This window comes from Bos grunniens, chromosome 8, assembly GCF_055505025.1.
Source record: "Bos grunniens cultivar Pamir isolate PY7600 chromosome 8, Bosgru_T2T1.0, whole genome shotgun sequence".
Taxonomy (NCBI): Eukaryota; Metazoa; Chordata; class Mammalia; order Artiodactyla; family Bovidae; genus Bos; species Bos grunniens.
In genome coordinates this window covers 84,954,225-85,098,403 of record NC_141172.1, presented here as the reverse complement: position 1 = coordinate 85,098,403, position 144,179 = coordinate 84,954,225, and the positions used below count along the sequence as shown (strand labels likewise).

Here is a 144,179-nt window from a genome sequence, read left to right as displayed (position 1 = left end):
CAAGTTGTTAAATGATTTGCCCAAGGACACAATGCCATGAAGGGATAGAACTGGGGTTAGAAGCAAAGTCATTTCCACTTGGCCAAGCCAAGGGCTGTTATAAAGATTAAATATGATGCATGGAACATGCTTGGTATGCAATCTGGCACTCGGCAGACATTATACACATGGTAGCTACCAATAATATCATAAAGACTTCAACAAAGTTGACCCTGCTACAGGCTCAAGATAAACTGGGCCTATTTTAGATGAAAGGGATTGAGTAGGACCTCACTGTCCTGCTGGCCCCTTCACTTGGCTAATGGGAGCCTTGGAATGAAACCTTATGAATGAAATGAAAACTTACTAGTGAAAACTTGGAATCTCAGAAAGGGAGGTTACTGCTGAGGGTGAGAGAACCACTGAGAATTTGTGATAAATGAAACTGATTTTCAAAGGCAGAATTCAACAAGAATACCAAATCACATTGTATTCTCTTGGGTCCTCTTAGTGGCCTGAGCTAGCCTGCCCCAAACATTCCATTTATGTCCTTGCACGAGGAGGGGTGGCTGGAAGAAACAGAGCAGAAGCTGGTGGAGCTCAGAACAGCCCGGGAAAGTGGCTGAGGGTGGCGACTCACAAAGAAACCCTGCCCTCTGAGGACAGACCCTGGATATTCTGCCCTAAAGGGCTGGGGGCCCTGGAGCGATGAAGCCCTCACAGAGCTCCATCTGTGCTTTAGGAGTTGGCTGCAGAGCTCAAGCTAGAGCCAATTATAAAGACTCAGGAAAGCTTTTGACCTTCTCCAAGGAAACCACTAACTTAGTTCACCCCTGACCTTTATCAAAGCAACCTAAACCTGGTGGGTGCTGCATAGTCTGTGAGACGTGGGAGCTGCCTCATGCTGTCCCTCCAGGGCTGCTGGGGAAAGCAAACAGGCTCAAGGTTGTGTACAGGCTTTGTTGACTGTGACGAATGAAAGCTAAAGTGGTGTTATGTCTGATTCATATCTGAGTTATATTTGACATGGAGATCATCCTAAAGCTATTACCAAAGGGGCAGATTACATGTATCAAATCACCTGTGAAGATCTCTTAGCTGGGGAACATGGAATTAGAGTGGGGTACACATGGTTTTATTTAAATCACACTGTAGACACGTGTGTATAAACGTATAACATGTATAGCATCATACAGAGTACAGTAAAGAGTTAATATGACATATTGTATCAAAAACTCATGCTTAAGATTAAACATCAGAGTCATACACAGCTCTCCAAACGGGATGTGGCCAAAAGGAGGAATGGCAGATTCCTGGTCCCATCTTACCCTACCCTCTCTCTCTGCGTGATCATGGGTAGCTAAATTCTCATAGATCTGACTATCATGCAACTTCTTTGTAACTATGTGAGCCTGTCTATCTGTGGTCCCTTTAATCTTGCTGCAGTTTACCTGACTGAATACCACACACACACACCAAACCCTGGGCTCCATCACTAAGAATGAAGGTAGCGTTGATATGTGCATTTGTCTGGAAAGTAATCCTCTACTATACTCCTAAGCAAATATCTGATTTCAACAATAGGTTGCTGAGTAATTTGACAGATTGGGTAGCTAAGCAAGAATAAAATAAAATTAAAAGTGTGATTGAATACCAGATTCACACTTTCTCCATGCTTTTCACATGTCTGAGCAAGTTGATTTTGCTCCTTGGTGTGAAGCGTCTCAAGTTCTTCCTTAAACTTCTCCAGTATGTTTTCAGCCAAGATGTTCCTCTGCAATCCGTTTGTTCCCCTTCCCCTCAAATAAATGACCTAAAACACAGAACCGGCATGAGCTTGTGGCAAATTCCCATCATCAACTGTGACATCGTCATGGGGAAGGATGAGACACCGCCCTTCCTGCACATAAACACCAGTGAGCGGGAAGACAGCCCAGGCCACCCCTCCAGGCTTTCAAAAGGAAATGACTGTGAAGACTCCTCATCCCTGTAGAATATCTCCTCCTGCTCCAAAGCACTCTCACCTGAGCAAGTAAGTGCACCGTCTACAGAGGCAATCATCACAGACTCCATCAGATGGAGCAGGAATCTGCCTTCTTTGACCTTGTAAGTCTTGGTTAGCACCTGCTCTGTCTCCTGGGGACATTCAGGCCAGTGGGAAGACAGACCTTCATGAAGGACTGTGTGCTTGGATGTATAGGGGAGCACAGAGAAGGAAGGACTAACTCTCCTTGGGGTGACAGAGGAGAGCATGACTGGAGTCTCAAGAAGATGCCTAAATTAAGCATTGAAGACCAAAGCATATTAGCCACATCTTTTATTTACTGTGTCCTGATGTTCTGGCATCTGGGGCTTGGGATGAGCCCCTTCCCATTGGCTAGCCAGTTCCTACAGACAGTAAAGGATTCACCTGGGGGCATTCATTTTACATGCAAACTGACGAATCTGGGGTCCACACCCCAACCACTTCCTTTATATTTGCTGTTCCCCTACCCGCTGCCCTAGCCATTCAGGGCCAGATACTAGATATCTAGGGGCAACCCCATGTCCCAGAGGCCACTGAAATTGTTCAAGCTGGCCAATCCTAAGCCTTCTCACCATACCTACCTGTTTTCTTCCTGCAGAAACCAAACAAAAGTCTTTCTTGTCCACATTTCCCCATCCCCCTGTTTCCTGACCCACTCTGATTTCCACATGTGGCCCACTGTGATGTGGTGTGGCCCCTCCTCTTGGGGTCTATGAGTTACAAGCTATTTCTCAATGGCAATCATCTCCTGATCTGTTTGTCTTGTCATACCCAAATAATAACAAGGAAAAAAAGCCAAGGCTACATGCCACCCTGAGGTACCATCGCAGTCCACTCATCTGTCAATAACCTTAAATTCCACTTGTTTAATAAACTTTCATTGAGCACCTGCCATGCTGGGAATGTGATAGTGAACAGGACAGTACACCTGGCCCTACCCTCAGGGGTTTATATACTAGAGAGGGGAACAGACGCCAAACAACCTATGTGCCAGCTATAGCCACTGATTTCCAACCAGACAATCTAAACCCTTCTTGGACCCAGTTGTTTCTTCTGCAAAACTAACCCATGGTAAAAGAAGTCTTAACAGTGTCTTGTGTGTGTGGTGGGGGGACGCACATGAAGTGAAGAAAATGTTCTAGACGTTGGTCCGGGTGGGGCTTATATGGAAATACACATATGTGCTTTATTGGGACAAAGTGTACCTCAGATGTCCTCAATTTAGCAACTAAACGACAACAACAAATACCTCAGATGTGTGCATCACACACTTTACTGTGTGTATTTTATACCTCGAGGGAAGAAAGGTGGGTGAACTTAAACATCGTGACTTGAATTTTCAGCCTCGGTTTCATTATCTGCAAATAGAAATCCAGCCCGTTCTCTCCAGAAATGCTTAGATTCCTATTTGGGAATATGCATTAAAGGAATTACTATCATTATTGTTACAGTGAATTTTCAGTTACTTCTTTGAAAAAAAGTGCCTATTTAAGCTTGAGGGAGAAGGCGATGGCACCCCACTCCAGTACTCTCACCTGGGAAATCCCATGGACGGCGGAGCCTGGTGGGCTGCAGTCCATGGGGTCGCTAATAGTCGGACACGGCTGAGCGACTTCACTTTCACTTTTCACTTTCATGCATTGGAGAAGGAAATGGCAACCCACTCCAGTGTTCTTGCCTGGAGAATCCCAGGGACGGGGGAGCCTGGTGGGCTGCCATTTATGGGGTCGTGCAGAGTCGGACACGACTGAAGGAACTTAGCAACTTAAGCTTGGGGAGGGGGTTCCATAAAGTGGGCAGTCTTAAATTTAGAGATTATCTTGCCCGTAATCCTTATATAGTAAATGTTAACATATTTTTTTTTCTTCGAGATTGTCCCTCTCTCTAGACCGAGGAGCTGGGCTTCTCAGCCCTCCTCAGCCAGCATGCCATTTCTAAAAGGTTTACACCCTGCTCAGAATTTCCCTGGCCCCTCTGGGAAGAGAAAAAAAATTCATCTTTAGAGGGGCCGGTCCTGAGTTTAAACCCCAGGCTAGCCATCGCTACAAAATGAAAAGCATAAGTAAATCTAAGCATCTGGTGTTTTTGAACTGCTGCCCCGCAGCTCTATACACACATTCTCTCACACACAACCTTCTCACTGGCGCCCTAGCCCCCATATTCAGTTGATTACCATTGGAGAGCCAGCACCTGCCTCTCCAATCGGCCTACCCTCCGTTCCTACTGACACAGAACCCTTCATAACTTCCCTCTTCCTGCAATCCATTCATTTTATATTTTCTTCCTTCCTTCCACAAATACCCAAAGGACCTGGAGAAACACCAATCACAGTACTTTCATGCTACCTGGGGAGAGAAACACCACACAAGTCATTGTCCAACAAGTTTCCATGAGAATACATACTGCAGATAACAGTAGTATCAACACCAGTGCTCTATGACCTTTTCCAGGTTAAACATTTCTCCTGGCCCCACTGCTTACAGGACAGCATGCAAAGAAAGCCTTTTGCATGACATGTAAGACCTCCTTCAACATGCCCTGACCTGTCCTCCTAATGGATGCTGTAAGTGCCCTGGCAGCTCCTACAACCCCACACCAAAGCCTTCTTATTTACTAACCAACTCTAAGCAATCTGGCTGCAGGCCCCCCTTTAGGCCCTTGGTATCTGCTATCCTCTCTTCATCTGCCCTGCTTTGTAGTCTCTCCCCAGCTGTCAGCTCCTCTGCAGTCTTTTGTGTCTCCACTGAAGGGTCTCTCACTGTATAGAGAGCCACTGGCTCCTACAAGGATGTGTCTTGTCATCTTTGTATCCCTGGGATCCTGGCAGTGACAAGGCCCCTGGCAGGTGCTTGAAAATGTCCCCCTACCCCAGCACATACTGAATAAGTGAAAGCTGGTGTATTTTATCTCTTGGCAGTTCTGTTAGAACCTTCTAACATTAAACCACAGTGCATATCTTCCTGTAGCTCCTATCCTGGGTCCCACCATGTCTTCTAAGCCTGCTACCCCCAAAATCCATTGATGTGCTTAGTCACTTAGTCATGTCCAACTCTCTGTGACCCCATGAACAGTAGCCCACCAGGCTCTTATGTCCATGGGATTCTCCAGGCAAGAATACTGGAGTGGATTGCCATTTCCTTCTCTAGAAATCTGCTGATAACCCTTCACAGATGTGAGTTCTGGCCAGACAGTCTTCATTTTGCAGGCCAAATAACCTTAGCTCTTTTATTGCATAGATTCAAAGATGTGTTGACCAGAAAGAAATCTGCTATGTCAGCAGCAGAAGGGCCCCCAGGCTCTCTTACTTTCCTACACACTGGGCAGCAGAACTGTCCGTTGACGTGGGTGCAGTTCTGGCACACCAAGATCAGCTCCAGGCACTGTTTGCAGAAGTTGTGGGAGCAGGAGAGGAGCAGCACGGGCGGCGTGAACAGCTCCATGCACACGGGGCAGGACAGCACCGCACTCAGGGCCTCCATGGTGTCCACAGCTGTCTGCCTCCCCCAGGCGGCCAGCCCCCGCCAGGCTTCTAGAACAGGCGTGGAATGCAGTCACAATAGACACAGCCGGGCTTTCCTCAGAGGATAGAAGGCGCAAGGGGCCTCCAGACACTCGGGGCCCCAGGATGTATTAGCAGGGAGGTGGCAGACCATGCCCTGCCAGGGATATCCAGCCCACAGCTTATTTTTGGTACAACTCACAAGACACAAATATTTTTCACGTTTTAAGGCATTGTAAAAAACAACAAAAAAATCAAGAATATGTAATGTGCTTAGTCGTTCAGTTGTGTCCGACTCTGTGTGACCCCATGTACTGTAGCCTGCCAGGCTCCTCTGTCCGTGGGGATTCTCCAGGTAAGAATACTGGCCCTTCCTCCAGAGGATTTTCCTAACCCAGGGATCAAACCCAGGTCTCCTGCATTGCAGGCAGATTCTTTACCTTCTGAGTCACGAGAGAAGCCCAAGAATATGTAATAGAAGCCATACTTGATCTACAAAGTCTTAAATATTTACTTTCCAGCTCTTTACTGAAAGAGTTTTCTGACTCTGCCTAATTTAGAAGATAAACATAACTGGAATCCAGTCCACCTCATATGCATACTTTCAGCTTTAGGATTTGGTGGGATTGAGTGAGGAACAGGAAGCCTGCCTCTATCTAGCTCACAGTCTATGAGCTGGGTGATTATAAGCAGTGACTACTAGCCTCTCTCCTGTTTCTTCACCCACAGTATGTGGAACTGGGTCCTCGCTAATCCCTACCAGCCCTGTAACTCTGTGCATCTAGTCTGGCTTTCCTAACCTCCACCCCTGTCACAAAGGGGGCAGTTTTAGAGGTCTTACCTGGACTGTGGGTTCTTCGGAAGATGAACTAGTCTTAAAAAGAAGCATTGGTTGGACACTCAGACTGGGCCAGGCAGTTGTCACGTTGCGTGAGTGCTCAGTAGCTCAGTCGTGTCTAACTCTGGGAGACCCCATGAACTGTAGCCCACCAGGCTCCTATGTCCATGGGATTCTCCAGGCAATAATACTGGAGTGGGTTGCCATGCCCTCCTCCAGGGGAATCTTCCTGACCCAGGGATTGAACTGTTATCTGTCATTTAATCTCCACAACTGGAAGAGGCTCAAGTCATTAGCTTTCATCTGCATCATCGAAACTGAAGCCTGGAGAGGTCGAATAACCTGCCCAGGGCTTCAGTTCATGAAGATGGCAGAGCTTGTGATATACGCTTGCTTTGCTTCTGACGGGCTGTTGCTGCAGAGATGAGGTCCTCCTACAGATGTTCCCAGTGAGATATACAGTTTCCCTACACTCCTAGATGTGTTCATGAGACCACGGAGAGCAGGGAGAAAGGAGTGAAAACCCATCATGTGTGCTCTCAGCATCCATTTGACAAACACAGATTGAGGACTGAACATGTTTGAGACACATGATGGGTCGTGTAGGGGCTTAACATGCCCATTATTCATGACAGGTTCGTTAGGACTGGTGCTTTGCACATACCACCCTGTTTACTTACCACATGGCTCCTGAGTAACTGACTAATTCATGAACACAGACAAGGCAAATCCTTGCTCGTAGAGAGCTTGCAGTCCAAAGGAAATGGCAGGTACAGGAGGAGAGGTGTGGATGTCCCAGGCGGCCCACTGGCCATTTCTTCTCTGACTGTCTTCCAGGACCGTGGCCAGAAATATCAACTCTGTCCCATCAAACTATCTGACATTGGGGAATGGTCATGTCAGAAGCTTTTGGCCAGTGAGGCTTGCATTGAAGTCTGCTGAAAGGATTTGGGAGAAACTTTCTTGCTTTCCTGATGAAAGAGATTGATGCAAATTTCAGCACAGTTTCCTTCATCTTTCTGCCTTGTATGAAAATGTAGAACTTGGAGTTGCAGCAGCCACTTTGCAACCATGAGGATTACAAATATGAAGCCTAACATCAGTGATTAGCAGCACTGATGCTGGTACTCACCTCCCTCCAGTTCAATGTACATGAGTAAGCAAAGCCACCATGAAATGGGTTTGCAATCCTAACTGATAAAACAAAGCAGCAAGTATTATAAGCCATGGTGATAAACTAGAAGCATTTTGAGAATACCATCTTACAAGAGAAAGGACTGTGGACAGTGTAGCAGAGCTTGTTGCTTACTTTGCAGAGGTGTTGTCTTCTGGCTTGCTAACAGGTCCCCAGCTACATTCAAGACTCCAGAGTGTAAGGAAAGTGCAAATTAGCTAAGATGGCTTATTCAGGCTCTCTCGCCCCACGTTTTGTAAATAATGACTATGTAACGGCTGAGATCACTTATAGCACTGCACATGCCCTGCATGAAGTACTCACTTGGTCACAGGTTGTGTGGGGTTCTCAGATATGTGAGCTCCACCTAGAAAGCATTTATTGCTACCTCACGGCTGTGTCTGTTGGGTTAGCCACCAGAGGAGAAAATATAAAGTGTCTACTGCTACGGCTGCTGCATCAGTCAGTGGAGAATAAACATGTCTGCAGTTCTACAGCTTCTCAAGTTTTCTTCAGACTTTCCCACTTGCACCTTATCTACCATGAGTTCAGCAAACAGTGTAAATAGCGAGACAATTAGCGTCATGAACAGGATGAAGAACAATATAGTGCTCCATCGTGAGGTGTCCCTGACTGAGACAAGACCCCAAAAGCAATGTCATCTCTCTTCCCAGTCACTCGGATCTTTAGGCTAGCTTCATTACACGGCCCACTTCCCTCCAATGAGACATTAGGGGGATTTTGCCAGAAAGTTACTGGGAAACTTTTCCACCATAATAAAAGGGGAAATATCCCACTCTTTTTTTTTTTTTTTTTTTGGCCTTGAGTATAGTTGTGTGAAGACATGATCTTGGAGCTACAGCAGCCATCTGTGATAGAGAGGTAATCCCTGAAGATCAGCAGAGGCACTGACCCAGACTACTGATACTGACATCAGTGAGCTGGCTCTAGACTTCTTGTAGGTAAAGTGTAGACGTCCTCAATGCTTAAATCCTATTGGCTGATCAGGCTCACAAGCTCATTCTTGGCTTGTGCACAGACTTCCTGAAGCACTAGATGTTTGGCTCCTCATGTCCAAGCCTCTTAAAGGCCGCATGGTCAGTCAGGACTGGGAGCAGCAGGCTGGGCAGGTAAGCACTGGCCTCAGTCTACTCCCCCAGTCCCTGGCTGTCTTGGGAACTGCCAGCAGGAAGCAAGCTTTTGTTCATTAAGCCATTGCTTTTTTGTTCATTTTTTATTGTGCTAAAATATACAAAACATAAAATTTACCTTTTTAAACCCTCCCTTTTTTTTTTTCACACTGCATATCATGTGAGATCTTAGTTCCCTGATCAGAGATGGAACCCATGCTCCTTACAGTGAAAGCTCAGAGCCCTAATCACTGGACAGCTAGGGAATTTCCTTAACCATGTTTAAGTGCACAATTCAGCCTGAAGTGCATTCAAACTGTTGAGTGACCATCAGTTCAGTTCAATTCAGTCACTCAGTCGTGTCTGACTCTGCGACCCCATGAATTGCAGCACACCAGGCCTCCCTGTCCATCACCAACTCCCAGAGTTCACTCAAACTCACGTCCATCGAGTCGGTGATGCCATCCAGCCCTCTCATCCTCTGTCGTCCCCTTCTCCTCCAACCCCCAATTCCTCCCAGCATCAGAGTCTTTTCCAATGAGTCAACTCTTCGCATGAGGTGGCCAAAGTATTGGAGTTTGAGCTTTAGCATCAGTCCTTCCAAAGAACACCCAGGACTGATCTCCTTTAGGATGGACTGGTTGAATCTCCTTGCAGTCCAAGGGACTCTCAAGAGTCTTCTCCAACACCACAGTTCAAAAGCATCAATTCTTTGGCGCTCAGCTTTCTTCACAGTCCATCTCTCACATCTATACATGATCACTGGAAAAACCATAGCCTTGACTAGACGGACCTTTGTTGGCAAAGTAATGTCTCTGCTTTTTAATATGCTATCTAGGTTGGTCATAACTTGCCTTCTAAGGAGTAAGTGTCTTAATTTCATGGCTGCAATCACCATCTGCAGTGACCATCACCGCTCTCCATTTCCAGAATTTTTCATCTTGCAAAACTAAAACTGACCCATTAAACAGTTGCCCCTTCTCTCCTCCCCAAGCTCTTGGCAACCCTTCCCCTACCCCTGGAACCACCTCTTATAGATGGAAAGTGACAGAGAGGAGGTGTGGAGGCCACAGGTCTTTGGCTGGACCCAGGCAGGACAGCCTCTAGGGTCAAGCTCTGGTGGTGCCACAGGAGCTGGAGAGGGTAGGCACAGTATGGTGATCCTCCTCCCTCCCAGGCAGGACTCAGGTGGGAAGAAACCAAGAAAGGGATTGGAGAGGCCAGAAGGTCCAGGGGGGACCAAGGAGAGAAAGTGTCCAAGCTGCCTCTCAATTTGGTGGGGGAGACCCGGAACCTCAGTCATTACCCGTGGCTTCAGGAGAGCAGGGAGTGGAACCCACATGGAAGCCAGATGGTTGGCTTCGGGAACCAGGAATGCAGGAGGGAGGAGCAGCAGATCCACCCACACTCTGCGCATCTGCCAGGCACCCTGAGCTCTTCCCGCAAATGCTGGACTGAGCAAAGGCAGACACCTTCCTCCCACCTTGTCCTCCCTCCCTGTCCCCATCGTGTTTCCACTTGAGAGTGGGGTTTTCCTGGTTTTCTATTTTTTTTCACTTACCCTCTTCCTGTGGCAGCGTCTTCCCTGCTTGTGTCCACCTTGGACACCAACTCTGCGCCAGGCGCCTGCTGGGATGGAGGATCAGACTTTAATGAGAAGCTACCCCTGCCTTCTAGGATCTGGCAGTCAACAGCAGGTGGGTCAGGGAGCCAGCAGTCTGCATCCAGACTCTTGCTGTCACTTGGCATGGGCCCCAGGAAGCCATGCAGAGAAAGGTTCCCCTTGGGGCGACCCAGGAGAATGGATGTCACTGAGGGAAGGGTGAAAACAGAGCAGGAGGGCTCAGGGTGTGGGGGTCCTGAGACCCCTGAGTCCTGAGTGGTGCAGGTGGCAGTTTGATGTCTAGAAGGCAAGGTCCCAGTGAGGCTGAGGGGGACGGGTGTGGAGACACAGCTTTAGAAAGCAAGGAAAGTGTAGAGGGAAACCCAGAGACTGAAGGGGGGTTGGAGATGAAGGGATGGAGCTGAAAGACAATTACCGTGAATCTGTGGACAAAGTGAAGGCTGGGCAGGAGAAGGGAGGAAGTGGAGGCAGAGGTGAGAGAGTGAAGCCTCTGGAGGAAACAATTAAAAAGAGCAGCGTCGTGTAAAGTTGCTTACCACCTGGCCCAGCCATCCCTCTCCTAGGCTTTTTACCAAAAGAAACCAAAACCAAGTTTTGGGGGGAGAACCTACCCAAGCTCATGTATCGTCATGTCCTTTATTCACAATTGGCAAGAGCTAGAACCAGCAAGTGTCCTCGGGGGAATGGATAAACACTCCATGGTCCGTCCACACAACAGAAACTCCCTCAGCTCAAAAATGAGCAAACGACAGATGGAGGCAGCATTGGCGAATGGCAAGTGGATTTTGTGAAATTGAGAAAAACCAGACCTGCAAAGCCTGCATATTGTCTGACATTCTGGAAATGCAAAACCATAGGGACAGAAAGCAGATGATTGGGTGCAGGGCTGGGGGTGAGGGCTGCCAAAGGACATGAAGGGGCTTTCTATATGCATGGTGCAGTCCTGTATCCTGACTATGGTGGTGATTACAAGACAGTGTGTGTTTGTCAAAACTTAGAACATGAAGACGAAGAAGGCAATGGCAACCCACTCCAGGATTCTTGCCTGGAAAGTCCCATGGATGGAGGGGCCTGGTGGGCTACAGTCCCTGGGGTCGCTGGGAGTCAGACACGACTGAGCAACTTCACTTTCACTTTTCACTTTCATGCATTGTAGAAGGAAATGACAAGCCACTCCAGTGTTCTTGCCTGGAGAATTCCAGGGACGGTGGAGCCTAGTGGGCTGCCATCTACGGGGCCACACAGAGTTGGACACGACTGAAGCGACTTAGCAGCAGCAGCAGCAGCAGCAGCAGCAGAACATGAAGAAGCAATAGTATTTCAGAAAAACATCTACTTCTGCTTTATTGACTGTGCCAAAGCCTTTGATTGTGTGGATCACAACAAACCATGGAAAGCTCTTCAAGAGATGGGAATACCAGACCACCTTACCTGCCTCCTGAGAAGCTTGTATGCAGGGCAAGAAGCATCAATTAGAACTGGACATGAAACAACAGAATGGTTCAAAATTGGGAAAGGAGTATGTCAAGGCTGTATATTGTCACCCTGCTTATTATTTAACTTATATGCCAAGTACATCAGGCAAAATGCTGGACTGGATGAAGCACAAGCTGGAATCAAGATTGCCGGGAGAAATATCAATAACCTCAGATATGCAGATGACACCATCTTTAAGGCAGAAAGCAAAGAGGAACTACAGGGCCTCTTGAAGGTGAAAGAGGAAATTGAAAAAGCTGGCTTAAAACTCAACATTCAAAAAATGAAGATCATGGCATCTAGTCCCATCACTTCATGGCAAATAGATGGGGAAACAAGGGAAACAGTGACAGACTTCATTTTCTTGAGCTCCAAAATCAAGAGATGGGAATACTGTGGGTAGTGACTGCAGCCATGAAATTAAAAGACACTTTCTCCCTGGAAGAAAATCTATGAAAATCTAGACAATGTATTAGAAAACAGAGACATCACTTTGCTGACAAAGGTCCATATGGTTAAAACTATGGTTTTTCCAGTGGTCGAGTGTGGAGCTGAGAGTTGGACCATAAGGAAGGCAGAGTGCCGAAGAATTGATGCTTTTGAATGGTATTGTTGGAGAAGACACTTGAGAGTCCTTTGGACTGCAAGGAGATAAAACCAGTCAATCCTAAAGGAAATCTACACTGAATATTCATTGGAAAGACTGATGCTGAAGCTGAAGCTCCAATACACTGGCCATCTATGCAAAGAGCCCACTCCTTGGAAAAGACCCTGATGCTGAGGAAGATTGAGGACAGGAGGAGCAGAGGGTGACAGAGAATGAGATGGTTCAATGGCATCACCAACTCAATGGACATGAGTTTGAACAAGCTCTGGGAGATGTTGAAGGACAGGGAAGCCTGGCATGCTGCAGTCCATGGGGTCTCAAAGAATTGGACACAACTTAGCGATTGAACAAGAACATGAAAAGCAGAAACTTTGACTGTATATTAATTATATCTAATATTTCTTATTGTTGTTCAGTCACTAAGTTGTATCCAATTCTTTTGTGACCCCATGGACTGTATAGCCCATCAGGCTCCTCTGTCCATGGGATTCTCCAGGCAAGAATACTGGAGTAGGTTGCCATTTCCTTCTCCAGGGGATCTTCCCAACCCAGGGATTGAACCCACGTCTCCTGCATTGCAGGTGCATTCTTTACCACTGAGCAACTAGGGACGCTCCATATATATTAATAATAAACCTGAATTTAAAATAAGCAGCTACTGGAGTGACAGCCTTCTTGAGGGAGGTGGCTGAGCCAGGGTGGCTGGTCATGCTGTGAAGGGCTGAGAAGGAGCAAAATGTGAGGTCAGGCATTGGGGGAGAGTTCAGGAAGGGGCTTCTCCAGACAAGCCTGGTTTTTGGAGCTGGGGGAGGAACAGATCCTGGAGGTTCCCATTTCTTCCTGGTCATCCCATCAGTGTTCTGTGCCAGAGACAGCTTCAGGAGATGACTGACCCCCTTCCCGATCAGACCGCCCCCCATGGGTGTCCTGGAGAGGTCACCGTTCTTTTTTCACCTTCTCCTGAGTGTTACAAGAGCTTCTGCACAAGCCATCTCCTTGGCCAGTGTCAGAAAAAGGGTCAAAGAAAAGTGATTTCCTCAGGGTCAAGAGCGGATCCCAAATCAGAAGATGGGTCTCTGAACTCCTGGATCCCTGTTTGTCAGGACTTCTAGGGCACCAGAGAGCATGCACAGCCATCTACACACTCATCTTGGAAGGTGGCTCAATCTCTGGCTGCTTGGGAGGTGCCAGCCTCCAGGACACAATTCGGTATTTAAAAGAGAAAATATGTATGTGTTCCAGCCTTTCTAAAGGCACCTAGGCTACAAGCCCAGTGGGCCAGGGGAAGAAGAGGTCCCAGGCCTGTGGGATATTCAACATCTTAGCTCCAAATGATCCGTGAACCTCAGCAAAATCCTGGGGCCCAGAACAACCTCAATCAGATATTTCATCAGCTCTGGGGGGAAATGGGGACTTGGAGTCAACACCAAGTTGATCTAAACAAAGTAAAGGAATATGGATTTAAAAGAGTGGAAAAGGAGGGAGCCCCTTGAAAATTGGCACCAAAACCATCTCTAGCTTTCTCTCTCCTACAATCCAGGCACAGAGTAATTTGGTCTCAGAATGGAAGGCCAGAAGCCCTTCCATGATTGTATCTTTGTCCAGAATTCTCATCCCCTTACTTTCTGTGGGCCACATTCAAGTATCCTCCCTGGCCTGGGAGCCTCTCCTTCTTCCCAAGGAAATTTGGGTCCAGAGCTCCATGTGCTCCCAGGGCCACCTGGCTCCCTAGACAGGAACCAGCTGTGCATCCCCAGTTCCTAAGAAGGGGATAGGAGACCTGAAGGTGCTTAAGTGAGGATTGAATGGATGATGCCAGAGAGAAAGAATTTAGATGGTCCCATATTTAATTCAACTTTCTGCTCTGTGGCTCAGACACAGTACTTTCTAAAGGACCATTTCTCATTTGCCTGAAGGTTTATTTTATACAGAGTTTCTTCATGACTCACAGTCCCTGGGCAGCAGCCAGGAGTCTCTGTCTATCAGAATTCCTGGGGTGATGACTCCTGGGCACACCATCAGTGCCATTGCAGGAGGCAACAGGCTGAACCTTTTCTGAAGCTTTAATTAAACTGAGGTTTCTGTGCCTCAATTTAATTAGTCTGTGGATACTGTGGTTGTCAAAATTTTTAATTGTTGAAAAAAAATCCTTATGCGGCTGTAATGGCTAAGTCTTCTCTGAATCCTTTAAATATAGAGAGCAGGAAGAAAAACATCTGGTAACAGAGGTTATGTTCTGAGGGTGGTGGCCAAAAAATTTCATGCATTAGTCAGAGTCTAGAAAAATACTGAGGAGAGAACGTAAGACATCTGTTAAAAAGCAGATTTTTCCAAACTTAGTCCTTCAGAAATTCTCAGGAAAAATAATATTTAAAATAAGAAATACACTTCAATTCATTTAAAGGTATTTTAGATTGTAAAAACAAAATTCCCACTGTAAAAATATTAAAGCTCATACAGGTTCTCTGAAGATTGAGTCAACAAACATCAGAGCCCACTTGTGTGTCAGCCATTTTTTTTTAACTTTAAAAAATAACATAGTTAATATGTGGGCCTATTTGTGTTAAAAAATTTTCAAATAATGCACTTAAAGCCCCAGTCCCCTTTGACAGTAACAACCCATTCCAATCCCCTCCCAGAGAAAACCATTGTGAACATCTAATGTTCTCCTTTCCAAAATGTTTTCTTTCATCATCTACATATTTTTATTTTATCTTAACAACTTTATTGAGGTACAATTGACATACAGTATTTAAAGTGTACAGTTGATAGGTTCTGACATGAGACCAATATGACAACCAGTGTGTTAACCATATCCATCTCCTCCGAAGTTGCCTCGTGCTCCTTTGTGACTCCTCCCTTATTGCCGTCCCCTACCCCAGACAACCACACACTTGTTTCCAGGCACTACAGGTTACTTTTCCATTTTCTAGAGTGATATACAAGTGAAATCATCAATATGTACTTTTGTGGGGGGAGGGTTGACTTCCACTCAGCACAATTAGGCTGAGATTCATTCCTGTTTCTTTTTTTTTCATTCCTTTTGCTGTTTCAGTGGTTGATTCCTTTTTATTGCTGGGTGGCATTCCATGTGCAGATAAACCAAAATGTAGTTATCCGCATACCCGCTCATGGACATTTGTGTTGTTTCCAGTTTGGGGATATTCCACATACAGCTGATATGAGCACTGATGTAGGAGTCTTAGTAGGGACAAACACATTTTTTTCCTCTTGGGTAAATGCCTAGGAACGTAATGGTTGGATCACATAGTAGGTGCATGTTTAACTGTTCAAGGTATTGCTAAACTGTTTTCGAAAGTGTGTATCATTTTGTTTCTTGACATCCTCACCAACACTTGGTATGGTCCGTCTTTTTCATTTTAACCATTTTGAAAGATGTGAAGTGATATCTCATTGTGGCTTTCATTTGCATTCCTCTGACTAATAATGCTTAGCATCTCCTTTTGTGCTTCTCTGTCAACTTTGTATCTTTGGTGTTGTATACAAATCTTTTGCACTTTAAAAAATTTAGGTTGTTTTTTTCTTTTGTTGAATTCTGAGAGGTTTTATATAGTCTGGATTCAAGCCTTTTATCTTATATGTCTTGCAAAATTCTCTCCTAGTCTATGGCTTGTCTTTTCATTTTCTTAACAGTGTTTTTGAAGAGCAGAAGTTTTAAACACTGAGCAGTTTAAACAGAGTTTTCTTCCTTAAAACAAGTTGATTAATCAAACCTGGAGCTACTTTACAGCACTGTGCATTTGCAAGACACATGTCTCCCAAATGACCCCAGAACCAAGAATCTTCAGTCTAGAAAACTCAAAGAATAGAAATGCTGCCACTGGAGCCCTTTATGAAGTGAGCAGTCCTTCAGTAAGGAAATTTCAGTTTCCAGCAGCTGATCACAATATACGGACTGATCCAAGACTTGTCAATCAGCTCACCCCTTAAATTTCACCTGAAACCCTGGATGGGGAGACAGATTTGAGCCCTGCCTCCTATCTCCTTACCTGGTGATCTTTCAATAAAGTTCTTTCTTTTCTCAAAAGTCTGTACCATAGTATTGGCTTCCATGCAGGTCAGGCAGCCAGCCCTTTCACAGTAACACTCTTGGTGTCATATCTAAATCTCTGGCTTACCTAATGTAACATATACTTTCTCCTAGAAAGTTTATAGTCTTAGATTTTACATTTAAAAGTTGATTTTTTACAGATGGTGCAAGATATGGATCCAAGTACTTTTCTTCATGTAAATATCCAAATTGTCCCAGCACCATCTGTGGGCAGACTATCCTTATTCCATTATACTGTCTTTCACTTTTGTAAAAAATCAGGTGTTCATGTATTTGTGGGTCTGTTTCTGGACTTTTTTGTTCCTTTGATCTATTTGTACAAAATATCACAGTTTTGATTAGTGTCAGTTCAGTTCAGTCACTCAGTTGTGTCCAACTCTTTGTGACCCCACAGACTGCAGCACGCCAGGCTTCTCTGTCCATCACCAACTCCTGGAGCTTGCTCAAACTCACATCCATCGAGTTGGTTATTCCATCCAACCATCTCATCCCCTGTTGTCCTCTTCTCCTCCTGCCTTCACTCTTTCCCAGCATCAGGGTCTTTTCCAATGAGTCAGTTCTTCACATCAGGTGGCCAAAGTATTGGAGCTTCAGCTTCAGCATCAGTCCTTCCAATGAACATTCAGGACTGATTTCCTTTAGAATTGATTGGTTTGGTCTCCTTGCAGTCCAAGGGACTCTCAAGAGTCTTCTCCAACACCACAGTTCAAAAGCATCAATTCTTTGGTGCTCAGCTTTCTTTATGGCCCAACTCTCACATCCATACATGACTACTGGAAAAACCATAGCTGACGAGATGGACGTTTGTTGGCAGAGTACTGTCTCTGCTTTTTAATATGCCATCTAGGTTGGTCATAACTTTTCTTCCAAGGAGCAAGCATCTTTTAATTTCATGGCTGCAGTCACCATCTGCAGTGATTTTGGAACCCAAGAAAATAAAGTCTGTCACTGTTTCCATTGTTTCTCCATCTATTTACCATGGAGTAATGGGACCGCATGCCATGATCTAAGTGTTTTTGAGTTTTAAGCCAGCTCTTTCACTCTCCTTTTTCACTTTCATCAAAAGGCTCTTTAGTTCCTCTTCACTTTCTGCCATAAGGGTGGTGTCATCTACATATCTGAGGTTATTGATATTTCTCCTGGCAATCTTGATTCCAGCTTGTGCTTCTTCCAGCCAAGCATTTCACATGATATACTCTGCATATAAGTTAAATAAGCAGGGTGACAATATACAGCCTTAACATACTCCTTTCCCAATTTGAAACCAGTCTATTGTTCCATGTCCAGTTGATTAGTGTAACTTTATAATAATCTTGAAGTCAAGTAGTATTAGTCTGCCAATTTAGTTCTTTTTCAAAGTTGTTTTGGTTGTATGAGGTCCTTTGCCTTTCCATATAAATTTTATAGTTTGTTTTTGTTTTTGTTTTTTTGCTGCACTGCACAGCCTGCAAAATCTTAGTTCCCTGGAATTGAACCCATGCTCCCTGCAGTGGAAGCTGAGTCCCAACCACTGGCCTGCCAGGCAGTTCTCCTAAAATTTAGAATCTATTTGTTAATTTCTACAAGAAAAGTCTGGTTGGATTTTGGGCAGGATTGTCTAGAACCTAGACGGAAATGACATTTTAGCAATCTTGAGTCCCCTGACTCATGGAGAGGTATAACTTGTCTTAATTAGGTGTAAGTTTCTCTTGCCAATATTTTGTAGTTTTCAGTGAACAAGTGTAGTGAATTAAATAATTGCCCCCCTCCCTCCAGCCCTCAAGATATGTCCACATCCTAATCTCCAGAGCCTGAGAGTGTGACTTTATTTAGTAAAAAGGTCTTTGTAGATGTAGTTAAAGGTCTTGAAATGAGGAGGTCATCCTGGATTATCCAGAGGGGCCTTAAGTTTAATGGCAAGTGTCCTCATGTAGAGGACAGAGAGAGAGGAGGGGACATGCAGATAATGATTGATAATGACATGAGTGGTAATGCTACAAGCCAAGACACAGAAGGGCGCCTGAGTCAGCAGAAGCTGCAAGAGGGAGGAAGGATCCTCCCCTAGAGCCTTTGGAAGGAGCACAGCCCTGCTGACACTTTGATTTTAGACTTCTGGCCTCCAGAACTGGGAGAGAACAAATTACTGTTATTGTTAAGCCACCATTTGTTATAATTTCTTTTGGCAGCCCTAAAAAACTAATACAACAGGTTGTTTACATCTTCTGTCAGATTTATCCATTAGTATTTCATCTTTTTGATGCCCTGCCCTTATTTTTCAATTTCAGATTATTCATCGCTAGTACATAGAAGTGGAATTGATTTTTATGTATTGATATTGTATCCTTTTACTTTTATGAAATCATTTATTCTCATAGTTTTTCTGCAAATTCCATCAGATTTTCTACATAGATGGTTATGTCTAATAATAGAAACCATTTATTTTTTACTCCTGATGCCTTTGACTTCTTTTTCTTGCCTGACTGTACTTGCCAGAACTTTCAGTACAATGTTAAATGGGACTGGTGAGAGCAGCCCTCCTTGATTTGTTCCTAATCTTATGAGGACAGCATCCTTACACATGGCATCCTTATATATGGCATCAGCTACAGGCTTTTTGTAGATGCTCTTTGGCAGGTCAAGGAAGTTCTTTTCTATTATTTGCTGAGAACTTTTATCAGAAATAGATGTTGGATTTTGTCAAATGTTCTTTCTTGACCCTTGGCAATGATGTTTCATTTTTTTCTTCTTCTTCTTTTCTGTTTGTTTATGTGGTAATGACCTCATCCTAGAGATGATCAGTACTCAGCTGAGCACCCAAGGGGTCCCTCTGCAGATCTCTTGGCCTGTGAAGCTCCCTCCTTGGTGGCACTCTGTCCAAAAGCTCTAGCTGCCTGGTCCCTCTTGACTCTCAGCTCCATTTCCTCCAGTAGGAAGCTGCAAGGCTGTTCTCAGTCCCCTCTCCTCTGCCACAGAAACTTTCTCAGAGCAGTAAGCTGTGTCAATAGTGAGGCTCAAAGCATTTGTTTCCCATATCTCAGAGATCACTGTCTTTTGTTTCCTGAGGTCCAGTTTCCTAATATTGTCAATGTTGCTGTTGTTGGTAGTGGTGATGGGGCATGTATGTGTGTGTGTATTTGTTTCAGGAGTGAGATATCTATGGCCCCTGTTTTTTTCCATCTTGGGTAGAAGGGGAGGTCACATACAGAAACTTATGTAAGTTAAAAAAAATATGTTGTACATATTGCTTTTCTTTTTTTTAAGTTTGCTTTATGAAAAATTTCAAAAGTATACAAAAATAGAAAAAATGAATTCCCATATACCCAACAAATAACTTTAACAATAAGTAATTTATGACCAATCTTGCTTCATCTATAACCCTGCCCAGATCCTAAGAGACCCTCTCCCCATTAGATAATTCTGAAATAAATTGCAAACATTACATCATTTTATGTATAAGTACCTTGATTTATATCTCTAAAATATGACTTTTAAAAAACATAAATGACAATTCCATTATATCATCAAATATCTATATGTTGTCATCACTGTTTTATAGTAGTTTGTTAATATCAGGATCCTGCCCAGGTCTATATGTTACATTTGGCAGATAGGTATTTTATAATCTATAGATTCCCTCCCTAATTTTTCCTTTGTGATTGCTTTATTTAAGAAACCAGGTCACTTGTCCTGTATAGTTTCTCAGAGAATGGAGATTCTGATTGTAGCCTCATGTTGTCTTCCACATGATTCTCTGATAAACTTAGATGTGATTCAGTTTCTGCTGCTGCTGCTGCTGCTGCTGCTAAGTCGCTTCAGTTGTGTCCGACTCTGTGCGACGTCATAGACGGCAGCCCACCAGGCTCCCCTGTCCCTGGGATTCTCCAGCCAAGAACACTGGAGTGGGTTGCCATTTCCTTCTCCAATGCATGAAAGTGAAAAGTGAAAGTGAAGTTGCTCAGTTGTTTCCTACTCTTAGTGACCTGATGGACTGCAGCCTACCAGGCTCCTCCGTCCATGGGATTTTCCAGGCAAGAGTACTGGAGTGGGGTGCCACTGCCTTCTCTGGATTCAGCTTCTAGTTTTGGCAAATATTTTACAGGTTGCTCTGTATAGTAGCATCACAAATTCATAATCGGATTGTCCCTCTCTATAGTGTTCTACTGCCTCCTGTGCATACAACTACCATGTGCAATCATACACCTTGTATTAGCCTGCTGAGGCTGCTATAACAAAGCACCACAGAATGGGTGAGTTAAACAACAGAAATTTATTTTCTCACATTTCTAGAGGTTGTAAGTCTGAGGTTAAGGTCTGGCCGGTTTGGTTCCTGGTGCGGACTCTCTTCCTGACTTGTGGACAGCCGTCTTCTCCTTATGTCCCTACAAGGGAGAGACAGAGAGTCTGGTGTCTCTTCTTCTTCTTATAAGGGCACCAGCCCTTTCAGATTAGGGCCCCTCCGTTATGGCCTGTTAACCTTTATCATCTCCTCACAGGCCTGATGTCCAAATAGACACACTGGCGGTTATGGTTTCAATACATGGTGTTTTTGGACAACTACCAAGATTTAGTCCATAATACAGCTTAAGATTGTCTTTTTAAAACAATAAGCTTTTAGCCCCAAGCATCCAGTATCGTGCATCGAACCTGGACTGGCAACTCGTTTCATACATGATATTATACATGTTTCAATGCCATTCTCCCAAATCTTCCCACCCTCTCCCTCTGCAACAGAGTCCAGGGATGGTATGGGGAGGAAGGAGGGAGAAGGGTTCAGGATGGGGAACACATGTATACCTGTGGCGGATTCATTTTGATATTTGGCAAAACTAATACAATTTGTAAAGTTTAAAAATAAAATAAAATTAAAAAAAAAACTAAGCTTTTAAAGAATAGTTTTAGCACAGAAATAGAGTTGCAGATGCAGAAACAAATTTAATGGTTACTAAGGGGTAAGGTGGGTTGAGGGATAAATTGGGAAACAAGGATTGATATATATGCACTACTATGTAAAATAGATAACTAATAAGGACCTACTGTATATCACAGGAAACTCTATTCAATACTCTGTAATGGCCTGTCTGGGAAAAGAATCTTAAAAAAGAGCAAATATATGCTAAGTAATTCATTTTGCTATACACCTGAAACTAATAGAATCTTGTAAATCAACTATATTCCAATTAAAAAAAATTTTAATATCCATACTACCAAAAAAAGAAAGAATAGTTTTAGCCTAACACAGATGTTTCAAAAATAGTAGAATTATTGTATGTTCTTGGCTCAATTTCCCTATTGTTAACATTTTATGTCACCGCAATACCTTTGTCACAACTAAGAAACCAACATTGGTACATTGCTCTTAACTGAACTCTGCACTTTACTTGGATTTCACCAATTTAACCCCAATGTCCTTTTTCTGTTCCAGTATTCAAACCTGGATATCACAGTTAGTTAGTATGTCTCCTTAGCCTCCCCTGGGTTGTGACAGTTTCTTAGATTTTCTGGTCCTTGATTAACTTGATAGTTTTGAGAAGGACTTCGCAGGTTTTTTGATGAATGTCCAGCGGTTTGGGTTTGCCTGATGTTTTCCTCATGGTTAGAGTAGAATTATGGGTTTTGGGGAGGATGACCACAGAGGGATATCAAACTAGTCAATCCTAAAGGAAATTAACCCTGAATATTCATTGGAAGGACTGATGCTGAAGCTGAAGCTCCAATACTTTGGCCACCTGATGTGAAGAACTGACTCACTGGAAAAGACCCTGATACTGGGAAAAATTGATGGCAGGAAGAGAAGGGGGCAACAGAGGATGAGATGGTTGGATGGCATCACCGACTCAATGGACATGAATTTGAGTGAACTCCAGGAGACAGTGAAGGACAGGGAAGCAGGGCATGCTGCAGTCCATGGGGTCACAAAAAGTCAGACACGGCTTAGTGACTGAAACAAACAACTACCACCACGGAGGTTAAGTGCCTTTCTCCTCGTATCACATCAGGGGAAAATACTATCAGCATGACTTAACACTGATGATGCTGACTCTGATTCTCTGGCCAGCAGCTGTTTGCAGCTTTTGCCACTGTAAACTGATTCCCTTCCCCATCCCCTTCCACCTTATACTCTCTGGAAGCAACTTACTAAGTGCATTTTAGTGGGGAAAGAGAAGAGTATCTACCTAAATTAATCTGGAATTCTTCATAGGAGATTTGTCTCATCTTCCCAGTTATTTATTGCTCACTTATTTATATAAATTTGGGCTCATGGATATTTTATACTTTTCCTATGGCTCATGCATTGTACACAAACAAGCATTGGGCTAGATTTAGAATGACCCCGAGTCATAGAAGACTCCTCGGGAAGGACTCAAGTGAATAATATTCTCTGAGTTATTTTATGTTGTTACACATGTGTGGCCTTTATATATAAAAGCTGCATGATTTGGAAATACAATCATTTTCTCCATCTCTTTAAAAAAAGGCTGTTGGAATTGTATCGAATCTGTAAATAGCTTAGATAATATTGACATCTTAGCAAGATACTTGTGTGAGTATTGTTAGCTTCTGGCATGGTGTTGTTTTTGAAAAGTCAGAAGTCAATCTAATTTTACTTCCCTTTTAAATGGCTTGGTCTTTGAAAAATTTTTTTCATTTAATAATATATATATTTTATTGAAATATAGTTGATTTACAATGTTTCAGGTGCAAAAAAAGGTGATTCAGTTATACATATACATACATATTATTTTTCAGATTATTTTCCATTGTGCTGCTGCTGCTAAGTCGCTTCAGTTGTGTCCGACTCTGTGCGACCCCATAGACGGCAGCCCACCAGGCTTTCCCGTCCCTGGGATTCTCCAGGCAAGAACACTGGAGTGGGTTGCCATTTCCTTCTCCAATGCAGGAAAGTGAAAAGTGAAAGGGAAGTCACTCAGTTGTGTCTGACTCTAGCGACCCCATGGACTGCAGCCTACCAGGCTCCTCCGTCCATGGGATTTTCTAGGCAAAAGTACTGGAGTGGGGTGCCATTGCCTTCTCCGATTTTCCATTGTAGGTTGTTACAAAATATTGGCTATGGTTCCCTGTGATATACAGTAAATCTTTGTTGCTTATTGCATATCTATTGTTTTAAAATTAGAAATATAGCATTTTATTCATACTAAGTCAAACAAGTGGAGTCAAAATGTCATAAAATTTTAGTTAGGCAAAAATTCATACATTTTCTAAGATATATATATTATATATACTATTTATACATATGTGTACAACAGCTTTTCTACTGTACCTGATACAGGTTTGAGAACGAACATCAAGAGCTGGAGAAATTGAAAACATAAACTACATGAAATGGGAGCACTGAATATAAAGTAGAAAAAGTGAAACAAACTAGATAAAAGATCATGATACAGTCCAGTAGTTTTTAAACACGGCTGCTTATTAGAAACATATCTGGAGTTCTAGAGGGAAAAAGAAATATCTGGGCATTTGTATTTTTCAAAAAATTCCAAGATAATTCGATATGCATCTGGATTTTAAAAAGTGATTACAGGTTTTTCTATTAAATGGTAGTTTTAGTGATACAGTATTCTGTTGTTTTTCTGTTGGCTGATCATGATACAATGGTGTCAAGTGGGTTATAGTTACATAATAACAATAGTAAAAGTGGTTTATCAGTTTTCACAATCAGTTCAGTTCAGTTCAGTCACTCAGTCATGTCCGACTCTTTGCGACCCCATGGACTGCAGCATGCCAGGCTTCCCTGTCCATCACCACCTCCCTGAGCTTTCTCAAATTGGCCATCGAGTCGGTGATGCCATCCAACCATCTCATCCCCTGTCATCCCCTTCTCCTCCTGTCTTCAATCTTTCACAGCATTAGGGTCTTTTCAAATGAGTCAATTCTTTGCACATCAGGTCGCCAAAAAATATTGGAGTTTCAGCTTTAGCATCAGTCCTTCCAGTGAATATTCAGGACTGATTTCCTTTAGGATGGACTGGTTGGACCTCCTTGCAGTCCAAGGGACTCTCAAGAGTCTTCTCCAACACCACAGCTCAAAAACATCAATCTTTGATGCTCAGCTTTCTTTATATTCCAACTCTCACATCCATACATGACTAGTGGAAACCATAGCTTTGACTAGATGGACCTTTGTTGGCAGAGTAATGTCTCTGCTTTTAAATAAGCTGTCTAGGTTGATCATAACTTTTCTTCCAAGGAGCAAGTGTCTTTCAATTTCATGGCTGCAGTCACCATCTGCAGTGATTTTGGAACCCAAGAAAATAAAGTCTGTCACTGTTTCCACATCTATTTGCCATAAAGTGATGAGACCAGGTGCCATGATCTTAGTTTTCTGAATGTTCAGTTTTAAGCCAACTTTTTCTCTTCTTTCACTTTCAAGAGGCGCTTTAGTTCACAATCAATAGCCAGACAAAAAAATAAGAGATAATTACAGTTGAAAATCATAATGTAAACATGATTAACCTAACAATATAAAATAATTACATATAGTTTGGGAGGTCAAGTAGAGTGATGTGGTAAGTATAAGTACATACATGCACATGTTTTCATCTGCCAAGCCAGTCTATCGTTTGGTTGGTGCATTTAATCCATTTACAATTAAGGTAGTTATTGATACGTATGATCCTAATACCATTTTCTTAATTGTTTTGAGTTTAATTTCTGTAGGTCTTTTCCTTGCCATGTTTCCTGCCTAGAGAAGTTCCTTTAGCATTTGTTGTAAAGCTGGTTTGGTGGTATTGAATTCTCTTAACTTTTGCTTGTCTGGAAAGCTTTTGATTTCTCCATCAAGTCTAAAGGAGAGTCTGGCTGAGTAGAGTATTTTTGGTTCTTCCTTTTTATCACTTTAAATATATTATCATGCCATTCCCTTCTGGCTTATAGAGTTTTTGTTGAGATATCAGCTGAGAGCCTGATGGGAGTTCCCTTGTTTATTATTTGTCATTTTTTCCTTGTTGCTTTTAATATTTTATCTTCGTCTTTAATTTTTGTGAGTTTGAGCACTATGGGTCTCAGTGTGTTCCTCCTTGAGTTTATCCTTCCTGGGACTCTCTGTGCTTACTAACTTGATTAACTGTTTCCTTTCCCATGTTATGGAAGTTTTCATCTATCATCTCTTCAAATATTTTCTCAGGCTGGTCACTTCTCTTTCTTCTCCCTCTAGGATTCCTATAATGCAAATGTTGGTGCATTTAATGTTGTCCCAGGGGTCACTTAGGCTGTCTTCTTTTCTTTTCATTCTTTCCTCTATATTCTTTGTTCTGTGGCAGTGATTTCCAGCATTCTGTCCTCCATATAATTTATCTGATTTTCTGTCTCAGTTAGTCTGCTATTGATTTCTTCTACTGTATTATTCATCTGTTTGTTCTTTAGTTCTTGTAGATCTTTGGTAAACATTTCTTGCATCTTCTCCATTGTTTTCACAAGACCTTGGATCATCTTCACTATCATTATTCTGAATTCGTTTTCTGGAATGTTGCCTGTCTCCACTTTATTCAGTTGCTTTTCTGGGGTTTGATCTTGTCCCTTCATCTGGGACATAACTTTATGCTTTTTCATCCTGATTAACTTTCTGTAATGTAGTTTTCAATACAAGAGAACACTCTACACATGGACATCACCAGATGGTCAACACTGAAATCAGACTGATTATATTCTTTGCAGCTAAAGATGGATAAGCTCTATACAGTCAGCAAAAACAAGACCAGGGGCTGACTGTGGCTCAGATCATGAACTCCTTATTGCCAAATTCAGACTTAAGTTGAAGAAAGTAGAGAAAACCACTAGACCATTCAGGTATGACCTAAATCAAATCCCTAATGATTATATAGTGGAAGTGAGAAATAGATTAAGGGACTAGATCTGACAGACAGAGTGCCTGATGAACTGTGGACGGAGGTTCGTGACATTGTACAGGAGACAGGGATCAAGACCATCCCCATGGAAAAGAAATGCAAAAAAGCAAAATGTCTGTCTGAGGAGGCCTTACAAATAGTTGTGGAAAGAAGAGAAGCCGAAGGCAAAGGAGAAGAAGAAAGAGATACCCATTTGAATGCAGAGTTCCAAAGAATAGCAAGGAGAGATAATAAAGCCTTCCTCAGTGATCAGTACAAAGAAATAGAGGAAAACAACAGAATGGGAAATACTAGAGATCTCTTCAAGAAAATTAGAGCTACCAAGGGAACATTTCATGCAAATGTAAAGGACAGAAATGGTATGGACCTAACAGAAGCAGAAGATATTAAGAAGAGGTGGCAAGAACACACAGAAGAACTGTACAAAAAAGATCTTCACGACCCAGATAATCACAATAGTGTGATCACTCACCTAGAGCCAGACATTCTGGAATGTGAAGTCAAGTGGGCCTTAGGAAGCATTACTACAAACAAAGCTAGTGGGAGTGATAGAATTCCAGTTGAGCTATTTCAAATTCTGGAAGATGATGCTGTGAAAGTGCTGCATTCAATAGGTAGCAAATTTGGAAAACTCAGCAGGGGCCACAGGACTGGAAAAGGTCAGTTTTCATTCCAATCCCAAAGAAAGGCAATGCCAAAGGATGCTCAAACTACCACACAATTGTACTCATCTCTAGCAAAGTAATGCTCAGAATTCTCCAAGCCAGGTTTCAACAATACATGAACTGTGAACCCAGATGTTCAAGCTGGATTTAGAAAAGGCAGAGGAACCAGAGATCAAATTGCCAACATCCACTGGATCATCGAAAAAGCAAGAGTTCCAGAAAAACATATTTCTGCTTTATTGACTATGCCAAAGCCTTTGACTGTGTGGATCACAATAAACTGTGGAAAATTCTTCAAGAGATGGGAATACCAGACCACCTGACCTGCCTCCTGAGAACTCTGTATGCAGGTTAGGAAGCAACAGTTAGAACTGGACATAGAACAACAGACTGGTTCCAAATAGGAAAAGGAGTACATCAAGGCTGTATTTAACTTATTTAACTGCTATGCAGAGTACATCATGAGAAACGCTGGGCTGGATGAAGCACAAGCACAAGCTGGAATCAAGATTGCTGGGAGAAATATCAATAACCTCATATATGCAGATGACACCACCATTATGGCAGAAAGTGAAGAACTAAAGAGCCTCTTGATGAAAGTGAAAGTGGAGAGTGAAAAAGTTGGCTTAAAGCTCAACATTCGGAAAACTAAGATCATGGCATCTGGTCCCATCACTTCATGGCAAATAGATGGAGAAAGAGTGGAAACAGTGAGAGACTTTATTTTTTTTAGGCTCCCAAGTCACTGCAGATGGTGACTGCAGCCATGAAATTAAAAGATGCTTGCTCCCTGGAAGAAAAGTTATGATCAACATAGACAGCATATTCAAAAGCAGAGACATTACTTTACCAACAAAGGTTCATCTAGTCAAGGCTATGGTTTTTCCAGTAGTCATGTATGGATGTGAGAGTTGGACTACAAAGAAAGCTGAGCGCCGAAGAATTGATGTTTTTGAACTGTGGTGTTGGAGAAGACTCTTGAAAATCCCTTGGACTGCAAGGAGATCCAACCAGTCCATCCTAAAGGAAATCAGTCCTGAATGTTCATTGGAAGGACTGATGTTGAAGCTGAAACTCCAATACTTTGGCCACCTGATGCGAAGAGGTGACTCATTTGAAAAGACCCTGATTCTGGGAAAGATTGAAGGTGAGAGGAGAAGGGGACGACAGAGGATGAGATGGTTAGATGGCGTCACTGACTCGATGGGCATGAGTTTGGGTGAACTCCGGGAGTTGGTGATGGACAGGAGGCCTGGCGTGCTGCAGTTCATGGGGTTGCAAAGAGTCGGACACGATGAGCGACTGAACTGACTAAATGTTTTTATTCTAGCTGTGGGATTGTGGTTCTTCTTGCTTCTTCTGTTTGCCCTCTGATGGAGGAGGCTAAGTGGCTTGTGTAAGTTTCTTGATGGGAGGGCCTGCCAGTGGGAAAAACTGGGTCTTGCTTTGGTGGACAGGGCCTTGCTCAGTAAAACTTTAATCCAATTATCTGCTGATGGGTGGGGTTGTACTCCCTCACTGTTAGTTGTTTAGCCTGAGGCAACCCATCCCTGGGGTCTAGGGCTCTATGGTAGGGTTAATGGTGACCTTGAAGAGGGTGTATGCCAATGGGGGCCTTCCAGGACTACTGCTGCCAGTGCCCCCTTCCCTGTGGTAAGCCCCTGTCAATCCTCGCCTCCACAGGAGACCCTCCAACACCAGCAGGTAGCTTTGGTGAGTCTCCTGTGGGGTCACTGCTCCTTTTCTCCTGGTCTTGGTACACGTAGATTTTATATGTACTCTCCAAGACTAGAGACTGTTTCCCTCAGTCCTGTGGAAGTCCTATAATCAAATCCTGCTGGCTTCAAGGTCAGATTCCCTGGGAATTCCCAGTCTCTTGGTTGGATCCCCAGGCTGGGAAGCTTGACATGGGGTTCAGAACCTTCACAACAGTGGGAAAACTCCTTTTGTATTATTGTTCTTCAGTTTATGGGTCACCAACCCGGCAGGTATAGGATTTGATTTTATCGTGGTTGTGCTCCTCCTACTGTTTCACTGTGGCTTTTTTGTCTCTGGACATGGGATATATTTTTGTGGTGGGTTCCAGCATCCTCCTGTCAATGGTTGTTCAACAGCTAGTTGCAATTTTGGTGCTCTTGCAGAAGGAGATGAGTGCATGTCCTTCTACTCTGCCATCTTGAACTGGAAGCTTAAATAACTTGGTCTTTTGTCTGATTGTCCAAAGAGGCTTTTCTTTTTCTTTTAAAAACCAATGATTTTACTAGAGTATGTGTTACTGTTGACCAGCCTGGGTTGATTTTTGCATGTAAATGGAGTAAATTTGTAGTATATACTTGTAAGTACATTGCTCTTTCACTGAGCAATTTTTTTTGATAGCGTAGTTTTTTAAATTATTATTTATTTTTTCCCATTATTTCAGTTTTCTTTTTCAGATATACCTGTTATACTTACATTGAATCTTCTTTGTCCTCTGTATCTATCACTTTTCTCAAATCTTCTTAAACTTTACTTTGTAAATTTGCTTTCCTCCTTCCCTCCTTTGTTTCTCTTGGACTCATTTGGTTTTTGCTTCCCAGGTGGCACTAGTGGTAAAGAACCCACCTACCAACGCAGGAGACCTAAGAGACATAGGCTCAATCCCTGGGTCAGGAAGATCTGCTGGAGGAGGGCATGGCAACCCATTCCAGGAGAATCCCATGGTGAGAAGCCTAGTGGGCTACAGCGCAGAGGATCACAAAGATTTGTATACAACTGAAGCAGCATTGGAGAAGACAATGGCACCCTACTCCACTACTCTTGCCTGGAAAATCCCACGGATGGAGGAGCCTGATAGGCTGCAGTCCATGGGGTCGCTAAGAGTCGGACACGACTGAGCGACTTCCCTTTCACTTTTCACTTCATGCATTGGAGAAGGAAACGGCAACCCACTCCAGTGTTCTTGCCTGGAGAATCCCAGGGACGGGGAAGCCTGGTGGGCTGCCGTCTATGGGGTTGCACAGAGTCGGACACAACTGAAGCGACTTAGCAGCAGCAGCAGCAGCAGCAGAAGCAGCATAGCACATCCATGAGTTTAATATTCAGTTTCTCAAAATTTTCCTCTTTATTTCTAATTCTTTCTTGAGTTCATCTGCTTTTTTTTTCAGATCTTGTTTTTAACCAATCATCTCATTTCTGAATTTTTCATATTCTATTTTTTTGCTATTCTATCATAGCGTCTATAATCTTAATTTTTAAAGCTCATTTAAATATTAGACATGTCTTTATGTTGTAAGCATATATCTCTGCATTCTTTCATTATTTATAGGAATGTTATTCCAAATTTAACCCATTAATCTTTTTTCTTTTAATAATTTTATATGGGATTGTTGTTCATGTTATATGAGATGGGGCAGAACTGCTTCCCTAGCTTCATAGTTTCAGGGTGTCGTTCTCTGTGGTTTTTGAAAAGTGATGAAAAAAATAGCCCAAACAAAAAACCTCACACTTTCCGTTCCTCTCCCAACTTTCCATTCCCTCTTCCTTTGCACTCATTTCTCTCTCCTTGTCAAACAGAATCCACTTCCAGCAGCATCACCTTTGTGGGAGGCTTTCTTGGGCTAACAGCTTTGGGCTGTTAGCTTTGACTTGATAGAGGCCATATGCTGTCAGGGATACCTGTAGGGGACCTGAGATTCAGGTGTCTGCAACCTTTACTTTTTCATTAGAGTATTAAGATGTTATGTGCATTTCTCATGCTCATGAATGTATGGTGTAGTTTTCCAGTGGTTACAACATGTGTGATAGTATAACAAAATGAATGCAAGGCACATATGAGAATCCAGTTGTTTTCTCTTGTCAGAACTTAGAGATTTGCAAAAATTAAAAACAATGCCACTAACTTAAAAATATTTATATTAAGAAGTACTGAATGGGTTTATGTTAAGTGAATTATTTTAGAAAGGTGTCAATTACTAATATGTGTGTGTGTGTGTGTGTCTGATCATGTTAAATCACTTCAGTTGTGTCCAACCCTTTGTGACCCCATGCACTATAGTCCACCAGGCTCTTCTACCTATGAGATTCTTCAGGCAAGAGTACTAGAGTGGGTTGCCATGCCCTTCTCCAGGGGATCTTCCCAACCCACAGATCAAACTCTTATTGTCTCCTGCATTGGCAGGCAGGTTCTTTTCCACTAGCACCACTGGAGAAGCCATATATATATATATATATATATATAATATATATATAATTATATATAATAATATGTAAAATTATAAGTTATATAATTATTATATATTATAATTATATTATATAACCACACATTATAATTATATAATTGTTATATAATTATATATTATATAATGTATTGTATAATTATATATTGTAATATGTATTATTTATATAATAATTATATAATACATATATAAAAATCAATAAATATTATATAATAGAAATAAGCAAAAGCTGTTTGAGGAACTCACCGATGCTTAGGAGAGCAAAGTTGTCCTGAGATAAACCAGTCAGAACTGCTGCAAAGGAGCCCGTGTTTGTTGTGTGCGTTTGTGTATGTGGAAGCCCCTGTTGTATGCGTGTGCCTGTTTCAGTGACTCTACAGCTTTGCTTTCTGTTGCACAGTCTCTCAGTTGCTGAGAGTGGGATGGTGAAGTTATAAGCCTAACTGTGGCTTTGTCTCTTTCTCCTTTCAGCTCTACCAGGTTTTGCTTCATGTATTTGGAAGCTCTGATGGCTGGTGTGGACTTACTCAGAATTATGTATCCCTGGTGGGCTGATCCTTTTATCACTGTGTAATGTTTCTGTGGGGAAGGCAAAGGCAACCCACTTCAGTATTCTTGCTTGGAAATCCCCATGGACGGAGGAGCCTGGCAGGCTATGGCTCATGGGGTTGCAAAAGAGTCAGACACAATTTAGCGACTAAACAAGACACAAATGTTTCTGTAATTTTCTTTGCTCTAAAGTCTACTTTATCTAATAAACCATTCTGTTTTTAATAAATAATGAATGATATAACCTATCTATAACATTGTATTTTAATCTTTCTGGAAGGTAGGATTTATTAGTCATTTTTATCTACTAAGCCAATCTGTCTTTGGTGCATTCAGACCATCTGAATTTAGGTAATTGTTAGAATTTGTCAGCCATTTTATTATTTGTTTGTTTTCTGTATTCCTCATTCTTCTTCTCTTTCCTTTTTTTTTTTTTCTCTTTCCTGTTGTAGTTATTTGAACATAAAAAAAATCCCATCTTGATTATAGTGAGTATATTACTACAGTTTTCCTAGTGCTTACTCTAGATATATGTAACTTGGCGTAGTCTACTGGCATGGGATGTTTTATTCTCCAGGCCAGCATCCTGGAGTGGGTCGCCTTTCCCTTCTTCAGGGGATCTCCCCAACCCAGGGATCAAACCCAGGTCTCCCGCAATGCAGGCGGATTCTTTACCAGCTGAGCCACAAGGGAAACCCAAGAATACTGGAGTGTGTAGCCTATCCCTTTTCCAGCAGATCTTCCCGACCCAGGGATTGAACTGGGGTCTCCTGCATTGCAGGTGGATTCTTTACCAACAGATCTATCAGGGAAGCCTGTTGAATGAAGTGGAGAACCATTACTTCCATTATGCCCCTATACACTCCACTTCCTTGTTTTTATTTATTTAAATTAATAATAATATAATGGAGTATAGTTGCTTTACAATGTTAAGTTTCTACTGTATAGCAAAGCGAAGCTATATATATACACCTATCCCCTCTTTTTTGGGTTTTCTTTCCTTTTAGGTCACCACAAAGCACTGCATAGTTTCCTGAGCTACACAGTAGTTTTTCATTAGTTATCTATTTCATACATTGAATCAATAGTGTACATATGTTAATTCCAATCTCCCAATTCATCCCACCTTCCCCTCTTGGTGTCCAAACATTTGTTCTCTACATCTGTGTCTCTATCTCTGCTTTGCAAATAACCCAATTTTTAAACATAACTGACCCAGGTATTTTTTTCTATATACACTGACACCAGGGCTCTACTTTCCTTTCCTCTACCCTCTTCCCTTTTACGCATATTACATTTGTTGAGTCCTCTCTATGCACCAGTGTTACACCAGGAGTAGCTGTTTCATGGATGAAAAGAAATACCAACAAATCCAGCATATTACGTTTAAGTCACGTGAGACACACATACGGACTTTGTTTTTAAACTTTATCACTTCTTAAAAGGCCTGTCTCCAAACACAGTCACATTCTGAGGTACTAGAGGTTAGGATTTCAACATATGAATTTTAGGACTTAATTCAGCTCATGACACCTCCCTACCTCTGTGGTCATCGGGTAGTTAAATTTAATTACATTTAACAAAATGTTAATTAATACATAGTTTGAAGGGATCAGAGCTGAGCTTTGAAGGACACTCAGAATTAACAATAATAAAGTATTGAGAATTATTCTTCCACCATTGTATAGAAAGAATGAAGGTGTGGACTGAAGTGGGCAGCTAGGTGGCAGACAACGCAGAACTCATTTTGGGTGCTGATGGAAGGAGATGGCATGAACAAGTGGCATACAGACATGCACTAGACTTGGCTCCTGGTGGAGGGATGAATGACTGAATGATTCCTGGGTGTCCCCAGCATCAGCAGAGTGGAAGCTCCGAGGAGCACAAATCAGTTGTTGAAAGAATAGTTTTATATTAATCTCTTTCATTTGTTTTGGAACTCTGAGCATAAAGGATATCCTTAGAAAGTAACTAATCATCTAAACTTTGCTAAAATAATTTAGAAAATGTCACCTACTGGTCCCAGGAAAATTAAATTTAGTATTCAGTTAAAACTGTATAAAATGGCCCATATTTGATAATTTTTGACCTGCAGAAATGGCCATTCAGTATAGTTCAACATAATTCAATGTCTGAGTAGTCTGTTTTATTTTTAAGAGGAGAAAGAAATGAAAAGGCAATTCACTAAATCAAAACCAAGTAATATTTGCAGACTGTAATCAAATGGTTAGGTAAGTAGGAATGTATTCTAAAAATAACTTTTCTCCCAAAGAGGCAATCTGAAGAGTAAAACATCTTTTAATTTTAATCAAGAAAGGCAGGAGGCAAGAGCATAATAGCCTTCTGTTGTGATGTAAATTGCAGTGGATGTATGAAACTTTTATTTTTTCAGGGCAAAAGATTTTATGATATTAACATCTTATTGGGACATTATTTTTAGTGACTAGCTATTTTAATTGACGATTTAGAATGAAGGTTCACTACAGCTCTACTGTTGAATGGCTCCATTGTGATTACTTGTAAATCAGTTTTATTGTCAGCCAGAGCTGGGCTAATCAGAGATCAGCTCATGCTTAAAAGCATAACTAAAAAATAATCCACTGCTGTGTAACAGGATTTGTTGAATCTTTCTCCTGCCATTTTATCTGTAAATAATTTTCAACTACCTAACACTGAAAAGTGAAAGTCGCTCAATCGTATCTGACTTTGTGACCCCATGGACTATTCAGTCCATGGAATTCTCTAGGCCAGAATACTGGAGTGGGTAGCCTTTCCCTTCTCCAGGGGATCTTCCCAACCCAGGGATTGACCCAAGTCTCCCACATTGCAGGAGGATTCTTTACCAGCTGAGCCACAAGGGAAGCCCAGATATTAGGGCTTCCCTGATAGCTCAGATGGTAAAGAATCCGCCTGCAATGCAGAAGACCCCGGTTCAATTCCTGGGTTGGGAAGATCCGTTGGAGAAGGGATAGGCTACCCCCTCCAGTATTCTGGCCTGGAGAATTCCATGGACTGTATAGTCCATGGGGTTGCAAAGAGTCAGACATGACTGAGCAACTTTCACTTCAACACTGAAAAGGGCTCCTTGGGTAAGGTGTTACTCTTGGGTCACATTCATAAAAAGCACCAAAGGAAATGTGGTTCTTAATTTACTGAAAATGTATCAATGCTTAATAATTTTGAACAACAAAGATCCTATGAGTAAGCTGTCACTTTTAAACAATTCCTCAAATTATCCTCAAATTATTTGGGGGCCTTCAGATATCAAGAACTTGGGGCACACACTCTGTCTACAATATACTATCTCTGGAAACTTTTTCAGACCTCTAGAGAACAGCCAGAAATAGCACCCAAGCATATGTAAGCAACTGTCCTCCATTTAAGAGAGAAATACAGAAACTTCCTCTCTATTGAAGTATGATATATGTTTAATTTTCATGGAATCCAGAGTGATGAAAGCACGTACTCTTTCTTTCTCAGATAGAACTGGGAAGTTGGTTGAAGCTATGAGAAAGTAGATCAGCATAGTGTTTCTGAGTTATACAAACAGATGAGGCAACTTTAAAATAGCAGCACTTCATCTCAAAGAGCATCAGCAAGTTCACTGAAACAGGAAAAAGAACACGAAGTGGCAAGAAATCATGCACTTTCTATATATGTATGTATGTTTGCGTGTGTGTATCACACACATATATATAATAGCAATAGAGTCAGCTCAGTCTTTTTCAGAGGACAAAAATTGTAGGATATTTCCACTGAAGTTACAGAATGCGGTGCTCTGTAATGCCATCATGGAATCTAGTGCTGAAAGAGTCTCAAGAGGGAGAACATACTTCAAAGTCAGTCAGAGGGGAATCCATTCATCAGCCAAGTATGAAAAGTACTTCACTCCTGGCCTGGTAAGAGAAGTAATCAAGAAAATGCATGTGCTCAGCCATGGTAGTTAAGTTCTGAATGTGTGCAGTTTTGGCTCTTTCCACTCTGCTGAGCTTAATTTTTGTAGGCCTGTAACTTCTTCTAGTAGGTAGACTTCTATCCTGTGGGCTACAGAGAACTCTTCACCAGTTCAAATACTGGAAGGCAGGAATCCTGCTGACCTTGAGATTTTCCTCCCATATTTCTCTTAGAATCCTCCTATCTGCCTGTCTCCATCCCTTGGTCATTCTGAACCAACAGAGTCGGGGCTGACTAGAGCCTGGCCAGCTGACTACTCAGTCTGCAACTCAGACTGCTCACTAGGAAATCCTAATCACAAAGCCAAATCTTTATCATCAGGATCTCAAGAGCACTAAGCTAAAGAAGTACAAGACAAAGATCATGTGCTTTTTTCCCCCACTTTTATTCAAATAAATACAAAACCTGTATACAACTTGATTAATCACACCATCTCTCTTTCTCGGACTGGTGCACTTAGATTTTAGACAGGCACTGCTGTGGTCACAGCATGGCTGTGCAGGATTTATTCTCTAATCTGAAATGATCATTTCAGATGCACAGGCCAAGAGCCACTTGTCAAATGAGCCATGGTGGCACCTGTCCATTTGAGATCGACAAACATAAGGATAAATATCTTTTTAGGTATAAAATACATATCTTTATAATGTACCTTTGGATAAATGTAATTGTTTTCTCCCTGTCTTTCCCAGATCAGGCACTTGAAAATGAAAAATTTCAGGAATGGGCAAACCAGTTCACTAAAATTCACTGGATTTGATTTCCTAAAAATTCAAACAGTATGGCATTTGCCACTAGAGTTAGTAAGACCAATAATGACAGACATTTTTGATGTGCTAGAGTTGATTCAGAAATGTACAAGTTGGAGAAATTTCATTTCTTGTAAATTAGTTACTGTCTCTGAAATTCTGTCTTTAAGATTAAGTAGTAGCTTTAGTTTGAAACTGGTTTAATATCACTTTTATTGGGAAAAAAAGAGAGGCTTGGCCTCTTGTGCCCCACATATTCACTTAAATATTATTTAATGGCTTTGATTACTGATAGTTTGGTTTATAAGGAACTAAATAATTTAGGCAATTACTTCCTCTTATCTAAAACCTGTAGGGTGAATGCAATCTACAATGAGTCAAATTCAATTTAAACATCTAAATTCTCACAGAAAAGCAACCAAAGATAAAGCCCTGAGGCAACTGGATCTATGAAACAGTAGACTTAGGACGTGTGGGCTGGGGCTCATGCTATCACAATGTCAGCATGAACAGAACTGCCTCTGGGGAGTGGCTGTGGCTATGGAGGCCGCCCCTGTAAGACAGTTCTGCTGGAGTCTTGCAGCTTCCTGCACTGCTTGTCACCGATCCTACTTTCTCTGTAAAGATGCTGCTCAGCTCAGCAACAGCCCAGAAGAGTGGGAATAAGGCTTGATGTGTTAAGAACTGTTCCTTCCGCCTGTGACAGCAGAGGTCAGTGAGGTTGTCAGGAAGCCTGACAAAGAGCAAGCCTATTTCCCACAGTAAAAAGTCCCAAACACTGTACTGTCAATCCTTTAACGTAAAACTAAAACACTCACAAAAATAATACATTTGAGACTCTTTGCCACATTTGTAAAAAGGAAAAACAAAAAAATCAAAAAATGTAAAAAAAATCCTTTAAAATGTTGTAACAATAGCCTTCTTATAACAAATATCTTACAGTTTAAGACACTTGGTGACTTCCTGAAGGTCACGTATCAGGGCATACACAGTAAAGTTTTACTATTAAAATTATCTATTTGGTAAACAGATAATTCCATCAATAAAGAGAAGAGCTCCATCAATAAAATAATTGTTTTGGAAAGAAGAGTCAACTTTTTCCAAAATGTCAAAAAAGAACAAGGATGTAAACACCACATTCTTAAAATATTAATACAACAATATTAATTCAGTTAAATAAATACATAAATAAAAGAAGTGGCACTGACTTTATGGCAATTTTTTAACATAAAAATGTAACTGAAGGATATTTTAAAATAAATAATTGCTCCAAACAGGAACAAGCATTTCTGAGCACAAACCGAGAGCATCTGAAATAAAGTGCTATGAAACGAAGCAGTTCCACACTTCAATTTGTTCAGCTATGAGTAGAAATGCCACCCAGATCTTCAAGTCTGAAATAGTCATGAAGGGAAAGTCAGCGTCACTAAATGCCAGGCTCAGGGTTATCTTTTGTCATTTTTCTTTTTTCTTCCAGTGTGTGCTTAAATATTTTCTTCAGGGTGTTGTAGACTATTGGTCCATTTTCAGAATCAAAATTAACCTAGTGATAAAGAAAATTTATATTCAGTATACTATAACAAGAATTCAGGATACTATAACCAGTCTTTATTCTGGGAGAAAAGAAAGGGGGTGGAGAAAAACAAAGACTTACAAACAAAATTACATACAATTTTATAAGGACACACAATACAGTTCACATATTAGTTTAAATTAAAGTAGTATATTAGAACTGCCAATTATGTCAATACTAAACTTACGAATGAAAACTAAAACAATTAAATCTAGTGCCTGGATAGATACTGTACTCCTGAAGCAAGCCAACAGTGAGTGTGATGGGGGTTTTGAATCCAGAGACTAATCATGGCTGGCCTAAGGGAAAAGTCTCCTTATTAAAACAGTGCACACCAGGTTAAGTGTTGCACTGAGGTGACCTGAATAGGAAGCCTAGCTCTCTGTAAGCAACTGTAGCCTCGGGTCATATCTAACCTTTCTGTAAAATGGAGATCACAACATCCATCTCCTTAGGATTTCCGTGAGTACAAAATAGGAAAATCTAACATGGGCATGACACATGTAAAAACCTCTCTGTAAAAGTTAATTTCCTTTCCCATTGGTGGGAAGGCACCATGGACACATATTTGGATTGCTTATCCAAGTTCACTGTATTGCAGGGTTGCAATGACATTAGGACAGAGAACCAGGGCAATCACCACACCTCCACCCTACTCCCATTGCCAAACGTGCAACTCCCAAGATCAGGACTCCTTGACCAGTGATCCCTTCCCTTCTGGAGGGAGACAGGAAGGCCGTTCCCTCCAGGGGGGCTGGGAAGGGTCTCACACAACTTGTGGACACTGGCAGAAGACATGACAGTGTTGGGTCAAACAACTTTATGACTCAAGGCAGCACATGCTCCATAATCACATGGGTTCCCTTGCCTTCCAAGCCCCCTGGGGATGATGCAGGGGGACACAAGTGGAGGCCACACAAGCAAGGAGTCTGCCTCACTGCTGAGGAATTCCCCAGTGTCTGATGAGGGAGCTGTGCCAAGGCTGCTAAGCTGTGGCCTGAAGGAAATCTCATCTATTACACTGGAAGCAGATGCTACACAGATTTCCTTCACGAGCTAGTCTGGAATAAAAGCTATCAGGGCCTCTATTCCTAAGACTGTACACAAGGGGAGAGACCCAAGAACAGTCTTCTAACATTTTTATAGACAGGTTTGGAACAACCAATATATTTAACTTTTCATTAGTATTACTGTAAAAGGTCAATAGAAGTTGTAAAGAATTTCTACTGCTTTCAGGGAGACCAGTATTAAGGACTTATTTTTAATTAAATTCAGAAATTTAACTTTATCTTAATCATTGTTTTGTCTATCCTATCTGCAAAACTTAATAATATTAGTAATGGCCTGAACTGCGTACTTTTGTTACACAGCAAACCACAACCCTCCCCACACAGCAGGTAATCTCTGGGTCTATGAAAACATAAACACAGTTGTAAAAGATCACATAATTTGGTTTTGATGTGCTAACTCTGGAAATAGTCACAAAGAGACTGACTGAGAGGATGCAAAGTGGTTAGTGCTGTAAAGCTCTAGATGAAGAAAAAAGCTCTGGATGAGGAACAAAGAAATCTGTAAGAAGGACATCACTTTGGAAAAAGTGGATGGGGAAAGAGATTGGTAAATGAGTACAAATAACAATTGCTATTAATATAAATGTTTGCCAAAGATGCTGTCATCAAAAAACAGGGTTCTTTGTTTAATGATATTTTGGTATCACATACAAGAAACACAAAAAAAATTAGCTGAGGGGAACCTTTTCTCTTGGCACGAAATCTGGCATCTTTCTTCAGTCAGGAAAGACTGCTGCAGGACAAAAGGATGTGCATGTAAAGGAAACTTTGCTTAGGATCTGCCAACCAGACACGGTACTGAACTGCCAAAGCTGCATGTTAAATTCTCAATAGGCGGTTTCTTGTTCAGACCCAAAGTAGAACTGGCTCAAGAAGAAAAGATTCTCTCCCAGGGTTAGAATTCTACTAGGCACGTGATTTTAAAATATTTCGTCAACACTTAATTGTGTCTCTCTGCATAAAAGTTCTTTGTTTCAAAGTTTTCCTTCAAAAAACCCACGGTTCAGCCTTTTCTTATATCTTTGTTAGGAAACTGGTATTTTTTAGCCAAAAGTCTGTAACTTTCATGAAATGTCAAACATATTTCCACTAAAGGGAAACGTGGCCAAAAGTTTTATTTTAGAGAAGGATGACAACCTCTGGATTCTGATTTACTAAGATTATACTGTGGTCTGAAGTGGGAAGGAGGAGTGCAACCCACCTTAGTGAAAGCTTTAATGGCGCGGGCAAGAACAGCTTCCTCCACGTCTGCAGGAATCGTCTGCAGGCTCACTATGCAATGCAACACGCAAAGAATAGTTTGTTGCTGGCCCTGTTTTGCAGAAATTGAAATCAAACAAGTTGTCTGAAAAATGCCTCAAGAAATAAACTCAAAACAACTGCTGAGCCAAGAACTGGTTTGCAATCAAGTATTCACTACCTCAAATACTAAACTATCTACCAAGGGCTCTACCAGTGTTTACTGTTACACGTTAATCTGAACAGCTTTCAGGAGATAATATCAAAGCTGGTTATTTATTACACAAAATATACTTGAATCTGTAGATAAGTGCAATTTTTAATCAAAGGCCTTCCATGCAGTGTACTGAAGATGACTCATTCTTGCTGTTTCTAGACACAGTCACTCAGTGTCTGGCACCTCAAGCAGTATGTGTACTAGACAGCTGAGTACTCAGCACTCAGTGCCTTCATCATGTCTTGCCAGTGGCAGACAATACTGAATGGGGAAGGACAGAAGAAGAAAGACCACCACAGCCCTCCAGGAACATGCTAAAGCATAAGGGGAAAGGTTCCTGAAGAATGTGTCCCCAGCTTAAACTCCTAAGGGTTGTTTCCTTTGGAGAAGCAAAGGAAAAACCCTATCACTGGAGCAATTTGCATCCAACACACCCTGTCCACTGAGTCACTAATTTTACTTCTGAAAATCTACTCCAAGGACATAATCTGAAATGCAGAAAAACATGCGATCACAAATTATCATTACAGTGATCTGTATCAAAACTCTAAATAATGTAAACACCCTGCATGTGAGGACTGGAGTGAATACTGTGGAAATAGCACGAGACAGAAAAGTACAGGACCTTGGTGCCAGAGTTTGTATCTTGCTCTGACACAGGCTGCGTGCTGTGGGCAGACTGCTTCGCATTCCCTCTTCTGAAAAGTCGGGCCCCTACCTCTCTGAGTGATGGAGATGAACAAAGGTGAAAACAGAAATTATGACCCAGCAAGGGCCTGGCCCACTGCCACCCAGTCAGTGAAAGTTAACTGCCTTCCTTATCCCTGCTCTGGATTCATCTCTGTCATTCAAGTGCTCATGGGCATCACACAACTGTGCACAAATGCCGGTGTGTATCTCTGTGTGTCTATATTAAGCAATAGTTCATAGCAGAAGTTTGGAAGCAATGAAATGTTTATACCACAGCATAGCAGATTACTCAAGGCTGATTATGAGGTAACATTGTTTCCTAAAACAAAACAAATCCTATTTATAGATGAAAATTTACTATCTCTACACGGTTAAAAATATTAAATTGTATAAAAGAATCTACAATGAAAAGTCTCTCTTGCTTTCTAGATCCACTGACTCCTATTACTATTCTCTAAAGGCAACCATTATCAGTTCCTTATTTTTCCTTCTATATTTTATATATACAAAATTATACACATAAATGTATATGTGACACACACCCTTTTTAAAGACATACAAATGAATGTATATTCCAACGCACTTCAGTTAGTCACATTATATGCTCATAGTAAATAAGTAGAAATAAACACCTGAAAATGAGAAAGTGATTAGTTATAGCATATCTCATGTTAGAGCATTATCTACCCATTTAGGTTTACATTTATGAAAAACACATGGAAAAACATCCATATTATAATTTTGAGCAAAATGAAGTATAACATTTTACGTGAAATAATTTTTACCAAGTTAACATATGTGTTGATAAGACTGAAAGAAAAAAACTTGAAAATGTTTCAATGAAAATGTTTAAAGTAGCTCTCCTGACTCATTTGATGTTGGGAAAGATTGAAGGCAGGAGAAGAAGGGGACGACAGAGGATGAGATGGCTGGATGGCATCACCGACTCAATGGACATGAGTTTGGGTGAACTCCGGGAGTTGGTAATGGACAGGGAGGCCTGGCATGCTCCAGTTCATGGGGTCACAAAGAGTCTGACACGACTGAGTGACTGAACTGAACTGAACCTGGGGTTATGGGTATTTTCCCATTTTACTTTAGTATCTTCTGAATGTTTATATTGGGGATGCATTTCTTCCCTTACCTTGGAAAATTTTAAATTAGACCTCAATATGGAGTTCTGTGTGAGTCCTCTTTTTTAATGGTTATTTTTAGTGTTTAAAACTTGTACTGAGGGCCTCAGTTAACTTCATCAAGTGTTCAACAGCTATTTTACCTTTTCTAATAAGAACAGTGCTTCCGAGGCATCTGCACATCTGTCAACCAACATGTCCATGTCCTCTTTGGTTATCACAGGCTCCTTTAGCTGCTCCACCCAAGACCACATCAAACTGCACAGGATGAAAGGATCCTTTTCGCCACATATTCTTTCCCAAGCTCCGTCTCGGGAATTTAGTTCTTTCTAAAAAGGGAAGGAGAAAGAAAAAGAAAGAGAAAGGAGAGTGGACAGGACAAGAGAGGAGGGAAAGGTACAGAGAGAGAGAGAGACAAAGCGAGGGAGAGGAGGGCAGGGAGGCATGCTGTGATATCTGATGAGCCCTAGGCTCTCCAGGAGAGTGAAGCCTCAGGCTCTGAGGTGGGGACTGGAACCCCTCCCAGTGGTCCCACTTTCACTCAGTACCCTGGGCTAAGACATTTGATTTCTCTAAGCCTCAGTTTCCCTTTGTGAAATTCATCCCCACCCCACTGGTGCGCTGAATAAACTGAGAGGGCTGTTAAAGCTCCTGATACTGAGAAGGCTTAGTTAACCCGAGTTCTCCATTTCATTCAGAAACCACAGAAACAATTCAAGAAGGAACCTTTCTTTTCAGGCTCCTTAGAACAAAACAAATATTTACTGCAAGGAAGTTGAATGGTAAATGAAAAAGTATAAAAGTGCCAAAAAGTTAATAAATGTGGTATATATAACCTATTTCTTTCAAATTCCTTTTTAGAATCCCATGTAAAATTTAACAAGTTCTGCATTCTGAATTTGATAGGGTAAAACAACTAGGAAATTTTGCCAATACTCCAAATGCCTGGAGATAATTTAAGGAGATTTTAAAACTTTACCTCACAGAGAGTAGGGGGGAAAGTAAGGTAACTATTTTTAATTTTGAGAGGGTTCAGATTTATGTTTTAATAAATAAAATACATGTTTGCAATAGTAATAAGCAGAATAATTACCACCATTCATTCATTCACCCAATCTAATATTCATAGAAAACTTGTAGTATGACAGGAATGATGACACAAGACTTTTCTCTGCTTCTTATAGCAACCCAGCATGGAGGTTCCCTTTACTGATGAATGTACTGGGAGGCTCATAAAAGAAGAAGTGACTTTCCCAGGAGCCCAAACTAAGAGAGCACATTCCCGACCCAGATCTGCTCTACCCCAGTCTGTGATGTTTTTCTCATGCTATCAGGATCCTCCAGCACTGGTTTCTCTTTATTTTCTCATAAATAAGCCCAAACTTTTAGTTACGCATAGTCCTTCATATCTCATAGATCATGTACATAGCAGAGTAGCTTTTATTCAATTTTATGTTATTGCACAAACGACATGACTTACAGACCCTCTTAGTAAAATGACCATTACATCATTGCTGTTTTCTGAAAATTTCCAATGGGGCTAGGAAAAACATCAGGGATGATGTAAAGTATTAAACACATGAACTGTATCCTGGCTCTGCTATATTCAGACCACATGACCTCAAGCACATCCCTTGACCTCTGAGTTTTCCCACCTGTGATACTTACTTTGTAAGTACTGAAAGATTAACAAAGAATTTGTAAATAGTATCATCTGTCTCACAGGATTACTGTGAAAATCACATGAAACAATGTGAAAGGGCCTTAGGGGTGCACAGAATTCAACTGATTTTCTTTATTACTGAAAGACCCACAATAAAATCCAGAAAGGAAAAAAGGCAAACCTATCCAAAGGATAGAGTTGTATCTACATCTAGAAAATGCTTTTGTATATATTATGTGTTCAAATAGTTTGGTCATGTGGGGCAGACCCACGATGGGGTGGTGAGCTGTCAAGCCTGAAACCGGAGGTCCTGCCGCTAGCTACTGTGGCTCAGTTAGACGGAGGAGACCTGCCCACTGAGTGGAATGCCTGTTCAGCTTGGAGTACAAAATAAAGAAAATATTTCATGTTGGAAGACAGCAATACATTTAACTACTGATTAAGCAAAACACTACAATTCTGATGAAAAAATCATGCGTGGAAGTGCTCTCCTCCTGTCAAATAGTTGTGAGTGAAGGCAGGCTCCATGCCTCCTCTTCCTCTGCGTCTGGAAGGCCTGACCTCCTGGAAAGTGTACACACCTTGCTTGATTAGTGGTAGGAGATGGAAAAGCAGCTACAAATAATTCATGGTACATTTTGGGCTAACAAGCCAATATCACTGAGCCAGGCCTCCCCAGGTCAGCCCCACATTTGGGCAGTTTACCATAACTAGGTTTATAAGGCCTGTCTTCTCTCTAATCAGCTGCTCATTCTAGGCAGAGAGCATGATTTAAGACTGCTCCCTCATGAAAGTACAACACAAAACAATGTTAAAGTTTAAAATGTCATATTCTAATTTAAGTAAAAGCCAAGAAATAGAACTCAGGGACTCAATCTCAGATAAAACCAGTGGACAAAGGGGCTCTGTGGCCACTCCCATTTGCTCTCTGGAATCTAACACCTGCCTTGTTTGGGTGGACTGGGGAGGGATTGCTGAGCAGTCAGCATTCATCACTCATCCTTCTGTCCTTACTTGATACTTGGGTTAATGAGCTTTGGGAAAGAATTGTCTCTATTTCATTTTATCTCTCAGCTCGGGGTTCTCAAAGTGTGGTTTCCTGCTAGGGCTCAGGTTAGAGATGCTTCAGGTCAGTTCCTACAGTTGTCTATCCATCTGGCCATCAGTCCCACAGGCCCAGCAAGGAAGAAGGAAACTATGGTCATCAATCACTACCACTGCCATGTTCAGTCAAGCACCCTGACGAGTGCTAAACAGTAAGTGCTTTCTTTCACAGAGACTGAAATGAACCTATACAAGAGACCTGTGTCTGTTATTTCAATGACAGCAATTTGGTATTACAGTTGAGTAACGACGTTCAAAGGTTATGTATTATACCAACATGTCTTCAAATTCCTGAAAACAAATGAACTTGGGAAAGTGTATTACTTTTGCTCTGACAAAAATATTTCCTACTCATAAATAATTGAATGAAATTCAAATACCTGCCACATTTCTACTTTCTTTTTCACTTCCTCCTTTTCTGCAATCTCATTTAAATTTGCCAGGGCTTTGGCTGCCAGTATTCTCCTTGCTTCAACACTCAACTCAGACTGTAAAGGCATATGTGCAGCAACTTCAGACAGGTATTTGCTGTTCTGAGTTTCATTCCCCAAGAACTGTGCTTTGGGACTGGACCCACAGTCCACAGGGCGGCGGCAAGTCTCACCATCCTCTGCAACAGAGCTTGGGCCACAACCACCATGACTTTCACACTCACAGTGGTACACTTTCTGTTGAGAAGAGTTTGGTCCCTTAGGAATATTTGCAAAGTTTGGTGTGACTGGTTCCCCAGGGTTGTATGAATCTGAAATTCCTGAAGAGAAGGTTCTACTTCGCTGTACTTCCTTTGGAATGCTCGTCCTATGGAAAATTGATGACCCATCATCTTTGAGTCCCTCTGGGACTCCAAATTTAGTGTGATTCCAGAAAGAAAATGTATTGCGGACCAGCGTTTCCTTATTTAAATCTAGCTGTGGAGACTGTGGGGAGTAACAACGGCTTATGTGCTTCTGCTGCCTGGGATTATGGCAAAGCAAGGCTTGGGCAGGCACCGTCCACGGAGTCCTCCCTTGCTCCAGAAGCGACTCGGCCCTTTTTAAATCTGAATCACTGTAGCTGAGCTGCCTTTTCAGATGAGCCAGGGGCTGAAGACACTCGACATTCCGCCTCTTCCAAAGAGGGTCCAACTCCTGCTCACTGGAAAGAACCACGTCCTGATTCTCAAAATCCATCACTACTGCATTAGGGGTGAAAGAGTCTGATGCATCACTATCATGTCTCAGTAACTCCTTATCCAGCTGCCTTGTGATCATCTCAGAAACAGTTTTTTCAATTTCAGCTGAGAGGCCAGGTATGTCTGCCACTTCTTCTGTCACCACTGGCCTGTTCTCAGCTAAGTCCAGCAGCAATTTGCAAACAAGGTGGATAATTTTTGGTATATGTTTCAGAAGTCGTGCCTCATATCCATGAAGCAGATGCCGCTGACGAATGAGATACTGTGCTAAGGTAACAGCATGTGCCTTGGGGTCACAGCAAGAGAATATATTGCGAAGAGGAATCAGAAACTGAGTAAATTCCCTTACACAGAGTAGCTGTCCTCGAGTTTGTATGGAATTAGGTCGCTTTGCCCGAACAAATATAATTGCTTGGTCAGCAGTCATTCTTGTTGCAAAAACTAAGTAACATGCTATTAAAACACCTAAACAGTGAAGAAATGAAGATTGGTATGAGAAAAATTTATATTTTTATTTATACTCTTTGATGATTTTAAAATTTGAATATGTATTAGGAAACCATATATATAGAGGAACATTTTAAGAACAATGATAACTTTTAAACTTTTGGTACAGGGGTTCACCTATTTACTTGTCTCTGTGGTAACCCTCCCCTTGACTTAGAACCCTTGGTTACCTCTGTACCCCAGGGCAAGCACAAGCACTGTCACAGTGAACCTGAGTAGGTGTGGAGTAAGGGAGGATGGCTGAGTGTGGAGGGCAATGACTGAATGAACTGATGACCTGGTTCATTTACCCTCATTATGCCTAACTCCAACATGGAAGGAAGCCAATACTGCTTTCCACTCTGAACAGTTCTTAAAAATTTCTATTCAATCACTCTGTACATTCTGTTTAGAACTTCCCACCCCTTTCAGCTTTGACATCAATTGGTGGCACATTCCAGACCTGCATTTTTCCCACTTGGGTATTTTTATCTTTGGTGACTATTCATTTTCACAATCTATTTTGTCTCTTGAAGTTTCTTCTTTAAGACTAAACTAATGCCTAAACTAATATATATTTTCCTCCAGACCACAGATACTTTTCTATAAGTACTTAATATTAAGGAAGACCACATTAACCGTGTAAAAACTATGTACTATCATTAATACTAAACTGAAATGAATAATAAAAAGGTGATAAATTAATTTAAATATAATAGTTAATTAACATCAAAAGGCAAATCAAAAGATATCTGTGTGATTCATGAAGTTTCTGAATCTCATTACATGTGAAAATCAGAACCTCTGAAAAATGCCTGTTTTCCTAGTATGAGGTAAGGTCCAACATATCTTTCTCACTAGGATAAGGCAGTTCTTTAGGGTAAGCATGATATATCTGCAGAACTATCACATGGAATCCCTAGAACAATGAGATCTTGGCTCAACCATGAGAGCTGACCATCTGGAGCAGAACTATGTCCCCATCTGAAGATGCTCCCCAGTAAGTGGGAAGGCCAGTGGTAAGTGCATGGGTACATTGTAAACAGAGTCAAACTCTGGTGTCTGGTTGGATTAGATGACTAAGGAAGATTCCATCCTTTTTGTGCCCTAGTTTCGGCATTGCACTGATATTCTGCTGCATTTTAAAGTAAAATCATTTATTTTTATACATAATTTAGGCACAGTTAAGACTCTATAAACAAAATCCTTGTAGCTGTGGCTTTAAATCATGGTCCTATCACTTACTAGATACAGCAAATTAACCTCCTTCAAAACTTACAGTGTTGCTAACAACTTAAAAAGATTATTGGATGAAACAATGCTTGCTATTTCCATTATTATTTTGGTTTAGGAAGATAAAATTTTAAAAAGACTTATGTATTAAAAACAAAAGTATTGACTTTTTTCCTTGAAAGAAGAAAATCAGAAAGGTCATTCAGCTAGCTATGGAAACCCACCTATTTCTCAATACGATGCAGTTTTAACTCTAAATCATTCAAAAAATACTCTCATGGATATATGGTCACTGAAACTATCTATTTAAGATATTTCAAGTATCTTTTATTGACTTGTTCCATTTGACTCCAAACCTTTGATAGGAATATGAAAACTATCCTTAAGAACTAGGAAATATTTTTCCTTATATGTTTAAATACACAGAAAGGCAATAAAACCACCCACTAGAATTTACCTGTTCGACCAAGCCCTGCATGACAATGGATAGCTACTTTTCCTTCTTGTAAGGCAAATGTCATCACCTTCACCATATCTAAGATGGTGGTAAGGGATGCTACACCATAATCCTTCCATCCAAAGTTGTAGAAATAAACTGGACAATGAGAAAGAACAAGAAGAAATCAACATGTAGGAGAAATACTTGCAAAGACATTTGAAAAAACTGACTGAAGTCATGAAAAGTATACAGCTGTAAAACATGCAGATCTCACTAGATATGTAGAACTAAAATAACAGGCTTTTCCCATTTCCAGTAAATTTACTGTTAGCATTTCTTAAAAAGCATATTCTGTGTTATTTAACTCATTTCCTGCTGAAACTCAGAAATAATTAATGAAAAGCAGGATTATAAATTAAAGTTGATAACCTATGCCAAAATTACTCTACCATGGAGGGAAAGCATGCAACCTTGTTTAAGCACTGAAACCTGTCTGACTGACTGATAAATGACATGAGGTGGTACATATAGATTTTTCTAACTAGTGGGATAAAAAGCTAGCATGAACTTCAAGTTGTAGAAGTGGCACAGGTTGATCCTTTCCAGCTTGGTGTCAATGACACATGTTCAGTGGATTCTATGCTGAAGCTCCTGTGACTCAGAGCTTCTGGACTTGTCACATACAGAATCCCCACATCCTACCCACAGGTTAGAGCTATGCGGTAGGTAAAAACACAAATAAGTCCTGGGTTCTAATCCTGTTGCTATGTTTAAGTTGTGTAATCCTGGGCAAGTCAGAACTTCCTCAGTCTGTGTGACCTCATATGTGAAGCACAACAACTATATATATATATATATATAGTTAAAAGTTCATTTATTTATTTGGCTTTGCTGGGTCTTGGTTGCAGCATGTGGGATCTACTTCCCTGACCAGGGGTGGAACCCAGGCCCCCTGCATTGGGAGCACAGTCTTAGCCACTGGACCATCAGGGAAGTCTCAGAACAACTATATTACATGAATGCTTTAAGGATTAAATGAGATGACAGGTCTGACATACTGTTTATGTTAATTATGCAGGTATTATTTCTACAAGGTCTCCTCTCAAGATCTCTCTCACAGGAAAAAAGAAATTCTGTACTTTCTTTACTTTCAACACCAATACTAAATAAGATATTTAAAGACAAAGTTATCTCATCTTCACTTTTCAGAAGCCTTACTACTATGCATGAACTTTGTTTCCATCACCTTTTTAACCTAAGAACTGAGCAGACAAAAGTCTCTGAGTTCTGTCCTTGGTAATGTATGGAGAGGAGGTTGGAAGGACTTACTGCCTGCCTCCATGAAAGCTTCAGGAAGGTATGTGAAGCCACTTTCTTGTTCCAGAGGGTTCCCACAGCTGGCATGCTCACCAGGACGCTGCAGGTTAATGATACTTTTTATGCCGTGGCTTAAAGGGAAAAGAAAAAAATTAGTCATATTGGGGAGGCAGTGTTAACAAAAAATAACCATTTTTGGTATTAATGAACATTAACTACTCTTACAACTTTGTCTTACTTGAAATAAGTTCCTCACATTTCTGTTGGTAAAATGAAAGCGCTTTTCTATTTTAAGTCAAAAGCAGTGGAAAAGAAGACATAAGCTGGCTTATTACAGTGTGTAAACATGCAACATTTACCTTCGGAACTGCTCAATGATACAGAACTTCTCCAGGACCTCAGTGGATGGGCGTGCCATGGCCAGGATATTATCAGTGACCCTACAGATGGGAGGAGGGACTGATGAAATGCACAGAACTGAGAAAGCAAGATTTCAAGCCCTTACTTTTTCTATGATTTCAGCAATACTGTAAGATAAGAATCTCCTTATACAAATCTGGCTTCAATTCTGTATTATGATTAGGACTCTAAGAAACCCTCACTTCTTAAACCCCTGGAAACAATTCCAGAACATAATGTATTTATGGGCTCCAGCAAAGTATCTTCAAGGACTTTGATGAGATTCTAGAGGACATAACAGAATGATGGAGAAACCTCAACTGGCAGCAAAATAACATCCTGGATTAGTTATCCAGAGGTTACTGACTAAATGAGGAGGGCCAGCTGGGAGGTATTTTTAGTTACATAGTTATCTGTACCTCAATTATCTAATGTGTTGAGTGAGGGTAATAATGCCTGCCTCATAGGGTTGGTGTGAGAATTCAATATGATGAGTATAAAGTCTTTTAGCATAAATTCTGGCATGTGGTTATGAATAAATGCTGAGTTATTGTAATTTAGAAAAAAAATATCACTTTGGAGTCACTCAGGCCTGGTTTCAAATGCTGGCTTTTCTATTTTCCAGCTGTGCAGCAAATTACTTAGTCTCTCTGGACTTCAATTCCTTATCAATAACATGACACTAACAATGCCTACTTAAAGGGGTTTTATGAGCATAATAATTTGAAAATGTCTAGCACTGTGACTGGCCTGTAACCAAATGGATGTTTACCGAGTGTACAAATGGATAGAGGCCCAGTAAATGGCTGTCATTCTCACTAGGGCTCTAACTTCCCTCTGTTCTGATCAGATTTCCCGCCAGTGGTCTGGTGAAAGATACCTAAGACAGACTGTCACAAGTTGTGGGTTACAAGAACCTGAGAGGAGTAACAGAGACATCAGATGAGCAGGTCAGGATTCAGAAAGATACCATCTCTCGTGCCTGGGGCAATATCTAAAAACAGGGAACCACGAAGGTTTGGGATCCCCCAAATTTAATAGCACTTAGTGTAAGATTAGGAGAGATGTAATGTGAAAGCAGCAGAAGTGAAAACAAGATAGTTTAGTCAACAATAAACCAGAAATATTAATGTGACCTTAAGCTGCATTATTATAAATATATGTGTCTGACCACATCTCAGGAGTAGTGTTTGCTTTTTTCATGACACTCTAAAAAAGTAGTGATGAAGGTAGTGACAGTGGATCCCAGACTATAACACTACACATGTACCCAACACATCCAATATGAAAAATACAGGGCTGGAGCTTAGTAAACTGGCTGACAAATACCTAATTTGTAAATGGATTCTTACTTTATAAAATGATTCACCAGCAGAGTTCTTTAAATAGTGAATTCCTCTTAGTGCATTCCAAATATGGTTTTAAATATCAGAATTTTTCAGAGGTATCACTATATCAAAAAAGGTATACTTGACAATTTGCTAGTAATAATAAAAATAGCATGATTCAATAATGAATGAATTACACTTACATACCATAAACAATGAAAGCATTTTACATCATTTACTAAACTGACAACTTATACCACCCTCTACTGAGGCAGACTGGAAGTGTATGTATTTGTATGAAAATGTACCCTTTTATACAGAATACAGGAACAAAATAAAAATGAGGCTGAAGTTCACCTGCATGAAAGTGAAAAACTACCTGTATACCTCGTAATTTCTCACATTTATAGCTGAATATTTTAATTGTTTATAGAAATCTCTGAAATTTAAAATCTATCTAGTTACCAATTCTTTAAGATACTTTACCTACAACATTCTACTTTATTAAAAAAAAAAATCCTAAAGGGTTGGTTTTATTATTTCCATTTTACAGATGAGGAAACTGTGGTTCAGAGTGCCTTTGAGTAGGCCAGATTGTCAAGAGGGGAAGCCAGGGATGGAAGGTAAGTCAGAGGTCCTTTAACTTAAAAATCCCACATTTCTTCTTCTACTGGCTACTGCCTCTGGCCATCACCTATACCTCCATTTCCTTTTCCTACTTAGCAGTAGGTGGGAGCTATCAAAGACTGACAGAATCACTTACCAGGACGAGTAGATCCCTTTAACAGCTTGTTCCTGTTCACTCCAGCGGGCTGCATTTTCATACTTGCAAGCTTTGCCACCACATGCCATAGAACAGGCCACGTGTCCAGGAATGACATGCCGCAAACGCTCTCCAACTTTTGTATATTTTGGCGTTGGACGTCCTGAATTTCCTAGAACATACGAAGAAGGGAAGATTTAAAATCCTACTCTCCAAATGGAACAGTAACAAGGGAAAGAGCTTCCAATTTCTCTCAGGATTGCATATGACAAGTTGGTGCTAAATCCCCTTCATTTTGTCAGGAATAAAACTGTTTCCCTTTCATATAAGTACACTATCCTTTACTTCAGAAAAGGCCTTTGCACACAAGAATCTCCATATGGGGTACTGGTAATGAAAAGGAAGAAACTGTTACAGCAGATCTTCTACAAAGAAATGAGTTTTACACAAGAACTACATTTTTAATGAAAAAAACATAAAACATTCAAGCATTTTTATCTATTACATGTCTACTGAATCTCTTAGCATAACAGACAATAAGTATAATGTAGAATTCTCAAAATTTTTAAAGGTATAAACACAGCATAGCTTCTTCACAATCATTATATTTAAACTCAAAGGTGTGTCAATCTTTAAGAAGAAAAGGAGCTTTACTTTTTCTCTCGGGGCAAGTTGGGTTTCTCTCAGCACAGCTGACAGAGGACATGGCCACCATCACCTGGAGAGAGGACGAGGACAGCACCTTGGCAGCAGAGCTGCGCCGCCCCTGCTGCAGCCGCAGGATAGGGTCGGAGGCAGAGTGGCGACGACCCTCAAAAAAGGAGCTGAGGAATGGCACAGCGGAGAGCCTCCGGGGTGGATCCTGCATGGTGCTGGGCTTCCAGGAGGGAAGAGCTGGAGGCGAGATGTCAGCGCCAGCCTGCTCCATGATGAAGTTACACTGAGATGTGAGCATCACTCTGCGTGATCTAACCGCTGTTCAGGATAGGCTGACTTGTTTCCATAGTGACAAACAAAGAAAGTACTGATTCCCACTCAGATCTGTACAAGCAAAATCCCTTATGAATGGATTGTGTTTTGAACAGATTGTTCAAATATAGGGAAGAATAACATGTATTTTAAATAGATTATACCTAAAATGTGACTTTTCTACTGTTTCTCAAATACCTTCAAAAAGATCTGACTGCTCAGAGAATTGTATCTAAAATATTGTAATGAATTTAGAAAAATGTCTTTATGATGCAAACACACACATTATTAAAATACCTAAATTTTGTTCTTCCGTTCATATCTATTCTCTGAACATTTTGAAAAATATTCTCTTTCTACTCCTCTCTGGAAAAGGGCAGATAAAAAGTTAATTATAATAAAGTGGGACATATTAGATATCTCTAACATTATTAAAACATAATTTTTCAAAACCAAAAATCCCTCTATTTTTTGTTTAGTTGCTATATCATATCTGACTCTTTCACAGTCTCATGAACTATACCCTGCCAGGCTCCTCTGTGCATGGGATTTCCCAGGCAAGAATACTGGAGTGCACTGCCATTTCCTTCTCCAGGGAATCTTCCTGACCCAGGGACTGAACTCACATCTCCTGCACTGAAGGTAGACCCTTTATCAGTGGGCCACCTTGGAAGACAAAACCCTCTATTATTTTATAGAACAACTTAAGAAATGCTTGGATAGAAGAAATAAAGACATCTTGAGGGCTGGTATACTAACCAAAAGACATTTATTTTCATATTTCTATTTTCAGAATGTGAAAATCCAATTCTTGGTTATTGGATAGTTAAAGCAGTCATAACTACAGCCCTCAAAAACTCAAAAGACATGCTTTTGTGTCTTTTGTTGCTGACTAAGGGGAAAAGAGAAGCTTCTATAATGTCTTGGCAGAGACATAGGAAGAAAATCCACTAAGTATCACATTTTTTAAAGGAACTGGATGAGGGGGAGGTTGCAACTTGAGGATAAAGGATATAAAGAACACAGAAACTGTAACAACCACCCATTGTCCGCCTCCTCTCTTGTTAATGTCAAACTGCAACACCCTCACCCCACCCCCTTGTCTTTTTCTCTTTCTGTTTCTCCAAATGGTATTCTGGCCATGTGCAGATGGAAACAAACCATTATCAGAGATAGGGCTCTTTGCTTTGTTATGTTCTATTTTAATAATTAATAATGCTTTAAAACTTGCTCTTTTTAAAACACACCCCCATTTCTCCAAATGGATATGTTTTGTCAAATAAGATACAGCAGCTCAATTTGGTGTCTAAATTCAAGTGTAGCACCCTGCCCCTATCATTTTGTAAACAGCAATGAAAAATAATTTCTTCTAATGTAGTCTATTCAGAAGGCACAGCTTCCACAGTTTGAAAGGAAAGGAAAGTACAGAGGATGTGGTGACGAAGGCATGTTGGAACCTGATGTCAAGAAGCCCTAAATGCTCAAAATAAGGAGTCTGAGTCTGCTATTGGGGAACAGGAGTCTGACTCAAGTTTCTCAGGGTTAACACTCCCTGCAAAGACAGGGATTGAAGTCAAGGACTGAGGGCCTGCTGGGACAGTAACAGTAAGTGTGGGAGCAAGATAGTACAGGCGTGGACACTGCACTGCATGCCAAGACTTCAAGTCTAAGCGAGCAGCAGCAAGACACTTAAGTCAGTAAATACGGAGTCCATAAGGAGAAGGTGCCAGAGAAAACCCAGCAGGCAATCTCCATCTGAGATGAAATGCATGTGAGGCAGCAACTAGGAGGCCTCAACCAGTGAGCAGGAAATGCCTGATCTGTGCAGCTCTAAGGACATGAGAGTCCAAGTGACTCTGCTCTCAACAGTTCTGAAAATGAGAATGAAATTGATGAGGATAGGACTTGTCTGGACCAAGCCAAGGAAGGGAAGATTTTTGTATCATCTCAGGAATAATTGCTGTGAAATGTTAAGAACTGGGCTGGCCTCAAATAAATATGCAACCACTTAGTGGACTCAGTTACCAGACAGGGACACTGAGTTTGGGCTTTCAGTAAAGTGGAGTTGAAGGCAAACAGGAATCCAAAAGGTGACTGCAGCCCTCCCTCTCAGCATATTCTTGCCTTGCTCACTCACCTGGGGCACCCAGGGGTGCTGGGATACACTGGCACTCTCTGGTGGTGAACTGGAGTGCTCCTCACCTGTGGGCACGACAGACAGGGCAGAGGCCTCCACTTCCCCAAGACATGTCAGAACTGTCAACCTCACTATTGCATGCTCCAAACTATTCCTTGAAAAAATGCCCAATTCATAGCCAAATCCACCTTTAAAAATCAGTTATTTATGCCAAATGACATTACAATAGGGAAGAGTACCTTTCATTCCACCCCTAAACTCATCTTCCTTTCAGTATCTGTCCACAGACACATGGATTTTCTACATATTTGTAGTCATAATTGCAAATAATTTCCCCTGCTTTTTCTAAGGAGCATAGCCAACACCTTCCCATTTTGCTTTAGTCTTCTCATTTTCATTTAGTGGATGCACAAGAATTTGATGCATTATAATTTACCCAGTCATTCTTTAGTTGTTGAATATTTAGGCTATTATCAATTACATTGTTTAAAAATAAGGTATTATATATTTTCAGGATTAAAATTTTTATTTCTATTTTTTCCTTCATTAAACTAGAGATGATATGACTGGTATGCAAGGCTCATATTTTTATTTACTTGAGTCTTTACATGTTTGAACAACTAACTTTATAGAAGCAGAAAGGAGTAATATTTTTTAGCAAATCACAGGTTTTTCCTGAGGTCAGAGAGGAACACAGCATTAAAATAAAGATCAAGAGATGCTGTCTCTAATAAGCTATTTTGCCAACCTCCGTGACCTCAGAAATCCATACCTCCACATAACCATGTTTTCGTTCACAGAATGTTGCCAAAAAACAATCATGCCATGACTTTAAAGGGATTATCTTTTAATTCATGGAATAAAACATATTAGAACTTGTACCAAATTAGTACAAGTTGGTCTTTATTTTGTGTATTATTTTTAAAAAGTTATTTTATTCATTTTGTGGATCAATTTAGTTACTAATACTCACATTTTTTGTTTCACACCTCTGTAAGACTTTGTATTACATCCAAAAACCAATTAAAAATTTTAAATTGGGATGAATCATATAGATTGCTAATGATGAATTGTTCAGACTAACATTTTAATATTTAAATTATCAATAGGAAAAAGTGAAGCCTTTTCTTTAAATCAAAGGAGCAACAAGACTACTTAATTTCTAATATTTTTCATGTTTTATATAAAATGGAAGTGTTTTAGAGCAAGAGCAATTTTATGAAGGGCCATATTTTCAATAGACACCTAAAAGCTAAAGAAACTTTTTTCTGACAGCCACAGAGATAGGCTGTTGTTGTTCTTGTTCAGCTGCTCAGTCATGTCCGACTCTTTCCAACCCCACAGACTGCAGCACGCCAAGCTTCTACGTCCTTCACCATCTCCTGGAGCTTGCTCAAACACATGTCCATAGAGTCTCATGTCCATTTAGTCACGTGTCTATGTAGTCTCAGTCCTAAGTCAATAAAGGAGTCATTTCCAGGAACTAGACTAGAACGCCGACTTTTCAGCTTCTTTTTTATTCCACTTTTTGTGACAGGAGGCTCATTTCTCACAAGGCAGTTAACTATTCAACTGTTCGACAGCTCAAGATATTTTCTACTGTTGAGTCATAATCCATTCTCTGTAAACACTGGTCTTGGTTCCCCCCTTTGAAAATGAAAGTCGCTCAGTTGTGTCCGACTTTTTGCAACCTCACAGACTATACAGTCCATGGAATTCTCCAGGCCAGAATACTGGAGGGGGTAGCCTATTCCTTCTCCAGGGGATCTTCCCGACCCAGGAATTGAACCAGTGTCTCCTGAATTGCAGGTGGATTCTTTACCAACTGAGCTATCAGGCAAGTTAAAAATGAAAAATAAAGCATCTCTCTGACTTGCAAGGTTTTCAAATATCTGAAGACAGAACTTCTCCAAGACTCCCCCAATTGCAGTCAAATCTTAATTTTTACAAACATTAATAGTCATTGTTTCCAGATCCTTCACTATAATTCACTTTCTTCAGAGAGCCCCCTAGCCCCTGCCTTCCCTTTACAGATAAACTTCTAAAAAGAAAATTTGACTTAATTTGCTATTTTCATTTGTGACCTGTTTCATTCTTGCTAAGGTCTCTGATGGTCCTTTTTATAGTTTTTGTCTTATTTTTACTGCTTAGCACACATCCAACAGAGTTGAACAATTTAATTTTAATTTTAAAAATATTTGGAAAGGATTTTACTTTTTGATGCATCTCAAACTTATAGAAAAGTTTTAAGTATAATACAAAGAATTTTTTTTATTGAACCATTTGAGAATAAGCTTCAGATAAGCTGCTCCATTATTCTAAATAAGTTAGTGTACATTTCCCATAAAAAATTCTCCAAAATTCCCCCAAATCAAAAATTATAATTGATATATTATTAGTTGCCCACTATGCCAAAGCCTTTGACTGTGTGGATCACAATAAACTGTGGAAAATTATGAAAGAGATGGGAATACCAGACCACCTGATCTGCCTCTAGAGAAATTTGTATGCAGGTCAGGAAGCAACAGTTAGAACTGGACATGAACAACAGACTTGTTCCAAATAGGAAAAGGAGTTCGTCAAGGCTGTATATTGTCACCTTGCTTATTTAACTTATATGCACAGTACATCATGAGAAACGCTGGACTTGAAGAAACAAGCTGGAATCAAGATTGCCAGGAGAAATATCAATAACCTCAGATATGCAGATGACACCACCCTTATGGCAGAAAGTGAAGAGGAACTCAAAAGCCTCTTGATGAAAGTGAAAGTGGAGAGTGAAAAAGTTGGCTTAAAGCTCAACATTTAGAAAACGAACATCATGGCATCTGGTCCCATCACTTCATGGGAAATAGATGTGGAAACAGTGTCAGACTTTATTTTGGGGGGCTCCAAAATCACTGCAGATGGTGACTGCAGCCATGAAATTAAAAGACGCTTACTCCTTGGAAGGAAAGTTATGACCACCCTAGATACCATATTCAAAAGCAGAGACATTACTTTGCCAACAAATGTCCATCTAGTCAAGGCTATGGTTTTTCCAGTGGTCATGTATGGATGTGAGAGTTGGACTGTGAAGAAGGCTGAGCGCCGAAGAATTGATGCTTTTGAACTGTGGTGTTGGAGAAGACTCTTGAGAGTCCCTTGGACTGCAAGGAGATCCAACCAGTCCATTCTGAAGGAGATCAGCCCTGGGATTTCTTTGGAAGGAATGATGCTAAAGCTGAAACTCCAGTATTTTGGCCACCTCATGCAAAGAGTTGGCTCACTGGAAAAGACCCTGATGCTGGGAGGGATTGGGGGCAGGAGGAGAAGGGGACAACAGAGGATGAGATGACTGGATGGCATCACTGACTCGACGAACGTTGAGTTTGAGTGAACTCTTGGAGTTGGAGATGGACAGGGAGGCCTGGTGTGCTGTAATTCATAGGGTCGCAAAGGTCGGACACAACTGAGCGACTGAACTGAACTTACTTCCTGTACCTAGATATTTTCCCCCTTTCGATTTAGCAAGTTTTCAGCAATAATTTTTTCAAATGAATTTTCAATCCCCTTATCTCTTTCTTCTCCCTCAGGAATCCCTATTATGTGTAAATTGGCATCTGCTGCTGCTGCTGCTAAGTTGCTTCAGTCGTGTCCGACTCTGTGTGACCCCATAGGTGGTAGCCCACCAAGCTCCCCGTCTCTGGGATTCTCCAGGCAAGAACACTGGAGTGGGTTGCCATTTCCTCCTCCAATGCATGAAAGTGAAAAGTGAAAGTGAAGTTGCTCAGTTGTGCCCGACTCCTAGCAACCCCATGTACTGCAGCCTACCAGGCTCCTCCGTCCATGGGATTTTCCAGGCAAGAACACTGGAGTGGGTTGCCATTTTGCCTTCTCCTAAATTGGCATCCCATAGGTCAAATACGTTGGTTTTATTTTTTCTTTTCATTTGTCCTTTTGTCTGCTAACTGTGATTGGGTGATTTCCATTATTCTATCTTCCAGCTCACTAATTCATTCTTCAGAATTAATTTGCTGTTTTAAAAAAATTTTATTTATTTTCTTTGGAGGCTAATTACTTTACAATATTGTGGTGCATTTTGCCATACATCAACATGAATCAGCCACAGGTGTACATGTGTCTCCCCATCCTGAACCCCCAACCCACTTCCCTCCCCACCCCATCCCTCTGGGTTGTCCCAAAACACCAGCTTTGAGTGCCCTGCTTCATGCATTGAACTTGCACTGGTCACCTGTTTTACATATGGTAATATACATGTTTCAATATACATACTGTCTCAAATTGTCTCACCCTTGCCTTCTCCCACGTCGAAAAGTCTGTTCTTTGCATCTGTCTCTTTTGCTGTCTTGCATATAGAGTCATCATTACTGTCTTTCTAAATTCCATATATATGCGTTAATATACTGTATTGGTGTTTCTCTTTCTGTTTCTCCTTCTTACTTCACTTTCTGTAATAGACTCCAGTTTCATCCACCTCATTAGAACTGACTCAAATGCGTTCTTTCTTACAGTTGAGTAATATTTCATTGTGTATACGTACCACACATCCTTATCCATCATCTGCTGATGTACATCTAGGTTGCTTCATGTCCCAGCTATTGTAAACAGTGCTGCAATGAACACTGAGGTACATGTCTCTCTTTCAATTCTTGTTTCCTTGGTGTGTATGCCCAGCAGTGGGATTGCTGGGTCACATGGCAGTTCTATTTCTAGTTTTTTAAGGAATCTCAACACTGTTCTCCATGGTGGCTGTACTAGTTTGCATTCTCACCAATAGTATAAGAGGGTTCCCTTTTCTCCAAACCCTATCCAGCACTTTTGTAGTTCTGTCCATTCTGTCCAGCATGAGATGCTACCTCATTGTGGTGTTGATTTGCATTTCTCTGATAGTGAGTGATGTGTTTGTTAGCCATTTGTATGTCTTCTTTAGAGAAATATCTGTTTAGTTCTTTGGCCCATTTTTTGATTGGGTTGCATTGAGCTGTATGAGCTGCTTATATACTTTGGAGATTAATTCTTTGTCAGCTGTTTCATTTGCTACTATTTCTCCCATTCTGAAGGCTGCCTTTTCACCTTGCTTATAGTTTCCTTCATTGTGCAAAAGCTTTTAAGTTTAATTAGGTCCCATTTTTTTATTTTTGTTTTATTTCCATTACTCTGGGAGGTGGGTCATAGAGGATCTTGCTATGATTTATCTCAGAGAGTGTTCTGCATGTTTTCCTCTAAGTGTTTTATAGTTTCTGGTCTTACTTGTAGATCTTTAATCCATTTTGAGTTTATTTTTGAGAATGGTGTTAGAAAGTGTTCTAACTTCATTCTTTTACAGTTAGTGGACCATTGTGCCAGCACTTGTTAAAGAGATTGTCTTTTCTCCATTGTATATTTTTGCCTTCTTTGTCAAAGATAAGGTGTCCATCATTTCTGTTCAATTGCTCAGTCATATCCGACTGTTTGCGACCCCATGGACTGCTGTACTCCTGGCCTCCCTGTCCACCATCAACTCCCAGAGTTTCCTCAAACTCATGTCCATTGAGTTGGTGATGCCATCGAACCACCTCATCCTCTGTCATCCCTTTTTTCTCCTGTCTTCAATCTTTCCCAGCATCAGGGTCTTTTTCAATGAGTCAACTCTTTGCATGAGGTGGCCAAAGTATTGGAGTTTCAGCTTCAGCATCAGTCCTTCCAATGAACACTCAGGACTGATCTCCTTTAGGATGGACTGGTTGGATCTCCTTGTACTCCAAGGGACTCTCAAGAGTCTTCTCCAACACCACAGCTCAAAAGCATCAATTCTTCAGTTCTCAGCTTTCTGTATAGTCCAACTCTTCACATCCATACATGACTACTGGAAAAACCATAGCCTTGACTAGACAGACCTTTGTTGGCAAAGGAACATCTCTGCTTTTTAATATGCTGTCTAGGTTGGTCATTACTTTCCTGCCAAGGAGTGTCTTTTAATTTCATGACTGCAATCACCATCTGCAGTGATTTTGGAGCCCCTCAAAAAATAAAGTCTGACACTGTTTCCACTGTTTCCTATCTATTTGCCGTGAAGTGATGGGACTGGATGTCATGATCTTAGTTTTCTGAATGTTGAGCCTTAAGCCAACATTTTCACTCTCCTCTTTCACTTTCATCAAGAGGCTCTTTAGTTCTTCTCCACTCTCTGCCACAAGGGTGGTGTCATCTGCATATCTGAGGTTATTGATATTTCTCCCAGCAATCTTGATTGCAGTGTGTGCTTCATCCAGGCCAGTGTTTCACATGATGTACTGTGCATATAAGTTAAACAAGCAGGGTGACAGTATACAGACTTGACATACTCTTTTCCCAATCTGGAACCAGTCTGTTGTTCCATGTCCAGTTCTAACTGCTGCTTCCTGCCTTGCATACAGATTTCTCAGGAGGCAGATCAGGTGGTCTGGTATTCCCATCTCTTTCAGGATTTTCCAGAGTTTGTTGTGATCCACACAGTCAAAGGCTTTGGCATAGTCAATAAGGTAGAAATAGATGTTCTTCTGGAACTCTCTTGCTTTTTCGATGATCCAGTGGATGTTGGCAATGTGATCTCTGGTTCCTCTGCCTTTTCTAAATCCAGCTTGAACATCTGGAAGTTCACGGTTCATGTATTGTTGAAGCCTGGCTTGGAGAATTTTGAGCATTACTTTGCTAGCATGTGAGATGAGTGCAATCGTGTGAGCATTCTTTGGCATTGTCCGTCTTAGGGATTGGAATGAAAACTGACCTTTTCCAGTCCTGTGGCCACTGCTGAGTTTTCCAAATTTGCTGGCATATGGAGTGCAGCACTTTCACAGCATCATCTTTTAGGACTTGAAATAGCTCAACTGGAATTCCACCTCCTCCACTAGCTTTGTTCATAGTGATGCTTCCTAAGGCCCACTTGACTTCATATTTCGGGATGTCTGGTTCTAGAGGAGTGATCATACCATTGTGATTATCTGGGTCATGAAGACCTTTTTTGTACAGTTCTTCTATGTATTTTTGCCACCTCTTAATATCTTCTGCTTCTGTTAGGTCCATCCCATTTCTGTCCTTTATTGTGCCCATCTTTGCATGAAATGTTCCCTTGGTATCTCTCATTGTCTTGAAGAGACCTCTAGTCTTTCACATTCTACTGTTTTCCTTTATTTCTTTGCACTGATCACTGAAGAAGGCTTTCTTATCTCTCCTTGCTATTCTTTGGAACTCTGCATTCAAATGGTATATCTTTCCTTTTCTCCTTTGTTTTTTGCTTCTCTTCTTTTCACAGCTATTTATAAGCCCTCCTCAGACAGCCATTTTGCTTTTTTGCATTTCTTTTTCTTGGGGATGGTGTTGATCCTTGTCTCCTGTACAATGTCATGAACCTCTGTCCACAGTGCATCAGGCACTCTATCAGATCTAGTCCCTTAAATCTATTTCTCACTTTCACTGTATAATCATTAAGGGTTTTGATTTAGGTCATACCTGAATGGTCTAGTGGTTTTCCCTACTTTCTTCAGTTGATGTCTGAATTTGGCAATAAGAAGTTCATGATCTGAGCCACAGTCAGCTCCTGGTCTTGTTTTTGCTGACTGTATAGAGCTTCTCCATCTTTGAATGCAAAGAATATTTTCAATCTGATTTTGATGTTGAACATCTGGTAACGTCCATGTGCAGAGTCTTCTCTTGTGTTGTTGGAAGAGGGTGTTTGCTATGACCAGTGCATTCTCTTGGCAAAACTCTATTAGCCTTTGCCCTGCTTCATTCTGTACGCCAAGGCCAAATTTGCCTGTTACTCCAGGTGTTTCTTGACTTCCTACTTGCATTCTAGTCCCCTATAATGAAAAGGACAAAGTTTTGGGGTGTTAGTTCTAAAATGTCTTGTAGGTCTTCATAGAGCCATTCAACTTCAGCTTCTTCAGCATTACTGGTCAGGGCATAGACTTGGATTATCGTGATATTGAACGATCTGCCTTAGAAACAAACGGAGATCATTCTATTGTTTTTAAGATTGCATCCAAGTACTGCATATCAGATCTTTTGTTGACTACGATGGCTACTCCATTTCTTCTAAGGGATTCTTTCCCACAGTAGTAGATATAATGGTCATCTGAGTTAAATTCACCTGTTCTAGTCCATATTAGTTCACTGATTCCTAAAATGTTGACGTTCATTCTTGCCATCTCCTGTCTGACCACTTCCAATTTGCCTTGATTCATGGACCTAATATTCCAGGTTCCTATGCAATACTGTTCTTTACAGCATTGGAACTTGCTTCCATCACCAGTCACATCCCACAACTGGGTGCTGTTTTTTCTTTGGCTCTCTCTCTTCATTCTTTCTGGAGTTACTTCTCCACTGATCTCCAGTAGCATATTGGGCACTTACCCACCTGGGGAGTTCATCTTTCAGTGTCATATATTTTTGCCTTTTCATACTGTTCATGGGGTTCTCAAGGCAAGAATACTGAAGTGTTTGTCATTCCCTTCTCCAGTGGACCACATTTTGTCAGAACTTTCCACCATGACCCGTCTGTTTTGGGTGGCCTTACAGGGCATGGTTCATAGTTTCATTGAGTTAGATATGGCTGTGGTTCATGTGATTAGATTGGTTAGTTTTCTGTGATTGTGGTTTTCAGTCTGTCTGCCCTCTGATGGAGAAGGATAAGAGGCTTATGGAAGCTTGGGATGATGGGAAAGAGTGACTGAGGGGGAAACTGGGTCTGGTTCTGAAGGGCGGGGCCATGCTCAGTAAATCTTTAATCCAATTTTCTGTTGATGGGTGGAACTGTGTTCCCTCCCTGCTATTTAGTTCAGTTCAGTTCAGTTCAGTCACTCAGTCCTGTCCAACTCTTTGCGACCCCATGAATTGCAGTACGCCAGGCCTCCCTGTCCATCACCAACTCCCGGAGTTCATTCAAACTCATGTCCATCGAGTCAGTGATGCCATCCAGCCATCTCATACTCTGTCGTTCCCTTCTCCTCCTGTCCCCAATCCCTCCCAGCATCAGGGTCTTTCCCAATGAGTCAACTCTTTGCATGAGGTGGCCAAAGTATTGGAGTTTCAGCTTTAGCATCAGTCCTTCCAATGAACACCCAGGACTGCTCTCCTTCAGGATGGACTGGTTGGACCTCCTTGCACTCCAAGGGACTCTCAAGAGTCTTCTCCAACACCACAGTTCAAAAGCATCAATTCCTCGGTGCTCAGCTTTCTTCACAGTCCATCTCTCACATCCATACATGACCACTAGAAAAAACATAGCCTTGACTAGAGGGATCTTTGTTGGCAAAGTAATGTCTCTGCTTTTGAATATGCTATCTAGGGTGGTCATAACTTTCCTTCCAAGGAGTAAGCGTCTTTTAATTTCATGGCTGCAATCACCATCTGCAGTGATTTTGGAGCCCCAAAAAGAAAGTCTGACACTGTTTCCCCATCTATTTCCCATGAAGTGATGGGACCAGATGCCATGATTTTCGTTTTCTGAATGTTGAGCTTTAAGCCAACTTTTTCACTCTCCACTTTCACTTTCCTCAAGGGACTTTTGAGTTCCTCTTCACTTTCTGCCATAAGGGTGGTGTCATCTGCATATCTGAGGTTATTGATAGTTCTCCCGGCAATCTTGATTCCAGCTTGTGCTTCTTCCAGCCCAGTGTTTCTCATGATGTACTCTACATATAAGTTAAATAAGCAGGGTGACAATATACAGCCTTGACGTACTCCTTTTCCTATTTGGAACCAGCCTGTTGTTCCATGTCCAGTTCTAACTGTTGCTTCCTGACCTGCATACAGGTTTCTCAAGAGGCAGGTCAGGTGTCGGGTATTCCCATCTCTTTCAGAATTTTCCACAGTTTATTGGGATCTACATAGTCAAAGGCTTTGGCATAGTCAATAAAGCAGAAATAGATGTTTTTCTGGAACTCTCTTGCTATTTACCTGGGGCCAAACCATGGTGGAGGTAATGAAGATAATGGTGACTTCCTTCAAAAGATCCCATGCATGGACTGCTAAACTCAGTGTGCCAAACCTTGCAGCAGGCCACACACCTCCACTGGAGACTCCTGGAAACTCACAGGCAAGTCTGGGTCAGACTTTTGTGGGGTCATTGCTCCTTTCTCCTGGGTCCTGGTGCACAATGTTCTGTTTGTGCCCTCCAAGTACCTATTTCCCAGTCCTGTGTAAGTTCTGGCAGCTCTGTGGTGGGGTTAATGGTGACCTCCTGCAAGAGGGTTTATGCCATACCCAAGTCTGCTGCACCCAGAGCCCCTGTCCCTGTAGCAGTCCACTGCTGACCCTTACCCCCACAGAAGATGCTCAAGCACAGTTCTGTCTCAGTCTCTGTGGGGTCCCTGGATCCTGGTGCAAACAAGATTTGTTTGAGCCCTCTTAGCATCTCTGGCGGGAATGGGGTTTGATTCTAAACATAATTCGCCACATCTTGCTGGGGCTTCTCTCTTTTGCCCTTGGACTTGGGGTATCTCCTCACAGCTGCTCCAGCACCTATCGTCTTACTGGGGTTTCTCTGACTTGGACATAGGGTATCTTCTCACAGCCGCTGCTCCTGATCTGGGATGTGGGGTATCTCCTCACAGCTGCTCCAGCGCCGCGCAGCCGCCACTCGCCGCTCCAGCACCGCACAGCCGCTGCTCGCCACTCCAGCACCTAAGGTGTCCATAAGTGCGTGGATTTATCTCTGGGCTTTCTATTTTGTTCCACTGATCTATATTTCTGTCTTTGTGTCAGTACTATACTGTCTTGATGACTGTAGCTTTGTAGTATAGTCTGAAGTCAGGCAGGTTGATTCCTCCAGTTCTATTCTTCTTTCTCAAGATTGCTTTGGCTGCTCAAGGTTTTCTGTGTTTCCATACAAGTTGTGAAATTATTTGTTCTAGTTTTGTGAAAAATACTGTTGGTAACTTGATAGGGATTGCATTGAATCTATAGATGGCTTTGGGTACTATACTCATTTTCACTATATTGATTCTTCAAATCCACAAACATGGTATATTTCTCCATATATTTGTATCATTTTTTATTTCTTTTATAGTTTCTATATATAGGTCTTTTGTTTCTTTAGGTAAATTTATTCCTAAGTATTTTATTCTTTCTGTTGCAATGGTAAATGGGATTGTTTCCTTAATTTTTCTATTTTCTTAGTGTATAGGAATGCAAGGTATTTCTGTGTATTAATTTTATATCCTGCAACTTTAGTATATTCATTGATTAGCTCTAGTAATTTTCTGGTGGTGTCTTTAGGGTTTTCTAAGTAGACGATCATGTCATCTGCGAACAGTGAGAGTTTTACTTCCTTTCCAATCTGGATTCCTTTTCTTTCTTTTTCTTCTCTGATTGCTGTAGCTAGGACTTCCAAAACTATGTTGAATTATAGTGGTGAGAGTGAGCACCCTTGTCTTGTTCCTGATTTTAGAAGAAATTCTTTCAATTTTTCACCATCGAGGATAATGTTTTCTGTGGGTTTGTCGTTTATGGCTTTTATTCTGTTGAGGCATGTTCCTTCTATACCTGCTTTCTGGGAAGTTTTTATCATAAATGGGTATTGAATTTGGCAAAGGCTTTCTCTGCATCTATTGAGATAATCATTAGTTTTAATCTTTCAGTTTGTTAATATGGTGTATCACATTGACTAATTTGCAAATATTGAATCCTTGCATCCCTGGAATAAAGCCCACTTTGTCATGATGTATGATCTTTTTAATATGTTGTTGGATTCTGTTTGCTAGAATTTTGTTGGGGATTTTTGCATCTATGTTCATCAGTGATATTGGGCCTTTATCTGTTTTTATGTGGGAGTGCTCCTGTTCAGCATGCATGTATTCAGTATTTTGGTGCATGGGCTATATTTGGTATGGATGCCTGCCATGTCTTTCCTCAGGGTGTCCCAGCCATTATCCTCTTGGGAGAGGAGGGTGTGTGTGTGTGTGTGTGTGTGTGTGTGTGTGTGTGTGTGTGTGTTTGGTGTTATGGTGACCAGAGCCTGCAGTCAATGTTGGGGCTTGTCAAAGTCAAAGTCCTTGTTCTTTGATAGTCACAGCTCTGTTGGGGGCAGGATTTGCTCCTCAGTTGTAGGAATAGAAGCCTCCAGATCCAGTTCTAGAATGCAGTGTGAGGTAGTCGGGATTAGACTACTCCTTGTAGGAAAGAAGCTGCTGCATATTCCTCTCCAGGACTTGTCCACTGTGCTTAGTGATGTAAACTGCCACCCAGTGTATGCACCCACAAAGTACACTATTGGAGGCACTGTCTTTGGCCCCACTTCCACGGTGGGAAAGCTGGTAATTGGCTCAGATTTTGGTGCTACTTCCATGTGTGTGCAGCCACGAAGTCTGCTGCTGCTCATATTTGACTCACCTCAGCAGTAGGACTGCCAGTGGTCAGCATGGATGTCCCTCAGTCATTGCCCCTACAAAGTTGCAGGCTTCAAAACCCGCCAAAGCTATGCCTTGCATCCACTTACACTGGTAACTGGCTCAGATTTCAGCAGCTTCCACATGTGGGCAACCTGCTGGCACCTGCATGCTCCTAAATCTTGTAGCAGCAAAATCACTCCTGCTGTTAGCACACTGAGACCAAAGCTACTACTGGCGGGCCATGCCCCTCCCTTTACAAGCTCATTGACAATGGTGCTCCTATGGCAGACCTGGGTTCCATCTTGAACACACATCCCCAGATCATATTTCAGGCCTTTTAGGCTATCTCCACATAGCCAAACCAAGTCCTGTCCCTGGGTCTGTCTGTTGAAGCTCAAGTTGCAGCACTCACCACTGCACTCATCAGCAGGGCCATGATTTGGGCTCGGAAGTGTAGCAAGTTGGCAAGGACCATCTGTGCTGGTCTTTCTCTGCCCTGTCTGCCACAAGCCTGCTGGCACACTCTCTTCTGAGCTTCTGAAGCTCCCTATCTGTCCCAGCTGACTTTTCAGATGATGAAGGAGGTTCCCAGGATGAGGGAACCATTCCTTTTTCATAGTTCCCTCCAAGGGGCACAGGTCTCATCTCAATTACCATTTTTTTTCTCTCATTTTATATGTTGATCTTTCTTGCAGTTGGGGTTCTATGAGATCTTCTGCCTGCATTCAGTAGGTATTCAGTGAGAATTACTCTAAATGTAGATGTATTTTTGAGGTATTTGTGGGAAGAGGTAAGCTCCATGTCCTTCTACTCTGCCATCTTGTTTTCTCTCAGATTTTTTGAGTTAATTTTCATACATGGTAGAAGGTAAGAGTCCAACATCATTTTTTTTTTTGCATGTGCACACAGTTTTCTCACTACTAACTGATAAAAGGATTATTTTTTTTCCCACTGAATAGCCTTGGCACCCTTGTCAAAAATCACTGACCACATTTGCAAGGTTTTTTCTCCTGGGATAGCTTTTCCATTCCATTTGTTTGTATGTCTTTCTGTATGCCAATACCACACCATTTTAACTACTGTATCTTTGTAGTAAGTTTTGAAGTCAAGATGCAAGTTCTTAAACTTTGTTCTTGTTTTTCAAGATTATTTGGTAATTTGGGGGTCTTTCAATAGTCCATGCAGATTTTGGGGTGAATTTTTCTATTTCTGCAAAGAAATCATTGGGATTTCTGATAGTGACTGCATTGAATCTGTAGATTCTGTTGGGTTGTACTGACATCTTAGCAATTCTTCCAAATCATGAACACAGCATGTCTTTTCATTTATTTAAATCTTTAATTTTTTTTCAGCAATATTCTATAGTTTTCAACAAAGTACACTGAAAATACTGGACCCCTGACTGCCCTAAGCCCATCTCCTTTGTTCCAGAGGTTCCATGCTGAGAAAGGTAAGCCCTCAAAAAAGGATAAGAACAAACCTCAAAGACTGGCCTTGGTCAAATGAAGCTTAAAGAGGACACACCCAAAGAGACCTATGCCAAAAGTCATGGGTGGAAGTGGGTTTGGCTATAAATGGGCACCAGAAGGAATCCTTGTATTGATGGAACTGTCCTGTATCTTGACTATAACAATGTCAGTATACTGTCTGTGAAATAGTACTATATTTTGTAAGATGGTTACTGTTGGTAGAAACGAGTAAAGGGTAAATGAGATATTTTTGTACTATTTCTTACAACTGCATGCTAGTACTTAATTATCTCAATATTTTAATTAAAAATGTATATACAATCAAAGAAAAAAGTGACAAGGCAGGCTAAGTGAGGGTGATTTAGCAGAGGTCAGAGCTAACACAGGAAGATATCTAATAGCATATGATACATGATCTGGCAGGATGTAGGCCCCATGTGAAAAAAAAAGAGCTAAACTAGATGATGGCTGAGCAGGTCTGGGAGACTGGTTATGAAAACGAGGGCTGAATAAATAAGCAAACATATTGGGGATAATAAGAGCCAGGTTTCTCACTCTTGGAGAAGAAAATTGTAAACATAAAAACAGGCAAAACTAGAATTATGGTATAGTGTTGGATTAGAATATTAAGTACCAATATGAATCCATGGTTTTCAATATGCATAGATAAAAACAAAAGTAACTACAAGTGTATACACATACATACATATATACATACACTAACATAAGTTGCCAAAGATTATAGTATCATATTTGAGCACCAAACAAATGATAGTAAAGGATGATATTCCACTGAACAAAGTAGTAATCTACACTGAAATAACTAAACAAATAAAAGCTAAGGGAAAGTTCTTCCTCACAGCAGAATGCTAACTAAGAAATGCCAAAGGAAAGAAGGAATTAGAAAATCTCCATTCAGTTATCTGTGATAGTAGTAATTAAAAGCTGAAACTACTGAGTAAAAGCTGGATGAGGACCAGGATATATACAAGGTCTCAGTGGATCTCTCCATAAAATGTTGGGAAAAAGAATAATGTATAATAGGTAAATCTTTGGCAGATACAACTTTACTGATGTGATCAAACTTAACATTTCCAGTTTTATGACAAAATGGTATCTTGAATTGCTTGACAGGATGGAGAATACAAAAAGCACAGAATCACTTCTGTGATATTTCTGCCCAAAATTTCAATCTTATGATGAAACAGTAGACAAACTCAAACTGAGAAACACACTGCAAAATAACTAGCCTGTAATCTTCATAAAGGTCAAGAAAGGACTAATTATGGTCACTAAAAGAAGTTGAAAAAACATGACAAGTAACCTTTTGGTACTAAAAGATATTACAGACAGTTGATAAAATCTGAATGAGGGTCTCCGGTTGAAAAATACATAGAAAATTTTTTGTGCTTTTCTGTATGTTGGAAATGATTTCAAAATAAAAGAAATGACATTATAAGAAGAGGGACAATCTGACAACATGAGAATCCTGATGAAAGAATATAGCACCTTCTGTGAAATATCATGCCAATAAAAAAACCTGACTATAGACTCTACATCTTTCTATCAATTCAATTTATAGTAAATAGTATTAGGATATAATCAGCAAAATATAGTTTATGGCAAAATCTACAGAGTAAAAAATCTGATTTCCTCAATAAATAAAGTGTAAGGAAAAAGAGATTGTGGGAAATCCAAATTTAAAAGAGATGTAAGACATATCTCAATCATGTATGATGTATGAAATTATATATACTGCTGGATCTCAATTTAAAGATACATCTATGAGACAAGTAGAAATCTTAGCAATGTTTAGATATCTAAGAAACTATTGTTAACTTTTTTAGTTATTGCAATGATGATATACAGTTAATGAATCAAATGAAGTAATATGGAGGTAGGGGAAATGAGTGGAGGAAGCTAGTGACCTGATAGGTTAAAGTTGGGTGATGATACCTCCTTAGGGGATGGTACCTCCTTAGGGGATGGTACCTCCATGGCAGGTGGGTGGTACCCACCTGGAAATCTTTATTGTACTCTGTATACTTCTGGGAATATTTGAAATTTCCCCAAAATAAGTTTTCCCCTCCAAAAGTAGTAGAACCAAGATTGTTTAATTCCAAAGCTAATTCAATATTTACTGAATTTCTAATTTTCCTTTAAAAATCATTTAAGTATTTTATTTATATACCCCTTAGTTAGAATTTCTCATCACCTATTAGTCAACATTTAAGAAATATACTAGCCTTATCCCAATGTTAACTTAATAATGTATAACTGACTATCTTCATAAATGAGATGCACTTTAGGAAAGTTACATATAAAGTTTTTAAAAATTTTTCTAATTTTTCCTAATTAAAAATTAGGTACACTTACACAATAAGGAAGATTTTATTTTAAAAAAAAAATGCTTTTGGAAAGGTAAAAATCAGCTTAGTGAGTGGATGACAATAGGGGTTACAACCTTCCTGGGGACATTTGGAAATGTATATGATTTTTTGATAGTCATGTGGCCTAGGGACAGTACTAGATGAGGGCAAAGATACTAAATGTCTTCAATGCTAAGGGCTCTCCTGTACAATCAAGAGTTGCTTTGCCTCAAAAGCCAAGAGAATCCCAAGTAAGAAACACCAACTAAGACATAGCGTTCCAACTGAAGAAAGGGAAAAAGGCTAATCGAATTCTTACATTCATTAACTGTAAAGTACATAGGAGAAAACCCCTCTACCAGAGAAGCAACAAACTGACACCATTATGAAAGCATTTGTTTTAGATACCTCTTCTTTCTAAAATCAGGGAGATGAATATGTAGTTAAGTCTGGCACATAGAAGTTGTCCACAGATGGTAGTTATCAGAAGTATTAGTCCCTTTAGAGTCAGACACAGCACAGACAGATGGAGGATCTATAAAGATCTGGAATTTACTTTTAAAGCTTTTTATTTTATATTGGAGTATAGCCAATTAACAATGTTGTGACAGTTTCAGGTAGACAAGGTCAGAAGTGCAAAACATTGGTTTTCTTGATGAAAGACAGCTCTCTCTGGTGGAGTGGATAGATTCTAATAAGAAGCATAACCAACTTCACGAACCAATTATTCCCAGCAAGCATTTAACTCCAATACCTTTAGACCTTTATTTCTTAACTTCTTCTTATATTATCAAATCCATACTCAGAAGGGGAAAATCCTTCCAAGATCCCTAAACAGGAGCACTAAAATGAACTTGAGCAAAATCCAAAGTAGGCAGTAAGAAAATCATACAAGGGGTACTGCCAAGAAAAATTATTCAACATGTTTCTTGGTTAACTGCTAGTGGTAGCAGCAAGACCAGTGATGCCAAAGTGGCAGGAAATCGGGTTGTACTTCCAGCTCAGAGCTTTCAACAGTAGGAAAGAGAGAGGGTGAGTGTGGCAGTAAGAGTTTGAGTAACATCACCTTTCCTTTCCTGGGAAGCTTTGTAAGAATCAGAACTGTAAGGCCATGACAGAGAGAAAAAGACAGAGAAGAAGGGCTAGCATGCCTCTGAATGGGCTTTATAAGTGACACTGATGAGTAACAGAAGAATGAAATGAAAGATCGAACTGCAAGCAGGTGCTTGATGAGAGGAACAGCCAGATAATTTAAGAGGAAAATGAAGGAGATAAACATTGTTTTCAACATTGCTCCTTAAAAGACTAAGGAGAGAGTGGCCAAGATGGCAGAGTAGAAAGACCCTGAGCCTACCTCCTCTCATGAACACACCAAAATCATAACTATATGCAGAAAAAGCATGGATGAAAAAGACTGGAACCTACCAGAAATGATCTTCTACAACTAAAAACAGAGACAGAACCAAGAGATGGGTGGGATGGGTAGACTCAAAATATAATCAAATTGCATACCACAGGTGGATGATCCTGGAGGAGGACATGGCAACCCACTCCAGCATTCTTGCAGGGGAAATCCCATGGACAGAGGAGCCTGGAATGCTATGGTCCATGGGGTTGCAAGGAGTTGGACATGACTGAAGCCAACTGAGCACAGGTGGATGACCCACCAACTGGAGAGTAACTATACTGCAGAGTGAGTAAGTGTTCTAAATCCTACATGGGGCTCCACAGCCTTGTATGATAACCCTCCAGAGCATTTGGTTTCGAACACCAGTGGGGCATTTCAGGAGCCCCAAAGAACTGTGGGAAAAGAGACTTTACTCTTAAGGGAAACACATAAAATCACACACACCAAGATCCAGGGCAAAACTAGTCATTTGACAAGAGCCTGAGCCAGATCCACCTGCTGGTCATGGTGAATCTCCTGCAGAGGTCAGGGCAGCTGTAGTTGACCCTCTTTGGCAGTCACACTTGGCAACATTCTTCCAGGTGAATACTACTGTTGGTAGCTGCCATATTGGCTGACTAGTGGTAAAACGGGCTTCATCCAACAGCCTGTACGGACTAGAGCTGGGCTACTTCAGGCCAAACAACTAACTGTGGAGGGACACAGAACACTCCTAAGCAGAGAGGCTTTCCAAAGACTTCCTGAGCCCACAGCCACCTCTAAAATATGCCCCTGACATGGCCCTACCCACCATTGGGCCAGGACCCAGCTTCACCCACCAGTAGGCAGGCACCAGGCCTTCCCCCCAGGAAGCCTGCACTAGTCTCTAGAATAGCTTCACTTACCACAAGGAGCAGACACCAGATCAAAGGAAACAATAATCCTGCAGCTTGCAGATCCAGGACACTCACAGAAGGCCAGATCATACCTTGGGAGCAGCTGGGCTCTGGCTGTGTCCACTACCAGGCCAACACAAGCTTCAGGACATCTCAGACTCCATAACCAAGTCCAGGAACCAACCCGCCCACCCCTACCACCAACTACCTGAAGCAAGTTCTGGGATCCCTGGTCCTATAATCGGACTCCAGGAACTGGCTCTGCCTACCAGTAGACCAGCACTAACCACAGGATCTGGCTTTAACAACCAGTGGCCAAGCAACAGCCCTGGAGTCTTCGGGACCTGGTTTCTGCCACCAGTGAGCCAGCACTAGCCATGAGGCTCCCTAGGGTTCTGTAGCCAGCTGCCTTGTGACCAGACCTTGTGCTGTCTTGCTAAATAGCAACCAGTAGCATTTGGACAATGCGGGGTCTGAAAGCCAAATGGGCTAGGGGCCAATAAAGCCTACAAGACTGTACATATAGCCCCCATAACAGAAGAACCCACACACCCATCTCAGGGAGAAACCCTAGAGCATCTAGCTTAGATGACAAGAGACAAATGTACTGCTGAGACACATAGGACATCTCCCACAGGCCACTTCTCACAGGTCAAGAAACATAACTAACTTACCACATACATGAAAATACAAATAACAACTTACACAAAGTGAGATGGCAAAGGAAAATGTTCCAGATGAAGGAACAAGATAAAACTCCAGAAGAAAAACTAAGTAAAGTGGAGACAGTCAATCTACTCAAGAAATAGTTCAGAGGAACAATCCTAAAGATGATGGAAGAACTTGGGAGAAGAATGTATGCACAGAGTGATAAGTCAGAAGTTTTTAAACAAAGTCTTAAAAAATATAAAGAGTGACCAAACACAGTTAAAGAATGTAGTAGTTGAAATGTACACTAAAAGAATTTAATAGCAGACTAAATGATACAGAGGAATGGATCAGCAAGCTAGAAGACAAATGGTGGAAATCACTGACTCTGAACAGAAAAAAGAATAAAAAGAAAAGAGGGCAATTAAAGAGATCTCTGAGACAACATCAAGTGCAATGATATTTGCATTATAGAGGTCCCAGAAGAAGACAGAGAGAGAAAAGGCCTGAGACGATACCTGAAGATATAATAGCTGAAAACTTTCCTAACCTGGGAAAGGAAAACATTCACTCAAGTCTAAGAAGTGCAGAGTCCCACCAGGATTATTCCAGAGGAAAACACCAAGCAAGACATCTTGCAATCAAAATGACACAAGTTAAAGAGAGAATATTAAAAGTAGCAAGGAAAAAGCAACAAGTTATATACAAAGGAACTCTCATAAGTTTATCAGCTGATTTTTTAGCAGAAATTCTGCAGGCCAAAAAGGAGTGTTAGGAAGTACTTAATGTGATGAAAGGGAAAAACCTACAACCAAGAATGCTCAGCAAGGCTCTTGTTCAGATTTGATGTAGAAATCAAGAGTTTTACAGACAAGCAAAAGCTAAAAGCTAACTTTTAATTTAAAAATTAAATGTAAACTGACTGAATGCTCCAAGCAAAAGACACAGAGTCCCTGAGTGGAAACAAAAACAAGTTCCATAAATATGATGCCTACAAGAGACTCACTTGAGATCTAGAGACACATACAGACTAAAATGGGACAGGAAAAGTTATTTCAGGAAAATGGAAATCAAAAGAAAGCTGGAGTAGCAATACTTATACTGTTACAACAAAGCACACAATGATCCAGGGAACAAACGAAGAAGAAGATTTACAAATTGTAAATATATGTACTCAACATAGGAGCACCTAAATACATAAAGCAAATATGAATATACATAAAGGAAGAAATTTACAGTATCACAGAAATACTAAGGGACTTTAAATCCCCACATCAATGGTAACAACACTTACATAAGGGTATAAGATTAGATATCAATTACAAGGAAAAAAAAGGTGTAAAAAACACAAACAAATAGAGGCTAAACAAAACACTTCTAAATAATCAAGCACTCACTCAGCAAGCGAAACTACAAAAATGATGAAAAGACAACATGTAGAATGGGAAAATAACTGCAAATGAAGCAACTGATAAAGGATTAATTTCTAAGACATATAAGCAGCTCATGACAGCTCAATATCAGAAAAATAAACAACCTAAACAAAAAATGGGCAGAAGACCTAAACAGGTATTTCTCCAAAGAAGACATACAGATGGCCTATAAACACATGCTGCTGCTGCTGCTGCTAAGTCACTTCAGTCGTGTCCGATTCTGTGCAACCCCATAGACGGCAGCCCACCAGGCTTCCCCGTCCCTGGGATTCTCCAGGCAAGAACACTGGAGTGGGTTGCCATTTCCTCCTCCAATGCATGAAAGTGAAAAGTGAAAGTGAAGTTGCTCAGTTGTGTCCGACTCTTCGCAACCCCATGGACTGCAGCCTACCAGGGTCCTCCGTCCATGGGATTTTCTAGGTAAAAGTATTGGAGTGGGGTGCCGTTGCCTTCTCCGATAAACACATGAAAGATGCTCAAAATGGCTTATTATTAGAGAAATGTAAAGCAAAACTACAGTGAGGTATCATCTAATACCAGTCAGAATCACTTCAGTTCAGTCGCTCAGTCACGTCCGACTCTTTGCGACCCCATGGACTGCTGCACACCAGGCCTCCCTGTCCATCACCAACTCCCAGAGCTTACTCAAACTCATGTCCAATGAGTCAGTGATGCCATCCAACCATCTCATTCTCTGTCGTCCCCTTCTCCTCCTGCCCTCAATCTTTCCCAGCATCAGGGTCTTTTCAAATGAGTCAGTTCTTCACATCAGGTGGCCAAAGTATTGGAGTTTCAGCTTCAACATCAATCCTTCCAATGAATATTCAGGACTGATTTCTGTTAGGATGGACTGGTTGGATCTCCTTGCAGTCCAAGGGACTCTCAAGAGTCTTCTCCAACACCACAGTTCAAAAGCATCAATTCTTTGTTGCTCAGCTTTCTTTAAAGCCAACTCTCACATCCACACATGACTACTGGAAAAACCATAGCCTTGATTAGATGGACCTTGTTTGGCAAAGTAATGTCTCTACTTTTTAATATGTTGTCTAGGTTGCTTATAACTTTTCTTCCAAGGAGCAAGCATCTTTTAATTTCAGGGCTGCAATCACCATCTGCAGTAATTTTGGAGCCCAAAAAAATAAAGTCTCTCACGGTTTCCATTGTGTCCCCATCTATTTGCCATGAAGTGATGGGGCTGGATGCCATGATCTTAGTTTTCTGAATGTTGAGCTATAAGCCAACTTTTTCACTCTCCTTTCACTTTCATCAAGAGGCTTTTTAGTTCTTCTTCACTTTCTGCCATAAGGGTGGTGTCATCTGCATATCTGAGGTTATTGATAGTTCTCCCGGCAATCTTGATTCCGGATTGTGCTTCATCCAGCCCAGCATTTCTCATGATATACTCTACATATAAGTTAAATAAGCAGGGTGACAATATACAGCCTTGACGTACTCCTTTCCCTATTTGGAACTGGGCTGTTGTTCCATGTCCAGTCCTAACTGTTGCTTCCTGGCCTACATATAGGTTTCTCAAGAGGCAGGTCAGGTGGTCTGGTATTCCCATCTCTTTCAGGATTTTCCAGAGTTTGTTGTGATCCACACAGTCAAAGGCTTTGGCATAGTCAATAAAGCAGAAATAGATGTTTTTCTGGAACTCTCTTGCTTCTTTGATGATCCAACGGATGTTGGCAATTTAATCTCTGGTTCCTCTGCCTTTTCTAAATCCAGCTTGAACATATGGAAGTTTGCAGTTCACACATTGTTGAAACCTGGCTTAGAGAATTTTGAACATTACTTTACTAGCATGTGAGATGAGTGCAACTGTGTGGTAGTTTGAGCATTCTTTGGCATTGTCCGTCTTAGGGATTGGAATGAAAACTGACCTTTTCCAGTCCTGTGGCCACTGCTGAGTTTTCCAAATTTGCTGGCATATTGAATGCAGTACTTTCACAGAATCATCTTTTAGGATTTGAAATACTTCAACTGGAATTCAATTACCTCCACTAGCTTTGTTTGTAGTGATGCTTCCTAAGGCCCATTTGACTTCACATCCCAGCATGTCTGGCTCTAGGTGAATGATCACACTATCGTGACTATCTGGGTCAGGAAGACCTTTTTTGTATACTTTCTCTGTGTATTCCTGCCACCTCTTCTTCATATCTTCTGCTTCTGTTAGGTCCATACCATTTCTGTCCTTTATTGAGCCCATCTTTGCATGAAATGTTCCCTTGGTATCTCTAATTTCTTGAAGAGATCTCTAGTCTTTCCCATTCTATTGCTTTCCTCTATTTCTTTGCATTGATCACTGAAGAAATCTTTCTATCTCTCCTTGCTATTCTTTGGAACTCTGCATTCAGTTCAGTTCAGTTCAGTTGCTCCGTTGTGTCTGACTCTTTGCAACCCCATGAAGTGCAGCACACCAGGCCTCCCTGTCCATCACCAACTCCCAGAGGCCACCCAAACCCATGTCCATTGAGTCGGTGACGCCATCCAACCATCTCATCCTCTGTCATCCCCTTCTCCTCCTGCCCTCAATCTTTCCCAGCATCAGGGTCTTTTCAAATGAGTCAGCTCATGACATCAGGTGGCCAGAGTATTGGAGTTTCAGCTTCAACATCAGTCCTTCCAATGGACACCCAGGACTGATCTCCTTTAGGATGGACTGGTTGGATCTCCTTGCAGTCCAAGGGACTCTCAAGAGTCTTCTCCAACACCACAGTTCAAAGCATCAATTCTTCAGCACTCAGCTTTCTTTATAGTCCAACTCTCACATCCATACATGACCACTGTAAAAACACAGCCTTGACTACATAGACCTTTCTTGACAAAGTAATGCAAATGGGTATATCTTTCCTTTTCTCCTTTGCCTTTTGCTTCTCTTCTTTTCTCAGCTATTTATAATGCCTCCTCAGACAACCACTGCCCATTTCTTTTTCCTGGGGATGGTCTTGATCACTGCCTCCTGTACAATGTCACGAACCTCCGTCGATAGTTCTTCAGGCACTCTGCCTAAAAGATCTAATCCCTTGAATCTATTTGTCACTTCCACTGTATAATCGTAAGGAATTTGATTTAGGTCATATGTGAATGGTCTAGTGGTTTTACCTTCTTTCTTCAATTTAGGTCTGAATCTGGCATAAGAAGTTCAAGATCTGAGCCACACTCAGCTCCAGGTCTTGTTTTTGCTGACTGTATAGAGCTTCTGAAACTTTGGCTGAAAATAATATAATCAATCTGATTTCAGTATTGTCCATCTGGTGATGTCCATGTGTAGTCTTCTCTTGCGTTGTTGGAAGAGGGTGTTTGCTATGACCAGTGCATTCTCTTGGCAAAAACCAATCAGAATGGTCATTATCAAAAAGTCTACAAACCTTAAATGTTAGAGAGGATATGCAGAAAAGGGAACCCTCCTGCAAAGCTGGTGGAAAAGTAAACTGATACAGCCATTATGGAGATTTCTTAAGAAGCTAGGAATAAATCTACCATAAAACGCAGCACTCCCACTACTGGGGATATACCCTGATAAAACCACAATTCAAAAAGACACACGTAACCCAGTGTTCATTGCAACACTACTTACAATAGCCAGGACACAGAAGGAACCTAGATGTCCATCAACAGATGAATGGATAAAGAAGATGTACATATATACAATGGATTATTAAGCCATAAAAATAAATGAGCTTCCCTGGCAGCTCAGCTGGTAAAGAATCTGCCTGCAATGTATGAGACCTGGGTTCAATCCCTGGGTTGGGAAGATCCCCTGGAGATGGGAACGGCTACCCACTCCAGTATTCTGGCCTGGAGAATTCCATGGACTATATATATAGTCCATAGTGTCATGAATTTGAGTTAGTGGTAGTGAGGTAGATGAACTTAGAGCTTGTTATACAGAGTGAAGTCAGTCAGTACATATCATATAGTAAATGTATATATACAGAATTTAGAAAAATGATACTGATGAACCTATCTGCATGGGAGTAATGGAGACACAGATGTAGAGAATGGACTTGTGGAGATAGTGGGGAAGAAGAGGGTGGGACGAATGGAGACAGTAGCATTGACATATATACAGTATCATGGGTAAAACACATAGCTGGTGGAAGTTGCTATAGAACACAGAGAGCCCAGCCCAGTGCTCTGTGATGACCTGGTAGGGTGGGATGGGGGAGGGGAGGGAGGCTCAAGAGGGAGGTGATATATGTATGCTGCTGCTGCTGCTGCTGCTAAGTCGCATCAGTCGTGTCCGACTCTATGCGACCCCATAGACGGCAGCCCACCAGGCTCCCCTGTCCCTGAGATTCTCCAGGCAAGAACACTGGAGTGGGTTGCCATTTCCTTCTCCAATGCATGAAAGGGAAAAATGAAAGTGCAGTCGCTCAGTCGTGTCCGACTCTTCGAGACCCCATGGTCTGCAGCCTACCAGGCTCCTCCATCCATGGGATTTTCCAGGCAAGAGTACTGGAGTGGGGTGCCACTGCCTTCTCCGATTTATGTATAATTATGGCTTATTCAAGTTGTTGTATGGCAGAAACCAACACAAGATTATAAAGCAATTTTCCTCCAATTAAAAAATAAATTTAAGAAAAAATAAAATAAAGTATAAATTAATAAGGAAAAAAAAAGAACTATTACCTTTCATGTTTGCAGCATATCCACTGTTATTCACCAATGTAGAATATGGTTGTTCATTTTGAGGCAAGGCTCCTGCAGCCATGGTAGTCTGTTGGAGAGAAAAGATTACTTTTTGAAGTTTTGCCTATGAAATATTTTTTTGCTAATCACCTAAAATGTGCTAGTCTTCTACTGTCTAATACAGCAGTCATTAGCTAAGTGGTTACTGAGCATTTAAAATGTGGCTAGTATAGATCTGAGATATGCTATAGATATAAACTATAAGATTTTGGAGAATGGCACAAAAAATGTAAAATATTTAATTTTTTATACTGATTTTACATTTAAATATTTTAAAATATATTAGGTTAAATAAATTATTAAAATTATTTTTCTGATTCTTTTTGTTGTTACTGGAGAATCCAAATTTGAATATGTAGCTCATATAATATTCTACTGGACAGTGCTGTGCTAGACTGTAAGGAAATGACAGAAAAAAATAAGACCTACTCTTCCTGTACATTTATAGACTGTTGGGAAGATAAGATGTAGACACAAATAATGCTAACATGTGCTAAGTGTCACAAGGCAGTCTGGGACAAGCAAGAGGGCTGCCCAATTTGAGGGCAGGTGTAATGCTTAAAAAAGGAATTTGTACTTGAACTAGGCTCAAGGGGTAACATTTATTGTGGACACGATGGTACACTACGCAATTAAACAGAATCCCTCCTTCTTTACTAATTCAATTCAGTGAGAGTTACTGAATTTATGACTTTACAGTTAACAGTATTCATCTATCTCATGGTAAATTATATGGCTAAGTAACCATTGTGTTGCTATGGTTTCCACTGAGGAAAGTTAAGTAAATCTTTTAACGTGTCAAAAAGCAAAAATCGTCACTTTTCTGAAGCCCCTATTATGTGTCAGATTGTGAAATAAACAAAACACATATTGATTTCTGCTCCCTGGTTCCTGACACAGAGCAACTAGACACCTGTAAATTCCTAAGTGATAAGGACTCTAGGAGACTCTTTGTTCTAGTTCTAATGGGGTAACTCTTAACTCTAGGTGGGCTACTGGATGGCTCCTGGATGGGGGCTGGTCACCAGAAAGCCATGATTAGAAACTTGGAATTTTCTAGAAGGGGAGAGTTAATGGCGATACAGCAGAAAGTCACATACAGTATTAAATTTTTTTTCTAAATAACGATCTTAATATTTTTCTTTGAAAAGCCATGTTTATTGTTTGAGCATCAATGACTAGGGGATCAAAGACTAATTTTTATGTGATTGTTAATTTTTTAAAAATGCTTTAAAAATCTGTTGAAAATTTTGGCACCAATAAACTAAGTGGTAATTAACACACACACACACACAAGTCACTCAGTCGTGTCCAACTCTTTGCGACCCCATGGATTATAGCCCACCAGGCTCCTCAGTCCATGGGATTTTCCAGGCATGAATACTGGAGTGGGTTACCGTTTCCTTCTCCAGGGGATCTTCCTGACCCAGGGATTGAACCCAGGTCTCCCGCATTGTAGGCAGACGCTTTACCGTCTGAGCCACCAGGGAAGCCCCAGGTGGTAATTAAATACAGTCTTAATATTTTCCTTGGAGCATTTATTTTTGTGGAAAAAAAAAAAACACTTCACAAATTTCAGTGACCCTCTGACAATTTCAAATTCACTAAAATTTTATTTCTAAAATCAAGTTTTATATGTTCAATAGGTATAAAATTTTCAAGTCCTACTTGATGAAACGGTCTCCCTTCAAAAGAAATACAGAAATTAAAATCGTAGATGTACTCTACCATGAAAGATAAAAGAAATTCCTGCAATATTCATATCACAAATCTGGTATCATACTAATATGAAATTTATAATGTACATAATATTTCAAACAAATATTAGACAAAGACAAGAAGTCAATGGACTAATGGAACAAGTTGTTCCAGGAAACTCATTAGCAAAAATTTAATTTGAAAGAATACCCACTAAGATCAGATTTACAATATTTTTACCATGTTACTTTTCAAAATTCTGGACCTTTAAAACATATTTTGACCCCCAAAAAACAATTATCACCATTTTAGAACCATGGGATTTTTAGAGCAGTCAGAATTGTTGTTCGGTAGATGAGGAGTTATGAAGCATGTCCCAGGTGATCCAGCATGTGGTGACAAGACAGACCTCCCTGTCACTTTTTCTGTTAAGTCTTTCCTGAAGCCACCCTAAGCTCTTCAGCTGTGATGTAATAAAATGTGACTACTGGACTGGCTCCCCTGCACACCATGGGGTCTCAAAAGGAGAAGCCATGACTTGCTCTTCTCTGATGTAAGGGACACATTCACTGCATACATATCTCTTGAGGTGAAATGGCATATTAGACGACTTTCATGGATCTAACACCTAAAACCCATTGAAAACATCACTTTAGGAACTTCCCTGGTGGTCCAGTGGTTAAGACTCCACACTTTCAATGTAGGGGAAGGGGTTTGATCCCTGGTCTGGAAATTAAGATCCCATGTCACTAAGAGTTGGATACGACTGAGCAACTTCACTTTCATGCATTGGAGAAGGAAATGGCAACCCACTCCAGTGTTCTTGCCTGGAGAATCCCAGGGACGGGGGAGCCTGGTGGGCTGCCATCTATGGGGTCGCACAGAGTCGGACACGACTGAAGTGACTTAGCAGCAGCATGCTGCACAGAGTGGCCAAAGAAACAACCCCCAAAATGGCTTTAAATAGTGTTGAATTAATCTTATCCCTTTGGGTAGTAAAAAGTACAAATAAGATTGTGGACTATATTAAAACTTTCTTCTCAACTTGGCCCTCAGAAACTCAAATTTGTGAGGAACCTCAGAAGTCCTCTATTAGAATCCTAACCCATATGAGCATTCTCTCCACAATGTCTTTGAAAATTAACAGTGACATCATCACATAATTCTAGTAAAAAACTCTTTTTATGTGGCTACTCTGTAAATATCTGCTCTGAGACCACACAGAATAATAAACCCTTTGTTCCACATATCTAAAGCTGGCTAGCGATCATGTACTCTCGCATTACATCTTCCCAGACTATCCACCCGCAGATCTTCTCCTCCACATTTTTCATATGTAATGGTTCTAGACCTCATAGACATGGATGCCCTTTCTATTTAAATTCTATAGTTATTCATATCCTAGTACCCAGAGCTGAGATCTAACCCTCAGATGGGCTGTAATCATCAAAAATTAAAACAAAAACAATCAGCTCCCCTGTCTGCACAGTGTATGTGGTTTACTATCACATTAGTATTTTCAGAAGTCCCAAGACACATCAAGACACTTTTTTTAAAAAAGGCTAAAAATGATTTGCAATACATTTTGAGGTTAAAAAGTGGACCTTCAAACACAGATAATTAAGCATATATAAAAGTTTACAAAGAAATAAATGGTACAGAATGAAAAGTCTCCATTCTTATCTCCCATCCCAACTTTTACTCCCCAGAGGTTAAAAATGTAAACACTGGGTTTAGTTCTTCCAGGGGAAATGACTACATGTATACTTCTGGTTATTATTTTATCATCTTTAAAATGATTCACCAAAACAAGAAAACTGGCTCATTTACTCTACCTACCTCCCACCATGCCAAATCTTTCTCCACCAAACATACCAAAACATTTTTAATTCTTCTGATTATCTTTGTAATTTTAAGTAACATCGTTTAACCATATTTTATTCTATCAACTTTAAACAGTATCTTGATTCTTACCTTGTAAAATAAGAAAAGTAATTTTATCTGTACTATTCCATTTCACCTTTGCTCTCCACTTCCAAGTTCTGCTATTTCATTTCCTTTTAAAAAAAACAATTTTTAATTTTAAGCTTTAGCTAGTTAAGATCTAGCTAAAGCTTAAAAAGTAAAAGTAATTGAAAAAATGATATAGGTAGAAGAACTTGGAAGTGGAGGGGACCTATATCATTTTTTAAATGATTTTTAATTTTTATACTTTAGCTATATCTGCAATTGGGCATTCCTGGGGGGTCAGCAGTAAAGAATTCACCTGCCAATGCAGGAGATGCAGCTTTGATTCCTGAGTCAGGAAGAACCCCTGGAGAAGGAAATGACAACTCATTCCAGTATTCTTGCATGTAAAATTCCATGGTCAGAGGAGCCTAGCAGGCTACAGTCCATGGGATTGCAAGAGAGTCAGACATGATTTAGCAATTGAACAACAAAAAATACCTGTAATCAAGTTTTCCATGCCTTGTCTTCCATGCCTTGTCTATAGGCTTATTCTAATATGCAAGACAAAATACAAAATAATTATTTTGTGTGTTAGATATTATATACATGTATTGTGTGTGCATGCATTCATGGTAAGTCACTTTAGTTGCAAGTCTTTGCAACCCTATTCTCCAGACAAGAACACTGGAGTGGCTTGCCATTTCATTCTCCAGAGGCTTGATCCCACCCAGGGATTGAACCTGCATCTCTTATGTCTCCTGTATGGGCAGGCGGGTTCTTTACCACTAGCGCCACCTAGGAAGCCCATTTGTATCTGTAGGGCTATCAAAAGTATTCAGTGCAGATTCCCTTTCATTCTTTGTGCAGTTGTTGATCACGTGCCTTCATCTAAACTCTAGTAGCTCAAGTACTAGTAGCTCTAGTACTGTTTAAACTCAGTTCCACTGGTTTACAAATTAAACAGCTTTCCTGTTTGCTTGAACAACGAGTCATACTTTTATCCTGTTTTACTTAATCCTTCTTTCTCCACAAGGAAATCCTCATTACTTATTCAATAGGTCTCAATTACTCACTTTTTCCTGCCTCATTAGACTAGTTATCTGAAATTAGTATGGCAGCTCCACAACTGCCTTCATTTTAGGCTAATTTAGCCCATTGCTTAAGGCCACAACTTTGTAAGGCTTCCACCTGATGCTCTGGGTATCATGAGGCTTTTCTTCTCTGACTGGTGGGAACATGAACTATTTCCAGCCCCGTGAATGCCCTGGAACTGTTCTGTCTACTTCTTCCTGTATCTCTCCCTAGTCTTGGGTAGTCTGTGCAGATCAGTACTCAGCCAAATACTCTAGGCCAGCAAAAACTTGAGGGTCCTCCACATGTTTCTATAGCCTCTCTTCATGCTACTCCCTTCTCTCCAACATACTACACTGCAACTTCTAGCCATCCTGGCTCTCTACACATCTCCAAGAAGACTCTGTTTAGGTACTCCCCATACTGCAGCATGCAAACTGCTTCCAGGGAGGCAGCTGGTGCAACCTGAAGCTCACCATGTTTGCTTGTCCTCTCTCAAAGATCATGATTCCAAGCTGCCTGTTTTTCAATGTCCAAAACCATTTTTACATATTTTGTCTAGTTTTATAGTTATTTCAGGCAGGGTGGTGATTCTGGTCTCTTGTTATTTCATCTTGGTTGGAAGCAGAAATCCCCCTTGGCTCTCTTCAAATAACTCAAATCCAGGAGAACTCTGCAAAAGTGCTCATTTGTGCACTGACCCTCCATCAGTTCAGTTCAGTTCAGTTCAGTTGCTCAGTCATGTCCAACTCTTTGCGACCCATGAATCGCAGCACACCAGGCCTCCCTGTCCATCACCAACTCCCGGAGTTTACCCAAACTCATGTCCATCGAGTCAGTGATGCCATCCAGCCATCTCATCCTCTGTCATCCCCTTCTCCTCCTGTCCCCAATCCCTCTCAACAGCAGGGTCTTTTCCAATGAGTCAACTCTTCGCATAAGGTGGCCAAAGTATTGGAGTTTCAGCCTCAGCATCAGTCCTTCCAATGAATACCCAGGAATGGTCTCCTTTAGGATGGACTGGTTGGATCTCCTTGCAGTCCAAGGGACTCTCAAGAGTCTTCTCCAACACCACAGTTCAAAAGCATCAATTCTTCGGCGCTCAGCTTTCTTCACAGTCCAACTCTCACATCCATACATGACCACTGGAAAAACCATAGCCTTGACTAGACGGACCTTTGTTGACAAAGTAATGTCTCTGCTTTTGAATATGCTATCTAGGTTGGTCATAACTTTGCTTCCAAGGAGTAAGCGTCTTTTAATTTCATGGCTGCAATCACCACCTGCAGTTATTTTGGAGCCCCCAAAAATAAAGTCTGACACTGTTTCCCCATCTATTTCCCATGAAGTGATGGGACCAGATGCCATGATCTTCGTTTTCTGAATGCTGAGCTTTAAGCCAACTTTTTCACTCTCCTCTTTCATCAAGAGGCTTTTGAGTTCCTCTTCACTTTCTGCCATAAGGATGGTGTCATCTGCATATCTGAGGTTATTGATATTTCTCTGGGCAATCTTGATTCCAGCTTGTGCTTCTTCCAGCCCAGCGTTTCTCATGATGTACACTGCATATAAGTTAAATAAGCAAGGTGACAATATACAGCCTTGACGTACTCCTTTTCCCATTTGGAACCAGCCTGTTGTTCATGTCCAGTTCTAACTGTTGCTTCCTGACTTGCATATAGGTTTCTCAAGAGGCAGGTCAGGTGGTCTGGTATTCCCATCACTACTTTCTCTTCCATCTTCCAGATACATAGTGATCTGCCAAAATTTATACATGTATTTTGGGGAGAGAATTTGCAGGGATTGTATTAATAAGTGCCTGAGATATTAGAAGTATGGTATATTCTTCCTAGACTCTCAAAGCACTAGCACTCCAACGTGCATCAGAATCACCTTGAGTGCTTATGGAAAATGCAGATTCTTTGGCCCATCCTCAAAATGATTTATTAAATTTGGTCTAACAATTTCTATCATCAACTTACACTGCAGCTCATTCTGGTAAGAGGCTTTCTGCCACACTTAAAGAAATTCAATCAAAATGATTAGATTCTATACAGCAATCATGATAAAAGCTTCTGTGGCTAAAAAATTTAAGTTTGTATGGGGAAAAACAGATGCAAGCCTAAGTCTATGAGTGAACCTATGTAACCTATATATTTTTATGTTCATGAATAATAACACATACACTTACTTAATGCCAAGCCCTGTTCCAAATGCTTTATATATCTCAACTCATAATATCCATGACAATATTATTAGATGAGTATCACCATTATTTCCATTTTAAAAAATTATTTTATTTTTAGAGCAGTTTTAGATACATAGCAAAACTGAGTAGAAGGTACAGAGATTTTCCCCTAAACCCCTGCCCTATTTCCCACATGCCCAGCCTCTCATTATCAACACCCTCCCACCAAAGTGGTACATGTGTTATAATAGAAGAACCTACACTGATACGTCATAATCACCCAGAGTCAATAGTTTACCTTAGGATTCACTCTTGGCATTGGATACTCTATGGAACTGGACAGATGTATGACATGCATAGGTTTCCCAGGTGGTGCTAGTGGTAAAGAAGCCACCTGCCAATGCAAGAGACACCAGGAACCTGGATTTGATCCCTAGGCTGGACAGAGCCCCTGGAGTAGGAAAAAGCAACCATTCCAGTATTCTTGCCTGGAGAATTCCATGGACAGAGGACTGTGTGGGCTACAGTCTATGGGGTTGCAAAGAATCATGATATGTATCCATTATAGTATCATACACAGTACTGTGTCTGCCCTAAAAATCCTCTATGCTCCACTTAGTTACGCTCTACACCCCATCCCAGTAATAATTAATCTGTTCACTGTCTCCATACTTTGGCTTTTCCAGAATGCAATATAGTTGAAATCATACATTATGTAGCCTTTTCAGATTGGCTTTCACTTACTAATATACAATTAACATCTTCCATGTCTTCATGGCTTGAAAGTGCATTTCTTTTTAGTACTGAATAATATTCCATTCTCTATATGTACCATAGTTTATTCACTCACCTACTGAAGAACAACTTGGTTGTTTCTGAGTTTTGGTACTTATGAATATAGTGGCTATAAACATCTGTGTACAGGTTTTTGTGTGGACAAAGGTTTTTCAGCTCCTTTGGGTAAACATCAAGGAGCATGACTGCTGGATTATACGGCAAGAACATGTTTAGTCTGTACATTATTTCTATTTTACAGATAGGAAACTAAGGCAAAGTCAAGTCAAACAATTTGTCTGAAGTCATAGCTATTATCTGAACTGGGATTTGAGCTGGGATTTGAATTTACATAGTTCAGCTCCAGAGTTTGTGCTCTTAACCACTATACATACAGCTTTTCAACAATAAAGACAGACCTTAGTCTGCTACACTATGCATTGGAACTTAACTACACTGGATTCTGCACCATTTATAATTGCTTCCCTTTCAAGAAACTCTTCAGAGCTCCTTTCCACAGTAGTATTTTCAAATTTGTCTTGCTCTGTGCAGACAATCTGTCAATTCTTCCTTCCAAATCTTCATTCACTGCTATACCAAAGACAAGTATCAACAACACAGCCCTTTTACATATTTTATGTTCCCCCCTTCCAACAGAAACAGAAAAGAGCTAAACATAATGTTACAAAATCTAAACATATTTTCAATAGAGTTGTTGGCACTTACTGGCTTTGTGATCTTAAGCACACTTACTAACAGCTCTGAGACTATCTGCTCTCTAGAAGTTATAAAGATTACCTGAGAGCCAGTACACAGATCTAATTCCATACCTGATTGATAATACAGTCTGTTTTCAACACAGAAGCCAGAATGATCTTAACTTCAGATGGATCGTGTCACCGTCCTCTTCAAAACCCTTCTAGTCACCCTATTCACATTTTAAACCAGCTCTCTTTCCCTGTTCCGTTTTTCTCCTCAGGACTTGTGAAGAAAATATATCTAAGCACATTACATAATTTACTTATTTATCCCATTTACCATCTGCCTTTCTCTACCCAATCAAGTCATAGATTTTTGTCTGCTTTGTCAACTACTATGTCTTAAAAGCCCAGAAAAGGGCCTGTTATGTAGTAGATGCTCAAAAATTTGTTGAATAAATATTGGGTTGGCCAAAGAGTTCAATCATTTGCAGTGTTGTTTGCTATTCAGTTGCTAAGTCATGTCCGACTTTTTGAGACCCCATGGAATGTAGCACCCTGTCCTTTACTATCTCCCACAGCTTGCTCAAATTCATGTTCACTGAGTCGGTGATACAATCTAACCATCTCGTCCTCTGCCGTTGCCCTCTCCTCTTGCCTTCCACCTTTCCATCAGGGTCTTTTCCAGTGAGTCAGTTCTTTACAGCAGGTGGTCAAAGTATTGGAGCTTCAGCTTCAACATCAATCCTTCCAATGAATATTCAGGACTGATTTCCTTTAGGATTGACTGGTTTGATCTCCTTGCAGTCCAACTGACTCTCAAGAGTCTTCTCCAACACTACAGTTCAAAAACATCAATTGTTTGACACTCAGTCTTCTTTATGGTCCAACTCTCACATCTGTACATGACTACTAGAAAAACCATAGCTTTGATTATATGGACCTTCTATATCATTCTTTCTATATCAAACTATATTGTTCACAATATCTTATAGAAAAGCCCAAATGAACTTTATGGTCAACCCAATATATACCACACCACCATCATTTAATCTCTCTGAACCTCAGCTTTTTCATCTGTAAAGGAGGAAGAGTAATCATGCTTTACTTATCTCAAGATTGTTGCTAAGAGCCTATCAAATAAACGATAGCACCACTACACAAATGCAAGAAATGGCATTCTCTCTATCTTAACTTCCCTGATCACAGTGACATTTCCAACATCTTTTCAATTTGCAACTTGAAAAATTTGTGTTCCTCCTAATTCCCTAAGGAGTGTAGCTATTTTTTTTTTTTTTTGCCAAATATGCACGATGACAATAAATTCAACCCTCAGCCCAAATTTTCTCCCCTTTAGGATGCTTTCCCTAATGCTAATTACACATTCTATTCACATCCCCTCATCATGAAGGGCTGACAAGATTTATCTAGTGGCTCAGATGCTATAAAAAATAGATTCTTAATACCACAGTATGTAGTATTTTGTCCTTAAAAGAATTAATGCACTCCTTATGACTCCTTATGTAGTAAAACAAAATAAAACCATGTTTCTTTTAAACTCTAAGTCCTCAACTATGAATCCCACCTCTGAGTCTGTATCCTCAACAAAACAACAACAAAAAACCCTAGAACTATATAAAATCCCCTTTCTCCTCAAATCACCTCTGGAGAACAGGCCGGCAACATTTAAGACACACCTTTTCTTTTTTTCAAATCCCTCCAGCCTTTCTAACTAGATAAGTCCTCAGGGAAATAACTTACGACTGCTTTGAATATACGTTATGTCTGGCAGTTTGCTATGAACCACACTGGCTTCTGTGATTTCACACCTTAAATACACCTTAGGGAAGGTCCCCAGCTCTCAGGAGACTAATCACAGATCAGAGAAAAACAACAGTACAGTATCATTCTCAGTATTTCATCATTTGAAGAAATATGCTGTTTGGTTCAGACTGTTCACAAAACATACTATGATAAAACAGGTAAGATGTTAACAATAGGTGAAACTCGTTTTCATAAGCAAGGTTTCCATACTCTTTTCCCACAAACAGCCACATCTGACTGGTTATTCCTACAGGTTTCAACCATCTTCACATGAGTGCCACTACCACAGATACTTCTAAATTCATTAAAAAAAAAAGTCAACAAATCCTAATTCAACACTCATCAGAATCAATTGGAGGGCTTTCCTAAAAATCCAGACTAGTCAGCCCCACCTCGAGAATTTCCACTCAGTAGGTCTGGGTGGGGCTGAGAATCTGCCTTGTTAACTAGTTTTCAATGACCCTGATGCTTTGAGAACCAATGCATTAGGTAGGCAATCTGCATTCACCTAGCAGCACATATTCTATAGATTATTGTGAAAGTGTGTCTCCTGGGTTCTATTTAGCTGCCAGAAAAATAAAACTTTCTTTTTTTTCTAACCCAATCTTCACAACCTCCTGAAATATGTTAAGAAGTTCTACATCATCAACCAGATCTAGAAAAAGACTCATGTTCCTGGGTGAGACTTGGGCATTAATGTTCCTATCAAAATTCTATTTTAAACCAAACACATTACCTGGAATCAGGGCATTGCTATGCAGGTGGTATCAGCAAGATTCTCCTTATCAGTTATTTTAGTAAAAAACAGCATACCACATCATTTTGCAGACCATAATTTGGATTCCTAACCAAAAGATGTTTAGTATCTGAATATTCTTTTTAGTAAGTATATAAACACTGTGGTCATATAATTACATCCACCTTTAAATACTGTGACACTGTTTAGAATTTTTAAAATAAATTGCAGCTAGTTCAACATGAAAAACTTAAAATAGTAGATGAAGCAGGGTTTACTATTCACCTTACTATCTCCATTTATTTACAGACTGAGAAGGATAACAAGATTTTACATCTTTTACATTCCTGAACTACTTCTCAAAGAAAATACTATTCTGTGAAACATATTTGAAACACTTGAGTGACAAGCTTGGATAACTTAAAACAAGGGCAGGTGTGTAGCTCCTGGGAAATCACAGGCTTAGATCAGACCTTCTATAGCAAGATACAGAGAACATCTGGTTTAAGTAGTGGATTGAATTTATACACTAGTTTCCCCTTCCTCCTAAGATCCTGGTGAGAAAAAATTTTTAAAAGGATAAGCTCACGGAGCAAGAAGCAAGAGGTTTCAATGGATTTGGGAAGAAAGAAAGCAGACACAAGTAGAGGCAACTAAAACTGAGTGGAGGAAGTTGTAGCCTAAAATATGACCATGAAGAGAGTTAACAGATAGTTATGTCTTATCAGAAAAGATGAAAGACAGTGAGATGACCATCTTCAAAGTGCTAAAAGAAATACATGGTCAACCAAGAATTATATATCCAGCTAAATTCTCCTTTAAAAATAAAGGAGAAATTAAGGCATCTCCAGATTTAAAAACAAAGACCAAAAAAACAGATATGAGAGAATTTGTTGCTAGTAAATCTGCCCTATGAGAAATACTAAAAGAATCCTTCAGGCTGAAATGACTGACATGATAGGGCATCTATAAAGATTTCAAATCCTAAATGATGATGCTGTTAAAGTGCTACACTCAATATGCCAGCAAATTTGGAAAACTCAGCAGTGGCTACAGGACTGGAAAAGGTCAGTTTTCATTTCAGTCCCAAAGAAGGGCAATGCCAAATAATGTTCAAACTAGCACACGATTGCATTCATTTCACATGCTAGCAAAGTAATGCTCAAAATATTTCAAGCTAGGCTTCAACAGTATGTGAATCAAGAACGTCCAGATGTACAAGCTGGATTTAGAAAAGGCAGAGGAACCAGCGATAAAATTGCCAACATCAACATGTCAACAGAAAGTAACATGGAAACTTACATTACCATATGTAAAATAGATAGCCAATGGGAATTTGCTGTATGACTCAAGGAACTCAAACTGGGGCTCTGTAAAAACTGAGAGAGGTAGGATGGGGAAAGAGATGGAGGGAGGTTTAAGAGGGAGGGGACAGATGTATACCTATGGCAGATTCATGCTGATGTTTGGCAGAAACCAACACAATTCTGTAAAGCAATTACCCTTCAATTTAAAAATAAATAAATTTTAAAAAAAGAATGAACCCTAAGGTAAATGATACTTTGGTTGACTATGATATATTAATATAGGTTCATAGATTATAACAAATGTATTATTCTGGTAAGCAATGTTGGTAATGGGTGATGTATCTGTTGGAGCAGGGAATATTTGGGAAATCCCTGTAACTTCCTCTCGATTTTGTTGTGAACTTAAAACTGATCTTAAAAAACTAGTCTTAAAAATATGGACCCAAAACCATAAAACAAAAAAGCATAAATTAGATTTCATCCTCCCGCTAAAAAACTAAACTACTAATATATACAATCTACAAAAGACATGTTAGATTCAATGACACAAACAGGCTGAAAAGTAAAGGACAGGGCTTCCCTGATGGCTCAAGTGGTAAGGAGTCTACCTGCTAGTTAGTACAGGTGACACAGGTTCAATCCCTGGTCTGGGAAGATCCCACATGTCACAGAGCAATTAAGCCCCACCATCTGCAGTGATTTTGGAGGCCAACAAAATAAAATCTCCCACTGTTTCCATTTTTTCCCCATCTGTTTGCCATGAAGTGAAGGCACCGGATGCCATAACCTTAGTTTTTTGAATGTTGAGTTTTAAGCCAGCTTTTTCATTCTTCTCTTTCACCTTCATCAAGAGGTTCTTCTTTAGTTCATCTTTGCTTTCTGCCCATCAGGTGGAGGGTGAAAAGTGCTACTTCCTAAATATAACCAGAGGCAGCTCAGCTAAGAGAAAACAAAAACTTGTGCTATAGCGCCACCTATTGGAAGAGAAAAGAAAATCCTTTAATTATTTTTGAGTTATCAGAATCAGTTGAAATGAATTCTCTATTTCAAATACACCGCCAGAGGAACAACTCATGAAGCATCATGAAGAACCACAGAAACACTATCACAAAAAGAAAATGACAATTTCATCCAAAGCAAAATTAAAACTATGGAGTATTATGATCTAATAGAGAATTCAAAAGAGCTCTCATGAAGAAACTCAACAAGCTACAAGAAAACTCAGAAAGGCTCAAGTTCAGTTAGCTCAAGATAAAAATTACTGAAATGAAATAATAGTTTACCAAAGAGGTTGAAACCCTAAAAAAGAACAAGACAATTCTGGAGCTGAAGAACTCAATATATGACATAAAGAAGGTATTAGAAAGCACTGGAAATAGAGCAGACCAGATACCACAAAAATACAAAGAATTATAAAAGAATATCACGAACAGCTATGTAACAACTAACTGGAAACATAGACAAATTTTTAGAATCATTATAACCTCCCAAAACTGAATCATGAAGACAGACAGTGAAATGGAAACATAAAAACCTCCCCCAAAACAAAAGCCCAGGACCAGAGGCTTCACATGTAAATTCTAACATTCAAAGATGATTTAATATCTATCCTTATCAAACTCTTCAAAAAAACTGAAAATTAGGGAATGCTAAGTAATTTCATAAAGCCAACATCACTCTGATACCAAAACCAAATGAAGACAACACAAACAAAAAAAGAAAATTATAGCCAATATCTCTGATAAGCAAAGATGCAAAAATTCTCAACAAAATATTAGCAAGCTGAATACAATACATTCAAAGATCACACAACCATGATCTACAGAAGCAAGGATGGTTCAACATCCTCAAACCAAACCATGATCTATCAAAGCAAGCTGATTCAACATCCTCAAACCAATCACTGTGATACATCACATAGATAGATATGTATATACAAGAATTGACTTCCCCAGTGGCTCAGATGGTAAAGCGTCTGCCTACAGTGTGGAAGACCTGGGTTCAATCCCTGGGTTGGGAAGATCTCCTGGAGAAGGAAATGGCAACCCACTCCAGTATTCTTGCCTGGAAAATCCCATGGACAGAGGAACCTGGTAGGCTACAGTCCGTGGGGTGGCAAAGAGTCAGACACGACTGAGATAGATATGTATATACAAGAATACACACTACTTAATCACAAAAATAATAGAATATTGCTCAGTATAAAGATGATACTGCTCAGTATCATCTTTCAACATGGATGTACCTTAAGGGTATTAAACTAAATGAAATAAGTCAGATGAAGAAAGATAAATACCATGTAATTTCACTCATGTGAAATATAAAAAAATAAAAAACTTGAATAAATAAAACCAAATAGATAGATATAGAGAACATAGTGGTCACCAAAGAGGAAGGGGTGATTGGGGGAGAGTGAAATAGGTAAAGGGGATCAACTATATGGTGACAGATGGAAACTGAATTTTTGGTGGTGAGCTGTAACGTACATAGTAAAAATATATTATTGTACACATGAAGCTTATGTAATGTTGTAGCCAATGTTACCTCAACAAAAAGGTAATTAAAAAACAGAAAATCTGAAGAGACATGATTGAGTATGCATACACACACAAATGAATCTTAATCCTATTCGGGGATTCAACCAACCACGGATGGAAAATATTTGGGAGAAGAACCCCAGAAAGCTCCAAGAAGCAGAACTTAAGAATCTGCTACATACCTGCAACTATTTACATAATCTTTAGCTTGTATTTACAACCATTTACATAGCATTTGGGCTTCCCAGGTGGCACTAATGGTAAAGAACCCGCCTGCCAATGCATGTAGACATTAAGAGACACAAGTTCAATCCCTGGATTGAGAAGATTCTCTGGAGGCAACCCACTCCAGTATTCTTGCCTGGAGAATCCCATAGACAGAGGAGTCTGGCAAGCTGCAGTCCACAGGGTCACGCAGAGTCAGAAATGACTGAAGTAACTCAGCACGCAGGCACGCACATACATAGCATTTACATCATATCTATAAGTAATTTTATAGGGTTTATAAGTAATCTAGAGATGCTTTAAAGTATACGAGAGGATATGCATAGGTTATATGCAGACATTACATCAATTTATATAAGGGACTTGAGCATCCATGGATTTTGGAATCCAAGGTGGGGTGGGGGATCCTGGAACCACTTCACTGTGAATAAGCAGGATGACTGTATTTACAACTGGAAGTTTCAACACCTGTTTCCAAGGAATTGATAAATCAGGTAGGCAGAAAATCAGTAACAATATACATGACCTGAACAGTACCATCAACCAACTTGATCCAACCGATATTTATAGAACATTCCATCCAACAACAGAAGCTCACACGGAACATTCACCAACATTCTGGTACATAAAGCACAATTTAATAAAGATAAAAGAATACAAACCTTATAAAATATGTTCTCAGAGCATACCAAAATAAAACTAGAAATCAATAATAGATGACAGCTAGACAATTCAAAATATTTGGAAATTAAACAATGTACTTTAAATTATACATGGGTTAAGAAGTCTCAAGATAAACTTGAAAATGTTTTGAACTAAATAAAAATGAAAAGTACAACTTAATTTACACAACATGAATATACTTAATGAACTGTACACTTAAAATGGTTGTTGTTTAGTTGCTAAGTCATCTCCAACACTTTTGTGACTCCAAGGACTATAGCCCACTAGGCTCCTCTGTCCATAGGACATCGTATTAACACAGAGAACAAGAAAAATCATGTGATCATATAATACATGAGCAGAAACAGTTCAACATCAATTCATGATAAAAACTCTCAAAAATTAGAAGAGAACTTCACTAAACTAATACAGATTACTTTTTAAAAATCAGAGCTAACATCATTCTCTTGACTATGCCAAAGCCTTTGACTGTGTGGATCACAATAAACTCTGAAAGAAATGGGAAATTCTGAAAGAGATGGGAGTACCAGACCACCTGACTTGCCTCTTGAGAAATCTATATGCAGGTCAGGATGCACCAGTTAGAACGAGACATGGAACAACAGACTGTTTCCAAATAGGAAAAGGAGTATGTCAAGGCTATATATTGTCACCCTGCTTATTTAACTTATATGCAGAGTACATCATGAGAAACGCTGGGCTGGAAGAAGCACAAGCTGGAATCAAGATTGCTGGGAGAAATATCAATAACCTCAGATATGCAGATGACACCACCCTTATGGCAGAAAGTGAAGAGGAACTAAATGATGAAAGTGAAAGAGGAGAGTGGAAAAGTTGGCTTAAACTTCAACATTCAGAAAACTAAGATCATGGCATCTGGTCCCATCACTTCATGGCAGATAGATGGGGAAACAGTGGAAACAGTGTCAGACTTTCTTTTTTTGGGCTCCAAAATCACTACAGATGGTGACTGCAGACATGAAATTAAAAGATGCTTACTCCTTGGAAGGAAAGTTATGACCAACCTAGATAGCATATTAAAAAGCAGAGCCATTACTTTGCCAACAAAGGTCTGTCTAGTCAAGGCTATGGTTTTTCCAGTAGTCATGTATGGATGTGAGAGTTGGACTGTGAAGAAAGCTGAGTACTGAAGAATTGATGCTTTTGAACTGTGGTGTTGGAGAAGACTCTTGAGAGTCCCTTGGACTGCAAGGAGATCCAACCAGTCCATTCTGAAGGAGATCAGCCCTGGGATTTCTTTGGAAGGAATGATGCTAAAGCTGAAACTCCAGTACTTTGGCCACCTCATGCAAAGAGTTGACTCACTGGAAAAGACCCTGATGCTGGGAGGGATTGGGGGCAGGAGGAGAAGGGGACAACAGAGGATGAGATGGTTGGATGGCATCACCGACTCAATGGACATGAGTTTGAGTGAACTCCAGGAGTTGCTGATGGACAGGGAGGCCTGGCGTGCTGCGATTCATGGAGTCTCAAAGAGTCGGACACGACTGAGCAACTGAACTGAACTGGACTGAACATCATTCTCAACAGCAAGATGCTAGGCTTTCCCCCTAAGATCAGGAACAAGGCAAGGATATCCTCTGTTTGTTGTTGTTGTTCAGTCCGTAAGTTGTGTCCAACTCTTTGTGACTTTAGCACGCCAGATTCCACTGTCCTCCATTTATCTCCCAGAGTTTGTTCAAATTCATGTCCACTGAGTCAGTGAAGCTACTTAATCATCTCATCCTCTGCCCCTCCCTTCGCCTTTTACCTTCAATCATTCTCAGTCTTGGGCTCTTTTCCAGTGAGTCGGCTCTTCGAATCAGGTGGCCAAAGTGTTGGAGCTTCGGCTTCAACATCAGTCCTTCCAATGAATATTCAGTGCTGATTTCCTTTAGGATTGACTGGTTTGATCCCCTTGCAGTCGAAGGGACTCTCAAGAGTTCTCCGGCACCACAATTCAAAAGCATCAATTCTTCAGCGCTCAGCATTTTTCATGGTCCAACTTTCACAACTGTACGTGAGCACTGGAAAAACCATAGCTTTGACTATACAGAGCTGTGTCAGCAAAGTATTCCTCTGCTTTGGAATATGGTGTCTGGGTTTGTCAGAACTTTTCTTCCAAGGAGGAAGCTTTAATTTTGTGGTTGCAGTCACTGTCTGCAATGATTTTGGAGCCCGAGAAAATAAAATCTGTCAAAGTTGCCACTTTTTTCCCTTCTATTTGCCATGAAGTGATTCAAAAAATCTAAGTTTTTGGATTTTCAGTTTTAAGCCAGTTTTTTCACTCTCCTCTTTCACCCTCATCAAGCAGTTCTTTAGTTCCTCTTCATTTTCTGCCATTAGAGTGGTATCATCTGCATATCTGAGGATGTTGATATTTCTCTTGGCAATCTTGATTCCAGCTTGTGATTCAGCCAGCCCGCCTTCTGTATGATGTATTGTGCATGTAAATTAAATAGGCAGAGTGACAATAACAGCCTTGTCATACTCCTTTCCCAGTTTTGAACCAGTCAGTAGTTTCATGTTCGGTTCTAACTTACTTCTTTATCTGCATACAAGTTTCTCAGGAGACAGGTAAGGTGGTGTGGTATTCCCATCTCTTAAGAATTTTCCAGTTTGTTGTGGTCCACAAAGGCTTTAGCATAATCAATGAAGCATAAGTGGATGTTTTTCTGGAATTCTCTTGTTTTCTCCATGATCCAATGAATGTTGGCAATTTGATCTCTGGTTCCTCTATCTCTTTGAAACCCAGCTTGTACATCTGGAAGTTCTCGGTTCACATACTACTGATGCCTAGCTTGAATAATTTTGAGCATAAGATGTTAAGTATTTCCCCTAAGATCAGTAACAGGGCAAGGATGTCCTCTCTCATCACTTCTAATTCAACCTTATACTGAAAGTCCTAGCTAGTGTATTTAAATAAAAAAAAAAAAAGAAATGAAGGGTATTCAGGCTAGAAAGGAAGAAATATGTAAGACTGCTTTCAGTTCAGTTCAGTTCAGTTCAGTTGCTCAGTCGTGTCCGACTCTTTGCAACCCCATGAATCGCAGCACGCCAGGCCTCCCTGTCCATCACCAACTCCCCGAGTTCACTCAGACTCAGGTCCATCGAGTCAGTGATGCCATCTAGCCATCTCATCCTCTGTCGTCCCCTTCTCCTCTTGCCCCTAATCCCTCCTAGCATCAGAGTCTTTTCCAATGAGTCAACTCTTCGCATGAGGTGGCCAAAGTACTGGAGTTTCAGCTTTAGCATCATTCCTTCCAAAGAAATCCCAGGGCTGATCTCCTTCAGAATGGACTGGTTGGATCTCCTTGCAGTCCAAGAGTCCAAGAGAGTCCAAGACTCTCAAGAGTCTTCTCCAACACCACAGTTCAAAGGCATCAATTCTTCAGCACTCAGCTTTCTTCACAGTCCAACTCTCACATCCATACATGACTACTGGAAAAACCATAGCCTTGACTAGACAGACCTTTGTTGGCAAAGTAATGGCTCTGCTTTTTAATATGCTATCTAGGTTGGTCATAACTTTCCTTCCAAGGAGTAAGCATCTTTTAATTTCATGGCTGCAGTCACCATCTGTAGTGATTTTGGAGCCCCCAAAAAGAAAGTCTGACACTGTTTCCACTGTTTCCCCATCTATTTCCCATGAAGTGACAGGACCAGATGCCATGATCTTCGTTTTCTGAATGTTGAGTTTTAAGCCAACTTTTTCATTCTCTTCTTTCACCTTCATCAAGAGGCTTTTTAGTTCCTCTTCACTTTCTGCCATAAGGGTGGTGTCATCTGCATATCTGAGGTTATTGATATTTCTTCTGGCAATCTTGATTCCAGCTTGTGCTTCTTCCAGCCTAGCATTTCTCATGATGTACTCTGCATATAAGTTAAATAAGCAGGGTGACAATATACAGCTTTGACATACTCCTTTTCCTATTTGGAACCATTCTGTTGTTCCATGTCCAGTTCTAACTGTTGCTTCCTGACCTGCATATAGGTTTCTCAAGAGGCAGGTCACGTGGTCTGGTATTCCCATCTCTTTCAGAATTTTCCACAGTTTATTGTGATCCACACAAAGGCTTTGGCATAGTCAATAAAACAGAAATAGATGTTTTTCTGGAACTCTCTTGCTTTTTCAACGATCCAGCGGATGTTGGCAATTTGGTCTGTGGTTCCTTTGCCTTTTCTAAAACCAGCTTGAACAACTGGAAGTTCACGGTTCACGTATTGCTAAAGCCTGGCTTGGAGAATTTTGAGCATTACTTTACTAGCATGTGAGATGAGTGCAATTGTGCGGTAGTTTGAGCATTCTTTGGCATTGCCTTTCTTTGGGATTGGAATAAAAACTGACGTTTTCCAGTCCTGTGGCCACTGCTGAGTTTTCCAAATTTGCTGACATATTCAGTGCAGCACTTTCACAGCATCATCCTTAACCACAGACAACATAACTGTATGCAGAAGACCCCAAAGAATCTACCAAATAACTCTTATGAAGAGTTTAGCAAAGTCAAAAGGCACACAGCCAACACATAAAAATCAACTAGTCAGTAAAGATGTCAATTTTCTGTGACCTAATGTAATCCCTATTGAAATTCTAGCCAGGTTTTTTTTTAATAGAAATATATAAATTTATTTCAAAAATCTGTGAAAAAGTAGAGGTACTAGAATAACCAATCCAATTCTGGGAAAGAAAAGCAAAAGCTTAAGAATTTATATTATTCAAGATTCACCATTACAGTAATGAACATGGGGGCGGAGGGGGGTGGAGAACAGACACATCAGTCAATGAAACAGAATAGAGAGTATGGAAACAGACGTACACAAATACTGTAAATTTTTGACAAAAGTGCAAAGGCAATTCAATGGAGAAAGAAGTCTTTTCAATAAATCATGCTACACTGGAAGTCCATATACAACAAACTGAACTTCACATCTTACACAAAAATTAACTTGAAGTAGATCATAGACCTAAATGTAAAATGTAGAAACTAAAAAATTTCTATAAGAAAACTTAGGGGAAAAAATCAGCATGACTTTGAATTTGGTGATGAGTTTTTAAGTACAATACTAAAAGCAAAATTCATTAAAGAAAAAAATTTTAAGGGGAAGTCAAGATGGCAGAATAGGAGGACCCAGAACTTGTCTCTCCTCACAATTACATCAAGAATACATCTACAAATGGAACAATTCTCACAGAGCATCTTCTGAACATTAGTGGAAGACTCTGGACACCTTAAAGGATAAGAAAAATGCCCTAACAACCGGGTAGGACCAAAGAAAGAAAAAAAGAAAAGGAATAAAAAAAACAGGCCAGCAATCCTGGCGGGAGGCTGAAGGTGAGGACAGGTTCCCACATTCAGAAAATGTGGAGAGATCAGCTGGGGCAGAAAGGGAACTTTGGGGGATCAGGGGAAGGCAGAACAAAGTAAGAAATGCATGCATGATCTGTGCCTTAGCCCTGAGCACTCCACTATGAGTTGTGTGTCTCCTGGTGTAGAGGGAGTTGAGTGCTGGAAAGTGGGGTTCAGAGAACTGACTCAGGGAGGATTGGCTGTGAAAAGACAGCCTGAAGTAACAGGACTAAGGGCCCCACAACCAGGAAAGTTTACACAAAAAACCTGGGACATCATAGAAGCAAGGCATCATTGTTGAGTGGCATAGAAGGGGTAGGGCCACCATTGCAACCCCCTTCCTCAACCATCTTCTTCAGCCTCTGCAGGCACTGGGAGGGACTCCCACCAGAGTGATCCTGCCCCAGTATAACAGCCTGTCAGTCTCCACTGCCACAGGCACTTCGAGCACAGCCCAGCTGTGGTCACAGTTACCCCTCCTTGGCCTGGGTGAATAAGTGTGCTTCAATGATGAGCAGATTAGAGCAAGTCTTGGTTTCTAATACCATTTTCCAATGAAAGAATCCAGGGAAATAGGTGATTTTACATAAAAAAGAAGCAGCAGCACAGATGAACCTGGAGATTGTCATATTACGTGAAGTTAAGTCAGAAAGAAAAAGACAGATACCATATGATATATGCGGAATCTAAAATATGACACAAATGAACTTATTTACAAAAGAGTCACAGACATAGAGAATAGACTCGTGGTTGCCAAGGGGAAGCGGGATGCGGAGGAATGGATTGGGAGTTGGGGATTAACAGATGCAAACTATTATATATGTTAATAGAACAGATAAACATCAAGGTCCTACTGTACAGCACAGGGAATTATATTCAATATCTTGTAAAAAGCCATATGGAAAATAAAAAAGTAAAAAACAACAAAGATAAACAAAAAGAGAAATGGCTGATTTTAGAAGCAGAGTAGAGAATATACAAGATGATCCTGCCCAGAAAGTAGGAAAGTGCTCAAAACACAAACTGCTAGGGCTATGTCAAAGCGATTCAGAAGCCAACTAAAACAGCTCACAATGGCAAATGCTGGAACAATCTGAATAACAAAATAAATAATGCAGTTTTTAGTTATAACTGTATGATGATAGAAAACTTTGACATCCTCAATAATAATAAAATTAGATCTTTGATATTTTTCCAATTTTCAATCATATAGAATTGTGTCTTTGTGCAAATATATATATTTTTCAAAGTATGAAGACAGAGTATACAGGAACATACTGAAAAGAGACATATAAACTAGTATATGTTAAGCAGGGAAGAAGCCAGGATAGTTAGGGACTCATGAGTCAATATAATAAATACCTGAGTTGCTACTAGGTGCCAAGAACTATGAGGGGCATGAGGAATATAAGAATAAATAGTCCCTGACCTTTAAAAACATCATTGTCTGGGAGAAAGAATGAAAGCATATACCCAGGGAGTATTTTTATTCAGTTATCTCTCCTTTCCCTATAAGTCTGAGAAAGAATTCCAGCATATGATTTTATTTTCCTGTATTACTCTAAATCCTCCCAACTCCACTCGTGATGTTTGTCTCCAGCAAATAAAATAAAATATAAAAATTCTGAAGGATTTACTGAAAAGACTGGAAAAGAAGAGAACTTAAGTGTTAACAATGTATAACTGACTAGATAAAACTTCCTTCAGAGACTCCCCCAACAGAACCCTCCTGGGGGTGGGGAAATGGGCAGTGGGGAGTAACAGGTACAGAATTGGGGTCAAAAAGGAGCAGAGAAGTAATTCTGTTCCTGGGTTGGTAGACTGGGTTTCTGTAGACTAATTTAATAAATAGATTCGTGTGGTCCCTATTTTAGCAACAAAACATCTGCTCACAAAGAACTTAAATTATGCACGTAAAAAGCACATTTATTTGTCATATGCTGCTGCTGCTGCTAAGTCGCTTCAGTCGTGTCCGACTCTGTGCAACCCCATAGACGGCAGCCTATCAGCCTCCCCCGTCCCTGGGATTCTCTAGGCAAGAACACTGGAGTGGGTTGCCATTTCCTTCTCCAATGCATGAAAGTGAAAAGTGAAAGTGAAGTCGCTCAGTCGTGTCTGACTCTTCACGACCCCATGGACTGTAGCCTACCAGGCTCCTCCGTCATATGCTACTAGATTAAAAAATATAAGGTATAAAATAGAATACAGAGTATGATCTCATTTTTATTAAGAAATACATAAATAGAACAGGTACATAAACAAAGACCAGAAGAACATGTCAAAATATTAACAGAGTGTATTTTATTTTCTGATTATCAGTATTTTCTAAGTTTGATATTGACTATATATTTACCTACCTTTATTTATTTCTAGAAAACATTATTTTTAAAAGTCAATACATATTATATGCAAACTTCCTGGGAAACAGTATTGTGTCTAGAATAAAATAAAAACATAGAAACAACACTAATTAAACTACTGGGCAATTTAAACCCTAAATCAGAAGGTTTTTTTAAATGGAGAAAATATAAATCCTCTAGAACATTTTCCACCTAGAGCTAAATTAAATTAGTCTTTATAAAGCTATAAAAGTAACATATTAGGATTGACTTTGAAAACAGTATGATTCTAAATGAGAAAATGTTTCCATGAGTAGCTAAGACCATATGGCCCTTCTTAAACATACAGGAATCTAAGAATCTATAATAATTGATCCATTTAAACTATTATAATGTCTAGCACAAGTATTCAAACATTTTTGATGAAATCAAGTCCTGAGTTCATTTATAGGGCCAGACAACCTTCCTTTTGAAGGGAAGAGTGCCACAAATTATTAGATCGAGTGTGCAAAAGAAATGGTGCTGCTTGAACTGTAGTGAATAAAAACTCCAAGATCAAAAAACACATGCCTTTGTTTCCCTCAAGTACAATTTGTAGGCCTTCTCTAAACCATTCTCTACCTGCAATGGCCAACTCCTTGCACTATAAACACATCCAGCAGCACTACACAGCATCCAGACAGCAAAGTATGAGCCAAAGACTAATATCTTCACATCCAAGAGAAAGAACAAAGAAAGGAAGTATTCTTTCATAGCAGCTAGAATAAGGCTAGTTAGTGGTTTTGCAGTAGAATCTGCCACTCAAAAAGTTATGGATTAAAATCATAAAGGTTTACTACCCAACAGAACAAATGTTAGGTTTTAAATAAGACCAAAAAAAAAAAGAAGAAGAAAACATGATCATTAACAAACTGAGAAAATGTTAAAGCAGAATCCCTATTAATAGTTTCTTATGCAAGCGTAAGTAGAGAGTTTCAATTTTTCATCACTGTAACTAGTTACAATACAAAATTCACAGCTTCTTTAAAAATCTAATTTGCTCAATTTACTGTGATCAGATTGATCACTGTTTGAAAGTGTTGGAATTGGGGTTGGAGCACCAGGTCTTCCTCAAACTAAAACTCACTTTATTTCCTCTATCCCATATTGCCTCCATAAGAACTAGACAAATAAAACCTTTTTAGCAGCAAAGTGCATTAAATGACAGTTAATAATTGCAAAGAAATGTTTTGATTATTCAACTTACATTTTTTAGAACATGAAATATATAAGCAAATTAAGTATTAATAATTAAATATATCTTTTGGTGAGAATGAAGTGATATGGGAAAGAACAGATGAAGTCACTGGAAAAGAAACATTTCAGTGTATACATATGCATACCAATGATACCATTTATTTTTAGAACTAAAGAAAAATCTTCAGATTTTGAGGCATTTGGAAGAATGAGATATGTTCTAAAGAGAACTGTGATTTAAGGTTTATCTTCAGCATAATTTTCTGATTTCCAATTGGAATTGTGAGGTTCAAGCTCATCTCCTAGAAGAATTTTCTAAATTGTGTGAACTTGAATAATCTATATGATTAACAAGAGGGAGATTATTAATTAATAGTAGAACAATACAACAGAACATGAAAACTTACAGACTGGAAGCATTATGAATGAATTGTGGTTTTTAAACTTTTTTCATGGTGTTTTAAATTTTAATATGGACTTTAAAATAAATGCCTTGAGCCATTTTCTCAGGAGTAACAGAGTAGCAACAACGGAAGCTGTATAAAAAAAGAGGGGAGAAAAGGGGGGAGGAGAAAGGAAGGAAGGAAGAGGGGGGGAGGAAGAAAGAAAACCAAAATTGCCAGCACTTTCTCAAACTGAGAGGTGTGCAAGGTGCTAGCTCATAAACCTTGGCTTCTCTCAAAGCTTGGTTGGCCACCTCTTTGGAAGAGAAGATGTAATCTCTGCTCTTTCGAATCCCTAGGGTACACGCCATGAGGACGTGGGGGCTGGGTGGGAAATTTATGGAGTAGTTGTTCTCCAAATGGTTCCTAGATCACCAAAATGGAATCACCTAATAACAGTTAAAATGCAGATTACCAGGCTAGGTCCCAAATACTGAATTCACATTTCTTAGGTGTGGGGGGCTGGAAATATTCATATTTTAAGTCACAAAGTAGAATTCTTGGTTGGGACATAACTGGAACAGAGGCTGAGAGGCAACATGATGAATGGGTTTTGGAGCCACAGAGGCTTGGGTTTAAATCCCAGTTCCTCATTAAATAGCTCTGACTGCAGCATGTCACCCAAACCCTTGGATCCTCAATTTTCTCATTACAGAAGGTGGAATGACAGTCTGTTTTGGAGACTAAGTAAAATTATGTGTGTGTACGTGTGAGGCGTCACAAAACTTTTCTAATAGACGACCTTTCAAGTTCTTCCAACTCATTTGCTTTAATCCTCTAATGTATGTAACTATCACAAGAACGTCTCTTTATCTCTTCCCTTAAAGCAGGGTTTCTCATCTTTTTCTCATTTACCCCCTCTCCTCCCAGGAGCCTTGCTAAGCATTTTCTCTTCTAATCTCCCAGTCCGAGACAGACAGTACTTAAGTTTTGTGGCCCTTTGGTAAGCCACAAGCCATTGTATTGTCTGAGATCTTTTTCCCCTCAAAAATATGAGCACTATCATCCACGTTGAGAATGTCCATCCCCGAGAGAGGTGACTTGGTCAAGGTCACACAACAAATTAGGAGCAGGATCTAGTCTACATTGGCCACAAACCGATGGTCTGGAACCGGCCCATCCGCCCTCCCCCTCAGTTTACTCATTTACTTTTAATTAGTTACTGATATTTAAAAATCAGGAGCTCCTACAAAAAGATGTCGGGTCCTGGGCGGGGTTGAGAGAGGCCCCTCGCAACCGGGTCCTGCAGCCCCGAAACTCAGGCCAATCCCCCTCACTGAGGTGCCCGCCAGCACTCACCACGTGAGGATTCAGACGTTTAACACGCAGCTGGAATCGCCGGGGCAGCTAAGTTAACAGCAGATCGCGCGCCTCTCCCGCGGCTTCTCATCCGTAGTCCTCGTAGCGGCAGGCGGGTCGCTTCCCCGCCTTCCCCACCCTACTTGCCCCGCGTCCGCCGGCTGACCTCCGCCCAGCCCCAACTGAACCCCACAGGCCGTGCTTCACCGAGGTGTCCCAGAGGCCCCGCCGCTGCCCACCAGGGCAAGCAATACTACCGCCACTCACAGTCCTGCCTGCCTGACCAGGCCGCCCGCCTAGCGGTCCATTCACCGCCGCTGGGCACTAGGGGCTGAGGTGACGCTCCCTCTGCGGTCCCCGGCGCGTCCCCGCCGTCTCGCACTGCACCAATCGCCGCCGCGCGCTGCTGCACGTGACGCGCGCTGGCCAACGGCAGCTTGAGACGGCCCGTGTCGCGGCTGGTGGCTCTGGGAGCTTTCAAAGTGGGCTGAGGGGTTGCGGGGTGCTAACTGCCTGCTCAGCTGACGCTGTTGGGTGGATTCGGGGTCAGTTCTGCGGGACTGCGGGTGGCCGAAGTCCAGTTTTGACTCCCGCTGCTCTCCCCGGACTACACCAGTAGGAGAAAAAAGGGAAAGGAGTACTTGGGGCGAGGGCTGACACAGTATGGGGTTTGGCCAGCCTCTCAGTCCTGCACAGAGAGCCTGTTTTCCACCTTTTCTTCCTCCGTTGTCGTCCTAGTCCAGCCCCAGTCTTGCTACCTAGCCTTCAGCTAGTCCCAGAAGTTCCCAAGGACGGGAATACTGGGATTAGATCAAGGCCCAGCAGTCAGCCTCACATTAGCTCCTTTAACAGATCGAAGGATGGGTTCGCCTGCATGCCTAACTTTCAACATCCTAAGCCCTTACGCTCTTTTCCCTCTCTCAGAAGGTGTTGTTAGGTTGGTACCCCAGGAATGCAAACTCCGCTCTATCCTTACTGTTGGCTTCTATCCTCAAGTTTGGGCCAAAATGGTTGTTGTAGCTTCAGACATCACCTTAGTTTATTTTAGTTTGATCTAGTAGTCATTGTATTCTTCACCACTACTCTTTGCAGAAAAAGAAAAAAAAAAACAAAAAACAGTTTCACAGTAACAATTATTAACTCTATCAAAAGTTGACCCTTGAGATATACGTATCTTTAAAATTCTATGATGGTTGTCTGGAAAGGCAGTTGGACTATTAGGCTGAATGATATGATACAGCATTGCCATTTGTTCTAAACAAATACAGTTTGAGTTGTGAGCTTAACTAGTCCCTGTTTTGCAAAATGAAACACCAATTTTACTTGACAGATGAAAGGTTGTTGTTGAATCACGCGAATACACCGGGATTCTTGGCCCCGGGAGGAGAAGAATTCAAATCAGGGCCAGAGACAAGGCTTGATCGCTTAGAGCTTTTGTGTAATAAAGTTTTATTGAAGTATAAAGGAGATAGAGAAAGCTTCTGACATAGGCATCAGAAGGGGGCAGAAAGAGTACCCGCTTGCCAGTGTTAACAATGAGGTTATATAATCCAAAGAATGTCTGGAGGTTATAAAGACCTCATCAGACCTACTCCCATAATTTACATTTTAAGATAACACTGTCCTCAGGCAAGATACATCCTTGTAAAGACCAGATCTACTCCCATAATTAACATTTTAAGATAACAGAAGGTTGAATCCAAAGACTGTCCTTAGGCAGGATACATTATTTTTTTTTCTTTCTTTTTTTTTTTTTTTTAGGATACATTATTGTTATATAATCCTAAGGAATGTGGAGAAAGAAAAAAAGTTTGTCCTTTCTTCCTCCTTGAGAATTCCAGACCCCTCTCTCCTTGGGGACCCCTAGGCTCCCTATCAACCTGCCTAGGAAATGACTTTCTCACTAAGAAACTAGTATTCAGAAGAGTATTTGTTAGATTTTTAGAAAATCTCTTTTAGAAAGGATCTTTCCAGAAGCCCCACCCAAGAACTTCTATCTACATCTTACAGATTTGAACTTAGTAACATAGCCTTGCCTGGTACTCTAAGCACATTTCTGTCCTCAATAAAATTCCCTTCCAAAAAAGGAAGGAAGAATGCCTTTGGATGAACAACTACAACCTCTTTTTATAAACACTTGCAAGTGGTCCTGTACCACACAACTCAGTAGAAATAATTCCTTCCCCTGGGTGTGCTGAACAACTTACTAGGCAAATATAAACTCTATGGCTGACTCTGTGCTAAATGCTTTACATATATTTTCCTCTTAAATGCTCAACAATCCTGCAAGGTGGGCGGGCATTACTAGCCCTCTCATGTGCATGAACACTGAAAGATAATAGTGAGAAACCATAGATATACCAAATGATATAGATATACTACTGAGCTGCTACACAGTATTTTACAAGCACATGGGCCTAAGGAATATAATTTCATGTACTAAGTCAAGAAGGACCACTCTGTCTAAAACTGACTAGAATCAAACAAAATGAGAATAAGGCCACTCCCCTATAAGCGCAGGAAGCAGGCCTCAGGTAATATACCCAGTGTAAAACTATAGTTTGTCAAAACACCAATATAGTAATGTTGTAAAAACAAATGCTTTTGATAAACAGACGAAGCTAAAAGAGAACTGAAAAAGTTCAACTTGGTACTTCTCAACACTGTCCAGAGGAGAAGAGTGCCCATATTAGAGTTTATTAGCAACCCACTCCAGTACTCTTGCCTGGAAAATCCCATGGACGGAGGAGCCTGGTAGGCTGCAGTCCATGGGGTCGCTAAGAGTTGGACATGACTGAGCAACTTCACTTTCACTTTTCACTTTCATGCCTTGGAGAAGGAAATAGCAACCCACTCCAGTGTTCTTGCCTGGAAAATCCCAGGGATGAGGGAGCCTGGTGGGCTGCCATCTATGGGGTTGCACAGAGTTGGACACGACTGAAGCAATTTGGCAGCGGCAGCAGCAGTAAGGAATGAGACTGATTTTTTGCATTCAATAAACTTTAATGCTTATTGAATACGTGCTGCTCCATTAAGCATTAGTCAGATAATCCCTGCCTTTAGGGAGTCCACAGTCAAGGGGAAGAAAGACAAGAGTACAGACAATTTGAACACATCATGATACTATGGGGGATATGGAAGAGGTGAGAAGGCATCAAACCTGGAAGGGAAGGAAGGGAGTTGTCACAGAAGAATTTCTAAAGAACTGATGGCTCTAACTAATATTTTTTTTAAAGAGCTGATGACTAATGGGGTCTTGAAAATGGAACTGGAGACCACCAGCTAAGTGTAAGGAATGGTAGTACAAAAGTATATAGATGGCAAAGAGGGTGAGGCATATTGACTACTGGGTATGAAGAGATAGGGGATAGGAGAGAACGTGGAACAGTTAGGCAGTGCCTTATCATGATGGGTCGCATATTCATGCTAAGGAGTTTGATTGCTATGGCCAGTAGCATCAATTGTCTCCTTGCTTTGGGCGGTGGGTGGGGGTGGGTGGAGTTACTTTACCTTGTATACAGTTTTCTTGGTGGCATTCTTACTTTAGACATCTTCTGCTTCCCCAGCCAATGGATGGGCACTTGACACAAGCAAAGCCAATCAGATGAGAGGAAAAGATGCGGGATAGGGAGTTGAGTGTTTAAACATCTGCACTATAGAGCTGGTGAGGCTCTTGGATCCATGAAAAGATTCCAAGGTTGGATGGTACTCACAACTGACAATATTTTCCTTAGCAAACCCAATAACCTAGAGTTTAGTTACTTCATTTTCACATCTCACGACTAGCTATAAATACTGTATTTTAGCTGCTGAAAAGATGTACTCTATAGTTATTTTGATTGTACTATCTAGCCAAAAATTAAATTGTATTTAATCATCCCTGTTACAGAAAATCTGTACTATATAGAAATCATTTTTTAGTTAACATTAAAACAGTTTATTCCAGGCACCATCTCCAATTATGATATCCTCAGTAATACACCTTAGCCACTGCTCTGAATCTATCTCCTGTGCCACTGCTCTGAATCTTTCTCCTGTTAGTAAGGGAGATAAGTGGACAGTCATTCTTGAATGGTAAGTTGTTGCACTTATTGAAGACTTGCCCTGTTAGTTTATCTCAAATATTCCATTATTGAGTTGAATGAATGTTCTGGCTTGGCAGTTTTTCAAGTTGTAATTTTGTTTCCTTATGAAGCACAAGCTGGAATCAAGATTGCCGGGAGAAATATCGGTAACCTCAGATATGCAGATGACACCAGCCTGTGGAAGAAAGTGAAGAAGAGCTAAAGAGCCTCTTGATGAAAGTGAAAGAGGAGAGTGAAAAAGTTGGCTTAAAGCTCAACATTCAGAAAACTAAGATCATGGCATCCAGTCCCATCCCTTCATGGCAAATAGATGGGGAAAGAGTGGCACTTTATTTTTGGGGGCCCCAAGAAAGAGAAATGCAAAAAAGAAAAATGGCTGTGTGAGGAGGCCTTATGATAGCTGTGAAAAGAAGGAAGGGGAAAAGTAAAGAAGAAAAGAAAAGATATACCCATTTGAATGCAGAGTTCCAGAGAATAGCAAGGAGAGATAAGAAAGCCTTCCTAAGTGATCAATACTAAGAAATAGAGGAAAACAGTAGAATGTGAAAGACTAGAGATCTCTTCAAGAAAATTAGAGATACCAAGGGAACATTTCATGCAAAAATGGGCTCAATAAAGGACAGAAATGGTAGGGACCTAACAGAAGCAGAAGATATTAAGAAGAGGTGGCAAGAATACACAGAAGAACTATACAAAAAAGATATCCGTGACCCAGATAATCATGATGGTGTGATCACTCACCTAGAGCCAGACATCCTGGAATGTGAAGTCAAGTGGGCCTTAGAAAGCATCACTACAAACAAAGCTAGTAGAGGTGATGGAATTCCAGTTGAGCTATTCCAAATCCTGAAAGATGATGCTGTGAAAGTGCTGCACTCAATATGCCAGCAAATTTGGAAAACTCAGCAGTAGCCACAGGACTGGAAAAGGTCAGTTTTTATTCCAATTCCAAAGAAAGGCAATGCCAAAGAATGCTCAAACTACCGCACAATTGCACTCATCTCACATGCTAGTAAAGTAATGCCTAAAATTCTCCAAGCCAGACTTCAGCAATATGTGAACCATGAACGTCCAGATGTTCAAGCTGGTTTTAGAAAAGGCAAAGGAACCAGAGATCAAATTGCCAACATCTGATGGATCATCAAAAAAGCAAGAGTGTTCCAGAAAAACATCTACTTCTGCTTTATTGACTATGCCAAAGACTTTGACTATATGGATCACAATAAACTATGGAAAATTCTGAAAGAGATGGGAATACCAGACCACCTGACCTGCCTCTTGAGAAACCTATATGCAGGTCAGGAAGCAACAGTTAGAACTGGACATGGAACAACAGACTGGTTCCAAATAGGAAAAGGAGTACGTCAAGGCTGTATATTGTCACCCTGCTTATTTAACTTCTATGCAGAGTACATCATGAGAAATGCTGGGTTGGAAGAAGCACAAGCTGGAATCAAGATTGCCGGGAGAAATATCAATAACCTCAGATATGCAGATGACACCACCCTTATGGCAGAAAGTGAAGAGGAACTAAAAAGCCTCTTGATGAAAGTGAAAGAGGAGAGTGAAAAAGTTGGCTTAAAGCTCAACATTCAGCAAACAAAGATCATGGCATCTGGTCCCATCACTTCATGTCAAACAGATGGGGAAACAGTGGAAACAGTGTCAGACTTTATTTTGGGGGGCTCCAAAATCACTGCAGATGGTGATTGCAGCCATGAAATTAAAAGATGCTTACTCCTTGGAAGGAAAGTTATGACCAACCTAGACAGCATATTGAAAAGCAGAGACATTACTTTGCCAACAAAGGTCTGTCTAGCCAAGGCTATAGTTTTTCCAGTAGTTATATATCGATGTGAGAGTTGAACTATAAAGAAAGCTGAGCACTGAAGAATTGATGATTTGAACTGTGGTGTTGGAGAAGACTCTTAAGAATCCCTTGGACTGCAAGGAGATCCAACCAGTCCATCTAAAGGAGATTAGCCCTGACTGTTCATTGGAAGGACTGATGTTGAAGGTGAAATTCCAGTACTTTGGCCACCTGATGCGAAGAGCTGACTCATTTGAAAAGACCCTAACGCTGGGAAAAATTGAAGGCAAAAGGAGAAGGGGACAACAGAGGATGAGATGAATGGCATCATCGACTCAATGGACATGAGTTTGGGTAAACTCCAGGAGTTAGTGCTGGACAGGGAGGCCTGGCATGCTGCGGTCCATGGAGTCGCGAAGAGTTGGACATGACTGAGCGACTGAACAGAACTGATAATTATTTGCAATTGTGTTTGAAATAAGCCATATGTAATTGTCTCAAGTTAATGTGAGCTGTTTTTAGCGGTGCAAAAGCTCTGATTGCATATTTTCTTTTTATCCTTAGTATTAATAAAAGATGGGCATTCATGTTTAGTCATATTCACAGATTACCTTAGTGAACAGAAATATGTTTCATTATCTTTAAATCAATGAATTTCAATATGTTCCAAGGTTCCCCCCCAAATGCTGCATCATTATGACACAAAAATGATAAACCTCCTCCCAAGGTTTTGAATATAATTTTGAAAATGAGAATATATCTATCTTTAATTATAAAAAATACTCATTGAAAAAAATAAATTGCAAGAAAGTAGAAAAATATGAGGACTACCTTTAAAATATATAAATTTTATGTATAAAAATACATAAATTTAAAATATAAAAGTGGCTTATACTGTCCAAGACATTTTTCTACAAATTTATTCAAACATAAGCTTAATTTAAATAAGATCATATGACATACTATTTCATAATTTATTTTTTACTTAACATAACCTAGACAGCTTTGAATAACAAATTACCACAAACTTAGTGACTTAAAACAATACTTATTTATTATCTCACAGTTTTTGTTGCCAGGCTGCATCAGCTGTTGGCCAGGACAGCAGTCCCATCAGAGGTTTGACCATGGAAATATCTGCTTCCAAGCTGTTATCGGCAAGATTGATCTCCCTACAGCTCTAGACTGTGGTTCCATTTTTTTTGCTGACTGTCAGCAGTGGGCTGCTCTCAGATTCTAGAAGCTGTCCTCAATTCCTTGCCACGTGGTTCTCTCCATTGACCCTTTTACAACCTGGCAGCTTCTTTGAAGCCAATAAAGGAGTGAGAATTGTGACCCCGTGGACTGTAGCCCACCAGGCTTCTCTGTTCATGAAATTCATGGAACAGGAATGGGTTGCCATGCCCTTCTCCAGGGGATCTTCCCAACCCAGGGATCAAACCCAGGTCTCCTGCATGGCAGGCAGAGTCTTTGCCACTGAGCCACCTGGGAAGCCCATAACAGTAGCCTAATATTCCACTGTATGAATGTCCTATAATTTAACTACCCTCTGTAGATAGAAGGTTGTTTCAAATTCTTCTTTATTATAAACAGTGCTACAATACGTTTTTGCGACTTCTCCAATTCTTTCCTTAGGATAATGCCTAATAGTAAAGTTGCTGAGTCGAATGGTATATGCTTTTAAAAACAATTTGCGTATTACAAAATGGGCATCCAAAAAATTGATCCCATCCAGTAAGAATGTATGAGAGTGCTGGTTCATGCACATACTTGCCTTATCCCTAAATTTAAGCTTTACCATTCTAATGGTGAAAAACTATGTTTCATAGTTTTAATCTGTATTGCTTTATTGGTAAAGTCAAACATGTTTATATGCTTACTGGACATTTGTTTTGTGAATTGTCTTCTCATGACTTTTGCCTAGCATGCAACTGTGAAAAACTATATGTTAACTGCTCTTTATAGATTGCAAATATTTTCCCTAATTTATGCTTTTCAATATTTGGCAGAATTCTTGGCCTTGTAAAAGTTTTAAATTTTTTTCAGAAATCAATTCTATTGGTCATTTTCTTAATGCTTTCTGCCTTTGATACAATGCTTAGTAATACCTTTCCCACTGGAGAAGTATAAACATTTCCACACATTTGTTGTTCTAAAATTCTTATAGTTTTATATCTTATTTAACTTTTAATTGTTCTGGAATTGTGTTGTCAGATTGATTAATTGTGACAAACATGACAAGTGTGTGTGTGTGTTTTACTTGAGTTATTTTAGATGGGCAACTCTAGAGCTAGTTTTAAAATGAGTCACTTGTTGCTGTAGATTTGTGGGAAATAGAGAACAAATCAGCACTGTGGAATGTTTCGTCATAATGCGGTTCTCTGAGTACTTTTATTTCCAGTAAAATCCACTTTTTCCTGAAATGTTATGGAACTATGTCACTTGTGCTATAATAACATTATATAAGAGGACATACTTAGTGATGAACTTGACAACAGGGAATAAATTAGAAGGATCTAGGACAAGGACCAAACCACAGAAGCCCTTAATTAAGAGAGCAGGATGTTCTTGCCAAAACACAATTACTCTCTAAAGCAATCACATTGAGGCCTAGGGCACTGACGCTTCTGTTGAGAAAGTGGAGTTATTCTTCACTACAAGTGGGAAATCAAAGATAGTTGGGGAGCAGTGGGAGGCCAAGACTGAGCTCAGGCTTGGCTGGAATGAAAAGCAAGTCTCTTAGGTATGCTCTCCTGCCCCAGTGGAATTCAAAGAAGACTGAGTCAAAAAGAAATTTTGGTGACCAGTACGCCAAAGTGACTTGTTGAGCTTTGATGTCTCTTAAATGAATTAATGTGTGAAATTAAGAAACAAAAGCAGATAGGAAATTCAAATTCTGTGACTTGTTCGCCTGCGATTCCCGACACTTAGCACAGAGTCTGGCTCAGTGTGGGTTCTCAATGTTAACTTTCTCTCCCTTTCCCCTGAGCCATCCTCTCACTTAACTCAACATCTATCACTTAGCACAGGGACTGGAATATTATTAAGCACTTAGTGAATGCTTATGGAATAAATGTTTGCATGGTTTGAAGAAATAAATGTATGTGTATTCAAGAGGAAATTTAGTTACATACAAACAATCATAGCCAATTTATGAAGAGCCTATTTCTGTACTACGTGCTTTGTGTACTTAGATCATTTAACCTTCATAATAACCCCATGATATAAATATTATTAATACTATGGTTCCAATTTTGCATGTGAAGAAACAGAAGATCAGAGAAGAACCAAAGTTATCCGACTAAGTGGAGGAATCAAGGTTTAAAACACTGAGCTGACTACAAAGCCCAAGTAATTTCCCAGCATTCCTTTAGAGCCTCTAAAAACATCACAGATCACTGGAGAGACACCTCTAATCATTGCATGGGCATGTACACTTCCAAGGTATTTCATGGGTGTTGATCTTCCAAAATGGACAAGACCCACATCCAAAGATTATGCAAGATCACAGGAGCCAGAGAGAGCTCATTAACCTTTCAAATTCCTTCAGCTCAGCTCCCCAGGGAAGAAAGACAACAGATGGTCAACATGCTATTCACTTCCTCAGCTGCATGACTATTTATAGAGACATTTAACTTGACAGACTGGTTGGAATTTCTAGTGGCTATAGGAGCTGACACATTCAAGTTTAGCCTGAGCTTTAATACCTACTTATTAAATCTGTTCAAAAGGCAGCCACTAGCCCAATACAGTGGGAAACGGTTTACTAGAAAGAGTGGTGGGTGGGAAATAGGAAATATGGGTCCAGCTCACTGTTTTATTATCATTACTTTTATTATAAATTTGTTCATTTGGCAAATGCTTTTTGAAATATCTGTTTTATGCCAGACTCTGCTCTATTCTATGTATTTAGCAAAAAAGGGTTGAGGGAAACCATCACATAATGGTTTCTTCTGCTGAAGGGGCAAACACAGTTAGTATATGTAAGCCATCATTGTTAAGCAATTTACATCCAGGTTTATGTGCTCCTTTCTCAGTAAGTAAGCTACTCTGAAGGAAGAGAAAATGAGTCTCCTACACATGTGTGTGCCCCCTTACTTGTGCCTTTAGAACCTTGCCCCTTTGGTGGTGTTCTAAATAAAGAGAGCTATGATTAGATGTTACCATAACTCACAATTTTTGCCCTAAAGAACACTGGAGAGTGGGGAGGGATAGACAAGCTGTATTCCTTGCTGAAACATGTGCCCAGTCATCTCTGCTGTGCCTTCCCCTTCTGAGTTAGACCCCAACTTTATCAGTTCATCAACTTATCAGATGAACATGTCAGCTTGGGGGTCCAGGACTGTTTGGTCACTTGAAAAAACCCCAGCTTTAGCCAAGGGCTAGAGCAGTCCAGATACATCTAAATACAGTTTAGTCCTGGGTAGGAAGACACTGCCTTTTGAAATCCTGTAGCTCCTCTTCTTTTCTTGGTGCCCTCAACTTCCGTGTCATTATGACTGCAAGGCTGACACTGCAGAGGAGAAAGCCCCTACTTTTGGCAGGTCTGAAGAGACAAACTTTCCTCTGCTGCTGCTGCTGCTAAGTCGCTTCAGTCGTGTCCGACTCTGTGCAGTCCCGTAGACGGCAGCCCACCAGGCTCCCCTGTCCCTGGGATTCTCCAGGCAAGAACACTGGAGTGGGTTGCCACTTCCTTCTCCAATGTATGAAAGTGAAAAGTGAAAGTGAAGTCGCTCAGTCGTGCCTGACTCTTAGCGACCCCATGGACTGCAGCCTACCAGGCTCCTCCATCCATGGGATTTTCCAGGCAAGAGTACTAGAGTGGGGTGCCATTGCCTTCTCCGAACTTTCCTCTAACTTTTAGCAATTTTGAGTCTACTGATGCTACATACTTGTACATATTAACTTGAGGTAGACCTTGCCAGGTTATGCCTTATACCTTAAAGCCATTCTCATATCCATCTTCTCATTAACACTTACAAAAACTTTGTGGGGTATTTATTAATTTCAGTCTACCAATGAAGAAACATGAGCTCAATCAAATGTAATGATGTGTCCAACCGCAGAGATGGTGAGTAGTGAAGCTCATATCAAAACCATGTCTTTGATTTCCATTCCCTGTGTGTAGGCAGGATTCTAACTTGTTTTCCAAGAGTTCCTGCCTACCTTCCACATATACATCCTGAATCATCCTTGGGATTGAATCTGATGGGTTTTCCCGCTGTGATTAGGTTATGTTATCTGGCACAGTTGATCATAAGAAAAAGAGAGAGGATCCTGGTGGGCCTAACCTAACCACATGGGGCCTTTGAAATCAGAGGATTTTCTGTAGCTGGTAGCCATGGCACAAATCAGAGATTGGAAGTATTAGAAGGATTTGATGCCCTGTTGTTGGCTTGATGATGGAGGGGCCAGGTAGAAAGGATTTGAGAGCCAATGGCCAACAAGGAAACTGGGCCTTCAATCCTGCAACTGAGTCCTGCCAGTAAGGATGAACTTGGGAGTAGGTTCTTCCCCAGAGCCTCCAGATGGGAACTCAGCCCACCGATGCCTTAATTACAGCTTCATGAGACCCTGAGCAAGGAGCCAGTCATGCTGAGCCAGGCAGGGCCTCTGACCCATAGACTGTGAGTTAGTAAATGGGTGTTGTCTTAAGCCATTAAATTTGTGGTAATTTGTTTTGCAGCTTGATTTTCTTGCTAAATCTTAGGACTCAGAGCAAGTTTTTAAATTTTTCTGGTCTTCATTTTCATTTGAAAGAGAATTGGTATGTTCTTCAAGGTATTTACAACTCAGATGATTCTAAGGTTCTTAAAACTGTGTTTTTATAAAGATGGAAAGAAAATAGTACATATGAAAGCACTTTAATCTTGAGGAAACATGTGAATTGAGAATAGTAATCAATCTAATGATGTTTCTAGTCATCTGATGCCCTCTTGAGATTTTCTAGGACAGTTTCCCATGAAAAGTAATCTCATGAAAAGCCCTAAAAGTAATTTTAGGGCTACAGCTGTGGTCATATAGGGAAAAGAGACTTTCTGACTCCCCAGGGACTCCTCTCCACTGTGGCAGACTTCAGGGAGCACATAGAGGGAAGGACACCCTCTAGTATCTTGAAGAACCCAAGCTATAGGGTTGGAGGTATGGTAGGAATGAGGCACAGCTCCAGCCTTGCAATGTGAGAGGATGGTGTCCATATGAATAAGCCGAGACAACAAAGTGATCGGAAGCTCCAGAGGAGGAAGAGAGGCTTTGTCAGAGGCATCCGTGAGCTCGGATTGGGTTTTGAAGGGAAGGGGTTTCCCAGCCACACTAGGTTGGAGCAGCACAAACAGAGGCAACAGCACATGTGAAGATGTGGATAATAGCTGCTGATCCTAAAGCCCAGGTGGGTATTCAGTCAGTGGGAACTGTTAGTTGATTATTGCTGGAGCCTTGGAGTGAACATGCCGGAGGGAGATTAGAGTACCTCTGTGCTAATATTTGAGTCTGTTATCACCTCTCTAATATTAACTCCACATAATTGATACTTATTGATCCTTCAATCTCATGCATATACCCTCAGAAGGATAGTTTTGTTGTGCTTTACTTTCTGTAGTTGGGCTTTCCAGGTGGTGCTAGTGGTAAAATAACCCACTTAATGCAGGTAGATGTAAAAGACGTGGGTTTGATCCCTGGGTCGGGAAGGTCCCGTGGAAGAGGGCACGGCAACCCACTTCAGTATTCTTGCCTAGAAAATCCCATGGACAGAGGAGCCTGGTGGGTTGCAGTTCACAGGGTTGCACAGAATCAGACATGACTGAAGCAACTTAGCACACACACACTTTCTGTAGTTAGAATAATCAAATTAATATGCACATATTGAATCTATCCTTTCCAATGACCTCACCATCACCCCTTCCTGTTACCCAATTCAAGATTCCATTAGGCTCTCCTAAAGAGTAGGAATCATTTGTCCAAAATATGAACTTAATGTGAACTATGACTAACAGTGCTGAAATAAGAAATGCTGGGAATCTAACATTTTGGCCACCTGATGCAAAGAACTGACTCATTGGAAAAGACCCTGATGCTAGGTAAGATTGAAGGCAAAAGAAGAAGGGAGCAGCAAAGGGTGAGATGGTTAGATAGCATCGCCAACTCAATGGACGTGAATTTGAGCAAATCCCGGGAGACAGTGAAGGACAGGGAAGCCTGAAGTGATGCAGTTCGTGTGGTCACAGTCAGGTGTGACTTAGCGAATGAACAACAACAGCAGTAAGAAATACTGGACTGTAAACTTCTCGAGGACAGGAGTCTTGCTTTTCACATCTCTATAGGACTCAGCACAGTTTCTTACACACAGCAAATGTTCACTGTTGAATTAAATTTAATTTGAGTTAAGTTTTATTAGCATGCAAAGAAAAAAGGAGCAAAGATCATATAAAAATCTCCCCAATGGATAGTGCTCAAGCTTTTTGCACATACCAACCAGAGCAGCCTCAAAGCACAGAGCCAATTGGTTAGAGCACATATCTCTTGGAAAATATATTTCAGACCCTGTTCCTGGGAGAAAGTTGTTCAGCTGCCAGAGGCAAGCTTGGAAGAAATCCCCTCTCCACACTAGATCCAAGTTTTTCTCCTCAGTCACAGGAGACTCATTTATTACTACTCTAGATGACAGCTTCAGAAGTGGATAGTTAAATTACACAATTATGGATAATAGTGTGACATTAACTGAGGAAATATAACGTAGTTCCTAAGTGTTGCTAATCGTCTCCCACCACTATATGGAGTTAAAGACCAGAAATGATGGAAGCTTGGTCAATCTTTTGTTTCTTTTTGGTGGGAAAAAATGTTTCCCCTGAAATCTGGAGGAAGAAATCTTAGAGGTTATTTATTTCTCTAATGTTTAGTCTACCACTACTTTATTCATTGAGCAATGCTAATTACTGAATGCCTACTATGACTCAGACACTGGGCTGGCCTCTAGATTTGAGCTGCGAATGAGATCAGTGTGGTTGTTTGTCCTTATATGAAGCTTCAAACCTAGAAGTTAGAAATTTCAAGAGTGTGAAGTATGACCAAGGGCAAAGATGCTCCAGGAGCATGTTCTCAGGAAACTAACCTTGTTCAGGGAGGTGAGAGTCTCTAAGGAAATGATATTTTAGGTGTAAGCTAAAGATGAATGTGAGTTAGTGAAATGAGGGAGATAAGAGACAGTGGGAGGGATTCCAGATTAAAGGAATAACCAAATTTATGTAAGCTTGCCCTTATTAAATAGAAAAATCAGACTGAATTTCTAAAAGAGAAAGGATGCTCTGAGTGGAGAAGAAAAATTTGAGATTTTAGACTTAGACCAACCTCATTGCTGGAGTAGGAAAAGGCGGCCCACTACACTATTCTTGCCTGGAGAATGCCGTGGACAGAGGAGCCTGACGGGCTATACAGTCCACGAGTTCGCAGAGTTGGACACAACTGAACCGACTTTGCACGCATGCGCGCAACCTCATTGCATTTACTGAGAAATTGTGCCACCTTGTGGCAGCTAGTTATCAATGCACATACTGTGTATCAAAAGGTTTTCTTGGAATCCTAGGATTTTTTTTGAGAAGGAAGGTCCTTGCTTTAGAAAACAACTTATTTATTATACAGAGTGAAGTAAGCCAGAAAGAAAAACACCAATACAGTATACTAAAGCATATATATGGAATTTAGAAAGATGGTAACGATAACCCTGTATGCGAGACAGCAAAAGAGACACAGATGTATAAAACAGTCTTTTGGACTCTGTGGGAGAGGGAGAGGGAGAGGATGGGATGATCTGGGAGAATGGCATTGAAACATGTATAATATCATATAAGAAACTAATCGCCAGTCCAGGTTTGATGCAGGATACAGGATGCTTGGGGCTGGTGCACTGGGATGACCCAGAGGGATGGTACGGGGAGGGAGGTGGGAGGGGGGTTCAGGATGGGGAACATGTGTACACTCGTGGTGGATTCATGTTGATGTATGGCAAAACCAATACAATATTGTAAAGTAATTAACCTCCAATTAAAATAAATAAATTTAAATTTAAAAAAGAGAAAACAACTATTCCATAGATTTCTAACCTTATTGAGAAGGATACACATAATTGTATGCCTCTCCCTATGAGTCATATTTTGAACGGTATCTATAAAACAAAAGTCCACTTCTTTTTCCTTTTTTCCCTCTGTAACTGGTTGTTGTTGTTTGGTCACTGAGTCGTGTCCGACTCTTTGCCACCCCACGGAATGCCAGGAGTCTGCCAGGCTCTTCTGTCCATAGGATTTCCAGCCCTGGGAATACTGGATTGGGTTGCCATTTCCTTCTCCAGTTAACTGGATAATCCTGGCTAAATTATTAAGTTGATATAATTCCATTTAAAAGCAAAGGAACCTGAGTTTTTGTTTCATTTAGTTTTGTAAAATGCCAGTTCCGCCTTAGGAAAGTTATCTCCCTCTCTGTGTGCTAGTTCTTCATTTGAAAATGGAAATACCTACTTCATTATGCAACTTCAAGGAAACATAAACCGAAGTACATGTGTACTTAGTGAATGTTTATCCTTCTGTAGCCTTTTTGTGGGCAAAAGTTCCATTTTATTAGCTTACTTATTCTTGTTTACATCACTGAGAGCCCCCTGGGAATCCAGGGGTTCCATTCTTGTCATCTAATTCCAATCAAATTCAACCTTCTTGTTTTACAGATGAATAAACTATGACACAAGAGAAAGGAAGTGATCTATTTCTGCTCTTGATGTTAAATCGCATGTCAATTTACTTCCAGTCATTATAAAGAAACAGTTAGTAAAAATAAGGCCTTGGGCCTTCCAGAAATGCAAACAAGTCCATTATGGCAGGCAAGGAGTGGGCAATGGGAAGGAGGGGCATGAGAAATTAACGTAGAATGTTAATTGTAGTTGAGATTTGGAAACATATTGACAGATGCGTTTAAAAAATTTCATCCATATGTTTGGAAATGTTCAATCACAGGTTTAAAGTTATAAACTTTACTGTGTAAGCTGACAGTAAGAAATTATTTCCAGTGAGAATAAGAACCGAAAGCAATGGACTTAACCAGACAAAAGAGATGTAGGTTGAATGTGGATGGAAATTCTTGACTGCAACACTACATGTGCTACAGATCTTCCATCCTGTAAAAGAACCCAGGCAGCAATATTCTTAGAAAAGACCATTAAGAATCTGAGTGTTTCCAAGCTTAACCATGAACGATAAAGATTTAATCTATGTAAAGAGCCTTTAAGATGTGTGTTTTTAAAGGGGTTCCCTGTTTGGTTTCCTTTTAACAAATTCTGAGGAATGAAGGTGGAGAGTTTGAAAGCCTCTGGATATATCACATCCACATACAAGCTATGAGACTGTGATCTTAATAACACTCTAAGAGTGTCTTCTGTTTACATACATCCCACATCTCCCTCCTATGTTCCAACAGTTTATTAGCCCCTTCTACTTTCTTGTCCCACAGGTACCTCTAACTCAACATTCTAAAACTGGATTTTCTCTTTCCCTCAAATTGCTTTTCCTCCTAACTGAGTGAAAGAATCTCTTTTGATCTGTCAGTTCAAATCAGAAGCCAGGAGTCATCCTCCATCCTTCCTTTACCTCCCTGCTCATTGGCGTTCTGTCCTATGGACTCCACCTCCTTAGAACTACTTGGATTACTACTGGAGGTGATGGAATTCCAGTTGATCTATTTCAAATCCTGAAGGATAATGCTGTGAAAGTGCTGCACTCAATATGCCACCAAATTTGGAAAACTCAGCAGTGGCCACAGGACTGCAAAAGGTCAGTTTTCATTCCAATCCCAAAGAAAGGCAATGCCAAAGAATGGTCAAGCTACTGCACAATTGCGCTCATCTCACATGCTAGTAAAGTAATGCTCAAAATTCTCCAAGCCAGGCTTCAGCAGTACGTGAACCACGAAATTCCAGATGTTCAAGCTGGTTTTAGAAAAGGCAAAGGAACCAGAGATCAAATTGCTGACATTCACTGGATCATCGAAAAAGCAAGAGAGTTCCAGAAAAACATCTACTTCTGCTTTATTGACTATGCCAAAGCCTTTGACTGTGTGGATCACAATAAACTGTGGAAAATTCTGAAAAAGATGAGAATACCAGACCACCTGACCTGCCTCCTGAGAAACCTGTATGCAAGTCAGGAAGCAACAGTTAGAACTGGACATGAAACAACAGACTTTCCAAATAGGAAAAGGAGTACCTCAAGGCTGTATATTGTCATCCTGCTTATTTAACTTATATGCAGAGTACATCATGAGAAACGCTGGGCTGCAGGAACCACAAGCTGGAATCAAGATGGCCAGGAGAAACATCAATAACCTCAGATATGCAGATGACACCACCCTTATGGCAGAAAGTGAAGAACTAAAGAGCCTCTTGATGAAAGTGAAAGTGGAGAGTGAAAAAGTTGGCTTAAAGCTCAACATTCAGAAAACGAAGATCATGGCATCCGGTCCCACCACTTTATGGGAAATAGATGGGGAAACAGTGGAAACAGTGTCAGACTTTATTTTGGGGGGCTCCAAAATCACTGCAGATGGTGACTGCAGCCATGAAATTAAAAGATGCTTACTCCTTGGAAGGAAAGTTATGACCAACCTAGACAGCATATTAAAAAGCAGAGACATTACTTTGTCCACAAAGGTCCATCTAGTCAAGGCTATGGTTTTTCTAGCGGTCATATATGGATGTGAGAGTTGGACTGTGAAGAAGGCTGAGCGCCGAGGAATTGATGCTTTTGAACTGTGGTGTTGGAGAAGACTCTTGAGAGTCCCTTGGACTGCAAGGAGATCCAACCAGTCCATCCTAGAGGAGATCAGTCCTGGGTGTTCATTGGTAGGACTGATGTTGAAGCTGAAACTCCAATACTTTGGCCACCTGATGCGAAGAACTGACTCATTGGAAAAGACCCTGATGCTGGGAAAGATTGAAGGCAGGAGGAGAAGGGGATGACAGGATGAGATGGTTAGATGGCATCACTGACTCAACGGACATGAGTTTGGTTGAACTCTGGGAGTTGGTGATGGACAGGGAGGCCTGGCGTGCTATGGTCCATGGGATCGCAAAGAGTCGGACATGACTGAGCAACTGAACTGAACTGATGCTCTTCTCCACCTGTGGTATGGCTACCCTAACCTGGGTTCTTTACATTCCTGCCTGGGTTACTGCTCCTGCTTCCTGAGTGATCTCTCAGGCTAGCCTGACTGCTTCTACACCTCCTTCTACACTCCCCCCACCAAGGAGATTTCCATACCACAAATCTGATCATTCCACTCCCTCTTTAAACACTTCACTTACCACATCGTTAAAAAGTCCACACTTCTTAGGGTGATATGCAAAATGCTTTACGATCTTGCCTGCCTAGACTGTTAGCATCATGTCTTCTCCACCCATTTCCCCGCAATTCTTTAATCTGACTGTGCATACGATGATTGGTTTTTTCCAGGTCTGTCTAGCCCTCCTTTCCTTGTTCATGCTCCTCTCTTGTCCTATCACCTCTCTTCTTTTCTCCTCCTTCATGATTCATCTCAGTTATTATTTCTTCTCTCTACACCCTAGACCAAGTTAGGGGCCTATCCTCTGAAAAGGAATGTATTAATGCAGTACATTTCAGTTTACAAAGTACTTTTAAATACAAAATTATTTAATTCTTTTCAAAAACTAGATCAGATCAGATCAGATCAGTCGCTCAGTCATTTCTGACTCTTTGCGACCCCATGAATCGCAGCACGCCAGGCCTCCCTGTCCATCACCAACTCCCGGACTTCACTCGGACTCACATCCATCGAGTCAGTGATGCCATCCAGCCATCTCATCCTCTGTCGTCCCCTTCTCTTGCCCCCAATCCCTCCCAGCATCAGAGTCTTTTCCAATGAGTCAACTCTTTGCATGAGGTGCCCAAAGTACTGGAGTTTCAGCTTTAGCATAATTCCTTCTAAAGAAATCCCAGGGCTGATCTTCTTTAGAATGGACTGGTTGGATCTCCTTGCAGTCCAAGGGACTCTCAAGAGTCTTCTCCAACACCACAGTTCGATTTATACCCATTTTATAGACAAGACTCGGGGAATTAGCTTGTTCAAGATCACACAGCTAGTCAGTAACAGAAATGGGACTATAACCAGGTCATATAGTGCAGGGCTCTTTCTCCTGTACCCTGTGGAATAAAATCAGAGGAGAAAGCAGAGGGTGTGCCATCCGAACTGTGACAGACTGCCATCAAGAAAGTGAGGGCCATAAGAGAAATCTTCCTTCTTGCTTGCCACCCACCCCCAACCCTGTCAATGTGATTTACAGTATTCAAGAAGAGAAGAAAAGTCTATTGGGTTTATTCATACTTTTACCCCTGTGGTTTTTCTGTCTTCCTCACTGACATTCCAGAATTCCTTCTTTTATCATTTTGGTCTCAAGAACATCTTTTGCAGTATGTCTGCTGATGACAAATTTTAGTTTTTCTTCCTCTAAGAGTGTCTTGATTTCCCCCTTATTCCTGAGGGAAATTTTTTACTAGATATAGAATTCTTCATTCATAGTTCTTTTGTTTCTGTATTTGAAGTATGTTGTGCCACTTATTTCTGGCTGGATGATTTCTAATGAGAATTATGGGCATTGAATGGCTTTCTCCATAGGTCAAATGTTATTTCTTGGTTCTTCCTAAATATGAGACCAGATGCTTTAAAATACCTAGAAGAAAATATAGGCAAAACACTAACATTTCAATCCATCTCCTAGAATAATGAAAATTTAAAAAAATTGAACACATGGGACTTACTTAAACTCAAAAACTTGTACAGCAAAGGAAACAATAAACAAAGTGATAAGACAACCCATAAATTGGAATAAGATATTTGCAAATGATGTGACCAACAAGGGATTAGTTTTCAGAATTTACAAACAGCTCATGTTGCTTAACAGCATCAAAACAAACAATCCAATCAACAAATGATCAGAAGACCGAAATAGACATTTCTCCTAAGAAAACATACAGTGGCCAAGAGGCACATTAAAATGTGTTTAGCATCACTAATTATTAGAGAAGTGGAAATCAAAACTACAGCCAGAATGACTATCATCAAAAAACACATGAACAATAAGTGCTGGCGAGAGTGTGGAGAGAGGGAAACCCTCCTACACTGTTGTTGGGAATGTAAATTGGTACAGCCACTATAGAGAACAGTATGGAAGTTTCTTAAGAAACTAAAAATAGAGCTACCATATAACCCTATAATCCCACTCCTGGGCATATATCCAGAGAAAAACATGATCCAAAAAGCTACATGCACCCCAATGTTCATTGTAGCACTGTTTACAATAGCAAAGACATGGAAGCAACCTAAATGTCCATCGACAGAGGAATGGATAAAGATGATGTGATACACATCTACAATGGAATATCACTTAGTCATTTAAAGGAATGACACAATGCCATTTGCAGCAATAGGGATAAACCTAGAAATTGTCATACTGAGTGAAGTAAGTCAAATAGAGAAGGAGAAATATTGTATGACATCCCTTATATGTGGAATCCAAAAAGAAATGATACAAATGAACTTGCTTACAAAATAGAAAGAGACTCACAGACTTTGAGAAAGAACCTATGGTTGCCAGGGGAAGAATAGGGGGAAGGGATAGTTAGGGAGTTTGGGATGGATTTGCACACACTGCTATATTTAAAATGGATAGCCAACTGTATAGCACATGGAGCTCTGCTCAATGTTATGTGGCACCCCAGATGGGAAGGGAGTCTGGGGGAGAAAGTATACATGTATTTGTATGGCTGAGTCCCTTTGCTGTTCACTATCTGAACTATCACAACATTGTGAATCAGTAATACCTCAATACAAAATAAAAAGCTTAAAATTTTTTCTTAAATTAAAAAAGTTTCTTGGTATTTCATTTTCAGAACTTTGTGACGTTTTGCATGGATTTCATTGGGTTTATCCTATTTGGAGTTTGTTCAGCTTCTAGAATCTATAGGTTTATATCATCTGCTAAGTGTGGATATGCTCAGCCATTATTTCTTTGAAAACTTTTCAGTCCCACCTTCTTTCTCCTCTCTTTCTGAGGCTCAGATAACACATGTAAGATTTGTATTACAGGACAATCTTAACACACAGGAACTGGGGGCTCACTTTTAGAAAATCTGTTTTCTTTCTCTTGTTCAGTTGGATAATTTCCATCATTCTACCTTCAACTTTATTGATTCTTCACTCTGTACTTTCCTCTCTGTTTTCCGTTGTGCCCATTCATTGAGTTTTTCATTTGTATTTTTTAGTTCTAAAATATTAATTTTCAGTTCAGTTCAGTTCAGTCGCTCAGTCGTGTCTGACTCTTTGTGACCCCATGAATCGCAGCACGTGAGGCCTCCCTGTCCATCACCAACTCCCGGAGTTCACTCAGACTCACATCCATCGAGTCAGTGATGCCATCCAGCCATCTCATCCTCTGTTGTCCCCTTCTCCTCCTGCCCCCAATCCCTCCCAGCATCAGAGTCTTTTCCAATGAGTCAACTCTTTGCATGAGGTGGCCAAAGTACTGGAGTTTCAGCTTTAGCATCATACCTTCCAAAGAAATCCCAGGGCTGAACTTTCTTTATATTTTCTATTTCTTTTCTGAGACTTTCTTTTTTTTTCCCATTTGTTTCAAACATGCTCATATTTGCTCATTGAAGCATTTTCATTATGGGTGTTTTAAAACCCTTGCTGTATAATTCCAACATGTGTCCTATTGATGTTGGCTTCTGCTGTCTTTTCTCAATCAAGTTGAAACTTTCCTGCTTCTTGGTTTATCTGATGATTTTCTATTATATTCTGGACATAATAATTATTATGCTATGAGACTGTTTCATAGTTAAATTCTTTGTTTAACAGGCTTCTCTGTCACTGCACTGGTAAGAAAAGGAGGATACCACCTTGGTACTGCCCAGTTGGGGTGGAAATTCAGATTCCCTACTTAGTTTCCACTGACATAGTGGAGGAGGGATTCATTAATATCAGATAGGGATAAAAGCCCTAGCTCCTCATTCAGCCTTCTCTAACACCATGCTGGTGAGTGGGAGGGGCTGTTTCGTTACAGTCAGGTGGGTGAGGGTGGGCATCTAGTTTCCCCAGTAACTCTGAGGATGCGGATGGCAATAGAGCTGCAGTATTTTATGTGATATTTGATTAGAGTTTTTAATTTGCATTTTCTAGTTTTAAGATTTCTATTTGGTTCTTTAAGGTCTTAAAGTTATGGTTTAAAAGTTTTCTGTCTTGCTAGGTTGTCCTTTTTCAATTCTTTTGGCTAGACAGAATTGGTTCTGGGTACGGGTGTGTGGGGCTTCTGTTGTCTGTACTCATTGGCATTTGCAAGTTGCCAGCTTCTTGATTCTTTATATCCATAACCTCAGCTATGCAGATGACACCACTTTTATGATAGAAAACAAAGAGGAATTAAAGAGCCTTTTGATGAAGGTGAAAGAGGAGAATGAAAAAGCTGGCTTGAAACTCAACGTTTAAAAAACTAAGATCGTGGCATCTGGGCCCATTACTTCATGGCATATAGTTGGGAAAACAATGGAAACAATGACAGACTTTATTTTCTTGGGCTCAAAAATCACTGCAGGTGGTGACTGCAAGCATGACACTTCTCCTGGGAAGAAAAGCTATGACAAACCTGCTGCTGCTGCTGCGTGGCTTCAGGCGTGTCCAACTCTGTGCGACCCCATAGACGGCAGCCCCCTGGGCTCCTCTGTCCCTGGGGCTCTCCAGGCAAGAATACGGGAGTGGGTTGCCATTTCCTTCTCCATGACAAACCTAGACAATGTATTAAAAAGCAGAGGCATCACTTTGCCAACAAAGGTCCGTATAGTCAAAGCTATAGTTTTCCCAGTAGTCATGTACGGATGTGAGAGTTGGACCATAAAGAAGGCTGAGCGCCAAAGAATTGATGCTTTTGAACTGTGGTGTTGGAGAAGACTCTTGAGAATCCCTTGAACAGCAAGGAGATCAAACTAGTCAATCCTAAAGGATATCAGTCCTGAATATTCTTTGGAAGGACTGAAGCTGAAGCTGAAGCTCCAATACTTTGTCCACCTGTTGCAAAAAGCCTACTCATTAGAAAAAACCCCAATGCTGGGAAAGATTGAAGGCAGAAGGAGGAGGGGACGACAGAGGATGAGATGGTTGGATGGCATCACCGACTCAATGGACATGAGTCTGAATAAGCTCCAGGAGATGGTGAAGGACAGGGAAGCCTGGTGTGCTGCAGTCCATGGGAGTCACAAAGAGGTGGACATGCCTGAGCAACTAAGCACAGGACAGCACATGGCCCTTCTCTGTGCCTCAGTTTCCTCATCTGTAACATGATATTGAGGCAGGAAATAGATGGGACCCAGGCTGAGCAGCTAGAATTTGCACTCTAAGATGAAGGTAGGAGAGGCGAGCCCTGCCCAGAATAAAAGATAAGGGACTATGTATTTCTCATTCTTGAACGCAAGGAGACCTTTCTGACTATACAGCTCCTTGAAAGTCAAAAAGGGAGTGGGCACCACCCCGTAGCAGGTGATATCAACATACCCATAGTCCTCTTTGCTGGAATCCATCTTTGCTAAGAGATGTGCATGCACTCATGGGAGGATCCTGAGATATACCAAATACAGACTCAGAACCAGGCAAAGCAAGATGATTCATCAAAGGAAACTCAGAAGAAATGCCCCCATAAAAGTAATTCAAACCACCATGAGGGTTCAACTCTCTCTGAGGCTGCCTGTGTGTCATCTACATGTACTCTTTTCCCTCTTAATAAACACTTTACTTGTTTCACTATTTTCTGTCTTTGTGGGAATTCATTTCTGCAAAGCTGAAGGGCCAGAGCCTTGTCACTGCCGCTCGTCTAGGAGTTAGGATTCCGCACTCTCACTGCTGCAGCCCAACCTCAGTCTCTGGTGGGGAACCGAAACCATGCTTCAAGCCATTACAGCTGAGGCCACCCAAGATCACACAGTGCTGTGCTGAGTTGGTCAGACGTGTTTGAGTTTTTGTGATTCCATGCACTGTAGCCCGCCAGGCTCTTTTGTCCATGGGGATTCTCCAGGCAAGAATACTGGAGTGGGTTGCCATGCTCTCCTCCAGGGAATCTTCCCAACACAGGGATTGAACTCAGGTCTCCCACATTGCAAACAGATTCTTTACTGTCTGAGCTACCAGGGAAACCCCAAGATCATATTTGGTGCCGAAACTCAGGAAGTCAAGGTAAACTGCAGGCCTTGCCCAACTGCAGCTTGAGATCCCTGACTGTCGCTCTTGCCCTCTTTCTCTCACTCTCTGCTTTGCTCTATTTTCAATACCCACAGGGCATAAATTCTGTTCTCCCACTGCGCTAAGTCTTCCCCCCAAAGTTAGGCGTGGCAAGGGTATTCCCCAGGTCACAAAGATTCAAATAATAATCACTTGAGTGACAGCTGATGCTGTTCTTTGGGACCTGGTGAAAATGTGATTTCCCATCGTGAAGGAGCCCATGAGGTTTCTCTCACTCTCTCACTGTCCAGTGTGGAACCCTCCACTATACTTTTCTTCCGCACTTTGCTTTCACAACAAGGTATCTTTCTCACTTTATATCTCCATGCCCTTTTAGGGGAGGATTTCTTGGACATCATTCCTAAACTGTGTCCCTGCTTGCCAAACTCAGTGCTGTCTATATCAGACAAAATTGTCAGACAATTTCCAATTCTGTCTTAGCTGCCAGACATATAGGGCAACACATTTTGGGTTCTTCTGCTGTTTAGTTTCTTACTTTACTCAATGCCCAGAATTTACTATGAGAATTTCTTTGTGTCCCAGCCTCCACCCTTGAACCCTGTGCCATCTTCCATAACATCCAACTTCAGTTTCTCCAAAGGTCCCTCTTTGTATCTATTGGACTCCTTCACTCCAGGCTTTGACAGCCTATGTATTGTTATGAATAGCCTATCTGGCTGGCCACTACCCAGAAGCCCAAATTATAAACTTTGTAGATGCTCAGTCATGAGCAATACACCCCAGTGTAGGAAGGCTTATCGTAGGACACAAGCTGTGTAGACAATGGATCCCTCCAAAGGAAAATCCTGGCATCCAGTCTGCAATGATTCAAATGTCTCCCCTGCCCCGCAGCCGGCCACACTGGGGGACACCTTGGTCAAGGCACTAAGGAAGACCAGAGGCATCTTGATAGCAGAGTAGAGGATGCTTGAAACCCCATCAGGTTTGAAAGGAACTTGGGGGACACCCTGAACCCCTTCAGGTTAAAACCTCCTGGTAAATGTTTCTGGGACACCAGATTCCATTTGTAGAACTTTCTTGTTCTCAGTTGCAAGTTACCCGACATGGGAGGATCCTTCTCCAAGCCGGAAGAAACACCTCTGAAATGTATCTTTAAGAACTGGAAATTTTTTTTAATAGAAGGGCTTAGAAAGGAAAAACTTAAGTTGTATGTTGGGAAATGGAGAAAAATGGCCTGAAAAAAGGTCTCTAAATTATAATACCATTCTGCAATTGGATCTTTATTGCTGCAGGATGAGAAAGTGGACTGAAGTTTCCTATATTCAGGCTTTCAAGGTTCTTTACCAAAACCCTGCCCTATATAGCTCTTGTAATCCAAAACGTGGGGAACCAGAAGCTTTCCTGACATTTCATATGATTCCCTTCTATGATCTCCCATCTCTCAGAGGGGATCATCAGGCTCCCCCAACTCCTGACAGTATTTCTACTTCTCCAGAGCCACTCACTTCTCTGCAGTCACGTACTGTTCCCCGTCTCTCGGACCAATCCCAACCTCTACTTCCCTATGTCCCTCAATACTCTTTACCCCAAGGAAGAGTCACTAGTTCCTGTGGGGTAACTTGTAGTAGAGCTTCCTCGCACCCTGGATCAGGGAAATTATGCCTTCTTAGAGAAGTGGCAAGAAATTCAGGCAAGGCTTTACTGGGTTTCCTGTGCCAGCTACAGGAGGGAGCAAAAACAAGAAACAGGTTCTCTCACTTGCTCCCTAGAACAGGGGCAGGGCAGGGTGGGCAAGCTCATTCCTTATATGGGGTGAGGGTAGGGGTGTGTCCAGGGGTCAGGCTGGAAAGGTGGCTTAGGTGATTTACTCACCCCTCTGTGGTGTTGAGTGCTGGGGGCATGCCCAGCACCCTGTTTTGCTCCCGACACCCAGTTTTTGCTCCCGGATCTTCAGAAATGGCAGTTGGGATTTTTGTCTTTTGGTCCAGCATTTGCCCCAACTGCACATGCACTGTTATTTTTACTCTCATATAATTTCTTTGTATTTTCTAGCTCAAGGATAGGTGTGTCCAGGTGCAAGCATTGTAGCATGCATCAAAGGGTCTCAGGTCCCAGGCCTGACTCATGATCAATCATAGGTATGAAAGCAACTTTCAAAGGTATTTCTGGATTAAAAATGGTATCATGACAATCATGAAACTGTGGAGTGGGACAGATTTTGACCTTTTAGATATTAGCTGTTGACTGAATTCAGCAGGCTTTGCATTGATCTTTTCAAATAAATCAAATATGGAGCTATGACCTAAGAAAAATGGGCCACTGTCCCTTCAGCGAACCACTGGGAAGATGGTGTGGTGCACAGTTCAGCTCTAGCTGTGACCCTGTACTGTCTCCTGTTGCTGGTAACGAAATTAATAGATTCGTGCAAAAGTAATTGTGGCTTTGCACTGTTGAACATTGCCATTTGATATTAGAATGCATTCTTAAATAAATGTGGTTGTGTTATACATCATTTTTAATGCCCATTTCTGGCTTTATATATTTTTGCTAATGACATTACTTGCTGTCTCTTTTGTATTTATTTTAAATTAGGGAAATGATGTCAGACAAAAAGCAAGTTTGAGCAATTTTCTTCTTTGAGTTCAAAATGGATTGTAAAGGAGTGGAGATAACACAACATCAACAGTGCCTCTGGCCCAGGGACCGCTAATGAATGTATAGCGCAGAGGTGGTTCAAGAAGCTTTGCAAAGGAAACAAGAGCCTTGACAATGAGGAGCACAGTGGCTGGCCATGGGAAGTTGACATCATCAAAGCTGATCCTCTTACAAAGAAGTTGCCAAAGAACTCAATGTCAACCATCTTATGGTCATTCAGCATCTGAAGCAAACTGGAAAGGTGAAAAAATCTCAGTAAGTGGGTGCCTCATGAGCTGACTGAAAATCAAAAACATTGTCATTTTGAAGTGACTTCTCTTATTCTATGCAACAACAAAGAACCATTTCTTGATTGGATTGTGATGTACAACGAAAAGTGCACTTTATACAACAACTGATGATGACCCTCTCAATGACTGGACTGAAAAGAAGCTCCAAAGCACTTCCCAAAGCCAAATTTGCACCAAAAAAAGGTCATGGTCACTGTTTGGTGGTCTGCTGCCCATCTGATCCACTAAAGCTTTCTGAATCCCAGTGAAACCATTACATCTGAGAAGTATGCTCAGCAAATCAATGAGTCACACTGAAAACTATAATGCCTGCAGCCAGTATTGGTCAACACAAGGGACCCAATGCTTCTGCATCACAACACTCACCACACATTGCACAACCAGCACTTCAAAAGTGGAGTGAATCGGGCTACGCATTTTTACCATATTCACCTGACCTCCTGCCAACCGACTACTACTTCTTCAAACATTTCGACAACTTTTTGCAAGGAAAAGGCTTCCACAACCAGCAGGAGGCAGAAAATGCTTTCCAAAAGTTCGTTGAATCGTGAAGCACAGATTTTTATGCTGCAGGAATAAACAAACTTATTTTTCATTGGCAAAACATGTGTTGATTGTAATGGTTCCTATTTAATGAGTGTTTGAGACTAGTTATAATGATTAAAAATTCACAGTCTGAAACTGCAGTTACGTTTACACCAACCTAACAACACAAACTTACTGACTTAATGGGACTTCCCTGGTAGCTCAGCAGTGAAGAATCCACCTGCCATTGCAGATGTGGGCTCAATCCCACAGTATTCTTGCCTGGAGAATTCCACGGACAGAGGGGACTGTCGGATTACCATCTGTGGGGTTGCCGAGAGTCAGACACAACTGAGCGACTAACACTTTCACTTTTTTTCAGTGACTTAAATGACTCACATTTACTGTCTTATGGCTCTGAAGTTCAAAAGTGTGAAATTACTTTCTCAGGGCTAAACATCAAGGGGTCAGCAGGACTGGTTCATTCTGGGGGGAAATCTATTTCCTTGCCTTTTCCAGCTTCTAGAGGAAAGAATCACTCCAATCTCTGCCTCTGTCATCATGTTGCTTCTTTGACTCTCTTGCCTCCATATTGTAAGGGCCTTTGGAATTACACTGAGCCCACTTGGATAATCCAGGAAAATTTCACCTCAAGAGCCTCAATTCCACCATATCTGGAAAGTCTCTTTTGCCACGTAAGCTAACATAATCACAGGTTCTGGAGATTAGGACAAGGGTATTTTTGGAGGCAATTATTATGCATACCATGCATTGGAAGAATGCTGCCCCAGTTGTGCTGCCAGACCACAGAGCAAGCAGCCCCTAGCTGACTGCTGAAGGCTGAGTTGTTGTTTTAGTCACTAAATCGTGTCCAACTCCTTTGTGACCCCATGGACTGTAGCCTGCCAGGCTCTTCTTTCCATGGAATTCTCCAGGCAAGAATACTGGAGTGGGTTGCCATGTCCTTCTCCAGGGGATCTTCATGACCCAGGGATCGAACCCGCATCTCCTGCAGAGGCAGGCAGATTCTTTACCCTTAAGGCACCTGAGAAGCCTGAAGGCTGAGTAAGGACTGCTTTAAGAGGGCATTGTAAGAACAGGGACCCTGGAGGACCTGTCCAGGGTCCTCCTCAAAGTATTTGTTGTAGAATGCTATGTCAGGAGCTATGCTTGGGGCCTTATGCCCCCTTCTCTTTCATCCTCCAGACACCCTCATGAGATTCTCAGCTATGCATCTGAGACAAATAAAAAGAGAATTCAAATCAGAATGGAGTAGACTGGAGTGGGATGGGAAGGCTGGAAGGCCCTGGCGGTGGCTACATTCTGCATACACGTGTGATGGTGGGGTTGGAAAGAGAGCCTGGTGTCAAGTGGACAGGGAGGGGTGGGAACAGTCATCTGGAAGGATGCTAATGTTCTTGCCTTAATGGTCATGACAGTGAATGCTAGAGAACATGTTCTTTTTATTTTAAGGATGATATTCCTAGTTAATTTTTGTTCAAGGTTATAGAGGAGTAAAAGACAAAAAGCTAAAGTCCTTGCCTTCCGTCTCTCTCATGTTCCACAGTTAAACTTTCCAGATGTAGCTTCTATTAAAATAGTTTCACCTCAGAAATTTTTCTCTGAAAAACAAAGATTTGGAGGGGCAGAGAAGAGAGGAAGGTTAGCCTGGACTCTTGAGTCTGAGGTGCTGTTGGACATCCAGGGAGAGGATACTGGAGGCAATGGAGAAAAGGGGTCCAGAGTTTAATCGACAGGTATGGACAGAAAAGACTTATAATACAGCCTTAGAAAATTCATTTTCTGGATATGCTAGAAACTACCACTATAATGATTTTTCCTGGATATTAATATTATAAGCACTTTTTCCCCAAGCACCCATGGTACCATGGGTGAACATTTCCTTTTTCAGTAACTTACTTGCACATGTCATGGTGGTAAATCTCTTCTGCTTGAAATGTTTTGGTTTAAGAATGCTACTGTCTGGCTTCATCAACGGGGCTATCCACCCTAGCTATTTGGGTAGAGTCATCTTTATGATCTCACTGTTCAGGGAATTAGAGTTAGCTCTGACTACCAGAAAGATTTTAGTTGAGTAGATGTCATCATTGGGCATAATTTCTGCCCTCTTAGCCTCAAAAATGTTATTAAAAAGAAATCAAGGCTGAGTTTAATTTTCTGTAATGGTGAACCAGTTTGTTTCAAACCAACCCTCACAATCAAGAACAACTAGAAAATCTGGACAAAATCCAAAGTCACATCTTTTGATATCATTGTAGAGAGAAAGGAAGTGCAGTTAAGGGAACCCAACATTTGGTACATTGTCTCCCCAAGATATTTGCCAGAAATAAATGCTGCTGCTGCAGAGGCTGAGAAGCTCAATGAGACTGTTGGTGGTTCCACAGGCCTGGGGAGCAACAACTGTCATTCAAAGTTGGTCAAGGAGAGGGGACCTATCTAGCATCCAGAATCTCAGCTTGTTCCCTGAAGGCTTACACCCCGTCCCTTACGAACTGCCTGCCAAAGTAAGAGTAAATCCTCTCTGCATGAGAAGGAATCCAAAGTCTCGAATTATCTCTGTTATTTTTAAACCACAGATAACTGGCAATCAACCAAATATAGGCACGCGTTTAAAAGGACAATAATTAACTAAAAATTAAAAGAAGCAAAATAAGACTGAAGACGGTCCCACAGATGTCCCAGATACTAGGATTATCAATCATGGACTTTAAAATAATTGTTTCATATTTCATGTCTTCAATACATCCAATGAGAATATAGAGGGTTTTTTTTTTTTTTTCAGAGAACTGGAAGCTATTAAAAACAATCAAATGGAAATTCTAGAATTGAAAACTATGATAACTGAAATTAAGAACTCAATGGATGACTTGTACTTCTGTCCATGAAAGATTAAATGCTATGGTAATTGCCCTCTGGCCATAAGAATTAGAAAACCAGATAAAATATCTGAAACAATAGTTTCAGACATTGGAAATCGGGTAGCATAGGACTGAGAAACTGAGAGGAAGCGAATGACATGAGCCCTATAATTGTCCCAGCTTGCTGCCTGGAGTCAGCTTCCAAAGAGCAATGCAAGAGAGGACAGGAAAACCCAACAACATTCGGAAGTATTGCCGAGTTCAAGAAACAGATATTGGGTTCTAGGAAAGTTGAAAGGTTAGAGATTTGCAGACAGAATTTAGAAAAGGATTGTGTTATAGAGTTCCAGACATCTGCAGAAGGATCCTGTTGAAGCTTTATTAGAGTACTTGTGCATGTTTGCACCAGGAAAGGAATCCCCCAAAGCAAGAGACAGAACAATTCCTGGTGTTTAGGTAAGGGTGAGAATAGTCTTCCCACAGGCCTCCTAATAATACCTGGGGGATTGAGTAGCATATGCACAAGGGCCAGGCCTAGTAGTAGCACTGAGTTTCCCCCAGAATAAGAGCTACTCTGAAACCCCTATAAGTTTTAAAATTAAACCTCAAAATTATCAAATTGATCTGAAAGTAACTGCTACCAGAACAACACTCCCAGCAGGGCTTCCCACATGGCTCAGTGGCAAAGAATCCACCTGCCAATGCAGGAAACACAGATTCAATCCCTGGATCAGGAAGATTCCCTGGAGAAGGAAATGACAACCCACCCCAGTATTCTTGTCTGGGAAATATCATGGACAGAGGAGCCTGGCAGGCTACAGTCCATGGGGTGGCAAAGAGTCAGACACGACTTAGCAACTAGATGACAACAACCACAACAAACAGTATCCACCATGAAAGAACACTGTAAAATTTACAATATGGAATATTCAATCACAAGTTACCAGGCAGGCAGAGAAGCAAGAAAACATGACCCATGGCCAGGAGAAAAATTACTCCACAGAAACATACTGAGTACAAGGGTTTTTGGCTCCTTAGATAGTTTATTCCTAAGTATTTTATTCTTTTTGTTGTGATGGTGAATGGAATTGTTTCCTTAATTTTTCTTTCTGCTCTTTCATTGTTAGTGTATAGGAATGCAAGAAATTTCTGTGCATTAATTTTGTATCTTGCAACTTTGCTGAATTCATTGATTAGCTACAGTAGTTTTCTTGTGGTATCTCTAGCATTTTCTATATATAGTATCATGTCGTCTGCAAATAATGACAGTTTTATTTCTTCTTTTCCAATTTATATTCTTTTATTTCTTTTTCTTCTCTGATTGCTGTGGCTAGGATTTCTAAAGGAGAAGGCAATGGCACCCCACTCCAGTACTCTTGCCTGGAAAATCCCATGGATGGAGGAGCCTGGAAGGCTGCAGTCCATGGGGTTGCTGAGGGTCAGACACGACTGAGCAACTTCACTTTGACTTTTCACTTTCATGCACAGGAGAAGGAAATGGCAACCCACTCCAGTACTTTTGCCTGGAAAATCCCATGGACGGAGGAGCCTGGTAGGCTGCAGTCCATGGGGTCGCTAAGAGTCGGACACGACTGAAGCGACTTAGCAGCAGCAGCAGGACTTCTAAAACTATGTTGAATAAGAGTGGCCAGATTAGACATCCTAGTCTTGTTCCTGATCTTAGGTGAAATGCTTTCAGTTTTTCACCACTGAGAATGATGTTTGCTCTGAGTTTATTGTATATGGTCTTTAGCTAACACCTTTCCCTCTTAAACTCTTCCCAAAAATGGAAGAAGGAGGAATACTCCCAAATTTGTTCTACGAGGCCATAATCACCCTAATACCAAAACTAGACAAATACATCACACAGAAAAGAAAAGGACACACCAGTATCATGATGAATACAGAGGTAAAAATCCTCAACAAAATACTAGCAAACAGAACTCAACAACACATTAAAAGGATCATACACCATGATCAAGTGGGATTTATCACAGGAATGCAAGGATTCTTTAGTATATGCAAATCAATCAATGTCATACACCATATTAACAAATTAAAGAATGAAAACTGTATGATCATCTCAATAGATGCAGAAAAAGTTTTTGACAAAATTCAACACTTCATTTATGATAAAAATGATCCAGAAAGTAGGCATAGAGGTAAACTACCTCAATGTGATAAAGACACTGTTGGTGGGAATGTGAACTGATACAGCCACTATAGAAAGCAGTATGGAAGTTCCTTAAATAACTAAACATGTAACTACCATATGACCCAGCAATCCCACTACTGGACATATACCTCAAAAGGACACATGTACCCCAGTGTTCGTTGCAGCACTTTTGCAGTAGCCAGGACATGGAAACAACCTAAATGTCCAATGACAGATGAATGGATATAGAAGATGCGGTGCATACATACAGTGGAATACTACTCAGCCACTACAGGAATGAAATAGAGTCATTTGTAGAGACGTGAAGGGACCTAGAATCTGTCATACAGACTGAAGGAAGTCAGAAAGAGAAAAACAAACATTGTACATCAACAAATAAATGTCGGATGTAGAAAAATGGTACCGATGAACCTGTCTCCAAGGCAAGAATAGAGATGCAGCCATAGACAATGGGCATGTGGACACAGCAGGGAAAGGGGAGGGTGGGACAGATTGGGAGGTTAAAACTGACATATATACACTATCATGTGTAAAATAAATAGCTAATGGGAACCCACTATAAAGCACAGGAAGCTCAGCTTGGTGTTCTGTGATGACCTAGATGGTTGGGATGGGGGAGGTGGAAGAGAGGTCCAAAAGGGAGAGGCTATATGTATGCATATGGCTGATTTACTTCACGGTACAGCAGAAACTAACACAACACTAAAAAGCAATTATATTCCCATAAAAAATAAAACTCAAAAAAAGAAAAAGAAACAGACTGAGAAATGACAGAGATAATGGAGTTAATAGATAAAGATAGGAAAACAACTATAAATCTTATAACTATGTTCAAGGCAATAAAGAAAAATGTGAACATAATGAGGAAAAAATAAAAGATATAAAACAGCCCCAAGTACATTTCAAGATGTATGTAAGCCAACTCATTATTCTGTATACCTTAAATGTATATCAGTAAAACTAGAAGAGGAAAAAAAGATTCAAGTGAAAGTTACAGAGATTAAAAATACGATACTGAAAAGAAAAATAAACTAGATGGAATTAAAAGCAAACTAGATTCTGCAGAAGAATAAATCAGTGAACTTGTAGCCTTAGCAATAGAAACCATTCAAAATAAAGTACATAGAGAAAAAACAAGACTGAAGGAAAAGAACAGAACTTTACTGAGTTGTGTTGCAATACTGAGTAGTCTAACAGATTTGTAATTGGAGTACTTAAAGGAGAGAAAAGGAAGAAAAATATTTAGAGAAATGATACTTGAACACTTTCAAATTTGAGAAAAACAGGAAACCCAAATATCCATAAAGCTTAACAAACTCCAAACAGAAGAAACATAAAGAAAGTCACACATTATCAAATTGTTGAAAACTAGTGATAAAGAGAGAATCTTATAAAGTGGCTAGAGAAAAAAGGCTTATTACAAGAGCAAAGTAAGAATGACAATAAATTTTTATTCAGAAACTGTGTAGTTCAGAAGATAATAAAACAGTATTTTTAAGTACTGAAAGAAAACGTTAACCCAGAATTCCATACTCAGTGAAAATATCTTTCAAAAAAGAAACAAAAGTTGAGATAATTTATTGCTAGCAGATTTTTACTACAAGAAAAGTTAAAGGAATTGTTTCAAGAATAAAGAAACAGATGCCAGGCCAAAACTGTGTTTCTCCACAAGAGAAATGAAGAGTATCCAAAATGGCAAATATGTGAATAAATTTGGAACTAATTTTCCAATTTAAAAAGTTTTTAAAACGAGTGCTATTTAAAGCAAAAAGCGACAATGTATTTTGGAGTTTATAACATGTAGAATTAAAATGTCTGATAACAATAGCACAGAATATTGGGTGGGAGGAAAGAAATACAAGTTTACTATTGTAAGGTTTATATATTATATATGAAAAATATTGTTATTTGAATATAGACTGTGATCAGTGTAAACCCTAGAGTAAATCAATAAATAAATGTGATTTATCTAATAAGACAAGTATGGAGACGAAATCATAAAAATTATTCGTCCTAAATGAAGGTATGGAAAGAAGCAAAAAAGCAACAAAGAGCAAATTAAAAAATCAGTATGGTAGATGCAAATGCAGCCATATGGATAATTACATTAAATGTGAATGGTTTAAACACTCATGCCAAAAGGCAGAGATATATATAAAAACAAGACTCAATTATGCATTGTATATAATCAATTCACTTAAATATAAAAACATAGATAGGCTCCTAGCCACAGTAACTAGGTAAGAAAATTGATGACATCTACTTGGAAATGAAGAAATAAAACTGTCACCATTTGCAAATAACATATACAGTAAACCCCAAAGACTCCACCCCAAAATGATTAGAACTAATAAATGCAGTAAGATTTCAGGATACAAAATCAACATGCAGAAATCTGTTGCTTTTTATACACTAATAATGAACTAACAGAAAGAGAAATGAAGGGAAAAAAACCATTTATAATTTGCATGAAAAATTATAAAATACATAGGAATCAGATCAGTTCAGTTCAGTCACTCACTCGTGTCCGACTCTTTGCAACCCCATGAACTGCAGCACGCCAGGCCTCTCTGTCCATCACCAACTTCCGGGGTCCACCCAAACCAATGTCCATTGAGTCAGTGATGCCATCCAACCATCTCATCCTCTGTTGTCCCCTACTCCTCCTGCCCTCAATCTTTCCCAGCATCAGGGTCTTTTCCAATGAGTCAGCTCTTCGCATCAGGTGGCCAAATATTGGAGTTTCAGCTTCAACATCAGTCCTTCCAATGAACACCCAGGACTGATTTCCTTTAGGATGGACTGGTTGGATCTCCTTGCAGTCCAAGGGACTCTCAAGAGTCTTCTCCAACACCACAGTTCAAAAGCATTAATTTTTCAGCGCTCAGCTTTCTTTATAGTCCAACTCTCACATCCATACATGACCACAGGAAAAACCATAGCCTTGACTAGACGGACCTTTGTTGACAAAGTAATGTCTCTGCTTTTTAATATGCTGTCTAGGTTGGTCATAACCAAAGAGGTGAAAAACCTGTATACTAAAAACCAAAACGCATTAATGAAAAAAATTGAAGAAGACACAGATAAATGGAAAGATATGATGTGCTCCAGGATTGAAAGAATTAACAGTTCTTACATGGCTATGCTACCCAAGGTAACCTACAGATTCAATGCAATCCCTAACAAAATTTCAATGGCAATTTTCAGAGAAATAGAACTATCAATCCTAAAATTTATAAGGAACTACAAAAGACCAAGAAGATAAAGCTGATGTCATAATGCTTCCTGATTTCAAACTGAATTACAAAGCTACAGTAATTAAAATAGTATGGTATCGGCATAAAAACACACATAGATACACAGAAAAGAAAAGTGATTACAGGAGTCAACTTATGCTATAAATACGGTCAATCAACTTATGACAAAATATCCAAGAATATACTATGGGGAAAGGACAGTCTCTTCAATGGTGTTGGGATAACTGTACAACCACATGCAAAATGATGAAACTGGACCACTAAATCTCACACTATACACAAAATTAACTCAATGGATTAAATACTTGAATATAAGATCTGAGATCATATAACCGTTTGAAGAAAACAGATGGTATGTTCCTTGATATTGGTCTTGGTGATGATTTTTTGCATTTGGCACCAAAAAGAAAAACAAATACTTTAGGATCTCACTTATATGTGGAATCTAAAAAACCAAGAAACAAAATCCAACTCATGGATACAGAGAACAGATTGGCAGGTGCCAAAAGTAGGGAGTACTGAGTGGGAAAAATGGGCAATGGCTGTCAAATGGTACAAACGTCCATTATAAAATTAATAAGTCCTGGGGATATAATGTACAGAATGGTGACTGTAGTTAATACACTATTATATATTTGAAATTTTGTAAGAGAGTAGGTCTTAAAAACCCTCAGGAAAAAGCTTTTTATAACTATGTGTGGTGATGAATGTTCACTAGACTTTTTGTGGTAATCACTTCATAATATATACCAATATAAAATCGTTGTATTGCATACCTGAAATTAATACATCAATTATATCTCAAATTTTGAAATGCCTACAGGGTGCATATTTAAAAATTGAAAAAGGTGTACAATGCAAACTATCAAACCAAATGAAACCTAGTGTGGCTATATTGATATTAGACAAAGTATGTTTCAGAACAAGGAATATTGACACAGATAATGAAGAGCAAGTCATAATGATAAGGGAGTTGATTTCTTCAAAAGGACTTAATCTTTAAGATCGTGCATCTAACAACAGAACTTCAAAATACATGAAGCAAAACCGATAGAACGAAAAGGGGAAATAGACAAATCCTTACTCATGGTGGGAGATTTAAACATTTGTCTCTTAAAACTTGATGCCCCAAATCAGTAAGGATATGGACCAGCTTGACTTCATTGACACTTATCGGATACCCAGCCAACAACAGTATCACACACACTGTGTTCAAGTGCATATACAACATTCATCAACATGGGCTAAATGCCGGGCAGAAAAATCAAATATCACAAGGTACACAACTAACCC

General features: G+C 40.6%; 2 protein-coding genes across 8 annotated transcripts in view; both read right to left on the bottom strand.

Moving 5' to 3' along the window:
• Window positions 1-10,395, bottom strand: part of LOC147367600 (tripartite motif-containing protein 54-like) — a 23,834-nt gene extending 13,439 nt beyond the window's left edge. Inside the window, exons 1-3 of the mRNA XM_086414632.1 lie at window positions 10,208-10,395; window positions 5,311-5,548; window positions 1,634-1,792 (exon numbers count right to left, since the gene is read on the bottom strand). Of these exons, the coding sequence (XP_086270758.1) occupies window positions 1,634-1,792; window positions 5,311-5,548; window positions 10,208-10,395 (585 nt within the window). The remainder of the gene's footprint in view (window positions 1-1,633; window positions 1,793-5,310; window positions 5,549-10,207) is intronic.
• A 25,623-nt stretch (window positions 10,396-36,018) lies between these two features.
• PTPDC1 (protein tyrosine phosphatase domain containing 1) lies at window positions 36,019-107,321 on the bottom strand. 7 transcript variants are annotated; one of them, XM_086315646.1, is made up of 13 exons: window positions 106,937-107,262; window positions 93,667-93,799; window positions 80,514-80,607; window positions 64,183-64,201; window positions 52,881-53,203; window positions 52,227-52,398; window positions 50,096-50,176; window positions 49,749-49,867; window positions 48,438-48,575; window positions 45,471-46,726; window positions 42,467-42,652; window positions 40,246-40,356; window positions 36,019-37,944 (listed from the first exon to the last, which is right to left on the bottom strand). In XM_086315646.1, exons 2-13 carry the CDS (start codon window positions 93,670-93,672, stop codon window positions 37,828-37,830), a joined length of 2,622 nt encoding a protein of 873 aa, XP_086171772.1. In that variant the 5' UTR covers window positions 93,673-93,799; window positions 106,937-107,262; the 3' UTR covers window positions 36,019-37,827. The 7 variants fall into 7 exon arrangements, with proteins under 7 accessions (XP_086171772.1, XP_086171765.1, XP_086171770.1 ...); XM_086315639.1 differs by lacking the exons at window positions 52,881-53,203; window positions 64,183-64,201 and having other exon boundaries at window positions 80,520-80,607; window positions 106,937-107,321; XM_086315644.1 differs by lacking the exons at window positions 52,881-53,203; window positions 64,183-64,201 and having other exon boundaries at window positions 46,611-46,726; window positions 80,520-80,607; window positions 106,937-107,321.
• Between the last annotated feature and the right edge of the window lie 36,858 nt (window positions 107,322-144,179).

Bases quoted from the DNA above. Each gene is read 5' to 3' on its own strand.
- PTPDC1 (XM_086315646.1), bottom strand. The intron at 46,727-48,437 runs GTAAATTCTAGT...TTCACTGTTTAG, and splicing joins TGCAGGGCTTGGTCGAACAG to GTGTTTTAATAGCATGTTAC. The intron at 40,357-42,466 runs GTAAAATAGCTG...TCTGCAAAACAG, and splicing joins CACTGTTCTTATTAGAAAAG to GGCCAGCAACAAACTATTCT.